This window comes from Chroicocephalus ridibundus, chromosome Z, assembly GCF_963924245.1.
Source record: "Chroicocephalus ridibundus chromosome Z, bChrRid1.1, whole genome shotgun sequence".
Classification (NCBI taxonomy): Eukaryota; Metazoa; Chordata; class Aves; order Charadriiformes; family Laridae; genus Chroicocephalus; species Chroicocephalus ridibundus.
Genome location: NC_086316.1, coordinates 70,517,129 through 70,661,307, shown reverse-complemented (window position 1 = coordinate 70,661,307; position 144,179 = coordinate 70,517,129). Strand labels below are relative to the sequence as shown.

The window sequence follows — 144,179 nt, the reverse complement described above, 5'->3', positions numbered from 1 at the left end:
TTATTCTGCCTTATTTCTTAAGTCTGTTTCTACTGAGTACTGTTACAGTGCTAACCACACCTTGACTTTTAAATTTTCTCCACAGAGATTTTAGCGGATATAAAATTTCCAGTCAGAAGGAAAAAAAAAATGTTGTGCTTAATCTCACTTACGGTAGTAAATGTCCCGTGGGCAGCTCTCCTGTTGATCCTGCAATGAGTCAGACTCTTAGATGCGCTGCACAGCAGTGACCATATCAACCATGACACTGAAGGAAACACATGTATCTCTAAAAGACTCTTTACCGCACCACACATGACAACAAATAATGTCTTCCAATATTATATGCAATTAGGCTGTGCTTATAAATAGTTCTGTGTGCAAAAAATTACTTTGCTGATCTCTGTAGTGTTTCTTATGTCTGAAACACATCAACTGTTTACTGCACAAAACTATGTATGCACAGCGTAGGTTCTGCAGAGAAGATAGTGATAGCGGCTATCATCCTTTTCTCCAGGGCTTGTTTTATTGTTTGTGGTCATTTAAGTTGCTAGGCAAGAAGACTATTGTGCAATATTGTTGTCCTCAAGACGATAGAAAGGAGAGATTCCAAGCTGCGCATTGTAATAGATTCATAAAATCCAAGTGATGCCATTGCTTAGTCGTATGCCAAGACTTTTGCCCTGCTATCAGCTTGAATATGTCCTTCTTCCAATAACATGTAAAAATATTAATTTGTCAGAATTTGAATATTTTGCCATGTAGCAGGATTAAAGTCAAAGGATTGACAAGTATGAGTTTAAATAAGAGATTGTGGCAATCATTTCTATTGATTCCAAGAACCCTTCAGGATCCCTCTTTTAATTAGCTTTAGTAACAGTTGTTCCACTGCCTTGAGAATTGTTATGGCAATATTTATGGCTGCAATTGAATAGAAAGTATTTGTAGTGGAGAAATACACACATGCCGGCTGATCTTGCACTACTTTTATTACATGAAGATAAGTACCACTCAAACATCTGCAAGCTCTTATGAGAAAAATGTGCTCACATGTCAAAAATCCGTTATTGAGATGGTGCAGCCTTGTGCCACTGATACAACTGCACATCATCTCTGAAGTTTTATCAAAGTGTTTTTTAGGGAAAAAAAAAAGTACTTTCTGTTATGCATGCTAGGGAAAAAAAAAAAAGAAAAATTTTTATCTTGCATCATAATCAATAATGCTACTTTGATAACTGTAACATTACTATAATTGGCATACATAGGCTGACTTTTCTTCTAAATAATGGATAATTGGAAAAAGTTTTAAATTTAGTCTTTGAAGGTGAAGTACTATTTTTTTTTTTTTTAATTTGGCTCTATCTTGAAATTCCCTCTTCTGGTTTCACCGGAGGATAACATTTTGCATGCTTACAGGCATGTATATTCGGATATGAACTCATTTGGACATTACAAGGCCAGAATCCAGCTTCATCATAAAGATTGCAAAGTTTGGACAAGATTGATGTTTTAGGTGTAAACGGGCAGTAACTGTTCAGTTTAAAACAGAATTACTGAGTGTGAGACTGCCCTGTATATGTATGGCAACAACTGTTCATTAGAATGGACTTTCCTTTGAAAGTCTTTGTCAGCTGAATCCTGTAACGGAGAATTATGCAGATTAAGTTCAGAGTGGAGATCAGAGAGCAAGAAAGGGCCTGGGTGGGCAGCCTCTGAGTCCTGACAAGGCTAAGATGATTCTAGATCAAATAGCTGTAACTATGCATGCCCACGCTGCAAATATGCGTATGGGCAACGTTTTCCAAAGAACCTTCACTGGTAAATTACCTTCCTCTTTAGCATTTTCACCAAGTTGTACGTAGAAGAAAACCTTTTTTTGTCCCCCACCCCAGTAAAATGTACTCTCACTGAAGCGCTTGCGTAGACAAGGTGAACTAGTTTTAGTATATGAACTTTATATCTGAATGGCCTAGAAACAGTCTGATACACTCGGTCTGTGTATTCTTTGATCCCTGTAACATGACTATTTTTTTCTTGCTTGTTGCTTTCAATTCTGTACATCTTTCAGATCTCACAGGATGAGCTTTTTCTTTTGTCACAATGCCTTTTTTATCATTAATAAGGTTATGGATATTTTTTCTGTCTTTAAATGATGGTCTTTCCAAATAACCATTGATGTAAGCAGAAAAGTAACATGAATAAAAATACAAATGTTTCCAGTGCTGTAAACTGTGTATTCCAGGAGGAAAATGTTATTAAGAAAATAGGAACATAGTAACCGATAGTTTATATTCAATTATAAATATAAATAATATCAATGCATTTCTATAAAAATGATAGTAACATTAGATGTTCAATATACGAGTAGTGCATGCTATATATATATTACATGTTGTATATAAATTACACAGCAATATAATTAACAATTAATTGAAATGGGTCTATTAGTTAACAGTACGTGGTAGGCAGTTAGTGTTATCTGTGCAGCATTTTTGGATAAGAGATTGCATGTAAGGGTCCAGCTCTCTTATTTCTTTATAAGATTGATTATTTTCCCTGAATTTATCACTCCAAATTGTAAGAGTTAAGAAGCAGCAGAAATGCTAAAATGAAGTCTGTCGGTTTAACCTTTATGTTGCCCAGTGTTTGTAGTAGGGTGATACAGAATGGGATTTGGCAAAGCACAAGCACCATTGTTATTCAGCTGAATAAGTCACCTAGATGCTCAGAAGAAGCCACTTGAACCTGCTCCTTAGTCCCCTGCAAAAGGTACTTCTCTGTTGTGAATGGAAAGTGCAGGGTAGACAAGATAATGTTAGAGTACTTATTTTCGTTCCCCCTCAGTCATCCTGTGGCTTTGTCTGGCTTATTGCATGCAATCTGAACCTTGTATCCACAACGAAATGAGTTCTTTTATCTCAGGTTTCTCTCTGATGCTTGTTACCATAGGATCAGAGCAGCCTACAAACACAGGTGAGTTGGCTGTCTTAGCCCCCTGACATGGTATTTTGTAAACTTTGTAAATATTTATCCCAGTACTTACAGAAGCAGCCTCTAAACCGAGCACTTCATTAACTGTGTACTTCACTGCAGATGCTCAAAACCTGTCCTGTAGCTACCGGTCACTCACGGCGTCTGCTGGCTTCAGCTGTACTGACTTGTCAGCATCTGTGAAATCAGTCTCTGGCTGTCCAGGGCTGGGGACCCAGAAAACAGGCAACATATCATTAGTGGTCCAGTGTGGTTGTTTTCTTAGTATAAAATGAAAATCCACAAAGCTGCACTCTGGAAACAGCTTGCACCACAGTCTGCACTAATCCTTGCTTTACTAAGTTTATAGCTATCTGTTTAAATTCTTACTGTTAACCTCATCCTTTGAAACCATGCATGTGGTTCTTTCTTTTATATACATGAGCTTCACAGTGAAAATAGTAGTGCAATCCCTTCCAAGGGACAGGGTGTGCCAGTCAAGTCGAATTCTTTACATATGTGCCCCAGTAAACACCAGTATGTCAGTCTTCTCATGGGTAACACCAAGAAGACGCCCAGAAAACTCCAGAGAGCTGCTGTGATTAACATCTATTTACTTGCTATGTGAACAGAAGTCAACAAACACATTTTAATAATGATTTTTTCTGCACTAAACCAATGTGAAGAGTCAGAACATTTGCATTTTCTATTAGAGGAATCATTAGATTCCATCTAGGTTCTGGTACATATCACTTCCACAGAAAATGCACTTGATTATAAAAGATTAAAAATGCTTGATAGTCAAAGCGAAACTTTTTTTTCTCATGGTCAAATGAGAATGTCTCAAAGTCAAAATGAAACTTTTTTTTCTCATGGCACAGGTCTCACAAATAAAGAACTTTGTTTCTATCCTTTTTCCTTTGGTGATTCATTAAACGATCCTTTTAATTTTTCACCTTTGATAATGGTAGTATTTCAGGGTTTCTCATGGGTTTTACTTTTGTTTTTACTTGAGTAGACATTTTTATATTAATATTCTGTCTACCCTCATGGTGGTTTGTTTTTTTTTTTTCTGTTGGCCTGAAAACTTGTAGACTCTATGTTTCTGACAACAGTCAACTATCAGTTACCCAGATCGCACATCACTTATGTGACATATGGAGAGACTGTTCAGGTATGGCTTGAGCACAATTGCACTGTGCCTCTGAGCAGTTCGTCTCTAGGAAGGGTGCCAACACCATAATGCAGCAAAAAAATAGAACCTAAAAACCCTGGGAGACACAGTCTGATTCCCAGGTATCCCATTCAGGTCAGATGCCTACTGATCTCATTTTGAAGACCGGGACTGCTGGGGTGTATAGTGCAGAATACACCCCACCTCATGCCTCTCTCTGTCCCAGAAGCTTGTTTGGTTCAATGCAACACTCACGCAAACACCTGGAGCTGGCTGGGCTTAGAACTGTGTTGAGTCCAGCAACAAGCTAGAAGCTAGGAGAGCAATGGAAGTGCACTTCCATTGGATGGCAGCCCAGGTATGCCACAGCTGATGCTGAACCCAATCCCAAGCTACAGGGCTGGCTTTCATGTCTTTTTTCCTCTGAAGACTCATTCCATGCACCTACTTCTTGTACCTGGGTTGTAGCACTTTCAGGCTTCTAGGAGGAAGTGCTGCCTTGAATGCAGCACCTGATTTCATCCTACGTCTTGCCTTTGCACTGTGTCGTACTATGACAGAGGCAACAAGCCCACCCAAGGCACCAGGGATAGTTTTGAAGTGCAGTGTGGTTGCTCTGTGCAAGGCAGACAAGGTCAAGGCGAATGGTCATTAAACTAGAACTAATAAAGTCCCTTTGTTTCCTGGTGGAAACACTGGTGGTGCTTTGTACCACATTCTCTCTGACTAGCTATACATCCTTCATGCAGGGCATTCCTGCACTGCTTTCTCTTTGATCTGTAGATTACCCTACAGAAGTTGTGGATACATAATCTGAATTTAAGTGTCTAGGTGCTAAGAATCACCATCTGAAGATGCCTACGTTCCACCACAGGATGTTATAGACAATTTAGTCTCTTGAATGTAGATGTTGTGTTATCACATAGCTGAAAGAAGATGGTAGATGTGTCCAGCAGAATGGGGTTGAAATCACACTATGCCCTTGTATTCTATTACACAGAAAATTACTTCAGAAATAATTATCTGAAAGTTTGCATGAGGGAAAAAGTGCAATATTGAAAGAAAATTTTGGCTCGTTGTTCTCCTTGCTGGAGCTGTTCTTCAGTTCAAAGTAAACAGAAGTAGAAATACTTTCTAGCTACCAAAGTACTCGATGTGGGCACGGACCTGTCTGAGAGGAGAGTCCTCTCTCGGCATTTGTTAAGAGGGGAAGTGAACAGCTGCACCAGACATCAGTTACTTACCAGATGTGCAATCACTTAGGATACTTTTAATAGAAAAAAACCAAAGTATGAAGTTGAAGTGATTGTAGGACTGCAACTCATATCTGGAGACTTACAGAAACTAAATCTTTGACAAATATTCACATAACCAAATGCTACCCTGACTGCAGCTGCAGCCAGCAATGGTAGGGTGAAAGAGCTTGAGATAAGAAAAAATCATGGTCAATAACGTCTATTTTTGAAGTAAAGAGTAAGTTTGTGTTCTCTCTAGGAGTAAAGCACTAAAGTAGTCTTCTGGAGAGCCTGGAAGAGCTCACTTGTTGAGGACCAACAGCAGCCAGGAAAGAGTCGTGGTAAAGATGACAGATGTGGGTAGCGAGGCAGTAAGAGCAGCGGTAGAGGTAAAGAGCAGCCGTACAAATAACAAAAGCTGCCTTTTTTACCCAGCAATACATTCTCTGGAGTGCCACTTACTTCAGAGACTGATTATTTCAGATACTTCTTAGCTGCCCTGGACCTGTGAGAAGGTTAGTAATCCTGCGTGCTTCTAATATTATGTAGATTTATTTTTTATCTCTTACCAGTTTATTATTTTATTGTGTTTCTTTATTGTCTTATTAAAGTTACGTTTGTTCAAACCACTTTAATCAGTGCAGGCACTCCTCACTGTTCTGTGCCTTATTTTCCAGGTTTCTGAGAGGGAGTGTTAAAGCACAGTTTCTTAAGCTGTCAGAAGGCACTGGTAGAGATTTTACTGGCTTCTCATAAATGTTAATGAACATAGTCAGTTTACAATTGCTACTGCCTAGGCAGTCATAAGCTTCCAACTCATCTTTATCTTTCACGACAAGACCTAGAGTTGAGTTCAACAGCTTCCATGCTGAATTATTTCTTCACATTTTTTATAAAGTTTTATTGCATAGGACTTGTACAGAAGGTTCCTCTCTTTGCATTTCTTCTCAGAGAAGGACTGTGCAGTTGCAGCATGTAGTGTTAGTCTGAGCTGTAGTTGACATTGTAGTACTTTCCCCTGCATTTGTAAGTGCTTTCGTGGCTGCATGGTTTTGTAGCTGGATCCAACGCCACTGAAACCAGTGTAAAGGTTTTATGACTGGTGGGAGCTGGATCTTATCTTGCAGCCTGGAAACCAGTTAGTCAAGTACACATGAAAAATACAGAGGTGTTTTAAAGTAACTACATAATGGCTGCTAAATTAACCATCTGAATTAATCTGACAGGGAGACAGATTTCATAGAATCATAGAATGGTTTGGGATGGAAGGGACCTTAAAAATCATTTAGTTCCAACCCCCCTGCTATGGGCAGGGACACCTCCCACTAGACCAGGCTGCTCAAAGCCCCATCCAGCCTGGCCTTGAACACTTCCAGGGATGGGGCATCTACAACTTCTCTGGGCAACCTCTTCCAGTGTCTCACCGCTCTCACAGTAAAGAATTTCTTCCTAATATCTAATCCAAATCTACTCTCTTTCAATTTAAAACCATTACCTGTCGTCCTATCACTACACTACCTGATCAAGAGTCCCTCCCCATCCTTCCTGTAGACCTCCTTTAGGTACTGAAAGGTACTGCTATAAAGTCTCCCTGGAGCCTTCTCTTCTCCAGGCTGAACAACCCCAACTCTCTCAGCCTGTATTCATAGGAGAGGTGCTCCAGCCCTCTGATCTTCTTCGTGGCTCTCATCTGGACCCACTCCAGCAGGTCCCTGTCCTCCTTATGTTGGAGGCTCCAGAGCTGGATGCAATACTCCAGGTGGGGTCTCACAAGAGCAGAGTAGAGGGGCAGAATCACCTCCGTCTACCTGCTGGCCATGCTTCTTTTGATGCAGCCCAGGATGAGGTTGGTATTCTGGGCTGCATGACACATTGCCTGCTTGTGTTGAGCTTCTCATCCACCAGCACCCCCAAGTCCTTCTCCTCAGGGCTGTTCTCAATCCATTCTCTGCCCAACCTGTATTTGTGCTTGGGATTTCTCTGACCCACATGCAGGACCTTGCACTTGGCCTTGTTCAACTTCATGAGGTTCACACAGGCCCACCTCTCAAGCCTGTCCAGGTCCCTCTGGATGGCATCCCTTCCCTCCAGCGTGTCAACCGTGCCACATAGCTTGGTGTCGTCAGCAAACTTGCTGGGAGTGCACTCAGTCCCACTGTCCATGTCACCGACAAAGATGTTAAACAGCACCAGTCCCAGTACTGGCCCCTGAGGAATGCCATTTGTCACTGATTTCTACTTGGACATCAAGCCATTGACTGCAACCCTTTGAGTGACACCATCCAGCCAATTCCTTATCCACCAAGTGGTCCATCCATCAAATCCATGTCTCACTAATTTAGAGACAAGGGTGTTGTGCGTGACAGCGTCAAATGCTTTGCACAAGCACAGGCAGATGATGTCAGTTGCTCTTCCCTTATCCACCAACACTGTAACACCATCGTAGAAGGCCACCAAATTTGTCAGGCATGATTTAGTGAAGCCATGTTGGCTGTCACCAACCATCTCCTTATTTTCCATGTGCCTGAGCAGAGTTTCCAGGAGGATCTGCTCCATGATCTCGCCAGGCACAGAGGTGAGACTGACTGGTCTATAGTTCCCCAGGCCTTCCTTTTTTCCCTTTTTAAATACGGGCATTATGATTCCCCTTTTCCAGTCAGCGGGAACTTCACATGATTTCTCAAATATGATGGATAGTGGCTTAGCAGCTTCAATCATCATCTGCTAACCCATGGATGTATCTCATCAGGTCCCATGGATTTGTGCACCTTCAGGTTCCTTAAATGGTCTTGAACCTGATCTTCTCCTCCAGTGGGTCGTTCCTCAGTCTCCCATCCCCTGCTTTTGCCTTCTGCAATTCGGTCAGTGTGGCTAGAACACTTGCTGGTGAAGACTGAGGGCAAAAGTCAATGAGTACCTCAGCCTTCTCCATATCCCAGGTGACCAGGTCTCCTGCTCCCTTCTGGAGGGGGCCCACATTTTCCCTACTCTTCCTTTTATCACTGACATACATATAGAAGCCTTTCTTGTTGCCCTTGATGTCCCTGGACAGATTTAACTCTATCTGGGCTTTAGCTTTCCTAACCTGGTCCCCGGTTGCTGGGACAATTTCACTATATTCCTCCTGGGCTACCTGCCCTTGCTTCCACCCTCTGTAGGCTTTCTTTTTGAATTTGAGTTTCTCCAGGTGCTCCTTGTTCATCCGTGCAGGCCTGCTGGTTTTTTTGCCTGGCTTCCCCTTTGTTGGGATGCATCGCTCCTGAGCTTGGAGGAGGTGATCCTTCAGTATTAACCAGCTTTCTTGCCCTGTGTTCCTAATGTCAGACTGGCTTTGTTTAATATGACCAGGGCTTTATCCCATGGTATTCTACCAAGCAGAACCCTGCGCAAGCCAAAGTCTGCTCTCCTGAAGCCCAGGGTAGTGAGTGTGCTATGCACCCTGCTCGCTGCTCTAAGGATATTCAACTCCACCATTTTATGGTCACTGCAGCCAAGGCTGCCCTTGAGCTTCACATTTCCCAGCAGCCCTTCCTTGTTGGTGAGAACAAGGTCCAGCAGAACACCTCTCCTCATTGGCTCCTCTGTCACCTCGAGAAGGAAGTTATCATCAACGCATTCCAGGGAACTCCTCAATTGCTTATGCCCTGCTGTGTTGTCACTCCAACAGATATAGGGGGTGGTTGAAGTCCCCCATGAGGACCTGGACTTCTGAACGTGAGGCTGCTCCTATCTGTCTATATAGCGCCTTGTTCACTTGATCTTCCTGGTCAGGTGGTCTGTGGCAGACCCCCACTGTAATGTCACCTGTCCCTGCCCTCCCTTTGATCCTGATCCATAAGCTCTTGGTATGTGAGTCTAAGAAAAAAAGCGTGCTGCCTGCTGTCCCTAAGGGAGGAGAAGTTCCCATTCTTGCAGTGCTGTGTTTTTCTTGTAGAGCAGAAGATGTACTCTAATATTGAACCCAGGAGTACCAGGAACCCAGATCCTGAGAAGATATTTGGAGCTCTAGGTGTAGGGATTTCAGGCAATGTTTAGGCTTCATGAATGTGGCAGGGAGTTGGAGGCAGTGGTAACCAGACCAAAGAAAGATGTGACGTCTAGACATTATGGTGTTCAAAGGGGAAGACACGTGGATGGATAAGAGCACCAAGAGAAGGAATGAACAGTGACACTTGGTAATATAAGTAAGTTGTAGGCTAGCTGGAGCATGCATACTTTGAACAAGGAACAGTAGAAGGGTGCACAGTTAGACTGAGGTGAGTATGAAATGATGAAAGAATGACACAGGAATAAGGGTTTTCTATTACCAGGCCTTTTACTGTCAAGGAGTACTAACAGGAGACATTTTTTTTATTTTCCTCTCACTAGCAAGATAGCTAGGCTGATGTGCTTGCTGTCATTCCTCCGTGAAAAAATTGGACTCCTTGAAATTTGTATTAAGGATCACCTTCAAGCAGAATCTCTCTAGCAACTAGTTGCAAGCAGACTGCTTAATAGACTTCTTTTCCCCCACCATTTGAAGGTCCTTTATCAGAAAGTTATGAGAATATTGCTATATTAATGCAGTGGTCAATTTCTGAAAATGAATTCCACTGACTTGCAAGGCATTGAAATTATAGAAGCTTCAATTCACAGGATCAGTCTAATTTTTTTCCCCTGCAGTTTCAATATACGTGACATCTGAGTCCGACTTGGAATGAACTTTTAACTTCTCCAGTGTGGTTTGGTTTTTTGAGTTGTTTTTTTTTGTTGTTGGTGGTTTTGTTTGGGGTTGGGTTTTTTTTTCTGTCAAAGCCCTTGGGATTGATGTCTTAAAATAAGCTAAACAATCTCTACAATGTTTTTAACCAATTAGAGAGACTTTTCATGTTTGTGCCATAAAATCCCAAATGCCAAACATTGCAATAGGCAGTCAAGTGCTTTCTCTTGCATACAACTTTCTGTCTCTTCCAGCTGAGAACTTACAGGTTTACTTACTGAATTTATTGAATCAAAGGTAATTGTATTTCGTGCTCTGAACTTTACTGTTCATCTGAGCGGCAGTATTCAACATGGAGACCTGTAAAGAACTGTTACTGTACTGCTGTACTTTTGATTGATGGTATTTGCAATAGGAAATGCCTAGAATCTCTGACAACTGTCCAAAAAAACAGTGTGTCGTCCCCCCCCGATCTTATGATTAGAAATAAATCATGTTTGATATCTCCTTTTAGTCAGGAAAGATTACTGTGGTCCACACATGAGACTCCAGTGATAGCTGTCAACAGTGATGTGGCACCATGATGCTGGTGCCCCTGTGCAAGTCCTCAGGCTGGATCCCGGGAACGTCTGCCTTGCCTCTTTCTCTCAAAAATCTTGCAAATGACTGCTGTACCCAAAAACGTTTGTGGCCTAGTTTCAGTTTACAGTGTGGTATAATTTGAATGGCAAAAAATGTGCCTTGTTAATGGTAAATGTTAAGCAATCAGTTTTCAAGGTGTGTTGGAGGCCTCCTGTGACTTTAACCTATACGCCTCAGCTGCTGTTTTAGAGAGTAAGTTTGTCTTTACAAATTTTGTCTGAAAATTTATTTGTCCATTTCCAGTTTGTCATTGATTTATACTGACAGTGCGGTGGGAGTAAATGTCCCTCATTGCTGAGTGCTTCTTGTGTGCTTGGAGCCCAACAAATTGTAAAAAAAAACAACCCAGCAAAATCACAATCCTCCCTTTTCATCCTTTCTCAAATGATGCACTGATTGTCCTGTAACTTCTTTTGCAATGAGCTTTACCTTCTTGGACTTTTACCAACACACACAAGGGAAAAGAATTCTTCCCACAGCATACAAAATGTGTCAACTCTCTCTTGAAACCACGTACTTTTTTTTTCTTCCCTGAAAGAGAAGGTGGAAATACTAATAGGAAAAATTACCCAACACCTTCAGCAATATCTTGGGCTGCAAAATACTCATGCCCGATTCCCTGAATCACTAACTACTTCCTCTGCGGTTTTCAGTGAGAAATTCAGGACAGGATCTAACTCATGTTTAGATGTTCTAGTTTGTGGACTTATCAAGGCTCTCTCCGCAGGCAGTGGGGATAGACAAACGCATCCAGAGGGTGAACCTTTTTAAAAGTCACCCTCTGGAGGCCTCAATTCCCATCCACAAGCAGGGATAAAGCACTGTATTCTGAGGATAAATGCATTGAAGAATGTAAGGCATTTGCACTTTGACACTACAGCTGTGTCAGTGCTGGAGACAGACCACATACGGAGGCTTCGCAACAAAAATGGTCAGTAAACTTACTGTGTCGGGGTAACTATGTGATAGGAAATGGAGTTTGGCTTGGCCTGTGCTTCTGAAATTTGCTTAGGCATTTGTGGTGACTGAAGGTACAGGGGCTGTGAGGACAGTAATTACTTCCTTCAGACAGAGAAGAACTGAGAGCATATTTGTGCCCAGAGATGAGCAGAGCTCTGAAAGGGAGACGAATTCAAGCAGAACACTAAAAGGAAAAATGAAGGGTGGTGCCAACTGATCATAGGCACTAATGAGGGTTTACAGCAATAAGTAAGCTGAGTAGAAAGCAAGCATTACTGTAGAGCAAACAACAACTCTTCACTACAAAGACAAGTACATCCCCATGTAATGGCCTGACTCTCAGAGGAATCTGGAGGGAATACAGTCTTTGAAGATTGCCTAAGAAATAAGTGCTCTAAGCTCACAGGCTGACTTCATCAAAGCAACTCATCCATTAAGACCTCCTCCACATCCCAAGTGCTTTGTACCTCACAGCATCTCTCCTCTCTAGACACAGAAGGCTTTTCTCTATAATTTTGTTAGTGATAAGTGACGAAAACTACCACCAGAAAACCGTTTATGCCTCACTTTTAAGCTAGTGTAGGCTTTTTTGGTGGCTTGTGGGTTTTGTTTTGTTTGCTTGCTCATTTTACTTCAAGCTACGGATAGGATCCGTGTTATAAACCCTTGTGTTACTTTCCATTGCACATTCTGCTTCACTTCCTGAACCTTGATCCAGGGCTTCTCATCACCATGGAGGGATTCAAAGACTGTCTAGTCAGGGAGGATGGAACCCTCTTCTGCACTGGCAGAGTAACGGGGCTTGGAATAACAGCATCCTACAGTGAAACCTCATACTCTCCTAGAGCTTAGATGTTGCCGAAGTATAACTGGCCAGAGCGAAATGCTGTCAGTGGTGATGTGGGGCGTGACTGTGATAGGACACACCTCCTGGGTTACCTAACCCTTGGGAAAGGAGGAAGGGTAAACTGAATCACCTGAGCTCATAGAGCCAAATCCAGACATGATGTTTGTTAAGGTTAAACATGACCTCCCTTCTGAGGCTTTCTGCTTCGCCAGGGGAAATCACTGCATTCAGCGTTCCCTCACAGTAACTATCAGAGATGCTGAAGGACCACCATGTGGAACAGCTTCTGGTAAAGAAAAATAGGGAGATAATCAACAAGGGGCTAGTTGGAGTGACAAGGCCCCTCTTTAAATGACCTTGAGGTGCCTTGGTCACAAGGCAGAGTCTGGCAGAGATGTACTCATGCTGCTCTCAGTCTCTGCCCAGACCATAATCAGAGGTCATGCCACAAACCCTGCTGACCTGGGAGCTCTGCTGGTAGTTATCACTCCAGCAAACAGTACACTTGCCAGCCCAATGAATTAAGTATCTCTGGGGTGAAGTTGCAACACCCAAGGCTCATTAACTTATTGTGAAATAAGCAGAATGTTATGGAATAGCAGAGATTATCGGGAAAGGATACACAGGACCAACATCCCCTTTGTCCCTGCAGGCAGGATTATCAGGTCATGGCATAACTTTAGCAAGTCTTGCTGCTTCCAACACTTACAGATACATGACTGCTCTAAATGCCTTGTTATTTAACCAGTTTTGACCCCCTTGAGTCCTAGCTGTAGGGACAATTTTTGATGCTTATGAAATACGGTAAGGAAAAGAATGAGTACTGTGATGGTTACAGCAGCGACTCTCCTTGAAGGGTTAAGCTCTCTCTTTATTACAAACTTGGCTTTCTTATATATCTAATCTTTTGTTCATGCTCCATTCACGCTTTCTTTCTACACTTTCAATTGGTTAGGTTACATAGCACACGTGCTCGTAGCTACAATACAATTGGTTATTGAAATCCTGTTCACATTGCTCAAAATCTGTCTTTCTCATAGCCTAACTCTCCTTGTTCTCTGAAGCAATCTTCTTCTTTCTCCTTTTTGTTACATTGTCCTTATACGATGCAACTCGTGGCCGCCTTATGGGTACACTGCAATCTTTATCTCTTCTGTCAAGGGCTCTACGGACCCGCCGTATTCCCCAACAGCACTTCATTTCTGTTCTTCTAAGCTGCATTTCACATTCAATACACATTTCTTGGGTTCTGCCTTTGAAGGAGAAGAGGGGAGCCTCATCCTTCTCAAGGATGAAGGTTTGGTTTAAAAACAGGCAATGAAAACTCTACATCAGTAGAGGGAAGTCAGCTGTTCTGCACTCTCAGCTGCCTATAAATGGCCAGGACACTGACAAATAAACAGCTACTGTGCAGAAAAAAGGGAAAAGTGGTGCTCAAAGCACTACAAAACGTGCTGTTAGGCTAGATTATTGGAACTTGGAGATATTTTTTTTTTTAATTATAAGGAAATTTAAGAGGCAGTTTAGGGATGGGGAGAAGAATAACTGGATACTTTAAAAGGAAGTTGAAAAGCAGTAAGAGATACGTCAGCATAGAAAGGAAACTTCCAAGTTTAACGTCCAGTGGGACTTCCATCATATCTACAGATACCTAAATATTGGGGGAGGGGAGAAAATGTAGTAACCATGAACTGAACTGGCAGCATTCAGAGGCAGAAAGAACAAAAGCCTGCTCTAGAGAAAATAAATGAGACCTTAATTTTAAATATGGGAAGAAAGATAACGATCATACCAAATTTGTACTTTGGAGCATATTGATGCAACACTTAACAGGGTAAAAGATGAGTGGCACAGGTCTGAATGCTACAAAGAGCCTAGGAAATATGGAGGAAAAGTTATCATCCTTATTGAAAGGAAAATTTACCCTCTTCTCTTAGAGCTACATGAAGGTGATCCAGGTTATTATAGCAGGAGAGAGGACTAAGTGATTCTGTGCTTCTACTCTACTGCTGTCGGTAAGAATCAAGTCATTCTCATCTGTTGTAATCAAATGTAATTAGGTAAAAAAAGAGCAAGTGAGTATACTTCAGGTTTAGCCTGCCTGCATTGGATTTTGATTTAGACTTGGCTCTGCAGTTTTATCGGCTTCACATGCCTTGAACGAGGCCATTTCAGTTTGTGACCCAGGATGCTCTGCAGCAGTTTGTCATTCCCATTTTAGCAAAAACACAAGGTCTATATATAAAACAGCAGAAGAAAACAAGCAGCAAAACTGTAACTAATAGCATTCATTAGCTCATTCTGTTATTAATGAAAGCACAGTTTAACATCAACTTTTTTTTTATTTAGTGTAATGACAAATGTTCCCATTAGACTCAACTTTTACTTTTGAAACAATAATCATGGTCTTCATTTTGCTGGAAGAAAGACTGTGATGATTACCACCCAATGGGGACAGATGGGGATTTGACTCTACTGTATGCAATATTGTGTATATTTGTAAACTAGCTCTTCTGTTTGAATAATTCATAACCAAACTGACTTGGAAACTCAATAGATATTTTGCAAATGAGACTGGTACAAAAGTTTTGGTTTCCTTTCCCTCCCATCTCATTGCCCTGGGATTTCAGAGCTCACCACAGTTTCAGCCTTGCTTTGATGATGAGACACTGAGTGCACCCTTGGACTCAGTGCTCTCAGAACAAATCCAGTAGGTTGCAGAAAGGGACCTCAAATATTGGCAAGCAAGGACCCCTGTAACTATTTATCTCATTAAGTACGTGGCTCAGTTCTCAGTGTAATACTTCCATGTAGTGGCCTTTCTGCTTGAATTCAGGTGCTGCGTTTCTTGCTGTAGCTGCTGTGGATAGCAAAGCTCTCATGAGTATGTGAATGGTCGGGCCCTTATTTGAGCCTGGCGGATGAAAAGCAGCAAATATTTTAAACAGTAGAGTTCAGAGCAGTATCTGTCTCCTAGCATTAAGAATCATAAAATCATAGGGTTAGAAGGGACCTCGGGAGATTATCTAGTCCAACCCCCTGCCAGAGCAGGGTCACCCAGAGCAGGTTGCACAGGAACGCGTCCAGATGGGTTTTGAATGTCTCCAGAGACGGAGACTCCACCACCTCTCTGGGCAGCCTGTGCCAGGGCTCTGCCACCCTCAAAGTAAAGAAGTTCCTCCTCCTGTTTAGGTGGAACCTCCTACGCTCAAGTTTGTGCCCATTACCTCCTGTCCTGTCCCCGGGCACCACTGAAAATAGCCTCAAAATTTTAAAATAAAACCTGTGAGGATTCACAGATTTTATTTTAGTGATCTAAACGAAAAATCAATTCAGAATAGCATTAAAGCTTTGTTTCTGACAAATATTTTCACTGTCTCCTTTCCTGTAACATATTTATTCAAATGGATCTTTCAACCATATATCTATAAAAAACTTGCAAGAAAATAAATCAGTCATGAGAGTGGGGAAAGGGAGTTAGTTCCCCCCACCGTGCAATAGGGAAGGAGTTAACTGACTTCTGATAACAGAAAAGCCCATGAGTCCAAGGTACTGCAATCATGGGTGCAGAGGCAAATAATCAAATCACTGACCAGATAAGAGACTCTTTCTCCAGCAAATCTTGGAAATTTATAGTTTAATTACAATGGTGGGCTGGGAATGATCATAAGGAGCCTCAGCCTCTCTGAAAATATTAAGCTGAACTGAAGCACAGCTGTGCAGCTGAAAGTGGGAGGGAGAAAGGTGGGATCTGAGAGGGCTGGCAAAGCTTTGGAAAGAATATTAATATACATAAATGTTAATATTTTCCTTTTACATGGAACACACTCCAGAAAGGGAGGCTTGATGTAGGATGCAGCAGATGAAAGGGGCAATTGAGACAATGAAGACAGCTGCTCTAGGATTTTTCATTCCAACCCTGTACTTCTGAACTGTGACCTCCAAAAGCTGCATCTGGGTGGGGGGTGGGGGGGCTGTGGTTGGAGATCACCAGCCGGGAGGAAAACTCTCAGAAGTTTACACAAAGCACCATTTAAAAGCTGAGTGCATTGGCTCAAAGCAAGCTTTCGGTTGGGTTACATAGACAGAAAACTAGTAGATGTTTGGATAGAGAGTAATAAAAACACCCCTTGTTTTCACCCTAGTGAGTTTTAAATTATGGAAATTAATTAGAGACAGCTCAAGGAGATGGATGACCATGGCTACATCTGTACTAGGAAATGAAACAGAACCAGTCACACATGGGCAATGCCCACACTACATAGCTTTTGGCCATGGGTTTCCTCTGGGCCCCCATCCAGCATTTGTATAGCATAATGATTATTTCTGTGCAGTAGCTAAAATTGTGTGAAAGCTTGGGTTTCCATCTGCCAGACCAGTGTTTTCATAGCGTGAAACTGAGGGCACGTGTTTCATAGCCCTGACATGTACCATGTTGCGTACTTGGGGAGTCAGATGCTGCTAGGACAGTGCTGGAGGGCTATGTAAGAGCAAGGAGCCAGCTCTGCTGCTTTAGGGATCTCCATAGTGTCTACCGGAAGTAGTTCCCAGCCAGTGTTATCCCCCTGGCATTATTTAGGACTTGTTGACTCAGGTCAAAACTATGCCCAAGAGTGTGTTAAGTAATGGGGGTGATTTAGGGCCCAGTAAGAAAGGTCGTTGCCTGGTCATGTTTTATTTAGCATTGTTGTGAAAATATTTTCATTAAAATAGAGAAGATGACAAAGTGAGTGTAAAACTGATGGCTGGATGCTGCTTAGACATCGATGCATAGGGAATCAGGGTACATACATGCACTTACTCCTGTTAGGACCTCCAAATGCACTGCCTGTCCCGCTGCTCACGTGGCACGGCTTCTCTTCTTCCCCAGTAGCCATGGCTCCTCTTCCCCCAGAAACCACCAGCACTCTAGTGATTGTGGCTTGCTCTAAAGGAGGGACTATGGGAAGAGACATGTATCAGACAAGGGACTTCATGCAGAGATAGGCAGTATTAATAAGACAAAAAAGACAATTCACTGAACAGTCTGTTCCACACACTGAAATGTGTGATCTGGACTGTGTAGGCTCTGAGGAGCCTGAGCAGAACCCAAGGTGGGGTCGAATTGCTGGGAGCCTCCCAGAAGCCAGGCACTTTCCACACACTAGTTTCAGCCAAGAGACCACAACAGGGCTGAAGCTTTGCGACTGGGATGTCAGATTTTGTGACTCCAGGGCAGCCAGATCCAATAGATGGGCACCAAGCACCTGCGTTTGGCCGAAGCCACAGTTTGGGACCTTGGGTAGCAAAATTAAGGTGACAACTGATCTACATGTGGGCAGTTTTTGAATGGCATTCTCAGAAATTCGGTTCACTTGAAATCACAAAATGTTTGGGGTTTGGTCCAAATCAAAACAAAGCAAACAAAAAAGAGTAAAAAACAAAAGTATTTCAATTGAGCTGGAAATTCTGTCCTTTTTGGTCAGCTCAGCAGCAGGATTATTAGAAAAATAAAGTACAAAGCACAACCAGGGGAATCTCCATCCCTACTAGAATCGACTATTGTATCAGCCTCCTCCCGGAGAGGGGACTAAAGCAGCTTGATAAAAGCAAAGCCAAAGCCAAGAGGCAATAAAGAAACTATCAATATACCCAGGGAAAGCACTGGGGAGGAGGTGAGTAATTTCACGTAAAGGACAATTTTGACATACAAACAAATGGATTTTTGCAGGCCATGAATATATTTAAGGATTAAATGAGATGAATACTCATAACTATTAGAGAAGCTGAGTTCTGATGCCCCAAACTCAATGCCATGTTGCTTAAGATGGGGTTTAAGAGAGTTCAAGATGTTCAGATGACACAATAGCTGGAAATTGTGAACTAGATCCCTGCATATAAGCTGCAGCGGTTGTTCTGAAGAACATCATCCTTCCCTCTCTGCCCACGTGAGTAAGCAGTTAGGAGTCAATGGGGTGTACCTGTATCTCATGACACTTAGGTGTCAGGATGTATGTAGGCTCTATGCCTGATCTTGTGGGTTGTGAATGTCTATGTTTCAATTTTTAACAGTTATTCAAAACTTCCCGTCCATTTCTGGTTTTGCTGTCTCTGTAAACTTAACTAAAATCGGCAGATGTGGGGAAAAAATAAATGAGTCAGTCCCAACATATGAGTAGATTTACAGCCACAACAATATTTTGTTGGAACCAATGAAATATTACATACTGAAGACAGTAATCTTACTGTCATAATCCTTATTCTCTCTGACCCAGGCCATCCTACCCAACCGTACATTTCTCTGAATTTCTCCACTGCAGATAAATGGATAGGGCTTGGAGGTCCCAGCCCATTAGGCAGCTATGAGATCTCAGTATTGAGCTTCCACTTCTGCAGGGTGTCAGAAACAGTGTCTGTGCTCCACAATTAACAGAAGTTATACTTCCTTACATTATATGCTTCCAGAATTACAAAATCCCCTTACATTTCCCTACCCTCGGGAAGGTTAAAGGCTTGTTTCATATTTTAAATTAAACTTCCAGAACCCAGACAGAGCACTCCAGTGCCTCTCCTGTGCAGAGGCTTTGGCCAGGCATGGATTGATCTGGGAGTGAGGGCAGAGGCAAACAGACCTTCAACTCTGTGCCCCTCGTCTGCAATGGAGGCATGGCCCGGGCTTCTGGCCTCCTCGTCATGCCAGGACTACCTCTGCCCCAGGGGCAACAGCTGGAAACTACTGCTTCAAAGTCATAAAAGTTAAAGGTTGCACTTAGGAAAATGGGAAACAGCACTTTTGTGACAATTTCTTACTATAGAAAGTGCACGTAAGCATGTTGTGTAATGAGCATACAATACGACACACGTGAAGTCATGAGTGCAAGAGCTGAAAGTTGTTAGTGTTCTTGCTAAACAGCACGTATGCAAGTAGCACAAGTCTCAACACTACAGGCCCCTCCTCTTGGCTGTGTCAAACATTTTATGGGATTATTTCTGTACAAGCTATTTCTAGATGTGGCCCGTGTCAGAGGTTTCGGCTGGCTGGATATCTAAGCATCTGTTTACGAGTGTCAGGATGGATGGAATGTTATCAAGTACAGTCAAAGGGAACTGGAAAGGACACATCTGCTGGTGCTCCACTTTGGGGCTACAACTGTTGTGATTAAAAATAAAATAAAAAACCCACACTAGGTAAATGTCACTGCCATTTAAACACTGCATTTGTAAGTGACTGATATCTAAACTGCACTGGGTTTATATCAACAACGACAAATAAAAGCACAATTCAACTTAGAATTTTGATAAAAGACCTCTTTTCCCTGTTTGGCTGTTTGATCTTTCCATTCTTTCTGTACACTTGTTCAGTAATATAAAAATCCTTTAAAAAACAATCTTCAAAGAAAAAGAACAGTGAAAAGGTTACATGCTTAGATTCAATTTTATATACAATGTGTCACTCTGTTTGTATGTGATCATTTCAAGTACATAAATTTGGACATAATTGATTTTTTTTTTAAAATTAAATGTGTGGTGTGGGGAGAATTGTGACAAGCCAAATTAAAAGCATGAGGAAATGCAGGAAACGAACAAGAGGAGTAAGGACAACTAAAAAATGACCACAGAAATGACTTTGTTGGCAAAACATAGACTTATGAATAAAATAACTCCCATAATAGGACTATATAATAGTAAAGGATATAGCTCTGCACTGGTCCTGAACTCCAGACAAGGGAGGAAGTTGGACTTGTTGAAAGCCTCTGGCTGACGGTGAAAGGAGGACACGACTAACTCTGTTGTTAGACCAAACCACCCAAACAGAGAATATCTCCTGTGGAAGTTTTTTTATGAATAACATGAAACGCACATGGACAAGAGAGTCATGAGAGAGTTTAACTGTCCAAAGAATGGTAGGAAAGTAAAACATCAGGACAGAGACCGATTAGCAAGCTCTAAATTGAAAAGCAGTGGTCACCATTTCTGGTGCAGCAGAAAAAACAGAGAGAGAGGCTCTTCTGGATGTGGTTCTGACCAGTGATGTGCAGTTGTTTGAGAATGGGACGATGAAAGGCAACTTGGAGACAGCGACTATGGAATTATAGCGTTTGCAACCCTAAGGAAGAAAGTAGGGAAAAGGAGAAAATCATGGACTTGAAGCAGGCAAACTTCCGCCAACTCAAGCCAACAGCAAACGAAAATGCAATTAAGTTGCTGTGGCACAAAACATAAGCTATTGCTATCATAAGGAAAAAGTACTGGGAGATGAACTTAAGTAAGCCAGAAGCTTTTAATTGATCTCAAGCTCAAAGTTCCCCCTGGAAAGTGGAAATCAGATCAAACTCTAAAATGCACAAAAAACCATCACGTGTGTATAAAACCCAATCAGAAAACTAAGGCACAAAACCACCATACAGCCAGAAAACCCTTTCAAAAAGTAATGTGCATTAATAAAAAGGAAGAGCAAGGAAAACGTTGATTCTTTTTCCTGTCTATTTAGGGGAGCAGAGGGAAGGCAAGGACATAACTAATGATCCAAGAAGGTCAGAGTATTTAAAAACTTTTTTGCATGCCAACTGCAGGCACATGACTAGCGTAATTAACATTTATGACAAAGGGTTAAGAACTCAATCTAAACCAGGGAACAAATAGGACAGGAGAGTGTTACGAAATCTTCTCAAATCAGCCAGACCAGATAGACTATGCCCTGGGATATTTTAAGAATGAGGTGAATTGGTCAGATCAGCTATTACCTGAGAATTCGTGAAAGGTGGCTAAGAGATATAAGACTGTGAAAGGACAAAAATAACAGCTGCCTTTTAGAAAAAGAGAGGAGAGAGTACAGGAAGAAGAGCCTGGAAATAATAAACTAATCAATTTAACTTCAACTAAAAAAAAAATATCTAGAATCAATCAAACTATTTGGAAACACTTGAAAGACAGCAGAAAAAGTGATAGCATAAAAACTAATTTGCTAATGCATATATTTTTAAACCCATTTACTTTACTTTGATACTGCCACATCACAAAATCAGGGTTTTACAGGGACCTGTCTTTGTTATGACTTTATTAACTTTTTATTAACAATCTAGATAACTGTCTTATTAAACTTGCAGATGAGACAAAGATGGAAAGAAGTGCAAATATAAATGTTTGGGAAGACATAATTCAAATTCAGAATTATCTTGAGAAATTGCAGTAGTGGAATGAAAAATGGATGAAATGCAACAGGGTTGATGTTGAATTTGGGTGGGAATTTAGGTGCATTTAAGTGGGAATAATAAAATTTAAAAAATACAGGCCAGGGAATGACTTTTTAAGAATTAATTTTCCAGAGAAGTACCTGGAGATAATAGGTCACAAATTGAAGATGTATCAAAAATAACTATCTATTGCAAATGCAAGACACAAGGAATATGCTGTGATTTATAAATAGCAGTACAGCCCTCAAGCCTTCCGCTTCTTGGCACTACTAGAATTTTGGGTAGAGGACTTGGTCCCTTTGGGGCACTATACTTCAGAAAAGACACGGACCAACTGGAGAAACCCCAAAAGAGTGCAAGTGATTAGAGGCAAAGACAACATGATCTATGATGAAAGATTTTAAAAATAGATATTGTTTGGCCGAAGACAGAGAAAAGACTGAAGAGTACGTAGCAATTGTTTTCAAACACAGAAGAGAATAACCTGACTACCATTTTCACCACTGATAGAAGAATTCATGAACTTAAATTGTAGGAAGAAGAGTAAGGGTTAGGCATTAAGGAAAACTTTCTAATAACAAACTGGTGAATGTCTGGTACAGGTGGCTTTGGTAGGTAGAGGGGTCTCAGTAATTCAAATGCGGTTACCATGTCAAAATGACAACATGTCAAGCATGTCAAGCATGTGATGAGCAGGTGGTCTGTTCTAATATGGAAGCTACTGCTCAATCTGAGTGAAAAGAGGTAGTCATCAGGTCCTGTTTAGAGTGAAGTCACCTATTTTCTTGGAACCCAGCTTTATATTCAGCTTGACCTTCATCTCATGATGGAGCTCTGGAGTCCTGTAAGAACATTGCTGTTCATTGGACTCCTGCTCTTTGGCCTCACCGAGGAATATGGTATGCAACCCAAGGCTTCCATCCAAGGTGAAGCATTGTTATGCAGCTCCATTAATCAGAAAGGCTGGACAATCCCCAAACTGGTAAACTCTTGAGGTCACTTCTCCATCATCTGACTTTTGACCTCACTGCCTTTCAATACTGTTATGAGTGCTGAGAATCATCAAAGTACAAGCATGCAGGATGAAAAGAGTTTGAAATAATTGTGTTCAGCAATTTCACCCAGGCAGCGGCTGAGGGACAAAGAACATTAGATTGTGTGGATGGACAGCCAAACGGTTTTCTGTGAATGGAATGGAAAGTCCATGTGATAACCCCATGGATGAGAGAAAGATGTGTCACGCAAGCACAAACGAGTCCAGAGATCTGCATTTTGACTGCAAGGGAGTTATGGCTCAATAATGACTTCTGAAGGGAGAACTACCAGTGTAATCCCACAGCAGAAAGGGCTCTATAGTAGGAAACCAGGGAACTAAAGACCAGTGGGTCTGATTTTTACACCTGATTGGTAAAGAATAGGATCCGGAAGCACATGAATGAACGTGGTCTTTTTGAAGAGTCAAAGTGCTACCCCGCATCATCTTACAAATTTTCATGTATGTAACAATATTCTGCTTTGAAAGACACTTCTCTGTGGAGCATTTGAATTACAATCTAACAAATATTAAGATAAGATTTTCCTGTACTTATATTATGTTTTCTCAAAATGGCAAGTAGATGCAAAAAAACCAAGCTCTTCAGAAAAAGGTTAATGTCATCCTCAAAAGAAAGCGTACCAGTTATGTACAGAAGGCAACAACACACATTTTGTCAACCTGTCTGTCTCGAATCCCTTGCTGTCACATACGTTTAAGACCTGTCGATTACAGACTTTAAGCTGAATTGTAAATTAAAGGATGCTGCTGTTCTTGGAACTAGCAGACTTATGAAAATAACAAAAAAAGTTACTCTGTGGTTTTGTTTACATTCTTCAACTAGCCCTAGAATTTTAAATCTCATGCTTTATACACTGTGACCTTGGTCAAATTCTTGTCTGTTGTCTTTTGCATGGTAACACTAGTGCTTTAGCTTAAAGTGAATTTGAGTACACAAATAATTAAACATAGTCTCTGCTTTAGCTTCTGTGATCTCCTTTCCACCTAATATCTGACAGACAAAAGCAGTTGGAGCAGAGAGAGGGAATACGTAGCAAAAGTTGCAGAAACATGCTCATAAAACGTGGGTAGACAATGAGAGCATGCTCTGAGCAATAAAATGCAAAATCCTGGGAAAAGTAAACCAGTTCGGTCTCTAACATCTTGGAATTTAGGATTCTAGGTGCAGGAAAGCAATCCAAGAAATCCTTCTTTTATGTGCTTAAGCCTTTGAGACACTTTGGACACTAGCATCTTAGGCAGAAGCTTCACCAGACACCTAAGCTTGCGGCAGAAGGAAATGAAGGACATCACGGACACATAGGTGCAGGAAGTGGTCTCAGGCTCTGGATTCCAGCTTTGCAGTATGTGCCTGGTCTCAATCTTCAATAAGCACTGGAAAGACTAAGGATGGGATTCAGTTAAGATCCACAGGGCAACACTTGCACATTGTTTATCTTCAAATTGATTAATGTTTTTCATTGCTCATTTGCAGTTGTTCTTTTGACTGATGTAACAACTAGGATGCAGGACAGCCTGTATAGTACTGCAAGCAGGCCAGGACACCAGCTTAAAAATTCCTTACCTTAAATAAAAAGACCACTGAATATACTGGCTGAAGCAAACCCTTCACTTTTACTCTCCTCCATCTCCCTTCTTCAGAAACAAAGCAAGCAAAATACCTCCCTTGTCACTTTTCTTTTCCCAGAGAACAGACAATCAATGTATGCGTTACATAGTCAGATACATCTTTGTTTCATATTAGCTGTAGGTAATGACATGATGGATGCCTTAGAAAGAGAGAGCAAGAGACTGCAGGCTGTGCTCCTTCATTTTCCTGTCTCGCTTTGCCTGTGCCTTCTTATCCCGTATGCATGTTCATATTGATTCCTTGGAGATTAGTTCCTTAAAGAAAATTCTCTGTTTCCACAGATATTTGTTGGTTAGGTAATTATTCTGCTTTCATATAAAGTATTCAAGGCAGCTTTGCTCTGTAGCTTTAAAGGAAGTAACCCAGACAACCCACAACCTAAAATTTTCCACATATTCAGAGGCTGAGAGCAGAGCTGCTATTAAATATTGTTTTTATTTTTGCATACAGCAAGCACTGTGCATTCCCAGCTCTCAGTACAAGTCTGATCATGGTTGGAATATGCATTTTATTAGTGTGGTTTCTTTTCATGGCAAGCAATCGTGTGCCGTAACAAAATAACCTAAATGGTACTTTTTTCTGCAATTCAATTTATGATGGAAATTTAGATTAAAAGAGTGCTTCTCTTCTTTCAGCAATTCTTATTTCTTAGATGAATAGAGAAACATTAAGAACGGCAACATTACGAAGACAAAGTGAGGAAAGAGGAGGCATTAACTTACCCACTGCACAGAATTTTGAGTTGCTCCTATGCTATGAACAGAAATTTTGGTGGAAAACACAGTATGTGCTTAAAAGTTTGATTTACTCCCACAGCACCAGTGGACATTTTTTTTTCGTTAAGTTTTCCAGTCATGACATAAAAGGGGAAACACACATTCATCTGAATCATTCTCTATCTGATTTCTAAAAGACCAATGTGTTCCTTTTACTTCCCCTGTTTTTTCATTACCTTCTGAATAAGATCAGTGGAGATTAGTTGGGAAAAGATGTTGTATTACTAAAAAAATAGGGATTCATATTCCCTGTGCCTGGAGGCCAGTAACAAGTGGAGTACCACAGGTTTGTCACTTGCACCTGTCCTTTTTAACAGCTGTATCAATGACCTGGAGGAGGTAACATGCAGTCTCATCAAGTTTGCAGATAACACCAAACTGGAGGGACCAGTCAATACACCCAAGGGCAGGGCTGTCTTCCAGCGGGACCTAGACAGGCTGGAAGAATGGGATGATGGGAACCGTGTGAAATTCTGCCAGGACAAACACAAAATCCTGTCCTGGGGAGAAAGATGCTCATGCAGTGATAGCCGATAGCTGATAGTCAGACCAAGCTGAGGTCTGACTGTGTCGGGAGCAGTCCTGCTGAAAAGGACCTGTGGACTTGGCAGACAGCAAGGCACTCTGTGCCCCAGCAGCAGTGAGGGCCAATAACATCATGGGCTGCGTGAACAGCAGCACAGCCAGGTAATCAAGAGAAGTGGTTATCCCTCTTCACTTGGCAGTCATGCGATGCTGTCTTGCATCTTCATTTTCCCACTCCCTACAAGACAGACATTGCCAAACTGGAGTAAGCCCAGTGGAGGGCCACCAGGATGCTCGAGGGCTGGAGCATCAGCCTAGCAAGGGGAGGCTGAGGGATGGGGATGCTTCAGCCTGGAGAAGGAATGGCTTTAGGGGCATCTTAGAGCAGGTTTCCCTTTGCTACAAGCAGGTCATTGAGAAGAAAGAGCCAGGCCCTCCACAGCAGTGCACAGTGGCAGGAGGAGAGACGATGAGCATAAATTGAAATGAGGATTTCAGACTGGAGAAGAAAAAAATGTTTTTACCTGTGAGGACAGTGCGGAGGTGGAGCAGGTTGCCCAAGATGTTGTGTTGTGCAGTTTCTATCCCTGGAATTTTTTCAAACCCAGCTGGATAAAGCCCTGAGTAACAAGGTTTGACCTCTTCACTGACCCTGCATTGAGCAGGAGGTTGGACTAGGCATGTCCTGAGGTCCCTTCCAAGCTGAATTTTTCTGCAACTCTATGATTGTGTTAAATGAAAAGCAAAGAAAATAGATAAAAACATAGATTTAAACTGCAGTTAAGAATGTGGAATATGAACGTCTTGATTTAATCTCAGTCTCCTGCAGTTTTTCATGCAGCTTTGAAAAGTAAAAACTGCTTTTGTAGTTTAACTACAAGTAGTTCCTCACTCAAAAGAAACACATTCATACTCAAACTGCAAACAATGCAGAGTTTTGAACTACTCAGACTACACCTCAGAGTCCCAGGCCTCGTGTAAAAGCTCAGCAGGTAGAACAGTATCAATTAAGAGTACATTTCGCAATACTGTATTGGCAAAATGCCCAGCAACAAAAAAGTCACTTTATTTCTTTCCAGTATATAATTTACCAGCCAAAGAAACCCTTTTTTTCTAGCATGGACCCTGCATGTGGATCCCAATATACTGATATAGAAATGCGTATATTAACATAGATTTTGCTGATTATAGGAAACTATTGCCTGCTGAACCACACAACCAGAGTTTGACTGGTGTAACTCCACCTATGGCAGATCTTACCAATATAGCTACTTTTATGCTGTACAAGCACAGACTTAAGCCAGTGCTTACGCTACGCTTTCACAGCTAGTCTTGCAGAAATTACTGCCAATCATAATATAGTGTGCACTAGCTGTAGCCACTTTAAAGTGAAGGAACCTCTTTCAGATGAAGAACTATTATAGAATCATAGAATCATAGAATTGCTGAGGTTGGAAGGGACCTTTAAGATCATCGAGTCCAACCTTTAGCCTACCCTGACAAGAGCCACTTCTAAACCATGTCCCTCAGTGCCCCATCTACCCTTTTTTTAAACACCTCCAGAGATGGTGAATCCACCACCTCCCTGGGCAGCCTATTCCAATGTTTAATAACCCTTTCAGTGAAAAAATATTTTGTAATATCCAATCTAAACCTCCCCTGACGTAACTTGAACCCGTTTCCCCTCGTCCTATCACTTGTCACCAGGGAGAAGAGGTCAGCCCCCATCTCTCTACAACCTCCTTTCAGGTAGTTGTAGAGGGTGATAAGGTCTCCCCTCAGCCTCCTCTTCTCCAGCCTAAACAACCCCAGCTCCCTCAGTCGTTCTTCATAAGGTTTGTCCTCCAGGCCCCTCACCAGCTTTGTAGCCCTTCTCTGGACACGCTCCAACACCTCAATGTCCCTCTTGTAGCGAGGGGCCCAAAACTGAACGCAGTACTCGAGGTGGGGCCTCACCAGTGCCGAGTACAGGGGGATGATCACTTCCCTAGTCCAGCTCACCACACTATTCCTGATACAGGCTAGGATGCTGTTGGCCTTCTTGGCCACCTGGGCACACTGCTGGCTCATATTCAGCCGGCTGTCCACCAACACCCCCAGGTCCTTTTCTGTCGAGCTGCTTTCAAGCCATTCTGCCCCAATCCTGTAGCGCTGCATGGGGTTGTTCTGTCCCAAGTGCAGGACCCGGCATTTGGCCTTGTTGAACCTCATGCCATTGGTCTCAGCCCATCGGTCCAGCCTGTCCAGATCCCTCTGCAGAGCCAACCTACCCTCAAGCAGATCAACACGCCCGCCCAGCTTAGTGTCATCTGCGAACTTACTGAGGGTGCATTCAATTATGAAATTATGAACTGAGCTGTTGGAATCCTGTTTGACATCCTGCTGATAAACACAGTGTTAGACGCTAACATCAATATAGAGCAAAAACAGACTCAGCCATCACCTCATCTTCTGCACCTGGTTCCAGAACATCACGCTCAGAAAGGAGAGGACTTTCAATACGCTGTTTGGAACGGACTGAGGTGGCAACTGCGCATGCAGAGGAAAGAGTACTTACATTAGCTGGTGTTGGTGTTATTGGATATTAAGTCAGAACAAATGGTCAGAATTCAGGTATCTTTATTGAGTGTATTCAAGCCAGACTTGCTTTTCCAGGCTTTTTAAGGGGATTGGAGGGAATCTGGAAGAGTGATAATACAGCATAAATGAAAAGGTGAAGTACATAGGTATACATGAAATGATACATAGTTTGAAAGGTAGATGTTTCCTAACAGATGTATAAAGAACATAATCAATACGTATATTGTTGCTGAGCTACATTTAAGATTCATGCTCTGTAAGACACCAAACTCAAATATTCCGAAGCTAATTTCTGTTCATGATTAAAATACTAGCACAGACTAGCAGCACAGTATAACAATATCACAATATCCCCCCAAATCCTCCAGTGAAACTGAGTGTACTAGTCATTAAGATAGATTTTTTTTAATTTTTTTTTTTTTTAACAAGAGGGAAGCCAAGATATGCCTGACCATTTATTATGTTATTTACCTGTATTGGAGCAATGAAGAAAATTCAAAATTATCGTACAGACATGTAACACACACCCTCGTGCTTTTGAAGCTCCAGGACTAGTTGTAGACAGTGTGGAAACACACCCTCACAAGATACCTGATTGAAAATTACTTTGGCTGCTTTTGCCTAAATCTGGTCTTGCTGGCAGTGAACTGTGCTTGACATTAATCCCTGTGAAACTAAACCACCTGCCATGTGAAGAAGTAAAAAATGTTATATAGTATACAGAAAGTCCAGGGAGATATAAATGCAGAATAGATAATAAACCTACTGATTTATTATTACTGTACATATAATGAGAGAGCAGTATTTTCTCTGATTTATCTATATAGTATTTTAGATGTTCAACACTCACTGCTACTTGACCAATACAAACCAGTTTGTAATAATCTCAGATCTTGCTGTGTTACAAGGAGTGTTACAATATAAACAACTCTGGAAGTGGAATGCGAGTCTTCCCCTCCTAACACAGTGCTCCAATCACAAAACTACAGAGTCAGGATAAGGTCTGTGGTTGCAATTTCTAACCCAATGAGTTACTAATCATGCTCTGCCATATCTTCAGTAGCGGGAGGTAAGAATGAAAGGCCTGAAGAACAACTGCTAGTCTGGCAGCACAGGCATCTCCCAGGAGATGTGGATATGAATCCTTACGCAGTGGTAAGAACTGAAACTTAATGTCCTTTGCATGTATATTAATGGAAAGGTTATGGAATTGCCTGACACTGTTGAAAGAATGTAGAGTTTTGTTTCCGTGATTTTTTTAATGAAGAAAAGGCAAGAGATAGTCCTAGTGTTGGAATAAGAAAGACGTACCTGTGTGCCCTTAGTTTAAAACCTTAGTGATGCTTCCGCCAGATAGCTATTGACATGTCAGATTTCAATTCACTTAAGCCGATCGACTATTGATGAGGTCACATCTCACAGCCCATCTTGCCCCAGCTACATGTTTTTACTCCCCCCCCCGCCCCATTGTGCCTGGCACTCACGGGAGTGGGCAGAGAGCCAGCCTGCAGTGACAGCCTGGCTGAGGGCTAATCACTCGCTGTTTGCAGGTCAGTCTTTGAGGCTCACTGGCTCCCTGAGGCCCAGCGGCACCCAGCTGCACAGCTCCTGGTGCAGGAACAAGGGAAGGGCAGCACCAGCCTGAGCAACGAGAGGTGCTGCACTGTCCCCGGCCACTGTAACCCAACATCTTCCATATGGTGGCACCAGCATTTGTGTCCATCAAACGACAGCAGGGAGCTCGGGTGAGCTACAGTTCTCTCCTGCTCCGGGTTAATTTCGGAGGGGGCTTTGCTTAACAAATGATTGTGAAACTCTTGCAACACTGGCTTGTGTGGCTCTTGTCCCACCGCTGTTGAACGAGGAAGCCACATGCTGAGCCAGCGTGGCGGGGGCGGGGGGGGGGGGCGGGAGGGGGGGGGAGGCGGTGGTGCTGCAAGGGTCTTCTAGATCAGTATGTCACTGCTGAAGTCACCTTTGTACATGTGCGGCTATTTCCATCTGATGCCTACATAAAGCAAACTGACGGCACTAGGCTCATTTTGACTGCCTTCTTCCCTAAGGTGTTTCTCAAAAGATAAATCTTTATGATTGTAAGAAAAGTCCAAGCAGTCGTTCTCCCTTTCACTGCAGCTCATGTCTCCACTCACATTACTTCGCTCTTCAGTGCTCCAGTGAAGGTGCCCATCATTGCACCTTCAGAACCCCTCCATTTCCACCCGTCAGCCAGGCGTGTGGCGGGCGGACACCCCCTTCTCCCTAAAACCGGATTCACCCCCTCCCTGAAAACAAACCCGGGCACCTGCCCTGCCCTTACCGGCACTCGCCGCGGCCCCCAGCGGGGGCTGCCGCCCACCACTAGCCACGGAGGCGGGGATGCTCCGGCGGCCGCTCCAGGGGAGCGGGACAACTCCTGGGCGCAGCCCCCCGCAGGGAGCCGGCGTGTCGCGGGTGGGGACGGCTGTCGTCGTCCCCCCGCGAGCAGGGTGATGCGCTGCAGTACCCGCCGCCTTCCCCTAGACGGAGCCCCGCGGCGCAGTCAAAGTGACAGGCGGCGGCGGCGGGGGCCGCGGGGCGGCCGGGCAGCCACGCCGCCATCCCGGGGACGCCGCGGGGCGGCCGGGCAGCCAGCCGCCATCCCGAGGAGGCGACGAGCCGCCCCCGCCCCGCCCCGCCGGACATGTTTCTCCGGCGCGCCGCCGGTCCCGCTCCCTGACCCCCGCCCGCGGCGGGCGGCGGCCATGGGAGGACGAGGAGGAGGAGGAAGAAAAAGAGGAGGAAGAGGGGCGAAGCGAAGTGAGTGCTGCCGCCGCTGCCGGCGGAGGGAGCGGGGTAGGGGGGCGGGGCGGGGCGGGGCGGGGCGGGACAGGACGGCGGAGCGCGTCCCACCGCCCCCCCGCCCCGGCCTGACCCGCCCGCCCCGTCCCGCCCCGCGGGAGGGGTGCGGGCTCAGCCCCCCGCCCGGCCGCCCTCCCTCGCCGTCCGTCGGTCGTTGCCGCCTCAGAAGTTGGGGGCCGGCCCCGGGGCGGAGGCAGCGCGATGCCCGGCGGTGCCGCCGCCGCGGCGGCCGCTCGCTGAGGCGCTCCCATGGTGCCGGCGCCCGCCGCGGCTTGGGGGGGCCGCGCCCGCCGCCGCCGCCCAAAGTTGGGGGAAGTTTCCGAGCGAGTCGGTGAGTACCGGGCGGCGGCCCCGCGCCTCGCCCCGCCGGCCGCCTCCTCGCCCCGCAGCCCCGGCGGCGGCGGAGCCGGGCCGTGGCCGTGGCACTGAGCCGCGGGTGGGCGGCTGGCGGGGGGGCGACAAGTGCTGTGATCCCGTGTGCTGCCGGTGATGAAGGCGGGATGGCGGGGGGTTGGGGGTGAGCACGGCCTCGGAGGTCTGGAGAAACAGCGTTCTGCGGAGAAACCTTCGTTCCTGCGTGGACTCGGGGTGAAAAAGCAGAGGGAGAGCGGCGAGTGCTCTGCCTCAGCCTCCCCTGCTGTGGTGGCCCTAATCGGAGGGTCGCTTCTCTGTGCTTTGTTCCATTTTATACCATTTCCTCCTCCACTTTTCTTCTTTTTTTTAAAAAAAAAAAAAAAAAAAAAAAAAAACAAACCAACAAAACCCCACAACTTTTCATGCCACTTAAAATTGATTGCATTTCTTGATGTGCGGTCTGCTGTAAATATTGCACGGGGAAAAAACCTGAAGAGGCTATTTTTAAAAACAAAGACTGCAAACACCCTGAGCAGAAATACACAAAACAGAGGGTGTTATTGCAGAGGAATAACCAGTGTTTTCTCGCAGCAGCGTCTTCAGTGATATTTGTTGCAGGCTCTCGGGGGCTAATTCTAGAGATCAAGTGTGTGGATGCGCATTAGTTACTTATCTTTTCAGTAGTGTCTGTCTCGTCCAGAATGTAGTGTATTATTAACTTATTGTATTTATACACAGCTTCTCTTTCCTCCTCCTGTAGCAGCTACAGAAGACCCACACCTGGTCATCTTTCTATTTGTGGTTAAATCATAAATAAGAACAAAGCAATTAAAAAAAACAGCATACCACTTGAGTTGGATCTCATTTTTAAAATGCTTTAAGCAATTGTTTACAGATAGGAAAAAATGAAGTTATTTATCGGGTAAAGAGGTGCTTAACTTGTATCTGAAAGACTCTTAGCTGTAGCATAGACTTAGTTGCTCATTTTCATCAGTGGTGAAAATGTAGTTGGGAATAGAATCAATATAAGGAGATTTGGTAAGGTTTATTTAAATACCAGCATTTATAAATATTGAGATTAGAGTAGATTGCAGTTGAGATGTTTTGTGGCTCTAAGCGATAAATATAAGTATTACTGAAAGTTATTCAGACAGCTTGAAATGTTTAAATAGGAATGTGGTGTCTTTCATCTCCACTACATCTCAGTCTTGCGTTACTAGAATTACCACTTACTGTGTTAATTCAAGACGTTAACATGTTTAATAGTTACAAAGGATTGACAAACAAGACAGCTTGCAGTGCTTTTGAGGAGTAATTTCTAAAATTGCCCATAAACAGTAGTGGTAATTCCATTAAATATATGAAAATAACTTCTGGAACTTACTCTAATGTACAGAGAAGTCATAGATACCCCTCAAATGCTTTGGAGTCAAATTCTTCGCGTATGGTCAGGTATTATTTTCATTACCATGGGCTGTTTCGTCATCTCCTGGTGCTGATGTATCTGCACAGTGCATGCAGCACTGTGCAAATATATAAACTTGGGGGGCCTGTATCCACTTTTATAGAGGAGTTATTTTCTGTAGCACCGCTCCCAGAGAGCATTTGGGTGCCTGCGCCACGCTGGGTTTGTTGGGGGGGGTGTACGGAGCTCGATTCTGACCATTTTTACTAACTGAAGTAGCATGGGCTACTTTACGTGACCTTTTGTGATAGTTTCCAGTAGGGAAAGCTCAAATAAATCTTTGATGGCAATTCCTCTATTTCTGGGTTGGTACCTTTCTTTTCCATGATCTGGGCGCTGAGGACGTATAATATATATTGGTCCTTTCAGGATATAGCTTTCGCTCACAGGGTCTCTTTCCCTTAACTATATGTACATTTCTGTTAATGTGTATGTAAACTAGAGATAGGTCTTGCTTCTATCAAATGAAGCTTATTTTTGCTGCAGAAATTGTTTTTTTTACCAAAGCTTGTGTTTATCTTGCACTACTAATGGGAGTACTGAGCTGAATAAATATAACATTGTGTATCTTATTTGAAATACCAGATTTCCATGGGCAAAATAGAAGCTATGAATAATTGTCATTGAGAAAGCAATGTAGGCAGAGATGCTTTGATTTTTATTTTTTTGGTCTGATTTTTTAAAAGAATATGTTTTATCAGACACAACAACGCTTGCATTCAGTCCAGTTGAAGCTCTTGCAAGCTTAAGGTAGGTGTCAGGACATTTTCAAAGCCTTGCAAATAAGTATAAATGATAGGATTAACAAGAAGAGGGGATATAATTGGTGGGGAAAGGAAGGGCAGGGATACCAGCAGTGCAATAATGAGTCTACTCAGTTCACATGGGAGTCCCTTAACGATGGGTTCACTAGAGGGTCGGGTTCCTTTTAACTAAAAGGATCTTCCTTATTTTTTCACCAAGTATTTATCTGATGAAAAGACGAATCTTTGGCCCAGCAGAGCTGGGACGGTAGTTCTGGGAAGAGGGCAGTATGAGGAAAGCAGGCAGAGAGGCGGCGGGACTGCCGCTACCGTTGTGGCGAAGGCGAAAGGCTGACGCAACGAGATACCAGCTTGGCAGGAACAGATTTATGTCAGGACTTGAAGGAACACTTTGTGCTCAAATTGTTTATCACAAGGGAGATCTTTCTTTATTGTATATGAATCCCAATTTAAGTTCTTTGTATGAGGTGGGTGTTTGTTTACATATCATTTTAATTCGTGAGGGATGTAACAAGCATCCTCTTACCAAAGAGCTGGTTCTCAGTGTATGACAGTTTCTCCCAGTAAGTTGTAAAGGCTGTTTCCTGACAGAGATGGATGTTGTCCGTATCACATTTACTGCAGATTATGAAATGAAAATACATTTGAGTGTGGTATTTCGTTGACCTTTAGAAAGCAGGTATTCTATTGGAAAGAAAGTCATCACCAGAAACTTTATTTTCTTATTAATAAGTTAATATAAACTTCAGAAATGCTTTACGGTAGCAGGGTGGTTTGCAATAGGATGAGACTTAATGTCTTAAATAAACAAGGTAACCTTCCTTACTGTTTGGTGAGCATTTCAGAGGTACAGTGTTGTGACAATGTAAAGGACAATTACAACTATTTTTACTGAAGGAATAACTGCTGGGAACTGCCCTTGTCCATTCCGCTGCTTCAAGCAGCGATGGTCACTGGTGCATGAGATAGGTGTATTAAGTGTGTGCATGCATGTGCACAGGCACTTGGTTCACAGTAACCTGTCAGATGTGAGGTTGTCCCACTTCATCTGTTACCCATGTAGTCAGCAGCTGAAGAATCATAGCAATAATCAAGCATTTATGAACTTCAAAACTCCATCTGTTGTATTATTCATACTTACCATGCTAATCACATTTATGTTCTCTTTTGACTTCCCAAAAAATCCACTGACCATGATGTCGACATCTGTATCTTCTAAATCATACTCAGTTTTATAACTTTGAGTTATTAAGATACTCCTATTTGTAGCGATACAGTCTGCAACAAAATCTTTTGTCCTACTGTGTGTCCAAACTAGTGGTTGTGTTTTGTGGAAGGGAGCCGCTGTGTGGGATCATGGTCATATGGGGGTAGGTCACACAGAGCTGCATGGAGGGTGCTGGAGATGTGGTGGAGCCAGCAAAGTCTGCGTGGGGAACGCTGACGGGAGGATAGGGACCTCTGCTATATTTAGCAGAAAACTTTAACCTCTCTGCTTTGAGAGAGTAAACGCAGCATCCGTTCTTCTGGTGTGGAAGGAGTTAGGCTTTCCTGTGTCTCCTTTTCTGTATCCATTTAGAGAGAGACAGCATGAGGGTATCACGGTGCTAGACCTGCTGGGCCTGTGCATCCAGGACAGGTGACTACCTGGGGTGGGTGCATAATGTGGGAAATTGAGCTCAGAATGTGTGAAGAAAAGATGCTTCACCAGCTTTACATTCATTAAGGCAGAAGATTTCTGTCTCCTATCACTTAATAAGCTTACTGCTCATAATCCTAGAGCAAAGATGCTGTTTGAAGACATAAATATGAATGATCAGTAGCATTTGAGTACCATTTAAATACTGGACAATAACAGGGATTGAGATGATTTAACATTTAGAAATTTAAAAGCTGTTTAAATACTGTCATAAATCCGTTGCAGTCTTAAAACTCCATTTATAAGTAGTCAAAGTAATATTTCAGATGCTCTACAGAGTAATTTTGTGTAGTACAGGTTTGTCAGCAGCTAACAGACAACAGCTCTGAGGGGTAGTTGGAAAGAGGTAGGTCATTAATAACAACCATCATGTTGCATCATTAAAGCACTTAAATTGAGTTTGAAGTTTTACTGCCTCAGGAGAAAATGAGATTTGTAAAACTTGGCCCTTCAGTAGGATAAAAATCAAATCCTGACCTATTATCAGGAGCTGTTCCAGCGCCGTGCTCACTGGCTACTCGCTTGCACCCCAGGCTATCGTGGCATTGCAGTCCTGGGCAGCCCGATATAGTCAGTCCTCTGGCTTTTGCAGTGGTGCTGGTTCAGGTCTGGCCAGCCTAGAATTTGGAGGGAACAGAAGTATTTTTGCTTCTCCTTTTCCAGGTAGGAACACGCAGTGGCTGTTTCTAGCCTCGAAAATCTGCTGCACCTATGAAATGCTGGGTTTGTTCAAATCCCAGTGGGCTGGCTCCATATTCCAATAGGTGTCTAGGATGCATTGATGGTACCCTATAGCTAGAAACTTGTGTTAGGTCTGTGATCAGATGTCTGCGTGCCTGGCCAGCGTGCAACGGCTTTGGGTTTTAATCAGTACGTGGCTCACCTCTGTAACCTCATTGATGTAGTCAGACAACTCCTTTTGTGCGTGCTGGAGTTTGAGGATCGGGTAGCAATAGTCTGACTGTGAAAGGGAGCCTGTAGGCCAGGAGAAGGACTGAAAGAACCAAAAAATTTTATTTCAGCTGTCTCTGTTAAATGAGTATGCATGTCAGTTTTTGCTTCACTTCACAAACTTCATGCCTTATTCCCAGCTGCTCTCAAATGTTTAGCTAGCAGCCCGATTTCTGCTGTATTTTGCGTTTTTACTTTCTTTGCCTGCTTTTTTCACACATGCACGGAATTTATGTCAGTTTTACCTTGAGAATGAATTGGTGCAGTGTGCTCTCCTTTACTGAGTGACTGCAAATATTTTTTGAACTTGGTACCAAATGCTTATTAAATTGTGTTTTCTCAAGAACCATGTTATGAACCTCCTTTGTCATTATTTTGAGTGATGTCTTGTATGCTGTTTTCATCCAAAAAAAGCTTGAACTCTTTGGTGTTTTGACTAGTGGCTTTATGCAATGCTGTAAAAAATGAGGGGGGGGGAGAAAAAGCAGGATTCCTTCTAGGAGGTGGTTCTTGTCCCTTCCTGTGCGTGAATTGAAGAGGACTGATTGTGATTACATTTGGGACCAAGTTTTATCTGTTCTGCCTAGAGTAAGGAAGGCCTGGGATGAGGATCGAGAGAAGAGGTATTAGAAGCAATGAGTTGCTGTATCTTTGGCTTCGATTACTTTTTATGGCTGAGTGTAGTAAGGTATGTCCAGGGAACGCTATGGAACTTTTACTTACAAAGAAACCCCCAAGAAAACCATCGCTTTTGTCATGACTGTGACAGTTTGAGTTTGGGCACAGAGCAGCTCTAACAACTAAGTCAGACGTTGAGTAAATGGGGCAGAATTCCAGGGCGGTTGGGACTCTGTGAGCCCATCTGCACTTCACAGCATGTGCAGATGAAGCCCAGTGAGCCGTCCTTACGCTGGGGCTTTGGTCTTCCAGGTTGAGCCCTGGCTTTTGTAGGGCATACACTAGGGCCGTGCTCGCCATAGTGAGCTGAGCCACCAGAAAGAGTGGTTTGTAGCCTGCAGTGGGAAATCCTGCTCTTTTTTTTTCTCAAATCTGCTTGTAGTTTTTGGCTCATCCACACACGTAACTGCTAAAACTTCTCAGACTTGACTTGTGCATGTTCCAAACAGTGCCAGCCTGCTGGTCCAGTCCGTGTGGATGAACTGTTCTTACCCGTGGCCACAACGTTATGAGGATCGAGAGAAGAGGTATTAGAAGCAATGAGTTGCTGTATCTTTGGCTTTGATTACTTTTTATGGCTGAGTGTAGTAAGGTATGTCCAGGGAACGCTATGGAACTTATAAAGAAACCCCCAAGAAAACCATCGCTTTTGTCATGACTGTGACAGTTTGAGTTTGGGCACAGAGCAGCTCTAACAACTAAGTCAGATGTTGTTAGTCCAATAGGATCAGACAGGGGGTGTGAGATGGCACTTTAGGCTCTTTAGCTATGATTTCTGACCTTTGGAGAGCAGCGGTGACTCTCTGGGTGTGCACATGCTGGGTGGTGGTACAAGCACTGCACGGGAGAGACGCCTGTTACGTGATACGGTCGCTGCTGCCCTCCTGTACACTGGCCAGATCCGCTGGTGCAGGACAGCGTGTTCAGCATGGAGGGACTGCGGCCTGGGACAGGGAGAAACGGCCCCTCCACCTCCCTGTGGGCAAGGCTATTTTTGTGGGACCGTGTGATGAGCTCTGGTATCTTCCAGCAGTAAGGTGCATTTAATAAGGGTGGCCATATCAGTTCAGAAGCCATTTCAGAAGAAGCAGTCACTGCTGTAAAGCAGCCTGTGCCTCATTGCTGCTGGTTCTGAGTTTAGTATTTTACTTGAATAGCTAATTTCCTTGGAATAATAGGTGGCTTTGAGAGAATGAATTTCTTTGGTTGTACTGAGTCCAGACGTGCTTTTTTCAGTGGCATGTAATTTGTCTGCCACAAGGCACACACAAGTGTGTTAACTACAGGGGATGCAGCTTGATCGCTCTTAAGGCTTTGGCTGACCACAGGGATGCCCACGGAGACGCTGAGGAAGGATCGCATTCACCTGTTTGAGCAACGTGAGGGGCCTGCCTAACTTGCGCTGCAGCAAGGAGGAGAGCAAGGATACTTGCATGAAGATGCTTTACACATCACTGATTTTTCAGGCTTACTGTGTATAACTGCGTAGAACCCGTATCGGATGTACAAATTACAAAACATTGTGCCCTGGTATCTTTCATCCAGATTGTGGCATAGATGAATGCATTTAATGCCATGATGGAAAAAGTAATGCTGTTTGCTGTTGCGCCAATGCATTTGTTGTAGCCTCTTTTATTGCTTTTTCCCAATTATAAAAAAGTTACTGTTTTATTGAAGTAACCAAAAGTATTGTGAAAATTCTTGCAGGTCCCTTTTCCTCTCCCATTATACTACTGCGGCAGAGCGCTCTCTCTGTAAGAGCCCAAGAGAGCTTTATGGATCCCGTGGGAATAAAAAGTCCACCCATTATAAAGAACATAGGATTTAGGAAGAGAGACTCCTCCTGACTAATTGTTCACATTGACATTGAACAATACGACAGAATTCTTCATGCAGAAGCTTCTGTGGTCACAGTCATACAAAGTTATGCAGGGTCATAGTTTCATGTGCTGAGGTATGAATTGCAGATATAATTCATTTTTTAAGAATTTTGGCATATCGTTTGAATGCTATCTGAAGCCTAAGGAACCCGAGAGTCAGGTTAACCACAGGAGATCTCCGAGTAGAAGAGGGAAGAGGTTTTCCACAGTGAGCGAACATGTTCTACAGGTGTTTCAGTTTGCTAAATCATGCACAAAAAGAGAGGAGGTTTTATGGTGTGAGGGATCAAGAGCCAGGGAGTGAATACAGATTGTGGATAACTTCTGAGACAAAAGGGAATGTGCGTAAGTAGAAAGACAGGACACGAAAGCCTGGGAAACTGTTGGATGATATTGGAAAGACTGAAGTTATAGACTCTGAACTGTTTGGTTCCACTGTCGTAAGGGGAAAACTGAACATTATGTGACCAGTAATCAAAAGGACAAGTTTAAGACTAAGTGTAATGATTTGTTTAAGGATGTTTGAGATGGCTGGACTAAAACATGGAAAAAAATCCCAAACTCTCAGGATGATTTTGAAATTCAAATGTAACCTGAATTGCACCCAGAGTTATATTTTCATGCTGATTTTCTTAAAGATTTTATCTTTCTATTGACATAAAGATTATGCCACTTTATGGTAGAGCTGTGGTAGGAGTAGAAATGTTTTAGGTAGTGTAGGACTCATTTTGCCAGAGGCTTGCACTGCTATGTTTTCCAAATGGTTTATTGGCTGTAATGTTTTGTAGGAGCCTGTCAATGCAACAGCTCGTAAAAAAAAAAAAAAAAAAAAAAAAAAAAAAGAAAAGAAAAAAAAAGAAAAAAAAATTACAGGGTATGGAAAGATGGTCTCTTTGCATCAAACAACTGATGTCTTTCACCAACTCATTTTATATGTGAGCAGTTGGTACACATACTGTTTGTTTATATTGCAGTTTTTGTTTTATTTACTGATGCTGAAGTGTGAAAAAAATGTAAGATGTCAATAAAAATGACTGGCATCATTTGTTGTTAGGGCTGAAACAGAAGAGGTGTCTCTCACTAGTTATTTATTTGTCTGGATTTTTAAAACTGATTTTAAAAGGTTCCTGCCAAGGAGCGTGATCCGACAAGAGGCTGTGACTTGGCAATCCTGTTCATGTGAGGCGAAAAGTGTGCCCTTATGGGCAAAAGAAGAATCATCCCTCCCACCCTCTACATCTCAGGTGCCTGCACTGACCAGATATGGTGAAAACTGGCAGGAGAAATACATTCATTCCCATTCAGATCGAGCAGTACTACAGAGCAGAGACCTCAGCTGTGGCTTCTGGATCTGCAGGTCACACAGCGCTCTGCTCTTGGGGCTTTTCACCTGCCCCATTGCGGGTGGCCAGGCTCCTCTGCCCCTGAAGCCACACACCAAAACCTTTGCTCAGCTGAGAGTGAGAGTTGAATAGGCTTAGGCATGTAATTATTTTCTTTATTGAATTTTGAACCCTTAAACACTTTCTAGTGGGGTATAAACCGTTTTAAAAATTTCTTATGTTTATATTACAGTATATATAAATGTCCTTTGTGTTGTCATTTTTTGTAGGCTGTCTAGGTTGAAAGCCTCTGTCACCTACTAGCGTGACATTTATTAGAGTTACTGACTCTTACTCTGTGGAAAAGTTGCCGTGATCCAGCCTGCCAGAGAGGGTGCAGGGTAACAGATGGAGAGAGGAGGGAGGAACACTCAAACTCTGCTCTGTCAGAGTCAATACTGGCCACGAGGGAGAAGGGGGCAGATTACTTGCAGAGGCTTCTGTAGGAGGATTTCTTGTTTTCTTCTGCCTGTTTTTAAGTAGCTATATTAAATAATTGACAAAGCCAAATACCAAAACGGTGTTCCACAGCTTACTGGACGTATAGTAAAATTTCAGCAGACCTTTAACGGATCAATCCATAACGAAGAAAAATGCATCCAGATTATTAAACTGTGTGTTTCTTTATTGTTTACAATGCATGTTGAGCCTCATGTTATCTTTAATAGGCCTAGCAAAGTTACTTCCTTCGCTTTATTCCAGCTCTTCTGACTGAAAGTTGGCTTTCAGTTTTGGTTAGGATTTCCTGAATTTGGCTTAGGGAAAGTGTGGAAGGACTGACAGAGGCTTCTTTTACAGGGCGAATGAGCAATCTTTATCACTTGCCATGTCAAAGCGCCTTGGCAGGGTGGCTCTGGTGGGCACCAGCAAAACCCTGTGTTTGTGGTGTTGCTTCGTATCCTCCTAGGTTGGTATTTTCCAGATGCTCTGATTACTCCCTACCTTAACAAGACAGATAGCTGCTCTTAAAAAATGCTGTTAACATTGCTGGTCAGAAGCAGTGCAGTTGTTCACAAGCTGTGGCTTGTGGATCCCTTCCAGACAACACAGACTGAAGCCAGCTCGGGGAAACTGCTGAGCTGTGCTCGGCCTGGGGAGACGGCAAATGGGGCTCCAGTTGCCCATTGAGTATCGCCGCCTGTGTGCCATCCCCCCCTCCTCCCCGGCCACTCGCCCTGGGTGGCTGCTGAGCAGAAGCTGAGGTCTCTCTGAGTTGGTGCTCGTGGATGTGAGCTCAGGAATCGGTTCCCTCTGGTACCAGCACAGGAGAAGCAGCAGATGATAAAGCCCACATGTTGAGTGTCCCTAAGAGAGCAGCGCGGCAGAAGCTGGTGGTGGAAGCGTGGCACTGGCAGAGGTGGAAACGAGCCAATGGAGAGCAGAAGGAAGCCTGAACAAGCAACCCTGTTCATTATGGCAATTACTGGAGAGAAATAAGGCATCTTTTGGGGTAAGATGAATGTTAATCTGTGTTTTGTTCTTTTGGTGCAGTTCGTAGGCAGCGGGCTGGCAATGATTTGTAGGTGCTATAACCACACAAACAATAGTGGAGGAATTCAGACACTTGAAAAGCAACAACAAAAAGGCACCGAAAGCACACTGAACAGCCTAGCGTTGATTCTTTACATTGCATAATAAGCTTTCTGGGATGCTCTAGGGGACTGAGACGTGACAATAAACACAATTCTAACACAGCAGATCAAGGATGAGGTGTACATACTTGTAAATGAACAGCATGGACCTTTTTGGATGTTCTACATTATAAATAGTTGCTTGCTGGCAGCTCTGGCTTTGGGCCTTGACTTCTGACCCCTACTGCTCTTACGATTCATTCCGTTGTCTTTGTCTTAGCAGAGCACTTCAGTTAGTACAAAACAGGTCTAATGCCATTTATTGTGTTGTTTTGTCATTCAAAATAGTAAAAACAAACATAACCACTCTTATTCCTCCACTTTTCCTTTGCAGACCTGTCTGTGTCTGGTGTGCGTGGGATGATGGTTTCAAAACCATCCTTGTAACTCCTTTCTTGGGAGTCATACTGGGATATAGATAGGGAGCTTTCTGCAGATAGCATTAAAAACTTTGGATGTTAGTATTTCTGGCCATTGTTTGGCTCAAAGATGTATCCGTGGTCATTAAATGCTGGCTGCTCTTCTTCCCCTCATTACCAGCAGGTCACTGTGGTAAACACAGTCATTTAATCGTAATAAATTTAGGCAAATGTTGAAATGGTAAAGAAGCACCACATGGACCATTAGAATTAATTATCATGGGATCAAGAAGACCCACAACAGTAGTGTTTCATCTTCAGCTGTTAATACAGTTGGGCATTGAGTAGTTGTGAAGGAAATTCAAAACAATCTCTCCAAGTTTTGCCAAGATTACTCAGTGGAATCACTTGTTGCCAGATGCTGATGCTGAGCAAGAGAGAACAGCAACCACCACTGGGGGGATTAGTTTTCTGAAATTACTCAAAGTCAATTATCAGCCTAATCGTAGGGGCTTATTAATACCCTGTGGACTACCCTACAGTTTGAATGACAAGCAAGCAGGTAGAAACAATATTTATGAGGAAAGTGTTTCCCACCTATTAGCTCTGGGACTGTGTACAGCACCTTTTATTTGGGAGTTTAGTGTAGCTGTGAAAAAGGGATTGTAGGGCAGGACTGAAAGATTCAGTCTGCATTTCCCAAGCAGTAGCTCCTGGAAGCGATAGGCAGCTTGTGGCTAGGAACAGGGCCATATCCCCAGCCGTGACTGCGAGGCGGGCTCTACAGTGAGCTCAGAAAGACCTCGGCCAGACGTGAGCATCCAGAGCCTGCGCTCATGGCACTGGTTTCCAAACCATAGCAGAACCGCTACAGCTGTTCTGTTATTTTAATGGGGTTTTTTTCTCTTAGAGCAGGGGAATACTTTGTCAAGTGTTTGGGTGTTGTTTTGAACATATTGTACTCTTAGTCTTTATGCAGTCTTGGAATTACTAATAAGCCCAGGTGCTGCTTGTATTTCACGGATAACGTATCCAACGCAAGAGTCCAGGGAGCCTACAAACAGACTATTCCTTTTCCTCAAGTTGTTCTCTTTGGCAGTAGCCTGAGCTGAAAGGTTTACATGAATTAAAGATTCATGGCCGAGTATGAAGTCAGGCCATTAAAGTTATCTGCTGATCAGACCCCCTTGAGCAGTTCGTTAATAAAGAAGTGAAAATCCAGCACTGTACTGACTAAATATACGTAATTGCTTTAATGGTAGGTGCTGCTGGGAGGAATCTAGCATCCTTTCTGCAGTCTGGTTTGCTGATTATTGCATGACCCAGTTGGCAGCAAGCCTGCCTTGTGAGGCACAGGACAGTAATATCCTGCACAGCTACTTTGCGAAGTAATTGAAATACAGTGCCAGCATTATTTGGGACGGATATGCATTTGATAACCTATTGCTGCCAAGTTGCATGATAAAAAGAACAGCTTTCTGCCATCATAAATTTTTCCTGTGTTGTTCATCAGCATGCTGAGCCTGAGGAACTCTGCTTCTGGTAAGATTTAAGGGAGAGTTTCTACGTCCTGTCACTCACTAGCAAATCTGCTTACTCTGAGGTTTTCCATACCATACTAGAAATCTAGGCATCTGCTCAAAATTCAGCACCCTTTCAGAAAATTCAGATTGTGGTGACAAATTTGCTTAAAAGTTATTTTCATAAATGCAGAAAAACTTAACCGAACAACACCAGTAGGTATTCTCTTAGCTATTCTTAATTTCTGACTCTGGTCTCTGCCACATGATGACCTGTCTGCAGGAAACAAGCACTTCTTCACCAATCTCAGAAAAGCTCACTTTTTAGCAAAAACGGGAGTCTGGGAGGCCCTGAGTGCAAAGCAGACTCTTCATGGAGATTTACCTGCAGGATCACTGATGCTCTGGTTCTTCCTCTGCAAAGTTAATGTAGGCACCTGGTGTGGTTAGTCTGATCTTCTTTCCTCTGTTTGAATTCCTCAGTTGTCTGAACTCTGCCTGAAAAGTAGATTGGCACATGTTCTCTTATTTTTTCAAATTAGTCGTGCCAGCTATGCATGAAAGAGCTGGAGCAAAAGCATTCCATGTCTGTTGTTAAGTGTTTTATTCTCCAGACTAAAAACTGAATACTTGCAGCTCACATCTCATTATATGCTTGTCAGTCCAAATTACTTTCTGGCATATTCCTAGGTGTTTCATAGACAGGAAAATATATTTGATTAATTTTTTTAAACACACGGCTGAAATGCCTCCATAACTAGGCCAACAAAAAACCCCAAACTGTGAAGTAGAGAAATATTGGGAGAAAAAAATGTGTGGATATATTAATTTGTTCCTTTCTGAAAAAATAGCTTGCTTCATCTGTTATTATCAGTAACCATTTTGTCCTGAAGGAATGAGACTGTTACATTTCATAACTGGAAATTAGTCATCAGGCATATTTGGTTATTTTCAGAGCATGTAAGTGTGTGATTTTTTTTTCCTGCAGGTATTCTGTATACTGCGGCATGTTTTACCAAAGGAAAATGTGATGTGTGCATACCAGATTTTATACGCATGAATTCCTAAATACAGATGTACACAGAAGCAGATTTGCAGTTTTGACCCTAGAGATACACTACCAGCGAGCTACAGTAGCTCTACTGAGGCTGGTGGTAAATAGAAACTGCATCGGTGGGGAAAAAAAAGTTTCCCAGCTGGCATTCACTCTTCCTCTTGAGATTTTGTTCTGTCTTGACACTTGACTGTCAATTGACAACTCGACTACCCTGACAATGTGCTGGAGTACCAGAAGCCTGTTACCTCCCTAAAGAGCTGTGGTTCCTCAGTCTGAAGGTAAATCTTCAGAGTCACCACAGTGAAGAGTGACGCAGCTTTGTGGAGCGCGTGTCGGTACACAGGCTGCTTGGATAGATTCAGAGGTGAAATGTGTTCGAAGACCGTGGCTGGAAATTAAAGGCAAATATATTCTATGTAAGACTGACTAGTTGGGGAGGTTCTCGTTTCTCTGCCGGGGGGGCTGCAGCGTACGCTGTGGTGTAGGGTGCCTGAGCCGCATCCCTGGCTGGCAGCAGGTTTTCCACTGGGCTGAGGCAACTGGTCCCACAGCTGCCTGGTAGCAGGAGAGGTTGGGAGCCCATGGCAGTGGGCTACCTTGTCATCAGGAAGGGCTAGTCAGCTCCTTTTGGCAGCGGCCCACAGCCAGGTTGGTTTTGGCCAGGCACGAAGCTGTCTTTCGACAGCCCCACGTACTGGGTGCTGCCAGCCTTGTCACAGGAACGGGGCTGGAGGCAGCCCCCGGCGCAGGGGGGACACTGGGGTGTCACCTGCAGGGTGGTCCACGTTCATTGTGTGACCCAGAGGCTTCTATATCCAGGGACAAGGGATCCGGGAGCTCTACAGCCAGGGCGTTGCAGTTGCAGACAAATCTCAGTCGGGCAGGGGTGGGCAGGGCTCAGTGACCTTGGGGTGGCCGGTCTGTCTGGGTGATGCTGTAAGTTTGTTAAAGTTTCTGAAGAGTGCTCACATGATGTAATACTAAGTATCTGCACTAGATACTGGAATTATTCCCCTTCTGTAAAGACTCTACTGAGGATGATAAGCCTAAAACCTTATTTTGGCCCCCTCAGTTTAGTGCCTGCTCTTCAACGGTATGTGCAGAATTTCCTTGGTATGCGCCGGCTGCTGCGATAAACAGGAGCAAAGACTCTTGCCTCAGGTGACAATAATTTATTACTAATACAGTAGCCATAGTTTGCAATTCCGTCAACTATGCTAAACAAGTATGAAGATACCTGCCCTGGAGAGCTGTCAGGCGGCACTCAGGAATGGCAGGATAATTTATGGTGCCAAACAAAACAAATACAGTTGCATGTGGCTGTGTTGCATGCTCATTACTTGTGCTTTTAATATGTTTTTTTTGTTGGCTGTATGCCCACTGAAACCTGAGACTCCCTGACACTAGTTGCCTCTTTGTGCCTTGCTAAAATATCTGTAAGAAAACGTTTTTCTAAAATCTGAGGTTTTAAGGGAACTTTGAATGTTGTCTGATGAGGTATGCCAGTATGAATCCTTGAATATTTAATTTAGAGTTAAGATAATTACTGTCTTCTGTGCAATAAAGTATGTAAGCTTTTCATTATAAGCTTGCCTCTGACTGGATGAAATAAGGCAATAACTTTTCTGGGAAAACAAAATTTTCAAGAAACCAAGCCAGTTAGTAATTTTGGGTTGAATTAGACTAATAGTTTAATCTCTTAGAAGTAGCTGGGGCAATATAATTCATAAATGCTGGATTGGTTAAACACATTTTAAATTAAAATCAATTTTTCAGTCTGAAGCATGATTTTAATGAGTTGAAAACAGCTAAACAAAAGTAATTTCAACTAAATTCAAGTAATAAATTAAAATATTTTTCAAGTGTATTCAAATAAATTAAAATACTTTTTACTTTGTAATGCATAAACCAACACGAATTGACTGGAAATAAAGATTTCAGTCCTCCTATAAAATTATATATCGTATGAATGGAGGCAGTTGAATTATCACATCAAGAGGATCTGTCACTGAACTGTGTTTTGCTGTTAGGAGATAGCCCAGCAGCCACCAACCACTGCTTCCCCTGCAGCAGCATCTCCAGGCTTTGTGCTTGCCTCCCTCCTCCTGCTCCCCAAAAAGTCTCGCGTCTCTTCCATAAGCCAAATGCCGCTCTCTCAACCTTTCTCTGCTGGTCAGGTTTTCTGAACGTCGTATCTTCATTGCCCTCTTCTGCACGCTCTTTGGTTTGGTGACAGCTTTGGAAAGGAGAAGGAGCCCAAAGGGAAAGCGGTGTTTAATAGTACCTGAGACTGGGGCAACTAATCACCCCCCTCGCATGTGGCGCTCCTGTTAATGCGGTACAGAATTCCCAGTGTCTTTGAGACAATGGCATTGTTACCTGAAATAAAAGCCCTGGAAACCAAAAGTAGTTTAGAGAGGAGATACTGCTTTATTCGACATTGGGTGCTTGGGGGAAAACCCACAAATCTAGCACACTTTACTGGGGATATTTATACACAAAATATTCTCATAATCCCACCTACCTAATACATAACTCCACCTAGGCTCACATATTCATCAGGATGACCGAATGGTCTTCTTGCACAGGCGTATCAAGTTTTGCTGCGTTGGTAAAACACTTCTGTGCACGCTTGAGTGTCTCGGTGGTCATTTGGGTAAGGAGACCCTTCCTCACACTATCCTTTTAAGGCAGTGAGTGATCTCAGGACAGTAAAAGTTTAGTGTAAGTTTGCCAGCTTCTTGAGGATGATAAGGATGTTCTTTGAAGTAGCCATAACTCTAACCTAATTGGTATAGGAGTACATACTTGATGTATAGAAAAACCTTGAAGTGATTAACTACTTTTTATTATCCCATCCTTGGTGATTAGCTGCTTCTGATTGTCTCCTCATTATCACTGTCTGTAACATCATCTCAGTGACTATTTTTACACAGTAAGAAGGTCAGTAATTAGGTATCTTTTCACACACTAAGAAGGTTAGTAAGAAACAATTATTTTAGAAACAAAGCAGAGGCCTGTCTTTGGTAACAGCATTTTGTCATTGACTCGCATTCAGGTTGTGGTTTACCCCAAACATGTCCATGTTATTTATTATTTTTTTAAACTGCTGTTTAGGCAGTTCCTCCTTACTTACATTGGTCAGTGGTAGAATATGGCACTCTGACATCTAATCTTGTAATAAAACAATGAAAAAACTGTCTTGAATCATGGGAAATCCCTAAATGTAATCACTTTTTTGTTTGTTTTTTTTTTTTTGGGGGGGGGTGTTTGTTTTTTGTTTAAATGCTGCCCAAATAAATGCATGTTAGAAGAAGCTTCAGGCTGGAAAATGCTTTAGTGGAATACACAAAATCCATCTTAATTTCCAGGTTAGGGGTGGCATAACAGGTTGAGCTGTGGATCTGGACAGGTCCCACAGCTGCCTTAGGGTGACATCGGTGCCCTGTGGCTGGCACGGTGCTTTGTCAGAGCAAACGCTCAAAGTCCTGTTTGGGTTTTGGTCAGTAAAGATCCTGGCACTGCTTTTTTCATGGATTAAGGGGATGAGTGTGGTGGCCAAACCACGCTTCTGACAGTACAGCTTCCCCTTTGGCCTTAACTACTACTTATAAAACTTTGCAAATACAGCTCCTAATCTGGCAGGCAAGTTTGCTTCAGCTAGAGGGTGAGCCCTTCTGAGGGCTTTTGCTCTCCCTGAGGTTTATTGCAAAATGAGAATGTTCCCTTTGTCTCTGGCATCAACTCAGGTTTGTAAACTTTGTTAACCAAAGAAATACTGAGTTCATATTCCAAAATACTTGGAATCTGACTGTTGACTTTTGGGTACACAGGGCTGTTGCTCTCGCTCAGCACAGTTTTGCCCTTAAACTTCCGGATGATCCCTGTACACATTTTCTTGTTTATTCCCTCTTTCTGTCAGAGGGCTCGTTCCTGGAAAATCGAACGTGAGCACAGTTCCCAAATTGTGCTGAGGGTGATCATTCTCTTTTTGCTGTGAGAGTGCTGGGTGGGATGGGTTGTGGACATTTGCTTGCTACTGATTTATTTATTTTTTTAGCACTGTGGATGGGAATATTTGAATTGCCAGAGACGATGAATGGATGGGGTGCATACCTAGACAGGGAGATTGGCAGGTAGGACGTGGGTGTGGACTTCAGCTGGGAGTTTCTGCCTGTAGGGCAAGTGGGAAGGGGTGGTAGCTGGGAGGGGCTGTGGCAGGCAATGCTTGCCAGTAGTCATCTCCTGACCTTCACCCGCTCTCCTTGGCACAGCTTGCCCCCCTGTCCTCCAGCCTGTCTCCCTCCCTCGGACATCACGGCTTCTTTCTTCCTTTAAAGTTGACCTTGTCCGCATGCGTGCCAAAAGGTGAGCTCCCGTTGAACAGCCTGGTTCTTTGTTTTGGCTGGGTTCCCAGTCCAGGTGCTGGATTATTTTATCTGTTATTTTCTTGATTTTGGCGGGGGGATGGGAAGGGCAGAAGGCAGCGCTGGATTATAAGGACTGGTTTACAGAGACTTCGAAGGTGGGGCTGTTCAGTATTGAGGAATAGTGTTTTTTTTCTTTGTACAGCATTGATCAGTTTGCATTCCATTTTCACTGTGACAGGGCACATAAAATTGCTCTGCACCACAGGCTACTTAGATGAGTATTGTATATTCAAGTGAACTTTTTAACCTGCTAAATGAATCACTGGGGGAAGTTAATGCTATTTATATTTAATTAAAAATTTGCAAATGAGGCAGGAGAGGAGAGTGTACACAAAAGGAGTGCTACCCTTTATGTTCAAGCTAATTGAGGGAAGCCTGGTGACTTTTTGAGAGATGATGAGTATGAGCTGCTGCTACAGCCAATTGACTGTAATAAAGGGGTTGAATTTTTAAAACTACACTGTCCGCTTGAATATTGTGAAGTTCAGTAATGTTAAAAAAATGCCTGATCGGAGGTGTAGCTTCCGTTTTCTGGTTGGTCCTGCTTATTTCTTGACAATGTTATCTTCAGAGAGTTGGACGGGCGAGCTGAAAAGAGGTGAATGCATATAACAAGGTTCATTCTGTCCGGTTTACCCCCTGTATGCCTCCACGTCCATTTAGCATCTTGGTACAGATTTGATCTTACACATGGTGCTATAAAATGCCTGAAAGCATTTAATTTTTAAAGAAGTGCTTTTAATGGAAGTTTGTAGTCTTCCTTGCTGCCTACAGAATTTTGCAAATGTGGCTGTGCAACATGCAAATGTGCAAAAAGGCTGAGGCCCCAGAAGAAATAAGAAAACTTAATTTTTTAAACACGGTTTTAAGCCAACCTCATGAATCTTGAATGCCCGTGGTAAGCTTGGCAAGTCAAATAACTTCTTAATACAGTCCCATTGACTGTCTTTGGTGTATGAATGCTGCAGCTACTCGAAACAAAGAGAGCAGAAACAGCATCTTTCTCTCTACGTCTTCTTTCTCAACCTCTGAGCAAACTGATTTACAGATATACATGTTGTATATTAGTTGCTCTGTCTCTGTGTGGACGCTACTTAGGTCCCCGTCCTGCAGTGAGATTTTTAAGCATTAGCGACTGCTAGAATCACCGGTGCCGGGTGAGAAGGCATGCGTCTCTCTGAAAAGGGCTCGTTTCATGCCTGTGCAGTGCTGAGGGAGAGCAGCCAGGCGTGTTTTAGCTTGGAAGAGTTGGGCAGCCCGTTTCAAGTGCAGGGAAGGGGCAGGAAGTTCTCAGTAGTAAAACTACTGTGTAGGACTGAGTCATGCTTGTTTGTATATTAAAAAAAAAACTAGTTTTCCTGTTAAAATAACCAGCAGTTGTGTTTGCTTGCTAGAATTCTCTCAGTTAAATTGTTATTTCAGGAGAATGAGTGTGCTCGTGGTTAATAGGACGTTACCCAAACCGTACTAAAGTACAGGAATTTCAGAGCGTTTCAGAGTTAAGCTGCTCTTAAAAGTGAAGAAATCATGTTGCCCTCTGTTCTTTCTACTGCTTCTTTATGCAACAGTTTAACCATCCAATTCTCAGTGGCACTTATTGGGAAAGATAGGAACACTGAGCTAGAAAATAGTTTTGCCCTTTGCAATTTATAGGCGCCATCAGGGTGGTGATAAATGGGGTCTGTTAAAAAGAGAGACAATTATGTTTAACTGATTGCAGTGGAGGGTTTTTTGCCTTTTTAAGTGTACTTCTTAAGATGTTTTCCTCCCTAAAGAGACTGATATATTTATTTGCATCCTTTTTCCATGTCTTAGTGCAAACGATAACAGCATTCCAGAGCCCTCTCCTCCCACAGGGAATGGTGCTGTTTATCTCCTTGTCACCTGTGACTCATATTATTGCACCCCAAACCAAATTGTTCGTGTCCCAATTACCCAAAAATAGAGGTTTGTTTTCTTACCGTGCAGACTGTCAGCATCGGTAGCGAGTAGGCTCCCGTTGTGAGTTTACGCTGAATGCAGCTGCAGCGATGCGGTGATATTTCTATGTTGGTGTAACTTGCTTTGTAATCATCAAAATTCCACAAGACAACCTTTTTGGAAAGTACAGCTGACTTAATTAATAGGTGTTTCTGATGTTTGTATCTACTGGAAGAGGCATTTGGAGCAGGGAGGGGACGGAGTTATTGAGAAAGACAAAAATGACTCGTCAGAAATACTTGCCCTCTTTTGTTTCCCGTGTTTGGCTATTTCCATTGTAAACTGTGAAGTGATCAATGCCTGTCTGAAAGGGACTGAGAATGTGAGATAGCTCTCCAAAGGTGAAATATTTTTCAGTTTTTAATGTCCTTCCTTCCTTTGCTACATGTAAACACGCTAAAGGCTGGCAAAGGTTAGTAACTAAGGCTGCCCAGAGAAGCTGTGGATGCCCCATCCCTGGAAGTGTTCAAGGCCAGGCTGGATGGGGCTTTGAGCAGCCTGGTCTAGTGAGAGGTGTCCCTGCCCAGGGCAGGGGGGTTGGAACTAGGTGATCTTTAAGGTCCCTTCCAACCCAAACCATTCTGTGATTCTGTGTAACTATGAAGGATGTTTGTGCAGTTTACGCTTTATTATGATATCCTGCCTTTTTTAAGAAAAAAAATAAAAAGAACAGTGTTTTGTCTCACTTCTGAAATTGCTAACATGAATGTGTATATCCCACACTAGATGATGAAGATGAACTCCCTCGGACTGTTAGAGTTGCTCTCCATTAAGAAATCCGTGCACTGCACTTAATGAAGCAGCACTCAGCGTTGCTAATGCTGCTCTGGAGCAATACGGGAGGTTCTTTTAACACACAAGTGTATTCCCAGAACTCCTGCTTTGTAAATAAGGTCTGTTCCCGGTGAGTCCTAATTGATAATGACAGTTAATGTAATACCTGCTGGCTAGGCCTGGCCTTTACTAAAAGAGTTCTTTGAAACTTATTTATTGATTGCTGCCATCAATTTAGTTTAAAAGAAACAAACACACACAAAAAAACAACAAACAAAACCAACACTCATTTGGCCTCAATTTTCTGATTTTTTTTTTTCTTTATTTGATGGAGTGAGTGAGATTAAAGTCTCAAAACCCTTTCCTGCCTTTTTATTTGTAAAGCATTTGGTGTTTTTGATTTTACATGTGATTATGGACCCAGGAATTACAGTTATGTGGATCTTAAATAAATGTAATTTTCTGTCCGGATTGCCTAAAGGCTGTCCAGAAATAGAGACACAGAACTTGCTTAACTCTCTTTGTCATCAGTTCTTTACAAATTAATTATTGTTTATTTACCTGGGGCAGAAAAGAGCACATCCCTCTCTTGTTCTCAGAGTTATAAGCACTTTATATTCTCATGTCGCTGTACAGACAGCAAGGGACGAATCCTTGTCCCATGGTACAGACTTCAGCCAGCTTTGCTGCTGAGTACAGAAGGGATGGGAGTTGTGCTTTGATCCATCCTACCTTCAGTATTCCCTTAGAAGTCAGGGGTTTGGTTTGATTGCCATTGTCAGAGAATGGATAATGTTAGACATAAATCATCCAGCGGTGACATTCACCTCATGTTTTTATGTTCCCTGTCTCCTTTTGCATACATTTCAGCAGCTGGATTCTTAGTGCTGAACTACTTAACGGTTGGAAAGTAATCAGGTTTTGAAGGGATACATCTTTTTGTTTTCCCTTTGTGTATTTTTACTTCACAAGTGATGTAATTATTGTTTTATATGACTTGCACTAAATACTGTACAAGCGCTCAGCGGAAAATAAGGTTTGTTACAAGTAACCTAAAAAATGGTAGTCACTAGAAGAATGCTAATTGATGATTCTTAGTAAAGATGTGATTAATAAATAATTATTATTCTGTCTTTATTGCTGGGTGTTGTTTGCTTTGTGCTTCTGATTGCATTTTAGTATCCTTTTTACAGTTTTATCCAGCGCTACATCAACAAAGGAGACAAATACAATATGGGAAAAAAGGAAGTGTAGCTCTGCAATTTAGCAGGTTGTTTTAGTTGATGTAACTTAAGTTTAAGTAACAGTTTTTAGTGAACTAGATTCTGATTTTAATGTGTCCCCTTACGAAGAGGTTGTCTGTGCTGACTTGGAGGCTGGTTTCTGCCCTTATTCACTCTGCGCGTACCAGCTTTATTTTGGCAGAACAATTGTACCCTGAATCTTTTGTTACAAGTTTATCAGTTAGTTGGAATAATCTCTCAGTCCTGGATCTGAAATGGACATGAGATTAGAGTGTTTCAAAATTTATAGCTCAACGTGTGCTTTACAAGTGACTAATCCAACCAATGGAGTTGTAAATGTTCTAAAGGACAAGGGGTACAATAAAATAATTCATCCCGCAGCTGGTCCATTAAAGATGGAACATCAGTGTAGCATAGAAGTCTTATCCTGGCATATGTAGTTGTAAAACCAGCAGAAGAAATTACACCATGTGCTTTTATTGTACCATTGCTCTGTATAAGTAATAACCATTATTAAGCATTTCTTTCCCAGCTATTATTACAGACTAATATATTAGTGTTCAATATATGTGGCGAGAAATGTGATTAATAAAAGATCCCCTCTTTACAGAGTACTTCAAATGTAATAGAAAATGGTAAACATTTTGTAGCTCTTTTGAACATCCAATAGTATGGTAAACAGAGTTTTGAACTTAGGGATTTTATAGACTGTTAAAAGGCCTGTAAATTCTTTCATTCTCAAAATTTTGCATTCTGCATACTCTGTTGTGGATTGTTCCCACCATGCCCTCTTACAGACCTCCAGTTTTGGTCCTTGCTAATAGCTTCTGTTTATTAATGGAACTGCATCTCTGCTGAAAATGGCTTGACAGCTGGTGTGATTGACACTATTCAAAACTGGTAATTTGCATTTTTCTCAACATGTTAAAAATTATTGTTCTCTCTTCCACACTGCAATTCCCCATGATTTTACTAGGATCCCCTCTTGACAGCACCATGGGATGGTGCTGATGTTAAACAGGGCCAGGCAGTATTGTCCAGTCATGCATCCTTCCATGCCAGGAATACTTTCAACAAGTGCTTTTGCTGAACGCTTTTGCTCTTGGTTGTCATCCTTTTGTTGTTTCTGGATGGGAGCCTCCCTGGGTGATGTATTTTGGGCAGCGGCAGAGTTATTGGTAGTGAGGGCTGGGAGTGGGAAGGCACAGCTGCAGCATTCCTGCTGTCATACCACAGACCCTTAAAAATGGCACTGCAGCATCCCTCTGAGGTTGATGTCTCCAGCGGGTGGAAATGGCTGCCTGGGAACTAAGTATTGCTACCTTAAGCATGCCTGGGACTGGGACAAGCTGGTGCAGAATGCCCCTCCTATTCACAGTCAAAATATTTTGCTCTTAAGGAGTGCTTAAGAATTATTTTTTTAGCTGTGGTACTTGACCCAAGCTGGGCGTCCACCAGGCATCATGGCAACAGTTTATCTCTAGAGATAACCAAACTTCATGGGAACTGGATAAATGCTCTTCCAGGGACAATGTGTCTGGGAGCATTCCCGTGCGCTGTTTAGACCCAGGCTGGTTTTAGACCCAGACCGGGGGGGGAGATGTGATGCTGGTCCTTTTGCTCCTCCTCTGCCTTTCCATACGGAGGTCAGCATGGCTTCAGCAAGCCGGTGGTCAAGACGTGGACAGGCCTCTAACATTTTGAGTGAAAAGCAGCAATCATCGTGAGCCCCATTTATGGAGGAAGGGACATCCAGATGGATGCTAAGGCCAAATTGGCCAAGGATTTTGAACAGAAGGAAAGTCTTGACTCAGTGGAGGTCTAGTTTGAATAGCAGAGAAAGGCATTTTAATTTTAATTTCAATTTCAATTTCTTTCACTAAGCAAATGTTCTGCTACATTTTGTGACTTTTGAGGGTGCCTGGCTCTATCCTTAAAGCAGGTGAGTAACAACAAGAAAGCCTGGAGAGACAGGGAAAACTCTTCGCTGTTGCTGACGTACTGTGCGATGGGGGCTTTCCTTCAGCGGCTCCAACATGGATTTCTGTAGGGATAGTCTACTTGTCAATGTACACCATTTATTACTGAGCATCTTTTTTCCACTAAATCTTTTCTGAATCATCACCTGTGGGCAGGGACTTGGAGTGCAGATGTGTGGGGGTGGTGATACCAATTTGTGCTGCTGATGTCGCCTGATCAACACTGTCACAGAGTACACTGAAGAAATGGGGGGTTATATTTAGAAACTAGGTAATTGGAGTACCCTTGCCTAATATTCTTAATTCTCTGTGTGGCACTCCCTCTATTTAAATTTCTTTTACTGTTGGCTTTTTGGTTTTTGGTTTTTTTTTGTTTGTTTGTTTGTTTTTGGTTTTGTTTTTTAACTTTTCACCTGCAAGAAATAAGACTTTTTTTTTCCCTCCATTGATGTATAATTGGGCTTCTGAAATTTTTTGTTCTTGCCTACACCTGGAGGTGAGCCACAGCTAAATAGTGTCACTATTACTGCAGAACCATCTGTGTGGCTGCTTGATGTCTCTTGCTCATGTACTTTATATTAAGGTTAGACTCCTGAGGGAGCTATTAGAGAAAGAGGAGTTGGCTTCTGTTATAGCATATTGTGATTGTGTAGACATTTTCACCTAATGCCTCATTTCATCTAATTTCCATCCTGGTTTTGCATTTCTTAATCCCATCTACACTCTTCCTCTTGGTCAAGTTAAAAATTCCAAGTTTATAAAATCCTGCTTAGATTCTTTTTACAGCAATCTCCAATATCTTGCACTCAAGACGTATTTTTCTATAACGCTGCAGCATAGCTCACTGTGCTTTTAAAAAGTATTTCCATTTACACAGAACTTGTAAAGAATGTGATTATGATCCCAGAAGCTCTTTTTTTGTAGCAACCTAGAAACTTACCTGCAGTTCTGTAAGTAAGATGTTATACAACAATTTCATAATCACACAAAACAGCTGGTTTTAATGGCTTTCCAATAGGGACATCACCCAAGGTTTTTCTTTTTCTTTTCTTGTGCTTATTATATTGTGTAATTGGTTTCTGGTAGTATCAAACCACTATGAAAACTCTCTCAGTAACATAATTAATCTCTAAATGTTACAGTTTAGTCTTAGCAAGGTCTGCTTTCCCAGAACATCATATTTGACAACAAGATGCCTTGAATCGTGTGTACGCTTTGGTGCTGTGCTGTAGTGTTGGCACTCAATGAAGTAACATGTTCAAATTGGAATACATCGTGCTTGCATCACTTCAGCCTTTGATTACCAGCACTGTGTCACTGGTCAGTACTTACATCTAGATTGATAGATCATAATTGGATTCAAAATCTTATAAATACATATCAGCTTCCCCAGAAGACGCCTGGTGGTCCAACTTATATTAAAAATAAAACAGCATCCAAACAGAAAATCTCCACATTGGCTTTATTGGTCCAGGATTTCAGTGCATGAGCTTTTCGGCCTACAATTGGTTTTGAGTATGTGTATCAGGTACTACTACTACTACTGACAGAATATGAATACATAGCATTTATATGAAAAAAACCTTTGACATATATTGCACTTAACAGGATGCTCCTTTAAACATCATGGCTGCATTAAGTGTGAGCTGTGTTCAGCAGTACGAGTTTGCAGTGGGAAAATATCTGAAATCAGTCATGTTTTTGGAGCAGACCTGTCAAAACTCCTTGGAAAATTGTGCAGAAACCTTACTGGGACTCATATCCCAATACGCTCTGTATAGGCCACTTGCTGTGGAAGCTGATACGCTCCTGGTGCCTTCTCTGGTACCTGCTGCAAGTGCTGTCTCCACGTACCGTCCAGGGCTGCCAGTGCCTCTCCCCCAGCACAGACTAGAGCAAGGAGAGATTGATCACTGTGCTCTGGTGCAGCTGATGCAGCTACGGAATTTTGCTCCTAAACGATTTGGAGGATGGAGCAATAATAAAGAAATGGTACAGTTCTCGTTGGAGTTGTTTGGTTACCGCAAGCCCAGTCTCTATGGATGGTGATAGATCTTTGCCTTTCGGTAATCTACCCACACAGAAGGTAGATATGAAAGGTTTGAGTGTATTCATGTTGAAGACCCACCTGTAAAGAACAATTATCTGTTTAAATAGAAAGGGTTTTTTTGTCTTTGTGTAGCTCTGCCAAATTGCAAATTAATTTGCAGTTTTCTTTAGGTAGTGATTCATTTCTAAAGCTGTCAACTATCAAGTAAACCACTCTCAAAGCAGGATGGCCTAAATGGAAAGGACTATCTAAATAAAAGAAACTTTAATATAATGCTGAAATACAAGGGTGTTTTGCGGGAAGAGAATACACCTGAAAACAATAGTGGCTGATATTGAAACAAAGGATAATAATTTGCATCTCTGTGGAATGCTTTTTATATGCTTTTGGAATATCTGAAATTTATGTTCTCAGCAAAGAATAAACACCAGGAGGTTCTTCAAGATTTGGGGTAGAAATAAGAAGCCCAAGAATTGCAAGTGTTGCTCTAGAAAACCACTGACAGTTCTGTGGGCATGAAACCTGAGTCTCCAGAAGCCTAAAAATGTTTCTTTATTATTTGTCAGGCTCTTGAACTGCACTTAAGTTGTGTGATGCATACAATTGTGAGATGTTCTCCTCTTTAATATTACATACTCTTATTTTTAGCTAAATGCTGTCTGACGAGATCGTGGATCCCTGATATTCTCAGTCAGAATAAGATAAGTATGTAACAGATATAGGGAAACAAGAAAAGACCAACTCAATTCACACACTTTGTGGCGTGATCTTGTTCATCTTAAACTAATGGAAATTCAGACCTCTGCTTTATCTTAAGCAACTGTGTCTGGTAGCTTCAGGCTTTCACTTCATCATTAGATCTTTTTCTGGGTGGCCGAAGTTATTGTTCTTCTTTTCCCATAGTGACTTGGTTTATTTAAACTTGACGCTCATGTAAACTACTTAAGTATTTATATTTTTAAACTTCAGAGAAAATAAGGGAAGTTCACTTGACTTCTTCATTCTTCACTTGAAGACTGTTGTATCAAAGCCAGCTAGGTTTGTATGATGTTGTTTGTCTCCATTATAATTTCAGCTGAGCAGGGATCTGGTCACAACACATTTGCCCTCTGGCATAAGCCCAACCCCTTTGGGCTTCTCATGCAGTTAAAGCCAAATTCAGTATCTGTTGATGCTTTGAAAGACAGCAGTACTCTTTAAATGAGCACTGTGTTTGCGGTAGCGGTGGTTTCAAATAACTATTTGATTTTTGTAGTGAAGCAGACCCACGTGCTCATGCAGCCATCAGCGCCTGGGAAGTGTCTGAAGAGGTGCTGCTCACTTGGGTGTTGGTAACTTCTCACGGCAGTGAGATAACTGCTCTCGAGTGCTCGTAGTTTATTTGATTAGAAGACAAATTTTCAAGAAATACAGTTGCTGCTGTGTTTAAGTGGTAGCTAATAGTGATACTGTTTGCAAAAACCTTCATTTTACTACAAGACTCATTTCTGCGACTGCAGTTGCATTAGGATTGGTGGTCCATGCCCTCCCCTTAACGCTTTGGGCAGATGTTACTGGGCAGTAATGAGAGCAAGCTGCAAGGATGGCTGGATGAAATCTCCAGCCCAGAGTAAACAAGCAGCGAATATCCCCCTGAGGAGCTGGTGTCTCTTCAGGGTCAGAGCTGCAGTAAAACAAACGTGATTGTGAAGGAGGGATTTGAGCGGTGAGGGAGGATCTACGTACAACATTCAGCTCATTTTAAACCCCCAGTGATGCAGGACAGAGGGTAAACGCAGCTGACGTCAGCCGGTGGTGTGATGCCATTTGCTTAGATAGGAAAGGATCTGATCTTAAATCTGATCTTAAATCTGTGGTTCATTAAACATCCAAATTCCTTAGTAAAAGTGCCAGGTGACCCTGTGTTTTTCTTCATAGTTATTTTACAGAGTAAATACTGCTAGGCTGCCCACTTGGTGTGATTCATCTTTTTTTTCCTGAAGGGGATGTATAAAAGAAGCTTTCTTCTGCATCCCTCATGCTGTGTGTAACACCACGGTGCACGGGAGTGAAGTGATGTTTATCGTGGTGTTCTGTATGCTTCACAGCTGCATGTCAGTCGTGTGGAATTAATTTATTAGTGTTCCTGACAAATCTCTCCACAAAAGTGAATGTAAGATAAGTGTAAGAAAAGAATGACCTTTTTACAGTTCTGGATGATTCATCACACATGCTTACAAAGGGATCTTGCTGTAATCCGCGATCCTAACTTAGCAACAAAGCAGGTAGCTGGATGGTATTAGCTTTGGCAGTAGGTGTCTTTGTACCTTAGAGTATTAATTAAAGTTTTAAGGGCCTGACGGATTACTTAAACATCCGTGCAATTATCTTAGTGTTCAGGAATTTTATATGTTTATTTTTAAAGACCTTCCTTCATTTCTCTTCTAGGACTGGAATGGGAAAAAAATGGATTACCATAAAGGTTCATAAAATTATATTTCTGCGTTAAATACGTGTTATGATAAAGGATTTCTCACTGGGGCTCGGATTAGGAATTGTATTCAGAATATTGTTCCTGTTCCTATTCCCTGGTGAATTTCTCCGTCTGGTAATATTACTGTTTAGGAAGTGATAACATATGCATGTAACAAGTTAATTGTAAAAGCCCAAAATGGGTAGTCTGATTGTCCTACTAAAACAATAGTAGTCGAGCACTCCAGTCTGCGGTTGCCAGCTTTAAATTATGATGATTGTTATAAATCATGCAAGGGGATTGTGGGACGTAGAGCTTTCAGCTTTTCATTACAGATCCCCCGTTTTCTGTCCAGTGATCTAAGGGAGAGCAACACACAGCCATCTGTCTAATAGGCTGCGGTGGTGCTTTACGGACCATTACTCTCAGCACTCCAGGGGAATGCGAGTGGGAAGACGGAACATGCCTGAATATCACCATCTCTTTGGGACCATAGCGCTTCTTACTACACAGACTCGTAGCTGAGAACTGAGTCTGCCTCGCCACGTAACTGCTGCTTGAAGAGGCACTGGCAGTTTTCCATGTTAGGAACCATGCATATGTTACACATAGGCATAGTTAGCTGGTCGGCGCTGTAAACAAGCGTTTTATATGTGCTCCTCTTTGCTGTATGAGAGACATTTCTCCTTTTTACCTTTAAAAAGTAGAATCCAACTCCAGCGTACCCTAACTGATGTATTCTCTGCCCTTGTGTAAGGGCACGTATGTGCCATCGTTGATGGGCAGAACAGGACCCCGGAGCTACCTGTATAAACACTTCGGAGAATCAGGAGGGGAAAATGTCACACTCTAAAGACTTTAAGCAGTGTGTAGAGAGAAATAAGTGTTAATTTAAAAATGAAGTTGTAATACCTTCCGTTTTCAAATTTTCCATTTTATGTTTTCGGACGTTATCCATGTTGTTGTTACCCGTAGGACTAAGGTGCAGGCTCTTCCCTGGAAGCCCTGTCCCTGTTGTAGATGCTCTGCGCTTGCCATACAGTGACTTCGGGGGTTCACACTGCTTTTTGGGGCTCATTTCTTCCTGGGGTGTTTAACAAAATGGCACCAGAAGATAATCAGTTAATGATTAATGACTTCCAAGCTAAGAAAAAGGAAGAATTTATTTGGTAAGTGACTGCATTGCTGTCTCAACATATAACCCTACTACATTGTTTTCCCTATCTAAAAATGAGGGAAGCTTATGTGAGTAATATCAAAACCACTATTCCTGCAGCTGAAGCAAATGGTATTTGGGTTAGTGTCTCTTGCCAGTTACAAGACACTCCTACTTTTTAACTTTGCCCTGATCTGTCCTGTGACATGTGTACTACTCGAGCACATCATATGGCCATGATGTGTATGCGTGAGAGTCGGGCTTTCTGAGATGCCGGTGTCTACATCTGTCAGAAATATGTGAAATGTTCTCAGGTTCCTACTGCCTTGTTTTTGCCTACCACACTTCACTGACTCACTCGCTCTGTACCCACTCGTATTTTCTTGAAAGAAAAAGATTAAAGATTTTGAAAAAGAAAATCCATATTAAAATGGTACTTTCCAGAAATTTACATTTGCCTAAGTACACGTTCATTTCAGAAGCAAAAATACAGTAGTCATTCTTAGAGTAAAACCAAATTATTGTGAAAACAAGGCAATTGCATTTTTATATTCATAAATGCGTATCTGGAACTAGCTTACGAAGAAGCTGTAACTCAGTTCAGTAAACAGTACAGTAACTGATATGTTGTAATTAATCAGAAGCCAGTGTGATTTTGTTCTTAGTGTGGAGAAGGCATTTAAAAGCTTAGTTTCTTGTGTTTAATCAAAGTGTAAGCAGTGGTGGTGAAATCCATTCCGACTGCCCTGACTTACTGCTATTTTGGCATCTAATAAAAGTAACAAAGTAACTTTCAATAAAGAACTCTTTATTTCAGGTGGAGACTTTTCAAATTGATAATGTCTCTAATATGATGCCAACCAAATTTGCCTTGGCATTCTTTTGTGTTGACATGGTAATAAAAAAAAATTACATACCTGCTTGAGCCATATCAAATCTTTTGCTAAAAATTAGATCAGTGGCTTATGAACTCTAACTCAACCAATTTCTGCTCTGTGTAGCTTCAAGAGCTCTTCAAGTAATTCATTTTCTGGCAAGAATTTTCTTTTAAAAATAATTCTGATTTGCTAGAAACACTTAAAAAAAGGGGCCTGTGTGATTAATTTAAATTTTCTTTGGCCTTTAAATGTTTTCTTCCACTCTCTCCTTTAACCTTTTACAATTAGATTTAGATAAAATTTTAAATATAATCTGGTGTTTCTGGACCATATTTCCAAAAGATAAGGGGTAAGGAGGGATCACTGTGAGATCACTGTGGAGAAGTGAGAAGCTCCATGGAAGTCACAGAAAACAAGATTTCAGGAGTGCAGTCAGAAGACTGAGCAAAGGAGACTGAGGGTGGAATCCACATTCTGAGTTTTGTCCAAAAACAGATCTTGAGAAACTTCGTTGAGGTGTGGAAGATCTGTCCTTCAGAGTCAAGGACCCAAACTGCAGGATGAGACCTTCAGCAAGTGAAAGCACTGTGTTTGATGAGTTTGAGGTGGAAATTCTGGAAAGTCTCATGATAGTTCTGGGCTGAGGGGGCAGAGGATTTTGTATGAGAAATACTGAGCACACCATAAAGGAGACGCAGAAGGTAGTGGAAGGTCAGAAGAAAGCCCAAAGGAAAGGAAGAGAGGAGTAATAGTACAGAGAGCATGAGGAAGGAGATGAAGGAGTTAGACTAGAAAAATATTTGCATCCACTTAATACTTTAGAGAAATCTTCAGATTGTTTCAGCATTAATCCATTTCTTTCTCCTCCCTCAAAAATAAAAGAAAGCAAATGGGAAAAGTCTTAGATGAATTCTTCTGGCTGGTGGCCTCGTGGCCACATTGGGATGGTTGCCCGTCTGGAGAAGCTGTTAGGCAGTTCTCTAGTGCCTTTTATCTGTGCTGCTTGGAGATCTGTTGGTAAGCAGAAGATTGACGCGGCCCATAATTAATTACCTTTTCTTTCCTGGGCTCTCCCTTAGAACAGCTCAAACATTGGGACATAAAGTGAGCACCAAGTTTGTTCAGTGCTCTGCCTAATGATCTGGAGCACTTTTTGGATATCTAGAAAAGAAGCTGGGCCTCTTGTGGGCTGGCCTCGCAAAGGAGGTGTCCGTACTTTTTGGCAGAGCAGCACCACCCGTTCTGTCTGAATGATGCTATCCTTGAGTCATTGCCACAGCAGGGGGAGACGGCCTGTGGGTAGGCCTGGAGACGGACTGTTCATTGGTACAGACTGTGCCGTCCTGCAGATTTTTGTTGCTGTGTTTTGGATCTTGGTTATTTTGAAATTCTTGCCATAGACTTTCTGCTGGCTCAGGGTGAATGGGATGTGCAGATGTTGGTACGTGACATCCAGCCTTCTCACCAACATTTCTACCCTACCAGGCTGTTCTTGTCCTCCCTCTGGCCCTGCCTGTGCAGTCACCCTTGTCCCTTTGAACTAAATGTGCATAGTGAATAATGTTTTATTAATCTCATAATTTCTCTCCACATGTTTCATTCCAGCCTCTTTCTGGCCTGTTTTAGACCTCCGCTTTTGATCTTTGTAAAGCATAGTGATTGTCATTTGAGCTCTCTCTTGCACTGTCACAGCTGAATCCATCCGTGCTAATTCAAGTATGTCTGTATTCATGCACTGCTTTCCTATTGACAGGTGTAGTTCTTGGAAATGTGATAGGTCCCTCCCCTCCAAGTCCTATTCATCCAGCAGCTGAAAGATGCTTAGGAGCCATTCATCAAGAGTATGAACTCCTTTTGAAAGACAAGCCTGAGGGGCATGACATTTAACTGTACTTGCCAATCTTGACATATCCTATCGTCCTTGTGGCAGCTGAGACGTACTGAAGGAGAGTGTCTGTGGTATGCTTAGGAAAAAAGAGGACGTGCGGTTAGCCTGGTGCTTGAAAATTGCTGGCCTATGTAAATTATCAGAGGAGTTCAGTTCTTTGGTGGGGTGAAACTCTTCTGGTTTCTCCTGGTGGTCCTCGTTTCAGCCGTGGTTACAGGCGTGGATTGCTTGTGGCAGGAAAAACTGCCACAGGAAAAATCTCATTCTGCTTCAATATTCCATGAACTGGTGTTCACAGGTGCATAGGTGTAGCTGATTCCATCACTGCTGGGCTCTGTATAGCAGGCAAATACTCAGAAACAACAGATTTGTGGCACAGTAACTGCAGCTTGCTTTGGTATTTGGGTCTGATGTTATGTGATAATTTTCATACAAAATTCATGAGCTTGTTTGGAGAAAAGCACTCACTGCAGTGAGAAGCACTCTCAGCCCCTCACACCACAATTGCAACCCAAGTCGCTGGAGAGAGTTTCTTTCTTTTTTTAGATCTCTGAGTAATCAGCTACCAAAGTAAGATGTATTTCATAAAAGGGTCAAATCATTGATTGGTCAAAAGTTACCAGTCATAGAATTATCAAAATGTTCTGATAGCAACACGTGGTCTGAGGACTTAGTGCTACTTTAGAAGGAAACAAAGCACTATACAGATTACAGGAATGTTAGTTTATCTACATTTTTTTTTCAGATCTGTGACCAAATGCTGAAATGATACTTCTCTTATCTTTATAACCATTGTTGTGAGTTTTCAGGCTGAGAGTGATCAATTGTATAATTTGTGCTCCCCTGGCAATTTAACTGCTGTCCACTGTTCTGATTCAGTATTTTTGGCAAGGCAAGGTAGCATGCACCAGAGTTATGGAGAAGAAGTTGAATTGAAATTTGTTTGAAATATGCTTTTTTTTTTTTTAAAGCAATGTTTCTTTTCAGTATAACATTTTTTTTTGTTTATCCGTATAGATGACTTGTTTTCATTCTGAGTTTGGTATTTAATTTTTTAAAATCACATTCAGCCTTTTTTCTTCCAGAAAATTTACTTTATTTTTCTTTATGCCCAGTACAGAACTGCTTACAGAAATAACTACTTGTCAGTAATCTTTTCAAAGACTCACACGTAACAACAAAATGAAACCCTTGATCCCTTAGTCTAGATTCTTACACACTGACAAGATAAATTAAAGCTTCATTAAATTAATGATTCAATAATTAAAAAGGAGAATTCAGAGGAAAGGCTTACAAGAATGGATGAAGTACAAATGAACTCTGCATTAAACTTAGCATTAAGCGGAAGAACAATGAATCTTAAATCGCATCTGTATAAATGCACATGCTTTCTGTGGGGAGACAGTAATTATGCCCAGGAGCATTCTCTGTAACATCTCCCACTCAGTTACTGTCAGCATCAATTAGTCCATTAAACTGAAAACTTCTGAAATGATCTGAGGTTAAAGAGAAATGAAAAACCCAAATTGCTTTGCTTTAGGTTTTTTTCCTGTTGTAAATAGTTGAGAGGCATTGATAACTTGCAGCTCTGTTTTGTACCAAGGCAATTAAATTTACAAACACATTGGTAAATGTACCTTCGAAATGCAAGAAAACTGCAGATCCCTTCATTTTTTAATGATGTCATTTACCATCACATTATAAGTGTTTCATAAGGAAGTTATTAGAGATTATCTGATTTGGCGTGTGGTGATGTCTTCAGGGATGCCTTGTCATATCTGCATACGGAGAGGGTAGAGGAAGCACTCTCCATTTCTGTTCATTTAAAGTGTTAAGTGAGTTTATCTGATTCTCCTTCACAATTAGTCGGCATTTCTGTCATGTACCGTATAACCAAACATGAGAGAATTGCTGAGAACTACTTATATGTTATATTACATAAGTGTATATATGTAAATACGTAAGTACATCTGTATTCCTAATATTGTCTCTTATTGGCTACAGGCTGGGAGCTGTCTGAATCTTGCCATCAGTGGCGCTCCTGCCAGCCCCTGAAAATAGGCCTCTCTGAATTCCTGCATCTGATTTAAGATCGTTGATTTAATATTTTTAGAAGAGAAAACAAGCCTAAATCAGCAGAGAAATAATTGGCTGAAAATGTGAATTGCACAAGATACACTTGGCACCTCAGGGAAAACACACTCCGGAGGAATTCTCCACCCCACTCCTGTGTTAATTTTGACCACCCCACCCCCCAGAAAAAACTCCTGACACAGATACTTTCTGTTCTCTAGTTAGCCATATGTAAATAAACCTTAATTTTTGGTACTGATGCTCGTATAGTTGGATTCTGTTTTGCATGAGATGGGCAGCACGTTGTCTTGCACCTTTCCTGAGGTGTATCAAACAGGCTTCAAGCTAAAGAGGCAGTGTGGATGCAAAATATACATTAAAATCATAAGCAGAACTTAAGAGAAAATAAGTGACAAGAGCAGCATGAAACACATGTGTGATACAAACACGTATTATATGCATAAAAGCTATAATTTAAATGCATACATGTATGCAAGCCTATGCATTCTTAGGGAAGATGGATGGAGGGGTATGGGTGAAATGCTTGGATTCCCCAGGGGCCTCACTGTGATCGACTTGCAGGGAGGTATTCTGGAGCTGTGTTCCTTTTTTTATTGATGTATTAGCCAAAAATAAACAGGGACTGCTTTTAAAATAGAAATGAAGAAAAATATGAAAGCAACTATATAGTGTCATTGCTGTATAGGGGCCAAAATTTGTGACATGGGAAATCTCTTCTGGGTCTCCGTTTCCATGGGTGTTATAGGCCAGTGATGCCATGTATGATCTTCACTGAGATAAGGAGCTGGATTTGAGATCTCCCCAGATGAAATATTTGACTCTGACAGAAAATGCTGAGTGCCTTCAGATGAGAACTTTAAAAGATTGGGTCTTTTCTGATCTGGTAGCTTTTTTCTTGTATGGTCATTCTCCAGATTCAGGTTTTAGAAACTAGGAATGTTTGGAAGCGTGAAGAAAACAAAGACTGAAATCAACGAGAGATGTTTCTTCTTAAGCAATTTATAGAGTTTGAAAAGCCACCATTAAAAGTCATAGTGTGTATGACTCCAGCAGCTTTGTTAAACAGAGAGCTCTCTACTACATTAAGGCTCTTTGTTATCCAAAACTGTGGAGGAGAGCCAGAAGAGAAATACATTTAGATTATGAAAATACACAAAGTGCACATGTAGCTTGCAAATAATTGATCCAAGAAAACTAACAGAAGGCAATAGATAAGCCACATCTAAAATGTAAATCTTAGTGACCATTTTTGCTTCTTATATGAGACCACGTTAGTGATTGTTGATGAATAAAAATAAGATCAATATTTGATATTAATTAAATGTTTATTTTTAACGTGATTATTACATTCATTCACATTCCAGTAGTATTTGAAGCCACAATTATCTCAGCATGTTGCAGGAACAGCTGATGAGGCTTGCATGCTTAACTCAAGGAATAGCCCATGGCTGGGGATCTAGAGTTGGGTGGGGGGGCCACATTTTAGCCCTACATGTGTATGCACTTCCCAGCTGCAATTTTCACTCCTGGCTGATTTCAGCATCTTCCTTCTAGCAAATGTCTGTAAATCCCTTTCTTTAATGCTTAACCTATTCACATGTGACCTTTGTTGGTAGCACCAGTCGTGCTGACCTTGGAGCTGTACGCTCAGAGGTGTAGGTTTTAGTCACGGCCGTGCATAGCCAAGTGATGTCCAGATTCCCTGACTCCACAAAAGGGCTGAGGGAGTGCAGTTTGGGACTGGAAAGCTTAGAACTGTCTAACTTCAAAAGTATGGAGAGATGAGATCAGTCTGTTTTGCTATGTAATTTTGTGTGCTCATGAAGAGTTGTATTTTCCTCTTGTGTTGGGGACATCTGATCCCTGATAAACTGAAAGTGAACCTATACAATGATAAATGTGTATGTTTTGGAGGAAACAAAGTGATGGAGTATTCAGTGAGCAGGAAAGGGAATAGCTGTTTGGGCATATAACAACAAACTGGGCTTTTTGGATTTGCTATTGAATGAAGGTTGAAGAAAGTGGCCACCATCTTACCAGCTTCACAGGTAATGCTTTGTTTGAATGTAAGCCATTTGTGGAAATTGTAAAGCCAGTCATTTAAAAATGAAGATTTTTAATGATGAGTAGGATTGCAGCTGCCACGCTTAATCTCCAAATTCAGCTCAAAGATTAGGTAAATTTGCTGCTATCCCCTAAATCTCCCTCCTTTGTCCTCGAGAGCACTGTTCTAAGGTGTAGATTACACCATTTCCAAAAGTGGTGAGGAAATGAGAGCCATGGAGGTTTTAACTTTGCACAGGTTACATACTAAGGCACCAGTTAGCCTAAAATAAAATTTGTATCTCTGAATTTTAAACTCTGTGCTTTAAATCACTAAACTGTTCACCCACTGTACTGGTTAGTCATGAGCTTTCTTGATCCAGTAAATTTTGTTTGCATGCTTCTGTGTTAACAGTTTGCCAGATCATCCCATATGTTATGGTTTTTCTGAGACCAGTGATGATTTTGTCAACATGCATTCAATAGGTGATTTTTTTGATACTTTATTATCTCCTTTTGTAAAAATATTTTCTCCTACCTTCTTACAGTCCTAATTCCTTGTACAGCAGTTTTTTTCATTGCAATAGCGTTAGTCTTCAGTTAACAGCTTTGTTTTCCAATATCCTTTTAAGATTTATTTGCATATTTAGAAATGTTTAATCAAAAAGGAGTGGGAGATGGTGAGAGGAAAGGGAATCATCTTATTCAAAAGCCAGGCTTTCCATTTTTGCAGAAAATCGTAAGGAGCCAGCTAATCATGAGTCAACAACGCCATCCTCTTACAAAAAGACAGATATAGTAGGATGTATAAAGTTGAAAAAGAACTACCTAAGATAATCCTTTCAGTTTAGCTTTGATAAAGCCTCAGACAGACTGCTATTTCAGACTTAGGCTAACTGGAGAGAGTCCAGAGGAAAGCTATGAGAATGATCAATGATCTAGAAAACTCAGTTTTAAAAATGGTTTTGTATCACCTAGAGAGGAAGGGAAGTATAACAGTCTTCAGGCAGGTAAAAGACAATGAAAAACAGTCAGCAAAGACTATGAAAAATAGGGAATAACCTATTCTTCATTCTCATGGAGGGGAGGGTGTGTGTGGGGGGGAGCTCAGGAATTTAATTACATCAAGAGAGACTTCATGTACGTGTTAGAATAACCTTCCTAGTGGCAAGAGTAGTCATGCGTTGGGATTGATTGCCTGGGGAGGTTGCAAAATCTTTGCAGGTCTTTGTTGGTCTTTAGAAAAATGCAGTAGGCAGAGATGAGAGTCAAGCAAGAATTAATTGATCTAGCTGTGAAGAATGGGAGTGGCCAGATGATGTCTGACAGTTCTGCCCAGCCATATTTTCTGTAGTTCGGTTGCAAAGGTCACCAGTTACTTGTGCCCAATAACTTGTTGTGCTTGAAAAGCAAGTTGAAGTGATGCAGATTTTTTTTTTTTGATTCAGCCTCTAGTAGATTCTAGTTTTCACTTTATTTCAGCCTTGTAAAAGATTTTTTTTTCCTTATTTCTATTCTTGATTCCTCAGTATCTCTTCTACTTCATTTAAGAGCAACCTAGTGTTTATAGCTTCTTCCACATACAGGTTATTATCTGGTACAACTGAGTAATCCACTACGTATTTTTCTCAAATAAACTGGGGCTATTATCTCAATTATAAAAAGATGCCCCAGACCTCAAATAACATTTTTAGGTCCTTGCTCTTTTGAAGTTTGTTAGTCTCTTAAGTGCAGACATGAGAACTGGCTACCATAATCCAGTAATACATCTTTATTCTCAGCTTACACTTGGTATTTCCCTGTTAATTTATCAAGAACTTTTCCCTTTTAAGTTACTGATATGTCAGCAACAGTTTCAGCTAGTAGAGTTCTGGATTTCCAGCTTCCCAGCTCTCAAAATAATTTACATAAACATTGGCTAAACTGTTCTTCATAACATTCCTCCAGGTCAAGCAGATAATTAACTGTAGCTGGGAATATGACATTTTTCAGTCATGGAAGACAGCTTGAATTTCTGGATACCTCAATAGCTATCTTGTATGTCAAGTGAAATTGACACTTTAAAAGTTTGGACTTGTTGTCTGTTTGCATCCTTTACAATGCTCATGCATTCTTTTATAACCCAGAGAGGTTTATTAATTTCTATATTTGGCCTTGTACTGCAGTGCAGACCTCCTGAGCTATCCTGTACACAGATATACTTGTAAGCATACTGCAGGGGAAAACATAAATTCACCTTTCATCCCTACTATGGGTGCCAAAACAAATATCAGTTGTTACTCAGCATAGTGCTGCTAAGAAAATGTTCCGGTTATTGTTATGTCAAAGAGGCAGAGTGCCAAATCTGTAAGAACAGAAATGTGGTTCAGTGAATTATTTAAAACATGAAGGGCTAGATTTATTGTTAGACTCCTAAGGATATGAAGAGATTGAGAGGGGAAAAAAAGGCTCTGAGTGGAAACTGGAATTTGACCCCTTGTCCAGGGTATGCTGGTGAGGCAAGTGGAATAGATAAAGGAGGAAAACAGGTTAAAAGTCGTAGCTATCTGAATAGAGGAAAAAGGGAAAGATGATGGAAGGTTCTGATGAGTTCTGTTAGTGTTTTCTTGAAAGAACTTAGGGAATTCCTGTGCAGAGGAAAAAAGTTGATGAGAGAATTTAAGGAGTGAGTTCACAGTTGCAAAGCTGTATTTCAGCTGAGGATGTGAAACAGTGGAGTTTGAAGGTAAGAAGTTGGAACCTAAGAAGGATGATAGAATCAATAGAATATCTCCAGTTGGAAGGGACCCATCAGGATCATAGAGTCCAACTCCCCACTCCTCGCAGGACCACCTAAAACTGAACCACATCACTGAGAGCATCATGCATATGGTCCTTGAACTCTGACAGGCTTGGGGCTGTGAACACTTCCCTGGGGAGCCTCTTCCAGGGACTGACCGCTCTCTCTATGAGGAACATTTTCCTAATGTCTAGCCTGAACTTCCCCTGGCACAACTTCATTCCATTCCTTCGTGTCCTGTCACTGGTCCCCAGAGAGTGGAGGTGCTGCCCTCCTGCTCTGCAGCTCCCCATGAAGAAGGTGCAGGCTGCCATGAGGTCAACCCTCGACCTACTCTTCTCCAAGCTGAACAAGCAAAGTGACCTCAGCTGCTCCCTGTAAGTCTTGCCCTTGAGGCCTTTCACTGTCTTGGTCACCCTCCTCTGGACAAACTCAAATAGTTTGATGTCCTTCTTACATTGAGGCACCCAAAACTGCACACAGAACTCAAGGTGGGGCCGCACTAGTGCAGTGTAGAGTGGGACAATCACCTCCGACTGGCTAGCTGTGCTGTGCTTGATGCACCCCAGGGCATGGTTGGCCCTTTGGGCAGCCAGGGTACACTGTTGACTTGTAGTCAACTTGCCATCAAATGGATGGAACGACTTGATTGAATAAATCTTAAAAATGCATGTGAAGAGCCCATTTTTCTTTCTGTTCAGGACAAATGTTTTCACAACTGATTCAGGAGGAGGTTGTTTGGGACTCTCAGCAAATACCACACATCACAATTGATCCAAACTGGAGAGACAAATAAAACACATATCAGATGCAATAAGAATAAAACTCAGGCAAATTATGTTTTGTCTTCCTTTGAGCTTAGCTGTAGAGGAGTTGTTTAACTGGAAATAGAAGTAAAATACAGGAGAAATACAATAAAGAGAAAGTCAGGATTCTTTAGGCCAAATCTTAAAAGCACAAATACTCTAGAAATAGTATATCGCACATGCCAGAGATCCTCTTACACATCTATTGGTAACCCAGCATAATGGAGGGGCAGGACTTCTCAACAATCCGTTAGGACTTGTGAATCCAGGTCATGTGTCTGCTTGGAAATAACCATCCTTCCTCGGTGGCCCATGCAATCACAGGGTGTCGGTAGTTTATCATCTTTCTTCTGAAGCATGTCATTTATATCCTCCTCTTTTTTGTCTGCTGCCAGCAACTTTTCAGTTCTGTATCTAAACATACAGAGTCACAGAATAGGTCATTGGTAGGTTAGCATAGGATGTACTGAGGAGATATAATGGGCGCAGATCCTTATATCACAATCAAGAGACCGAAGATTCTGAGTCTGTTCCTGAGTTCATGAAGCAAGTTAGTCCAGGGTGGGCCCTGTCTCAACTCAGTGCTGCAAGCATTTCGTTTGCCATGTGGGTCGGAATAATCAAAAGCATTTCTGAGAAAATATAAGTCTCTGAAAAAGCTTCACTTGATTCACATGAGTCCGTTTTCCTTTTGCTGAAGTTGCAGTTTTTCCAAGAATCATTGAAAAGGTGGCTGCTTGCCATTTAAACTTTCATCTTGTTACCTTATGTGCAGCACTGCCTCTTTTTCGCACATAATGAAGTGTCAGAGCCAAGTGCAAATACAACTGTCTTCATACTTGTAAGGCTTGTTCTAAACTGCAATATTGCAAATAAACAGTGTCACTGCATGCAGCCTTTGTGCTATCACCACTTGCTACCAAGAGTGAAACAAAATGTTCTGAGTACAATTAGGTAATCAGAAGTTAGGACATTTCCCTTTTGTCACCCATAAAATAGCTAAGAGAGCTTTTCTGCTGTTGAGCAGGATTTCGAAATATTTTGGAAAGACTACTGGAATAATTTCCCCTGTCCTATTGTAGTAGGATTCTGACTTTATCCGATGGAGATCATTTCCACTTGCTAATACACTACCCAGTGTTTTGAAACAGGAATTTGTCAGTAGTCCTTGGTAGTTCGCTTCAGTCTAAGCTGTCCCTTTAATTTTTGGAAGAGAGAGTTGTGGGTCATCGGTCAATTGCTCCCTCTGCAATTAAGAGTTCTTTTGAAAACCAACAATTAAATCAATGTAAGACATTTATATTATATACAAATGGGACACACAATCAGTTAGATTCTCAGCCTGATAAATGTGAACAGGCTCTTTCTGGACAGTAGGATATTAGAACTTGGCTGTGCATATTACGGGGTGGATGAGGTAAAGACTTACCCTGTAGGGACCTGTCTAGTCCTCTTGTTTCATGATGTGAACCAGGAGAGAACCCTGCTTACAGGTTTTCCTTCAGCTAACCACACATATGGTGATTTATTTTAACCTTGATTCCTGTTGCACATTATTCTTGCTTTTGCATGGAAAATGCCTTCTATTATTTTCAAATGTCTGATTAATTTTTTCCTCTCTTCTTGTCAATGATTTTCTCTTTTGGTAGAGGGTGCGTGTGTGTTGTTTTCTTTTTTTTTTTTTTTAATATAAATGCAGAGGTGACACTTAGCCTTTTATACACCACACTGAAAAGGATTCCTGAGAAATATGATGAAATTTTAACTCACAGTCACATTTTGCCCCTTTTTAGGGCTCTATGCATACATTAAAATGATACCCATAAAAAGAAGAAAATTCTTTGAATACAAATCAAGATTCGTGCTGCTTGTTCTTAAGCCAGTGCTAGTAGTCTAGGAAAACTCTCTTTTAAAATATTACTTTCTCCTTCGTAAGGCTAGGGCAGCGCCGCCCTAGGCATTTGGTCTGAATGTATACAGCATTTCTTCAATTTGTGGGTTATTTGTGGGTTTTTTTCAGACTGCTTTCTCTTCATGGTTATTTAAGAGCCTGATACTGTGATATTGGGTCTTTTTTTCATAGTCCCACCCGCTAGAAACCAAATTGCTATGAATTATGCAATTAATGTGGGCACCAGGGCTGACTTTTTAAAACACTTTAAAAAGCTGACGCGCATCCTTGGGAAGAAGTAACCTTCCATGTTGAATTAATGTTATTTTTGTTTAAATATAGAAGTACTACCAACTCAAAATTGTTTTAGATGCTACTGCTGTGCCAGATATCATGGGAGTGATAATATGCTTAGGAATTCTGAACATAACAAATGACGTACATCTTTTTTTTTAACAGCATGCTATCTTCCTGAGACTTACACACTGTCCTTTTAGAGAAAAAGGAAATATTACTTTCTTAAATTTACTTGTAAAACTTCATAAGTTACTGCACTGGGATTTATTGTCTGAAGCAGTAGTAGTAAGATACTACACGTCCACAACTTCTTCTTGGTGATTCAGTTTACTTCCAGTTCAGCTGATTTCCACCATGGATGTACACTGAAAACAAGTCTTGATCAGTCACCCTGGCTTCTCTCTGCCTTTTAAATCTGTGTTCGTGCACTTTAAGGTCAAGGTTAGCGTGGGATCCTGCAGCTTGGCAAGGAAACAAGGGGTTTCAGGCAACACCACTGCTTGAGTGAGAAGCCCAGGTGCTCTGCTCAGGGCTGTTGTGCAGAATGCCTGGCTGGTGGCCTTTCCCGAGGTGCCCGTCCCCGAGGGGCAACAGTGCCAGGACGCCCGTTCAGATTTTGTTATGCCGCCTTTCCGCCACCGATGACCTTTGCTGTTCCAGAACTCATCTCTTGTCTCTATTTCCCCTGATTTTGTGTAGGTGCTGGGATGGCTGGAGAAGGTCGCGATTTGCAGTTGAGCTGAGGGAGGCGTGAAGCTTCATCCATCCCCTGCTGACATTTGAGGTAGTGTGATAACTTTTATCTTACTTGCAAGTGACTTTATTCTGAATGTTGGCTAAGCAGAGCAATCAATAGTATCCTGTAGCGCTCTGCAGATAATCCTCACAGATCCCATGATCCGTTCCCACAGTAGTATCCTACCACAAACTATATATGCAGTATACAGAATTCTGATCGGGATCAAATTGTCATATTTTATTACCCCAAACAATAGAGATATTTGAATTAAGGCTGTCAAATTAAGTCTTAAGGCTGTAAATTGGTGGCTTCAAGCCCATTTCTATCAATCTAGTAGCCAGCATTTGAGACCCGGGGTTTGGTAACTGGTAGAAGTGCTTAAAAGCTATTTTTCCTTGTCAGAGAAAGTTATTATACTGTATTTTAATGAGCCATTTCTCATTTATAATATTATTTAAAGTATTAATTGCCTGACTTCTTAAATGCACAATATCAAAACAAATGGAGAAGAAAAATCTGTGTTTTTCCAGGGAGAGGGAACATGAAAATGCATATCAGAACGTCGTAGACAACAAATCCTGTTGTAAATGACACTTAAATGACATCTACTTTGAATGTACGTATTGGGTCTAATTCATATCTGGAGTGTTTTTCCAAAAGCTTAACCAAATTACAGTGGGGTAAATGTGAATCAAACATCACAGAAATACACTGTGGTGTAAGGGATTCGGACCTAGGATTGCCCGTGCCGTGGAACTGGAAAGCTGCTGTCTGGTGTTAGGTGGCTGCATGAGACTTTACAGCTGCTATCTGCGTACTGTAGCAATTTTGTGAGACTTAACTGGCTATTCCTGTTTTAGTGTACACAGATCTAATGTCGCTAAATAGAAGAGAAAATCTAGAGACTTTTTTCTTTGTTTGCAGTAAGAATAGGTGAAGCTTGCCACCCTATGTCCATGTTTTAAATGTTTCTGAAACCAGATGGCAGAACTCTAGATGCATTCATTGCACCATGGATCTGTGCTTGGGAGACTTGTCTAAGGATATACCAGTTCCACTAAGAAAATAAGAAGGTCAGAATAGTGAAAAGATACTTGTAAAAATGCTTTTAAAGTAGGTGTAACTTAGTCATTAGGGACCTCCTCAACCACAGCTGCCTTTGTTGTGGTTACTGTGCCCTCTCATGCAGAGCTAATCACACCTGAAAAACAATTTGTAAATGACTTCGGCTTTTATAGCTGAAGCATGGCAACACAACCATACAGAAGGCTGCTTCTGTGCTCTGTTTCCCTGGCTTTCCATGCCCAGCGAGCCAGTCGATCCCCGGCTAAGCTGCCCATTCCCGATTCCTCTGGGAGCAGCGGTACGTGAATCGTGCCCAGCACCGGGCACCCACAGCTGGGATGTGGGGTCTGGCCTCGCTTCTGGGCTCCACAACAGGCTCGCTCAGGGCTTCTCACGCCCTCCATAACACCCTCCTTGTTTCAGTTTCCTATTTCTGAATGAAGGCTAATAATTCTTAACTTCCAGAAGGGACTAAAGCATCTCGATCCTTACAAAATGCTATTACTCGTGCAGCGCCTGTCGTATTTGATGTGATACTGACGCTGTGTTTCCAGGGGAGAGTTCAAACCCTTCACGTTTAAGTGTGACCCTGGGCTTGGAAATTGATAGTGGGTCGCCGGGTGGTAAAAATCATTTCTTTGGTGCTTTCTCGCTTGGTATTTTCCACTAACTAGAGACAGAGAACATTTTGGCACAGGGAAGAGCAACTAATTTAATCCAATGACAACGTGATCATAGGGGAGGGGAGAGTATGCTGACCACATATCTTGAAAATGACATGTCTGTAATTTATTTTACCTATGCCAAGTTAGTTTTAGAATGAGAACTGGAAATGTGATAGCTGTCCCCATGTAGATCAATTAATGGCTTAGCCTTCGTGTATTTGCCTTTTAGTACATGTTTGGCAATACCGGCCCCAGACTCAGTCATCTGGAGGCAAGTTTACTGCTGAGCTCTTCTGTGCAATTGAGACGTTAATGCATTATGGACAGTGGGAAACGTTCATCTGCACATTTTCTAGGCTGTGATTAATAAAGTGTTCTACTCTGAATGAGGTTTTTGTTTACCCTAAATGAATGTGTCGCATTCTTTCCTTAAAAATTAAACAGATGCCTTGTTATTTCAAATCTGGGATACTGAAAGTGACCCATAGATGTGGCGAGAGTAATTTGGGCCTCATTGACATTTACAGTCCCAATGGAAGATAACACATGAGGCACAGCTTTAAATAGATTTTGACAGTGCTGGTAGTTCTGCTGAATATGCTGGAAAAAAAATTAATATCTGGCCAAAGGTAGCAGAGATGTTTGTAAAATAACTGCTGTAAAATATTCCAGTAACTGTAATTTCTTTAGCTATTAACACTTACCCAGCTGCTAGGTCAGCACAGCTCTCTGTCTTTTAAATAAAGTTCTACTAATTGCCTGCTGTGGAATACAACATACGGAGTACGGAAACCTTTTGTGGTGCTGTGAGAGCCTGAGAAAAGAGTATGGAAATAAAAATGATGGTTCCTCCACAGTTTGGAAAAAACTTACAGGAATACAGGGCTTTTCCTTTTGAACAGCCTTTTTAAGTTCAGGGAAGGACTTGCCTACACTGGAAATGTCAGTAATGCAATAAATGTATCTATCAGTTTAATACCAAGATGCTGTAATACTTTTCTCAATCAGGCAACTTGTTCAGTGATGTTAGGCTACCACAAACTAGGTATCCACCATGTGTGGGTTGTATCCACTGGTTTGTGACTGGGATCAGATCCAAATCCTGTGATCAATAGTTATGAATAGATGAGAGACATATGTGCCTAACTAAAAAAAAAAAAAAAAAAAAAAACAAAACACCAAACCCAAAGCACAGGTTTTTTTTTTCCTTTTTTTTACCTTTATGGCTGTACCTCATACTTTCGCTTTATCAGTTCATCATACAATTTGAAGGGTTTGCTTTTTAGCATTTAATGATAGAGTCATCAGTAGGACAATTTAATTTGCTGTTAAATAAATTGAGTTAAATTCTGCTGCTGTTGAGTCATATATTACTGCAGATTTGAAATCAAAGTTAAGATTCAGTTTGAACAAGTCTGGCAAAGTCAGGTATTATGTCCTGGCAAAGGTCTACCAGCAGTCATATTTTCTTAACTACTGTGTATGAACCAGAAAGGAAACTAGGAATGTTAACATTAAAATATAGTGCACAAAGTATTTACTTAATGGTCTTCTTTCTTTTAAAGACGATACTCTGCACTCATTGGTAGCCACTTGTGTTCTGGCTCTCGCTTCTGAGTAAAGTATCTCATAAATATGCTGTTTGAGAATTATTTGTGAGAAATAGATTTTCCTGACTAAATATACTACACTGAACCAGTGGGAAGAATCAGGTTAGATAAATCTGTAGAAACCTATCTTACCACACATGGCTCCGTGTGCTTTAAAAATGTACTCCAGCAAATCAAGTCTCACACACTGTACATAGTACTGTAGGGTTTATTATGTGTGACTAGTAAAAATATGACCATATGGTCCAATCTTTGCGGTAGTTGTGAAAAGTAAATCTGGATTTTGGAAAGATTAAAGCTTAGTATTTGCACTTAGCTGCTGTGGTGCTGGTGTTAGTTCAGCAACATCAGCCTGTCTTACCCCATCCACCCTCGGCGCCCTCTCCCAGGGGACGCAGCTCGTCCTTTCCTCCATGCTTTGAAGCAACTCCCCGCTTCCCATCTTTTTCCCTCATGAAGGTCCTCCTACTTCATCGCTAGCAGACATCAAGAAATAGTGTCCTGGTTTGAGGTAAAGCAGAACCAATTTTCTTTTCAGTAATTTTAATTTTCAGTTAAGTCTCTTCTAACTGACTGCACTCTCTGGAACTAACAGCATATTTTTCAGACAGTGTCTGCTCCCAGAGCGATAGGGCCTGATGTTTACAGTTGATACCAAGGAATGGTTTGCAGACAGGCTTGTGCTCATACTTACTGCTATAACAACCAAGGTCAACTAATTTCGTTATTTGCTCTGTTGGAGGGTCAGAAGCAGAATAGTGTAGAGGGGTCCCACCTGCAGGGAGGAGCGGACAGGACAGGTGACCCAAAACTGACCAATGGGATATTCCATCCCATCTGCACCGTGCTCAGCGTAAAAGGTGAGACTTCAAAGGGTCAGCCTCTTTCTTCAACGGCCAGTGTCTGAGGAGGACTTGCTCTGTTCCTCTGCCTTTGATCCCAATCTGTGCATTCCGGAATCCAGGTCTGGAATCCAGTTCCCATGTGTTACTGAGCCCAGTGTGGGACTTTCCCAGTGCCTGCTGGTGACATGATCGTCATCCTGGGACCTCAATACAATTTTGTATATGTAGTATGTATGTATTTTTTTTTTGTATTACTGTCCTTTCTTTTTATTATTTTATTATTGATATTTCATTTAAGTAGTTGAGTTTCTTTTTCAACCCGTAAGTTCTCTATTTCTCTCATTGTCTCTCCTTTCCTCTGAAGGGAGATGCTCTCCCTTCTCTGAGGGGAGACAGGCTAAAGAGAGCATCTGTCATGTGTTTTGGTGGCCAGCCCAGCCCAAACCACAACAAATAGGAAAAAGGAAAGGAGGGGAGCAAGGGGCTGGAAAAGCACAGCTCCCCATATCTCCCTGCGCCGATGGCTGTGGGAACAAGTCCATCTCTCCTTTGGGCTGTGGTTGGCAGAAAAAGCTGTGGGGTTCAGCTTCACAGCTTTAAAAGCCATTTCTCATCTCCTCCAGGCATAAGTGACACAGGCTGGATGGCATCGTTTCATGGGCTAGATCTGTTTAATGGACTACATGCCATAAATAAAAAACTACTTAAAGAATCCAATTTTTGTTAAAGAAATGCTAATCCTCTTTTTCAGGTGTTTCTCTGTAAAGCTATACCACCATCTCTCTTAATTTGTGTGACAGCTTCTAGTGGCAGATGCTTGTTACCATATTAGATGGCTTTTGGCCACATCGGTAAATTAAGCGTACTACTCCCATCAGGACAAATTCTTCTTGAAAAAAATAGCTTTTGGGTCATTTCATATAAGATAGCTGTTTAAAAAAATCACACACCACACAATACAAGCTTCCTGCCATTTCTGTAGTATGATACTTAAACTTCTCAGGCTCAAAACACTTCCGTAGATCCTTTATCAAACATGTATGCAAGTATACCTAGCAGTATCTATAGCAAGATCTAGAAGAAGTATATATATCACAAGAATGCACATATTTCAATTACGACCTAAAATCTTAAAAAAAACCCAACCCTTTCCTCTAATGTGGAACAAAAAGACACAAGGAAATTAAAACACAACTGCAAGCTCTCTATTTTGAGGACTTTCCTACTCCGTAAGGGTACAGCTCTTGGGTCCCTCCCTACCAACTGAGCTATTCAGTAGAAACCTGGCTGACCCACAGTATGTACTTTTTCTGTGAGTTTTATGTCTACCATAGAGCGTGCCTGAGGCTGGAAGAAAGCCTGCTCTCCTAGGGAGATAAAAACTCAATTCCAGGCCAGCCAAAGCCAGACCCTTCTTAGCCAAGAAACTAATTTATAGACCACCGAGTAATCCTGCAATTAATTGTTCTCTGCAGCCCATAGAACAGCTGACATCTGGATTCACTTTCTAAGCTATGAAGGGACTACAGACTTTGAGGGGCTTGAGGGGTTTTTTATTGTCTGTGATTAAAGCACCCTGTATCAATTTATATTCAGAGCTAACTGGTTGGTAAGCTGTCAAAAGTCTTTGCAGACTACCACTCTTAAAGTCTCTGAAGGCAGTGACAGAAAAATAATCTTCCTTGAATGAACTATACCAGTCATTATTCTTTTTAGTGTGTGGGTCCAGTCACCTGTTATCAAGTCTGATTACTGAAGAAAAGCTTGTATTCAGTAAGTGAACTGAAAATCAGGACTAATTTATGCATCAGGGCAATTCAAAACTCAAAGCTCCGTCTGCTGTAATATTCCACAGTTAGTAATGTTGGGAAAATTATAATCTATGTAGAAGTGATTTATCTAATGCTGCCGTACACTCTGTAGTAGAACTTAAGAGAAGTCAGTCTCATCACGCTTATTGTGAACGTTGTTGCTTACACAGGATTCAAGTGTGATTGGTAAGTGTCATACATTTTTTAGGAGCAGATGTATCATTGCTAATGACTTCTTAAAAAAAAAAAGAGAGAAAAAGATTTTTTTTATATGTTAAGGTTTTTCTGAAAATTGAAGCCTTTTATCTCTCCAAAAAAAAAGTCTCCTGTGATATTAAAGTTACTCAGTGTAAGAACCACAAAAAGGAATAGTTGTACTTTTCCCCTTCTACACCGACAGTTTCCACACCTGGTCATGCGTGTGAGACTAAAAAGACTGCAGTTCAGTTCACAGGGCCCAGTGTTGGATGGGATGATTACTGATAACGCGGATTAAAGGGAGAGAGCCAGTTGCTAAGACTTTTGCTGACCTGCTGGTGCGCAAGCAGCCTTGCTCCCTGTTTCAGTATAAAAATGGGTAAGACTGAGACAAGACTGCTGATCGGGCTTCAGAGGAGTTTGGGTATCATGTTGGACCAGGAGAGCCCCCAGCAGGGTTTTACAGAACTCTGTGGCTGCAACGCAGTGTCCTCCCCTGTAGTCTGCTCAGTTTTATTGTACTGTGTGTCTGAGGTAAGTCCTTAGAATCTAGCTTGGTATGGGATTTGTTTTTGTGAATAGCCCTCACAAAATGGGTTTAAGTCTGAGCAATACTTGTGGTAGTGGTGCGTGAAGGCTCAGGCTCTCAGCCGCTTCTCAGGGCAGATACCTTGTGAATTTTGTCTGTAAACATCTATTTCCTCATAGTCCTGAATAATAAAATAACAATAACAGCAGTGGAGAAATTTGAATGTACTAGTCTGTTTTAATAAAAAACCACTGAATCTGCTCCAAAGTTTCACTTTCTTAGTCAGATGGTTGGTACCATAAGGGAGTTGTAGCATCAGTGGGGGTGGACATGCTCTCCCCCAGCCAGCCAGCCTTGCACTGAGCAGCTCTGGTGTTTGTAGCCGTTGCAGAGTATCCCGGTTTGAGTTCATCAGTTCAGAGTTTATGTATTTTATCTGTGATGCCTAAAAGCAAAGGTTGCAATGCAGAACTGTGGTTGTTTTAGTCTCTGACATTCTAGGAGTGGTGAACATGGAGGGAGTTACATCCTGGGGTCACCATAGCTAAAGAGCATGGTTCATTCCTAGTGTTTGTAAAATAGATCTAGGCACTTAGTAAGAAGGTATTGTTATTTGCTTGAGTGTTTCAGACGAGCTGTTCTTTCTCTTAATTGCAGTTCTTTCTCTCTTAATGCAAACTATTAGTTTGCTCTTTTGCGAGTTTTTTCTTTTTTAGTCCACTACAGCTTTATTTTGTGATGCCAAGATGGCTGCCAATAAATCCACAAGACTCTGTAACTCTGTCACGTTCTATGGTAGGCAAGACATTGGAAAGGGATGCAGCCTGTGCCTTATTGTGCTGCCGGGCTGTAGTGTAAATGCAGACAAGCAGCTCCTCTTCCCAGTGTCTGCATTTGCCCATCTGTAAAATTGATAATGCCACTGACCCCCGCTGCAGACTGCTCCTGGATTTGCTGATGGAAAACATTGTCCGAGAGCATTAAAAGACCTCTTTAGAAATAGATTTGGCAAATTACCTTTAAAATTAACATGGCTGTTTCTATTGCTTGTTTTGCAGGCACTTTTTAATTTCTTCATTGGTAGGGTTTTCTCAGAGGAAGTGTTGGGCATTGGGACTGACTGAGCTGTTTCGGGTTCCAATGTGAATTTCTAATTGCAACCTGGCGTCTCAGTTTACCTTGCCTATTCCAGAAGATAACCTTCCTTGTAGCACTGTGCTTGCTGCAGGTGCCCACTTGGAAGATTAACTGGGCAATTAAAATAATTAAAACTAATAACTGTTCAATAGGTCACTAACTCTAGAGATGACCAGGTATGGCTGTTCAGTTTATTCCCCTTAAAAGTCAGGCGGGTTTGATCACCCACTGTGCAATACACTTGTCTCCATTTCCTTAATAATCACTTTCTCATCTCTAACCCTGGATCCTGTGTCGCATATCCTCTGACCTCTTCAATGGGGAAAAAAGGCTATCCTCAAGGCTTCCCTATGAGATTCCACCTGGAGTACTGCGTCCAGCTCTGGAGCCCTTAGCACAAGAAGGACATGGGCCTGTTGGAGCAGGTTCAGAAGAGGGCCACGAAGATGATCAGAGGGCTGGAACACCTCTCCTATAAAAACAGGCTGAGAGAGTTGGGGTTGTTCAGCCTGGAGAAGAGAAGGCTCCAGGGAGACCTTATAGCAGCCTTCCAGTACCTAAAGGGTGCCTACAAGAAAGCTGGGGAGGGGCTGTTTGCAAGGGCATGTAGTGATAGGACAAGGGGCAATGGCTTTAAACTAGAGCAGGGCAGGTTTAGATTAGACACTAGGATGAAGTTCTTTACAATGAGGGTGGTGAGACATTGGAACAGGTTGCCCAGAGAGGTGGTGGAGGCCCCATCCCTGGAGACATTCAAGGCCAGGCTGGATGAGGCTCTGAGCAACCTGATCTAGTTGAAGATGTCCCTGCTTACTGCAGGGGGGTTGGACTAGATGGCCTTTAAAGGTCTCTTCCAACCCAACACATTCTATGATTCTGTTCCTGTGATGCTGCTTTATCGTCAGATTCTTTGTCTTCTACCCTGCGCCCACCCTCCTTGTGCAGTGGAACAAATGGGGATACAAATAATCAGCTGAATACCAGTAAAGTTGCACCTTCACTTTTCAGCAAAACGCCAATATGTGTGTGTGCATATGTGCATGTGCAGTGCGTGCAAGTGCATGTGCACAAACCAAACCCCACTTCTGTTCCTTGCTTGTGAAGAATTGTTCCAGGACCTGTGGTAATTGAAATGGCTAAAATAATGGCTAAAATAATGCCATGATATGATTCAAAATGTGATCTGGAAGAAAAGGTGCTCGAAGACCTTAAAAAATAAAGCCTAAAAAAAAATAAAGTACACTACATTGACTTTGAATAAATTCAGTTTGTGAAATGAGCTGATATGTCTCCGTGTGTTTGGAAATACTGGACTCGCTGATGTTGGAAAAATCTCCAATTAAAAAAATAACAGCATTTGTCCTATGGCTCTTAGCTCAAAAGTTGTCATCGGCAGCTGTATCATAAAAATGTGTATTAGAAGTGATTGGTTCAGTATAAAAGTTCCAGAGATCTGTCGGATGGCATATAAAAATGCTAATGTGTTTTTAAGCCACTTTGGCAAGTGTGGTCATTGTCTATTTTGGTATGTGAGATGCTTCACCAAAACTTACTTTAAACTTAAAAACTGAGTATTTTAATTTCCAGATCTTACCAATGCCAGCAGCGGGAGAGGTTAACTGACTTTTTAAGATTTTATGAAAGGTTTGAACAGAGATGAGCTTTTCTTCACAAGTTATTACTTACCTCATGAAAACCTGCTTTGGCAATGCAGCATTTAAAAATACTGAATAAACTTCTCCCATTGCTGGTCTCATTTAGTATCTTCTTCAACTTTGTGCTGGTTTACACAATTAAGCATCTGGTTTATGCAGTTGTTGAATGCTGTACTACCAAACTGCTTTTTGGTAGGTGCACACAGTTTATATGTTCAGATTTGCAGTTTGGATTTAAAGCACCAAATCTGCAGAGAATAGGGCCAGGGAACAATGCTGGTATGATCTTACAGCGGACACAAGGAAAGCAGTTGCAATCATAATGTTTCTCATTAGTGGAGAATTTTACTTGCAATGACAGTGATAGTAAATATATGAATACTTGGAGTCATGAGTGGCCATCCAGAAATGCTGCGCAAGTCCTTTGTTTGTCATTTACCAGCTTTCATTTAATCCGTTATTTAAGTTAATGACTTCCTAAATGCCATTCAGGCTTTGTTATGTCGTCTTTAATCTGATTAGGAGCACATGAATAATTTAGCATGCGATTAAACCATGTAATTAATTTGTCCCATGGTAATGGACTGTTAAGTAGTTCCTTTAGTCTAGGATAAATACCAGGGTCTCAAACTTAAATTTTACAGCTTCTTGAAGATGTTCTTCTTGGAATAAATGTTTTTTATATATAAATACTACTTAAAATGAAAACCCTTCTCCCCCTGATTTCCTGAAATTGCTCTTTGACATCTGAAAGGCATGTTTGAGTTGAAGTGACAAGAAGAAATTGAGGATGCTTTGTTCAAAGATGCTCATCTCTAACGAAACCCTGTTTCACCTGAGGTCATCAGGAGCTTCACCATTTTGAAACAGGGTTTGGTTTTAGCCGAGCATTTTTGAACAAAGCATCCTCAGTTTCTTCTAATCACCAAACCTGCCTTTCAGACCTCCAAGGGGAATTTCAGGAAATCAGAGGGAGGAGAGCTCCAAGAGATCAGATGCAGGTTTATTTGTAATGTGTGCTGAAACCTGACTGACTGTATTTGCCCAGGTACTACATACTATGCTTTTTCATTTGAGTGATGCACAGATACTAGCACAGAGGAGAAGGCTTGCAAAGAAAATGCCAACTCTGACTCGGAACTGGCCTTGCTGTGCAGTGGCAATCCAGCGGCACATATAAGAAGGTTATTTAATATTAAGCTTGTGAATAATCCTGTTTGTTTTCCCTCATGTTCCAGCCTGAACTCCCAGTAATGTCACATAGGCTGCTTTCCACCATGATTCCTGTGCTTCATCGTCTCTTCATAATTTTTGCGAGGTGCTAAGCACTCTGACTCTGCTAGGGGAATTACTTAGCCATGTTCTCATGTTAAATATATAACCGTGCCTGCTTAAAATCAGATGTCTTTGACTTCTTTGCTGGATTGGGGCCACATTGCTGAGTCCTGACGGAATTTAAACTTTAACGCTAGCAAGACGCTGAAGAGTTTTGTTGGGTTTTTAAACTGCCACAGAAATGTTTTACAGCACTGGAATTATCATTTAATCTCTTTATGTAAAGTGTGAATAATTATCTCAGTGAAATGTTTTCCTTTAAGTAAAACCACATTTTTTAAAGCAGATTACTAGGGGGTTGGTTCTAGATACAGACACAGACATTTCTTTTTAATTTCTTGTTATGATATTTGACATTGAATTGATGCCTTATACTTCTTCAAACCATTTGGAATATAATTTTTGCTAATGTAGGGAAATTCTCTCCTTTTTCTTTGCAATTGTTTGTACAAATAACAAAGCAAAGAGCTTTTGTCTTCTGGATGACTGTTATCTAAGTATTAATAATAATTTCAAAAAAAAAAAAAAGAAGAAAAAGCCTCAGCAAAATTACCACCGTAGTTGAGAAAAGTGTTTATAGCCTGAAAAAATTACTAGTCTCATAAACAGGCCTGGATCCTTTTCCTTAGTGATACAAGTATGTGTAAAGCTGAGTATCAGCTCAGCAATTCATATCTGCATGATAGCAGGTAAATGTTGCAGTTTCTTTCAACTGAGATGCATCTACTTTGCTGCTTTGATGTGTTTTGGGGGCTGAAAGTCAAACAAAGCAATTAAGTCTTTTCCAAGTTAGAAGTTTTCTATCTGTGCAGTAGACAGAAAGTTAAGACCGTCACTTCAATTCTCTATTAGCAAGTCTCTTCTGACGGAGATGATCTACTAGTCTTATAGCTAAGATCCTCCCTCTTTGTACCTATTCCATTAGGTTACTGCTGTCTAAGCATAACAGATTTTATTGTAAGTAAAGAATTGATACACCATATGCCATAGCCATCCTTTTACTTCGTAGCCTAGTTCTTGGAGTATGACTTTATAGCTGGATTCACCTACAACAGCTTTCATGACAAACCTAGAGCAATGTCCAAACTCTGGATTCACTGAAGCGCTCCTTAACCACATCCAAGAACTGATAACCGTTTGGCATGTTACCAGTTTAAATGCAGTTTAAATCAGAATAATTAGCTGGCACTTCCATCCATGGGAAAAAGAAATCACCTCTGGTAAAATTGTTGAAGGTGTCTATTACGATGGAGAGACAAATAAATTTGGTGTTAAAATGAAGCTTTCATGTAGTCTCTTTTCCAAAATTAAAAGTTTGTTTAGGAAAAAAAAAATTTCTAAATCCAAAGTGAGCAATTATTTTAATACATTCCATTTTTAATTTTAATACTTAAAACTATTATAAATTATTTAGCCTACATAGAGCTCTAATTAATAATATGGAATTGCCTCTGTTCCAATAGTTATAGTTTCTCATAATGGTGTACCTTTTAATAATCCTCAAATTTGCATCAAACCATGCATAATAAATGCAGCTTTATGCCGGAGTCCCTCATTCTTTTCCAGTGGTGCTGCCTTTTGTTGTTAGGGTTTTTGTGTTTTGTTTTTTTTTTTCTGAAACTTGCCCTTTATGAGATTTTTTCCTTTTTTTTAATTTGCAGTACACAATTTCTGCTTTTACAGTATTATTCCTTGTTCTTTTCATATCCCAGATAACCACATACAGGAGGTGGATGGTGTGTTATTCATATCAACTGTGACAATTTGTTATTTCTGTTTCTTAACAGGGCTGAGTATATAGCCCTGACAAGGGTTCTATAAAAGCAGGCATTTATCCAAGTGCTGCTGATGACTCAATCAAGCTGTAATATCAGCAAGCAGGGGAAGAAGTCTTCGGTCCCTGTCAGTTTTAGATTGTGTTGATTGGAAGGGCTGTAACTCATTTCATCTGCAGGACGATGCTGTCCTGTTGGCATTCAGGGGAATGAGGGTGCGCTGGCAAAGTGATTTCAGCTATGCATGATCAGCCAAACCCATGTGAATGTTTTTACACAAGCGCAGAAAGATTTCCTCTAGGTGCCACTAATCTTGCCGTGGGGTAGCTTGGAAGGAGTAGCTGTGCTGTGAAAAATAAAGGTCTTTCACCCAGAAAAGTTCTGCAAGCCTCTACTGGGGAGTTGCATGCACAAGGTTCAGTTCAGATGTGGAGAGTCTGGAGTTACATTCCCTTCTCAGTACTTGGTTCTTACTCAGTGTTGGATGTATGTGGTGTGTGTTCATCTGCATTGCACGCTCTTGTGTGTCCTTGGCTGGGATCTAATGGGATGTTGAAATGTAGCAATGTACAGAAAAGCTCCTCAGATTAATCCTTTACTCAGTGGTTTTGTGGTTCATTTTGCAGCAGAGAGGCCACCTTTGGTTCTGGACTAGCTGCACGTGTGCTGCTTTGGCAAGCAGTGCTAAACTGGAGGAGGTTACAGAGGAAAAAACTCTCTCATATTTGGAGTACAGGGAGTTAACGGAGATGGCAAAAGCAGAAGTCCCTCCATAGGCCCAGTTTAATGAAGTGTAATGTCCTTCTCCTTCCTTCGAGTCCTTCCAGCTATCTAAACGTAAAGATCTCACTTCAAACAGCAGTTTTGTTTATAAGCAAAACTCTTTATGGTTTACTCGTAGTGTTAACATTGCTACCTGACCAGGGTAGATGCAAACCACTCAGTACGCTGTGACTAAGCTATTTATTTTCCCAGGGATTTTCTTAGCCCACTTCTGCCTGTTTATGCTGACTATGTTCGCATCCCACTGGAGAGATGTCGTGTTTAAATTAACTTGTGATTGACCTTACTCCAACATTGCTGTAGAAAAGGGCCAAGAATTTTTTTCATCCTTTTTATAACTCCTGGCTCCCTTTCTGTCCTGAAGCAATTAGCCTGACCTGACCTCTAGCCAAATGTTCCTGTGGTCAAGTTTCAGCTGGCTTGAGGACAGTCAGCTGCTGTAATTTTTTTTCTGGTTTTAGCTCTGTTCATTCTTACAAACTGCTGGAGTTGGGTAAGATATAGACTATTATTCCTTAGGATAGTGTATATTACCGACACTGAAATTTATTTTCTGATAAATAGCAGTGACTTTATTAGTGGCATTTGTCTTTCATACACATACAGAGGTAGGTGTTGGGAGGTAGATATTGCTAGATTGTTAAAGGTCAGTTTTGTGCTCAAGCTGACAGAGAAGCTGTCTCTAGCTAGGTTAATGCTGCAGCCTCTGAACAGCAGTGTTCTTGTTGGCAGCGAGCTCGCAAGAGTGTCTTAGAGGAACAGCAGTGGGCAGTTATAATACAGATCTGTGAGAACTTTCTGCAAGGCAGCAGCCGTCTGATGATGGGGCAGGTGGCACTTCAGAGGACTCTTCTCTCAGAAATGTTATTCTGTACCACCAAAAGCAGTGTCATGATGGGGCAGCTCCTGCTTTTCTCCAGATTGACTCCCACGAGACCGGAGCTGTGGTGGTGTAGCTCTGCCGTGGCCTCCAATACCTCTAAAAGTGGTAGTGGTACCCACAGCTCAGCAGAGCTTTTGGTATATGTGCTGGATGCAGAGGAGTCACGTAAGCCCTGGTGCTTCAAAACCTTTGCAGAGCTCATTTTACCTGGGACGGACCTTGAGTATAAGCCCTGCCCCAAGGGCTCTGGGTTTGAGCTCCAAGGCGGCCAGCATAACTTGCCCTTTCCCAGAGGCTTTGTACAAAGGATGGAGCATGACCCATCCATATTTTCGAATGAGAGGAGTTACTGTTTAGTGCTCACTCCTGTCCGTACTGGGCATGTTCAGAGTACACCAGTTGGATTTTTCTCAGTGGAGGATTCCATGTGGATTTAGGCAGAGCAGAGACACGATTGCTTTGCCTTGCTAATACAGTGGCGTTTGTGAGAAGCCACAGAAGCAGCATCATTTTGGCAAATGGCAAAGGATTAAGCAGCAATTTTGATCACCTTTGAGGTTTAGGAATGCAAATTAATCCTGTAGCCTGTTTTAGAGAGCTAGATGTTTTAGTTAAGGTCTGTGGCTCAGTTGGGACTTCCCAATAATTACAGAATTAAAGAAGTAGTAGGTGCTGCTGGAGGGGCGGTTGTGTCCTCCCTTCCACCCTGGCTGCTCACTCCCATGCCTGTGCTGCCCCTGCTCCGCTCCTGGGCTGAATGTGTGTGGAGTCCTGATAAATCCAGTTAGCAAACAGATTTGGATTTGTTACAATTAATGTTTATGGATTAATTTTAACTGGAACAATTTCCTAATGGAGTTCACTGCATGCAGGTATATAAACAAGTCTGCCAGCGCAAGAAGACCACCAGTACTGGAATGGATTGTTTTCATCTGCAGCAACGTGGTTGTTGACCTCTGGGATGTATTTCCAGGCTCCTGGGTTGGTGCTCCGGCTGTCAAACTGCTCTTGCTGGGAGGAAGCTGAGATGGCTGCCAGTCACAGCGCAGGGGTGGAGGGTATAGCTGTGCTATGATGGTTGCATGTGGAGGCTGATCCTGGTCCCACCACAGACTTGTTTCGTGGGGTTATGAAAAATGAAATGGTGTTCACAGATGTGCTCTGAATGACAAACTCATTTGACCACATTTGTTCTCACAGGAGAACTCCTGTGAGGGTCTGGGCTGTTGTCAGGCCGGAAGAAGTAGGAAAGCTTGGAGAAGAGTGGTAGGAAGATCAGCAGAGGCTGGTGGACACTGGAGAACGGGCAAGTGTTGAATACGGGGGCAGCACAGGATGCCTGGGTTTTGCACCAGGGAAGAGAGCAGAAGGGTTGTAAATAAAGTGACGTTGTGCTCAGGCCTGTGAAAGGGAAAACAAAACTTTAGGGAGAAAGGGGAAGGACAGAAGGGAAGGAGGGGCTGTTCAACAGGGTAGAAATCGTGTAAGAAGAGAGGAATTGACAGATACAGAGAAGCATTTCTCTAGAAGATTTATTAATAAGAGACAATCAGAATCCTTTAAACAAGAGCACGGATGGAACAGGGGAACAAATGAGCTAGCTGAAAACATAGCTGATCTCGGATGAACCTCGTGCTGTGCCAGTGTAGCTCCTTTCCGAGAGTAGGAGCATTGCTGGCCTGTGATTTGCTTTATGAACTTTTTCCCAGGCCTGTGCACTCCGGCTGTTGCAGCCTTCACTGCTCCCCAGGGTGCCCCAAATCCTCACCAACACACGCCAACCTCAGCCCACCCCTTCCTTCCTCCCTTCCCACGGGGATAAGTCCCCTTTGGAGGTCACCCAGTGCCAGGCAGGTCCCCAGAGCTCCCCCAGCTCTTCTCTTGGTGTGGCTGCCCCATGCCCACTCCGACTGGCCGCAGGGTGCCCGGGTGGTGCATCTGGGCATCCCCGCCGTGGTGTGGCTGTGGTGGGGGGAGCATCTCCTGGCTTGCCTTTGCAGGTCTGGGTTAGACTCCGCCAGCCTAGAGAGGTTGGAACAAATGCCTCCCATACTGAGCCTGAAACTCGAGAGTTATTGAGCAGTTGTGTTAATGAGGGTGTGAGAAATACCTTCTGATTTTCAAGTTTTGTACTAAACAGCATGAATGAGAAATCTGGAATTGGTAGTAGCTTTGGGTTTTTTTCTGTAGTGTGATTCAATCTGATCTCTTGGGGTAAGAAAATTAAGGAGGGAATTATCTTTTGTTACCATAGTTTCATGTACTTGGCGTGCTCGTATTTTATAGTTTCTGACTGAATTCAAACTTTGCTAACTCTGCTAGGAGACTGACTAGTTTTTGATACCCAGATTTAACAGCATCAGTTGTTAATCGGTAACACCCACGTACAGGTTGTTACTCATCAGTAGGCTTGGTTGTTTGGACACTTGTGATTTAGTCTCCTGTTAGATGAAGAAAGGAAATGTCTAATTGAAAACACTCCAGTGTACAATCGAGGTTTGTCATACTGATTTGCGGTCAAATGTAAAAGTGGAGCTATTTCTCTCTCTCTCTCCACTGCCTTACTGAGCTGGGCTGTCAGCGTATCTTGGCAGTTTTGTGCCACAGAACAAGAAACTGGTGCCTGACTGTTGCTTCAGCATTTGTGTTCATTTTGATGTTGCACCTTTGGCTTTGAAGGCCTCCAGTAGCCTCTGTGCTCCACTGGTGTGGCTGTAAATGGTCAGGTCCTACTCAATGGTATGCATGTTCCCCTACTACATACAGAGACCTCAGGGTCTCCGTATGACATTTCGGGGGCATGGTACAATTTTGTGCAGAAGGCTGTGCTGCCCACAAGTCCAGCCTATTCCAGCTTCTGCCCTTCCATGTTATTATCAGATCCTGGTGATAATGGCAGGGGCAAAGTTGTGTCCCTCAGACAGGATCGTGTGATGGGGTTGTGGGCTATGGATGTGGGAGGAGGAGTGGTGTGCTTTTGCGGGAGGTTGCAGAGGCTTGTTGGGTTACGCTTGGGCTGTAAAGGTTTGTATGCTTGGAGGTTGTGAAGGGTTGTGTGGATGGGCTCGGCTCCGTCGGAAGGTGCCTTCTCAGAAATTACATGGGCAGAAGTTTCCAGTATGAGACAGCGTGGGTGGCAGCCCTCGTAGAGCAGCGCGGCAGAGCAGGGGCACCGCAGACGGTGCTCAGGGTTTCGCAGGTGCCGGCAGGGAACAGAACAGAACAGAAGAGAGAATTAGCCCAGGTTACTCTCATTCTTGCAGCCCCACTGCTAGTGCCACCCTCTCCTCTTCTCCTGGCCTGCTGCCTGCCACGGGCAGTGGCCGTAGGTACTAAGCTGGTGTTTCTCTGCCAACCCAGCAAGGGTTATACATGGCATGCGAAGATGAACGTGGCTTAGAGGGGCATGAGCTAGAACGGGGATCATCGTGTCTTTGGGATACATCCCCCAAAGGCTGCTGGGGCTGGGGGTTGTAAGGGTGCTCCTCCCTGGAAGCAGGCTGGAGATTGAAAATGCTTGATTTCTTCCCCTTCTATATTAAATGAACTAGAAACCCGTAAGCTAGTTTTCTTGTAAAAATAGTATTTACTTGCTGTCCCCGGCTGCAAGATGATGTATGACCTTATGAGGCAATAAACTGTAAACTAAATAGACTTCTGGTTTAAATCCAATCAGAAATTCAATAAAACTAGATAATAGTTTAAATGTCATGTCATATTAGGTAGTAATATTAGTTTATAAAGAAACTCTTTTATTGTCTTTTGTTATTACAGAATTAGAGGTATGGATCTTCGGCATCTGCTGTTTACTTTGGCAGTGGTCTGCTGTGCAAATGACTCACTTTCTGCAAGTGATGGTAAGTTTTATGATACCTATCTGTGCCTTTGTTTGTGTGCATATATATATATATCTCTTTATATAAAGAGTATTTTTATATGTCAGGACTATGCAAGTTCCTTGATTGCAGTAACCTAGGTACATAATGTGAAATGTGAAAAATACATCAGTTAATCTTGTAAAGATAGTGGATGAGACTGAGATGTGTTGCAGAAGGTGAATTTCGTAGACAGCGTTAGATGCGTGATGTGTAAATAGGCTGGATCAATGTTGGTGTTAGGTATCTGGATTTTCTTTGCTCAGGTGCTGAAGTTATAAAAGAACTGTATGAGGTTAATTTTTGTTATAGAAGCTGTTGGGTTTTTTTCCTTAATAAGGCTTTTTAGTATATTCACATGTTAAGCGTAGAACTATTTGGAAGCACAGAGGAAGCATTTTAAGACTACACTTTGGGCCTGAGGCCAATATGAACAAGTTTCATAAGAAATATACTTAGACATTCTTGAGTAGAGTTTATAAAAGGGATTTGAAAAGAACATGTACCCTCAACCAGCCAGCTGTCTGTGGGTAGCCAGCAGAAGCCTTTTTAGCGAGGAGAAGCTGTGAATGCACATCCTGTGGTGTTCGTGATTCAACAGATCTGCCCAGGGTTCACATCCACTGAGTGTACCTCTGGGTTTACACAGTGCTTCTCCTTCCCATCCTTATTCACCACAATTCTTCCATCTTCTGAATTAAGTGCCAGGCTGGAAAGTACTTGGTCCAGCTGTGCTTTCTCTGATGTTTTTTCTTGTTGCAACCAGCAATGATTTAGAAACATCACCCGGAGGCCTGTTCTGACTCTGGCGGGTCCTCTGGGACTGGTCTTTCACTCATTTGGAACAAAAAATTCCCGTTAACTCCAGTGGAAGTTTAACACTGTGTCAGACTGCTCTGCTTACGCTGGTTGTGATCTGCTCCTGTAAACAAATGCAGCTTAACCTGGTCTGCTCTGTCTTGTTCTGGCCTTTGGAGAGAGCAGCAGCGGTTTTCCATAATTGCTAATTTTATGCAAACATGTTGCTGCTTCTCCCAGAGCTATGGAGCAGCTGCAGAAGGGCGGTTCCTTAAGCAGGTGCCCCTCCTGTGTCCTCAGTGTCAGCAGAGAAAGTCAGAGAGGGCAGTTTGACGAGTAATTTTGTTAAAAGTGGGGTGGAAAGAGTAATAAACCGATAAAATTTTCAGTGAAAATTTCTGAACCTCACTCAATTTCTATTTTTTTTCCTTTAACTGAATGCAAGTGTTACTGGATGCAAATTAAATACCTTTAGAGTTGCACGCCATGTTTCATTAGCCTTTCTAGTGTTAGTTTCAGAACGAAACCAAAGGGCTAGGGCATACTTGCCTGTAGTAATAACTGTCCTACTGTTTAAAGGTATAATCACCCCCCTTTGCCCTGATACAGTTCTGTAATTTCTTGAAGTTGCACACTTAAAATTTCTAGATTAAAAATGAGGTTTGAATAGGGAAAACACAAGTTCCTTTTTATTTACTTCTATGTGTGTGGCTCAGACGCCTGTCCTCTGTTATCAGGAAGAGAATCTCTAAGATTCTCTTATCCCTTCATAGTTAAGGCCTTTCCTTTAACATTTATCAAATTTGGTTTAAGTTCCTAGTGTATCTGACCATTGAAGGCGATGAATTAATCACATTTTCACTTGTGTTCCCTACTTTCATTTCCTACTTGCAGCAGCACTTCCACTCTGCTACCTACATGTCCCATGGGAAGAGCGTGCCTATTTAAGAAGTGTTTAAGGAAGCGTGGTGCAGTGAAGTGTTTATTTTCATATTAGAATTTGGCTGAAACAATGTGTTTTGAATCCTTCTCTGTCTTCTGATTTGGTTAAAAGAAGAGGAATTTTCTGACAGGAATTTGCAGAATAAAGCTATATACTCATTTTCCCTTTTTTGTGTACCAATCTCTTTAGTTAGACCTATGAACTGAAATAAAATTTTCAAATTCCTCCTTGGTTCTGCTGAAATGTGGAAAGTCAGTATTTCACAGTGAAATATGATACCTGTACCAGCTCCTATTCATTGCCTCATACAGAATGGTCAGTAGAACAAAAATGGATGTGTCCTGACTTGATCCTTCCCCCCCAGTGTCTGCATTTTACAGTGCACTCATTCAACAGACAAAAATAATCCCTGCCCAGATGCAGTCTACTAGACCAATTGATTTCTGTCTCAAGATTTAAGAGCATATGAGGATTTTTTGGTCCTTGGCAGATGAGGTGTGGTCTAGATGTCCTAAGTTCAGTAAAAATCTGTGTTATAAATAAAACTTAACCACAACATCATCTTTGTATAACTTTGTCTATACTGATGAAATAGTAACTTCCATAAGCTTACCTTCAGAATCAAAAAATGAAGAACATTTTAGTTGTGTTCCTGTGCTTAAATGCAAGACACAATACTAAATATTTATGTCCTGATTTGCTGCACTATTGAAGAGTTGTGTGTGTGAAGGGAAGAGAGCTTTGCTGTCCCAAGAATAAATTTCTAACCACTACACTGCTTCTAATGCCGTAGCACATTTATTCTGAGTAAGGGACATGCTCAGCTGAGAAAGCAATCCAAGAAAGTGTAAGTCAAACAGGAATATTTGAGATGACAGCAGGAGAGAACATCCATTTGCCATTTTTGCATGATTTAGGACAGAGTATTATTTGAGATCTGCTTATTAGCTCTTTTGTTCTTTTTTTCCCCACATGAATGTGCTTGTACCTGCATAAGCTCTCATGAGCATCCAACACCACTCAAGTAATGAATCCTGACAACCTTACAGAGCTCTGCCCAGCGCAGTCTTGCTGAGGCCTTCCTTTAAACTTAATTAGATGCACTCCATGCCTGTACCATATCTGATACGTTGCCCAAGGGACTGGATTTACAGTGTCATGGTTCCCTAAAAAATCCACTTCAGTAATTGTATTTCTTCTGGCAGCACATTAGAAAATAGCACATACTTGCTGATCTTCTACCAAAGCATGTTACTGAGACAGTGAAATACTGACTTATGGAACGCTTTTATGTCTTGAAAGTAAGTAAAGATTATGTTCACCCTTAAAAGACCTGTGCTTCAAGCTGGCTCCGTGCCATGGGGCTGGATCTGCTTTTGGCACAGGGTGAAATCCCATACATGTTTCCTCCTGGAGGGGGAGAGGGTGTGAGGCCAGCAGTTGGCCAGGCAACTGCACAGCATTTGGGACTAGATATTGGACATTTAGTCACCTATTTGCTGTCTCCAGGCTGGTGCCAAGTTCTGCTGGAGGCTTTCCATTGATTTAGCTCGTTTTCATGCTCTTCTTTTGCGAAGAGCTTGGCTTGCCGTCTCCTTAAACTGAGACTAGCGTGAAGTGACAGGGTTGCCCACCGTGTCCGAGATGGCAATGCTGAACGTGACCGAGCATGTCTACTGCACCAGGTCTTCAGCTGTAGTTCAGAACTGAGCAGGTCTGGGACTTGCAGCCCTCTACCAGGGAAAACTGACCCACACACTGTCCATGTCCTTGAGGTGCCTGCTGTACGATAGTAAGGGCAGAACAGAGGCAGTGGTAGAAAGAAAGTGTAAAGGCCACAATAACAGGAAGGTAATTTCAAATAGGCATGTAGTTACAATAGGTAAATGAGTTTTGTGCCCTAGGGATTGGAAAACGTAAGGCCTATTTTCACAACTAATGAAGACATTTTTCTTAAGTCAACAGAACTAACACTTCTAAGAGTTTAGGTTGCTTTGAAGATGGGGAATTGTGTGATTGTGAAAGTTTAGTTTAATTTAGTTAATTAGGTACATGAACAAGAAAGAGTACTGCTTCATTAGTACATCACCTACATCTGTGCAATATTAATAGTCATTCAAGGAAAAAATAAGAGCTTATGTACACATACACGATTTGTGTTTGAGATAGATTAATATAACTGCGGTGTTTCAAATACATATCCAGTACACACCTAGGTATTTTGCTTCACTATACCTGCTGACACCAGAAGTGGTTGAGGGGAATTGCTCCAGACAGACTGAAAAATATTTAGGAAGCAAAGTAAATTTTGTCTGCTCATTCCTTCTCTACAGCTGATGAGTGTAGGTCACATAAGGACATAGAGGAATAAACTGGGAATTAGTCCCAGTTAATAAAACAATACATAAGCTCAAGCAGTTCCAAAACTAATTTCTTCCCAGTGAAAAGAAGTGGGAAATGTCTTTTATAATTTTTTATACTAGATCAAAGTTCATTCTAGACTATTACAACTATGCTAATTCATCTTCTGAAGCAAGTTTAGAGGCATTCATATTTAATGATAGCACAATAAAAATATTTTTGAGTGAACTGGTTTTGTACAATGATAATTTTAAGAGCTACAAGCCTGCGTTTATTGTTCATTTTATCTAATCTGATTTTAGAAATGAATTTCTTTTTTTCCATCACAACTTTTTTTAATTATTGTATGAAGCTGTTATGCTCAAGTGCTCTATTTTCCTCACTTTTGTATAAGAAGTAGGATTAATTTTTTTCTGAGACATATCAAATCTAATTTTTACTTCCATCAAAATGTGCTTTTGTTATGCTGGTGTCTGCTCGCTTATTGTACTTGGATGCTTTGCATGCGTTACATATCCAGATTAAACCATCTAAGTTTAGGTGTGCACTGGATATCAGAGCGCCCATTTATAGACGTGGAGATTGAATCCATAACGCATGCATACACGGCTTTAGTGTCATTAAAGGCACCCCTGGACACCCGAGATAATCTGCATGGGACTCACAGTGATGACACAGGACCTGCAGGACATCTGCATCATTCTGGAATGGCCAGAAGCTTAAAGAGCTCTATAAAAAGAGTAAGGCCAGGCATCTCATGTGTACCTCAATATCTTTTCAGGCAATTAAATCAATTCCATCAGCTGTTCTTTGTTCCAGGGACTGTACTGACTACCTCTCCATTGACTATTGGGAGCTTGGATACCTAAGGATGAGATTCATCCATGTATGAAACTTATGGATATCCTCTAGGTACCCAAAAAAACTGCATGAAACTTGTAGGTAGGACATCTGTGCCTTTTGAAGCTGGAAGGCAGGCAGAATATCCTAGGTTGTCTGAGGTAGCTACAGATGTTTAGGCAACTGGATTTTGTCCTACCTTGCATAAAGAGAGCTAAATATAGGTGTCTTCATTTTGAACTGAGCCTCACCCTTATAGCTGCCTAGTTTGGATGTGCATAATTCTGTGTGCTTTCATCTGGGTAGTGTCAGAGCTGCTCAGCCGCACGCTGTAAGTCTTCTGGCGCAACCAATGTAAAGGGTCTTCTCACTGGATTGACAAGATAGCAGTTGGGTTCTTGCCATCACCATGAAGTTAAATAGCAGATGGATGTTGTCTAAAGGCATGGATTTTACTTTTGTTACGCACAGAGGAGTTCTTAGTCTAAGCAGGAAGGTCCCTTTGAATTGCCTTTGAACATTCTCTGCTGAGAAAGGGAGATTTATCCATCTGTCCATGGAGTCTGGAGGTACCAGGGACTTCATTGCTTGGCTTGAAATATTCTGAAAAAAGATCAATAGCTGTGTGGGGTCTTGGTTGAAAACTTGTTTTGTGATTTAGGCAAACTCAAATTTTATAGATTGCAGTCAGTATAGTGACAAGCTGTTTCTCACACACGAAGGGTATTCTTTTGCTTTTAATGACTTCTTTTGATGATCAAGAACAGAGGACATATTTACGTATATAACAATCCTAATCTTGTTAGGAAGTGACAAAAGATAATGAGAAAGGTCAGGATTTTCCACATCTTAAGCTGCAAACACTCTTGCCTCCTCTTTGTAAATAGTAATGGCATAATATAGTTGTTAGTCATTTGTTCATTGTGGTCATTTTCTCTTAATTCTGGTGTGTCTTTGCTACAGCCTTTCAGTGTTACCTACTTTCTCAATTATATGCAGCTATCTAAGTACGGAGCACAAGCTAAAGCAGAGCTGCCAGTAAAATCTGAAAAGCTCAAAATTGTGATCAGCTTAGTGCATCCTGGTTTGCATGGACTGGGGCAGAACTGTCGAGAAAGCGTATTTAAAACTTTCACCTGCAGACAAAGCCCTTAGAATAGTTGCCTTATTTCCAGAAGTTGACGTGTTTCTGAGCAAGAAATATGTTCCGTTATGTAGAAGAAATTGCAATAGAGCTGTTCCAGGAGCCAGGATCAGAAAGCTTGGCATGGGGAAGCGTAAGTTATACCACTCTGATCTGGCTAAGCCATTTCGGCTGGAGGGAAGATTCATTTTGGCAGAGAGCAAAGTAGTATTTCCATCGTCACTTTCCATTGCGATTAGGCATGGCTTTGATGTCTAGCCGAAAAATCCAAGGGGAGGCCTTGAGTCTGTGCACTTCTGAGTTACTTTTACAGTGCTTGCTTCCTAGCTAATAGTATATATTTCAGATAAGCCATTTACCTGGGCCAGTGTGATGGTATCTGTGCTCTCACATGGAGGAGAATGGCATTCACCTTGTCTTTCTTCTGTGTTGGAAGCATACGTGGTATTTTAACAGGAAGGGATTTTGGATTTCTAAGAGTGGTCTTCCACTTCATTTCCACATACTGGAAATGAATTGTAGACAGGCCTATACTTTGTAAGAAAACACAGAAAATAAAAACATAATGCAAAAATTTTTAGCTATAGTAGGCTCAATTTATGGCCCTAAAAATCCGCGTTTAGGCTTGTAACTGAGTAGATCTGGTGGTTCAAATGCTAACCTGGCTTGCCAGAGACTTAGCTCTTTCGTCCCTTCCTCCAAACCACATCTGTGACTCCAGCATTTACTGAAGACTTTCAAGACTTTGGTTATCTTCATCCACAAGCCTGACAAAAACAATTCACGAACAATCAGCTTCAGTCAGACACCCTGCAAAATAACGTACGTGCCATAGTTACCCCATCCAGTTATCTCTGTTATCTTTAACATTCCTGTTATCATGTATATTTCCTTCATTGCTCTTTAGTTGCCATCACATTTTCTTCTCTTTTGAACACAAACTCGCCGATTTGCTGTCTTCTGATTGCTGGGTTTTGAGGTCATTTTCAAGAATCAGCTACACCTGTGGCAGTAGTGCCAGGTGTTGTCAGAAGGGGAAGTCAGTCTTGCTGCCTCTCGGCTGCCAACCTTGTAATCCCAGCGTACGTCTTCGCTCTACCAAGCAGACCTGCAGACTGCAGCCAAGCCACCAGCACTCGCGCTGGTCCTCCTGTGAACCGGAATTGTTCCTCCTTTACCAGGGCTGAGCTGCACCCAAAACTGCTGGCTGATGGTGGCCACTTGTAGCTTGCTTTTGGAGGAGAAGCGGCAAGGCCAGTTGGAAGCACTAACTTTTGCCCACACATGCAGTTAAGGCCGTGTATTCAGAGAGGAAGACCAGATGATGGAGATGATGCAAAAATGTGCACAGCGTTTTTTTACCACTATCTTAAGAAGCTAACAAGTGAGAAAATTCCTAGTTGCAGTTTTTACTTTAACTGCTGTTTTGATATTTTAAATGTAGTTGTATATTTCATGTGAATTATTCAAACAGTTTGTACTGCACTAGCCAGATGAACTGAGTTAATACACTGACTGTGCATCAGGGGAAGGAAAAGTAGTTCAGGCAAACAGACAGTAATCCATATTATAAAAGCATATTGTATGAGTTATAATGAATCATTCCATGCAGTGGAGCGCACACAGAGCAAATTGCTTTCAGTAACACCCATCTGTAAAAGAAGAAACCCTTGTTACTGCACATTCATAGCATACAATGAAATGACCATGGGAAGGGGTAACTTTTTGTCATTAATTTAAATGATGATGCAGTTATTGTGCAGTAACTTGCATTGCCTGATATAAAATGCAAGAGGTTTTTAGAATCAAGAGGCTGCCTGCCAATGTTCAACCTTTTCTTTCCAAGCTGCGCTCTTCAAAAGTGACAGTCAGGATCCGACTGGAAACGGAATAAATGCATGACTGGGAATTGGAGAGCCATCACTGAACAAACCTGGTTCCTACCAGTATAAATGAGGGAGCATTGTGTGCACCTCAGCAATATTTTGACACATCTGGGTGTTCTCTTCAGCTATTCCAAGGGATCAGAAGTGAAACACTTTAGAGCAGGAGTTGACAAGATGCCATCCTTGAATCACACAGAATGGCTCTGAAAGCTTTGTGCAGGTCACCATGCTCAGCAGAACCAGATGATTCTCAGGGCTGCAGCCGCACTTCCAGCACAGTTGGGTACTTTGGGAACTGGAGTCACCATTTGGAGGATGGCTGGGTCCAGCCTTGCAGAATTCTTGGTCAGTTGGGCTCCAGAGAGTCCCCCAGTTGTTTGCTTCCAACCTTGGCTGCTCCCCAAGTCTTCCCTGTTTCATTCCAGCAGAGTAATGCTATCCAGGTGATTATCTACTTCCGAAGATGATGGAAAGGGGAACGGCAAGGAGATAGTGCTGGGGAGCTTGGCCATTGTGTAACCCTCCACAACAAGGCTCTGGCAACATTCCCCTTGGGGAATAAAAATACTTGGATGAGGCTATTACCCCTCATTGCTATTGGAGAGGTGCTCAGAATGAGCTATGGAAGAATAGCCTAGGAATGAGACTGTCGGTGAGAGGCAGAGCTCCAGACTACAATCCTTAAGTAAGGATCCTCTGGCTTCTGAATGTGGAAGAAATCCTGGTACTTAACAAGACAAAGGTTTCTCTATTTTGCTTTCTCTTCCAGACCATTGTAGAAGCATGCGGTAAAATTAAGTAGTAACAGCAATGGTTATTTTTCTGCAGAACTTCTAGAAAATTGTCACCCTCCTAGGGAATTTGAGTTCTTTTTGTATAATGCAGGGAAGACTTTATATTTCCTGAAGAACAGGATTATTATTTTTGCAGATAATTACAAAACTCCTACAAAGTAGGTAATTCTGTGCTAAGGGGTGTAGAATAGCCATAAGGTAGGCTGACAGAGCTGGTATATTATCTAAAGAGCCATGCATAATGTCAGTTCAGTCCCATCTTTCGTTCTTATTAAGTTGGTCAAGGAGATTTTCCTGAGAGTTTCAAAGAATGCAACAGGAAGCTGTTAAATATTATATAGTTGGGAATTTATCACTTTTGTCAGCCTTGGCACCAACAAAGTGGGATGAAGCAAATCTGACAGCAATTTTAAAAATGGCTCAATGACATTGCACATCAGAAAGTTTGTTGTCTAGGCAAGGTAAGTTGGAAGAAACATGAACAACGCATATACTGGTAGATGCATCGATAAATATGATATATTTGGGAGTCTGTGTACGTCATGTTTCTTTCAAAAGACACTTAGGGTCTGTCACCCATAGCTACTGACTCAAAAAAAGATTTCAGCATGCACACAGAAAATGGTAGTTCAGTCCCTACAGTGTGAGTTTTCATACAGCCTTTGATACACCACCATAGCAAAGGTTCCTTAAAAAAACGCCAGGGGATAAAATGGAAGGATTTCCATGGATTAAAAATTAATAAAAAGGGGAAACAAAGGAACAAATGGGACAAACAAAAGGAACAAACATCTCCCACTGCAGAAACATCCAAGCATATTTCCTTTCTACAAACCATTGTCGTGGTTTTGACCAAACTGGCCAATGGACGGTGACAGATGCTCTCCCCTAACCTCTCGCACATGGAGAGGAGGAGGAGGAGACATGAAGAGATTTACGAGTTTAGAAGAAACTAAACTACTTTAATGAAATATTAATAGTAAAATAAAAAGGGAAATAATGAAATAGATACAGTATATACAAAACTGCCTTATGCTCCCAGGATGATGTCACCAGTAGGCACTGGGGAAGTCCCAGACTGGACTCAGTGATGGGTGGCAACTGGATTCCAAAGCTGGAGTCAGGAACACACGGATTGGGATCAAAGGCAGATGAACAGACAGGGTCCTCCTTGAACACTGGCCATTGAAGAAAAGAGAACTGACCCTTTAATCCCTCAGCTTTTCTACTGAGCATGATGCATATGGAATGGAATAACCTGTTGGTCAGTTTTAGGTCACCTGTCCTGTCCGCTCCTCCCTGCAGGTGCGACCACTCTACGCTTTGCCGCTTCCAACCCTCCAACAGGGCAAGTAGCAAAATTAGCTGGCCTTGGTTGTTATAGCAATAAGTATAAGCAAGAGCCTCTCTGCATACCATTCCCTGGCACAAACTGTAAACAGGGGTCTTACCACTCTGAGAACGAAGTGTTTTCGGCGCAACGTGCTGTTAATTTCAGAGAGGTAGAAGAGGCCTAGCTAAGAAATAAAATTACTGAACAAAAAGTTGATTCTGTTTTATCTCAAACCAGGGCAACCATACAAGCAGAAATGAAATCAACAAGATCTCTTCTGCTTGGAAAGTTCAGTGGCGGGACAGGACAGAAACTGGTGCCGTCCTGCATCGTGCGAGGGCATGAAAGAGAAGGATGTGAGCAGGCAGGAGCCCTTGGGGGCTGCTGGAGCCCCACGTGCGTGCAGACACTTGGCACGGCACGGCTGGAGCCATGGAACGCGGTCTGGCTGGGGAATGGTGAAAGATCTACCCAGACCAAGAAGTGTGTCTTTTGTGGGCTGTCCCTAAGAAACATGCTGAAAGGAAATATGTTTATTCTGTATTTGGTCTGGGATTTTGTTTGTTTATTATTCCCCTAGTAATGTGTAGTCTTGGCGTTAGGGCTGACACAGAAACTTTAGAAGCAAATTTGAAAACTTGCTGGGATCAAGAGTTTACCCTTGAATCTCTATCTGCTACAGCCCCCTGGTTTTCACTTTGTAAAGACAAAATAACCAGAACAATTAAATGCCTGGCTGGCAAACACCATGTGCGTCACGTTTCTTTTAAAAGGCACTTAGTGTTTGCCACCCATGCCTACTGTAAAACAGGAATAAAAAAAAAAATTAATAAATATTAAATCTTAAACAAGAACATGTACAAAGTAAAATAATGTTATTATACCCTTTGAATTTGTGTTCTGTCTCTTCATCACTGAAGCACAAAACAAAGAATAATGTGATAATTTGCCTTTGAACAGGAAATTGCAAGTGTTAGGGAAGCAAATGTAGGTAATAACTATAAATGTTAACATGGTCTATTTATTATTTGCTGTTAATGGTCAAATAGTTAATACTCAATATAATTACTTCAGTGAAAATGCTGATGTCAACTATAGTTACTGTTGTATAGGATTTAATTCAAACCATCTGTTTTAATCCATTTGTATATATCCCAGGTTGATCTTTGCTTGCAGTGAAGTTTTTTTTCTGGAAGTAAAGAGTAATTATTAAAGGAATGTAACTTATTAGTGGTTCAGTATAAGTCACTGGTCTGATTATTCTCCACGGCTTAATTGAGTCCATTTATTTTATAGGGCAAAGGAGATACGGTTTATTAAAAAGGAGGTATAAACCACTGGTGAACAATGTGGCAAAATGCTGGTGTGGGTGTATGTAAATAACAATTTATTTTCTAGTGAACTGTTTCATTCTCCAGTGTGTTCTTCAGTGGATTTTTAGGGGATGTTTGGTCTTGCTAACTAGTTTAGTTAGCTTTGAATGCAACTGCCTCGTCTGTTTTAGTCAGAAATTGCCCTGTTCTCCAAGGATGCCTCCACTTGGCTCCAGAGCTCAGCTCTTCATGCTGTGAAGATCTATCAAGCTTCTTCACAGGAAAAACACGTGCATCTAGGGCCGCTCCACAAGTAATGAAATGGATGTGAGATCAATAACTTATTATCTTTCCTTTCTGAGTCCATGGTATTTGCACAATAGGAAGCTGTAGAAGTTAATCAGAAAAACCCACGGTATCTCCTGTTACTCTTGGCACGTGCCTTTCAACACTCCTAGGGCGGTTCAGAACTAAATTAAAGTCCTGGCTGGATTATGCCATGCTTTACAGAGGCAGAAGGCAAGACTTTGCTCTTGAAAGGATGCACTGGGAGCTCTTCAAGTTACCCAGCTGTCACAGCTGAAACTGTTTAACCTCCCATTCCTGGCCAAGCCAGTTAGATTTACATCCTTGTCTACAAAAATACTTGCAATAATATTGCAGAACCCTCCTGAATGAGACTTCATATTAAAACAGGTAGCAAAGACAAAAGGAGCAGAACTTAATGTGGCTGCCCAAAGTATCCAGCTGCTATTATTTATTTTTCCATCGACACTGCTCATTGTTTGAAGTAGGTTTTTCTCTGTGTTGCCCTTTCTTTCCTCCCCAAGTGAAGAAACATTTGTTTTTTACCAGGAGGAACATGCGTTACAGAATCTGGCACATTTGCATGTGGTGCAATCTTGTGAATGTTTTGCTGAGATAAGTGAGTGACAGCTTCCAGTTGGTGTTCTGCAGGAGGTGAGGGCTTCTTTCCAGAAGTGCTGACCATCTCAAAATAAATATGTTCTCCTTGCAGAGGTCCCAGTCTGACATGTTATCTTATCCTCCCAGTACAGTGGGCTTGATATTCTGCTACACCAGTTTATCTAGCTAATAAACTTAAGTAGCAGTTCTAGTTACAGGAAAGACTGTGCAAGGATTACATCTATCGGAGTTAGCATTTGGTCTGTGTTGTCCAACTTTATAACAGAAGACTTGATTGTAAATTATTGCTAAATGCTGTTTTTCAGTTAGGAGATCTTGTTACCACTGGAATTCAACATGTTTTTTCTTCCAATTTGTTGTCAAAAGTGCAGTTTTTCTTAAGACGATGAAGCTCTGTTTTCTTCTTGTTTAGAGAAGTGTCAACAGTTAAAGTCTTGCTATTTAATTTCATTATATCCCCTTGAAATCCCTTAAGAAACATGAGTTATGACCATGACAGTGCTTTGCACTTCATGCATTTTACATCTCAGCAACTTGCAAAGATGTGTGAAATACAATTTAGATCTCCAGTAATCCCAAGATACCTGTGTACATGCACTAGCTTTCTAGAAACAGCATTATTTTTCCCAAAGTCATAGCTATCCCTAAAGGAAATAGAATATTAGACTTAGTATGTGTCTCTTAATCCTCTTTAAGAACAGAAGTGGGGACCAATAAAAATATTATATGCCTTACATTGATAAGACTCATGGATTTTAAGAGAAATTGGTTCTGTATGTTGTTCTGTTCCCTGTGGAAATCCCATCATGCATTCAATTGCAGTTTAGGAAAAGCTGCTGTAGTCTTCTAACAAATTAGAAGAGCCCTAAATCCATCATATCTCTACTCTACTTGCAGTAAGCTATCCTGACTTCTTACATGGACGGGGAAGTCCCACAGCATTTCCTGCTTGTTGACATAATGCACTGTAGCTTTTAAATGCAGCATGTTAAATTTTTACATGATTTTTACAAAAATGCATAAGAAGAAATCCTTCTTCCTTTAAATCAGGGCAAGGCTTGGGTCATAGATAAGGAATAAAAATTGTTCTATATTTGTGATGGCTACAGGATGGATGTGGTTGTAGGAGGAACAGAGCTGGTGTACTCAAGTCCTTGCAGCCCATCGTATGGGAGGTGTCAGGAGAGCTGCTGTGCCGAGCGCTTAGACTGTCCTGAGTTCTCAAGTCTTTATTTCAGTGCCACGATGTGAGTGAGGTTTGTTTTACTGATTAAGGCTGTTTTGGGGGGCGGCTTTATTAGTACGTGGTTCCCACACAATTGGTGTGAAATTACCATTTTCATTTTTCTGTTGTTTTCTGGAGAAAACATGCCACAGTTACTGGAGCTGTCAGTAGCAGCCGTACCTGTCACAGGTCTCAGCAGAAAGGCAGAGGGGTGGCAATAACCCGAGCCCTTCAGATGAGGCTGAGGCACGTTGACAGGAACGGGTGAGCTTCCAAAGCCGCTTACTTGTCCTAAAGTAAGCAAATTCCCTGTGACTCCACAAAGAGTAATAGTTCTGTAATAATGACATTGGTCTGAAACTTTGAGCGTCTGGCTGTGCCACAGAAATTCCTCTGTGTCCTTGGCAAACTGATAAATGTCCTTGTCCCAGCTCCCCAGCTGTAAAGTGAGAAGGCACTTTAAGGATAAACTCCTGAATCGGTTTGAGTCAATCAGATATTATGGTGATGAAATTGCTGAGGTTGTGCAATATCCTCTTGTCAACAGCATTGCATTTATTGTGCGGAGCAAAATGACAGAAAAACATATCTCTTCTTCCAGTGCTCATGAAGCTGGCAGGATGCCTTCTCCACCATGGCAGGGGAAGGTGGCTGTGGTGCTTGTCAGGAGGGGTCACCACCAGCAAGCAGAGAAAATACTGAAGTTTCCTCCAGCGCATATTTGTTTTCTGCATAAATCTGCATGCTTGCAGAAACTCTGCTTTTCTTCCAACAGGCAAGGACTTGTGCAAATGTGGGCCCACAGCTAATTGTTGCCATGGGAGACTCTGAAATGGCCACCCACACTTTGATATCTGAATGGAGCTTGTGTTCAGACATACTCTTCAATCTGTGCGTCAACATATGCATATAGTGTTTACATACGTTTCTTCCCTGCTGTAGCATGGTCAAGTTGAGATATGAAAGGTTGCTTTTAATGTTAAAGATTTTTGGTAGCGTCAGCAGCACCTGGAACACGGTGTCTGTGGCGCCGCTCAAGTAGCTGAGGTGCCCAGGGTTGCGGGGTGTTGCTTCAGTTTGTTGCTGTGCTCGGAGTATATAGAAAGGCACAGACAGCCGTAAGAAATTTTCACTTTTCTTTCTTTAGTTGTTGCCCTCTGTGACTCTGCAGCCCTTCTTCCCCCATAGAATAGTGTGATCCAAACATAAGCATGGAAATGCTGGAGATTTTCGAAGAAGAAAGTATTCTCTTTTGAATTGCGAACCTACTTTCCCCTTTTCTTGGACTCAGAAAAGGCTGTATTGTCCTGTGTGAATTCTTCTAAAATACTTCTGTTGTGAGACATACACCTGAGTTAGAAAATCTCAGCTCAGATGACTGAAGTTTGGAGAAGCTGTAAGTGACCTAGATGCCCACGGTGGCAGGTGGTGACCGGGGAAGGAGTGCCACTGGTGCATGGATTCTGCTAACCACCAGGTGCTTGTGAAAGGTACTCGTACAAGCAGGTGTTTGTATCAGCTCTTTGACAGGCTAAATTTGACTTAATTTTTTAAGCTGCTTGGATTCTGAAAGCTTTTAGATAACGCTGTTGAAACCAAGCTGCTTGCTAGCAAGCTGCATTAGGAAATCAGTAGGGTCAAGAAATGTAATTGTTTTGCTATTAGTGTGCCAGCAGAGCTAGGACTTCTCTAAGCACAGCTGCACCACCGTCCTCTCAGAGTGGATCTGTGTGAAGTACATTAAAACATATTGATGAAACGTTGTGGAAAAGACTGCATTGTCACTGGCTGAGCTGCACATTTGCTTTGGACGGTGAATTTGGCACCGTGTAGTGAGACGAATGAAACACCAGCGCTAGAGTACAATGCTTGGCTTCCTCCCTGCCTTCAAAACAGTCTAACCTGCCAATTCCTTCTGCGTACCCAAATACTGACTGGATTAACATAAATGTCAATTATAACATCATTTAGGACAGCAAGCAAACACTTGTTCCTGTCTGACACTTCTGTGTTGTGCCTGAGCACCTTTCGCACCAGCAGGTCCTTTCCTAAATAAAGGAGGAGCCGCAGGTGTCACCCCAGTGTGGGCCTTCGTGATCCCTTATCTGTGTGGCTTCGCGTCTTTTATTAGGATCCTTGGGCTCCATTCCAACCTGGTATTCAGTGATTCTGCCACTGAAGTTGTTCCCCTGCTCTCCTCCCTTCTTTTGTTTTGAGGGGGTTTGTTTGTTCTGAAAAGATGGAGACTGTACATATTATTAATCTAATTTCATTATGACGGATGTACTAATGCAGACTTGGATTTTCAAGGATGAGGAGTACAGATGACTAGATACTTGAGAAGTGATAGACGTCTAATTGTCATACTGTTTGTATGCTTGTATTTCCTTAAATTGCAATTTTAATTTAAACTGGGAGATCTCACATCCAACTAAAATCCTTTGCCTATCACTGAGAAAGTAACAACTAACAATATTGAAAGTGAAAGTAGCAATTGAAACATCTCCTTATATAGCTGCCTGTTGTGCATTACCTCACTTTCTAGTCTAAGCAATTTACTAATGAATAAAAGACATTTCTAAAAGCACTTGAATATAAAACGTGCTTTTATATATATATATATAAAACCAAAATTTTACTCTTTTTAAATGGCTGTAAAGAATTTTAAGAATTAGTTAAACTGAATTCCTTAAATGCAGGCAGGAGATGGTTCAAGCTACAAAATATTTTAATGAGCCTAGAAAGTATCTTTCTCGGTGAAATACCAATATTTCAGATTGAAAAGCAGAATAATTTTAATTGTTTTTCTTTCACTTTGTAAAATACCTTACTGAAGAAGATGGATTCTTAGGAAGGCAGTTCACTTTAAAGCATGAAGTGTAATACATAAGAACATATTCTAGATGTCATATTTAATCCTTTTGCCAAGCTTACCTTTTGAAACATGAAGAAAAATTGGTAACAAAACAGTCTTTTTTAAATAACTGAGAAAATTGCACATAGTTGCATTTTCAACACCAAAATTTTGTTATTCAAAGCGTTTGCAAAACAGTTGTTTTGAATTTTTTTGATGAAGCTTGTTCTGGTGGTTTTTTTTCATCCATTACTGTGAACTTTAATCGTGTTGTGCTTAGCCCAAAGGTTTGCTGTGTTCCAGCTTTTTAAACTGCCTAACCTGTGTAAATACATTAGGGCAGTTCTAAACCATTAAGAACAAGAGGAGATGGATGTGTGCAAAGTTCAAATGTGTTCTGCTGGCTTTTATCATCCGTGTGAATCATGTTGGCAATTTAGATGCTTAAAATAGTTTGTTGTTCATAAAACACAGCAAAATACAGCAAATTAAATCTCTCTAGAGGAGACAGAAATATATATTGGGCACTTCAGTCTGGTGTTGTGGGAGGTTTCTTACTGGAAGGGGCTAGGTTTTTTTCCACTTGTGTGTTTTTGTTTTTATTTAGAATTATTTTTGTTGTACTTGAAATGGTGTGTGTTGAAAGCTGTGGAAACCGAAATCCTTCTTTCGTCCTCAAAAATGAAATCCTACGGGAAGTTTGAAATAGATGTTTCCAGGACAGGGTTAGATCACAACAATTCCACAAAACAGGATTCAGTCTTCCTGCTGAATTAATTTATCACCTTTTCCTGTTGTTTCCCAAGACCTCCATCTTAATTTCACATTGCATGCGGAGTCGGTGAATAAAAGTGTTTAGAAAACTTAAAACGCCCCCCAAAATTACATTTCTTGGGCCAGATATAGAGCCTCCTCTCTGGACAGAGGCTGACTGCTCTTCCTTAAAACCAGCAGGCACAGTGAGACAAACCAGCAAAACCATGCGGGAGAGTACAACCGTTCAGAAAGTATATAAAATCTAGTTGATTGATTTTTTTATTTTTTTTTCATCTTGAATTATCATTAACGTGCAGACATAAAACAGTAGATATTTAAGAAGCAAGCATAGTACGAGGGAATCCATCCAAATCTGTGTAAGGAGAAGTTAATGCCCTAGAGGTATAAGGGCGGCAGTACTTGCAGGGACAAGCAGGCTAGGAAACTGACAGGGGGAGTCGGTGAGGGGAGGTGGCATCTGTGCCAGGACCTGTTCTTCTCTACATATTCATAAACAACTCTGCAAAGGAGGCGAATGCTGAGGTTTGCAACACAACAAGTTTGCCACTGCTCTTCTAAACCGTGAAGGGCCACGCTGAAGAGCTGCAGAAAGTCCTTACAAGGCAAGTACCTGGGTAGTTAATCAGCAAATGATACGCGGTGTAGATAAATGTAGAATGGTGCTTGTAAGCAAAATATAACCCTAATGTGGCACATAAATTCGTGGGCTCCAAACATTATGACTCAGAGCTGGGATTTGGGTCAGCTCCCTGCTCCTCCCAGCTCCGCTCATCCCCACCCCAAAAACGTGCAGCAGAGCTGGAAAAATGCAGAGGAGGGCCAACAAGGATGAGCAAAGCTCTGGAACGGATTCTGTGGGAGGTCTTCCTCGGTGTGGCCTTCTCCAAGCTGCTGCTATTCCTTAGGTGGTGACCCTAAAACCAATATCCTGACATGAAGACCCAACAGCCTCAACAGCAAGGGTGTCTCTCACGTGTGCTGTCACAGTCTGCTTCTGGGATGTTGGGAGCAGATACCATCTGATGACAGCCCACAGCTTGCCTCGAGCCATACCATGGGGGGAAAAAGCCCGTTGGCATTGCTGATTTTACACTCGTGTCCCAGTGTGTGCGGAATAATGAAAGTAATTCTGGTTGGGTCTCGTCCATTTTATACTGATTACTGCATCTGATACAAGGTTTCTGGAGTAACATGGTCAAAAGTAGTGTTAATTGAGACAAATACAACACAGACGGTTTTTAAAAGAAAGCAAGAAAAGAGTAAGGGTCTCAAAAGTCTTACTTTTCAATTGATTTTTGCTTTATCTGCCAACCTTATGCTAAAGACATTATGCCCAAATGAAAGTTCAGTTATTGAGTGGGAGTAATAGAAACATAGTGCAGAATTAGGGCAGCTGCTGTGTTGGTATGTCCTCCTGCATTCTGGTATTTGTGCTATTTCCACAGAAAATACTGGAAATAGTCAAGTCTCTAGTCAGCTCGAGGGAGTCCTTGGCTGCTTTTCTGCTTTTGGTATGAAATGACTACCATTCCAGTTAGAGTAAAAAAAAAAAAAAAAAAAAAAAAAGAAAAAAAAAAAAAGAAAAGAAACGGGAAAAAACACCAGAAGAAAAACTTCAGAACATTTCAGAACAAGGATGGGCAGCACTCAGCGTCTCTTCTGGTAGTTCCTTCTGCAGCCAGGTTTTTCCAGCTGAGGAGGCTTTATCCCTCCTCAGGAACTGCAGCCACGTCCAAGAACACAGGCTCTTGGCAGCCAGCGGGTGCCGTCTGATGTAGCTGGTGAACTGAAAATAACTGTTCTAAGGGAAAAACTTCAGCCATAAAAGACTTTAGGCATAGCTATCTAATGTTTTTAGTGTGTATTTTGTGTGATTAGGGAATTGGAGGTTAAGGGTGGGGTTTTGTGTTGTTGTTTTTTTTCTCTTTCCTCTCAAAAATAAGCAGCAGAACGGTTTACCCACAAAGATAATACAGGACATAATGAATTGTCTCAAACCTGCAGTCACTTGTGACATGCAAATTCTCTCTCTGCTTTTTTGAATTATGTGGAAAAAACTCAGTCATTGAAATCAATGTTCAGGTTTTGTTCTATGCTTTATCGTGAGTGCAGTTGGCTTATTTTCCAATTTCTTCATTTATGTTAAAGGCAAAGTTGTACAGCTAACCATAATGTTGGATAAATAGTTATCAATAAATCCTTAGCACATTTGGTGAAAAAAAAGAAAATAAAATTGTGAGCTTTGGATCACCACATTGTTTTAACAGGGCAAGCTGCTTTCAAATAATTGTCATCAGTGCCCATTAATTTAAAGCAATCTCACCAGCCACAGCTGTGGGAGGATTATGACCTGGTCACCCATCCAAGGCAAGTTGCAGTGTAATTTAAAAACAAAAAATCCCTAGCCTATATTAATGTTACAATTTGATTAAAAATAAGTGAAATAGTTTAGTAGTAGTGGTAGTATAGTGTATTATGATAAATGATCTTTAGAAAGCCCTTGGTGTCTTCACAAACAGTGCAGGCTTCATAGCCAAACCATATATAGAGATAAAAATGACTACAGTGTATGCTTCTTATACAGGACCTTGCATTTGAGAATATCAAAATACTAAACAGAGATCTAATATAGAAACACAACAACATGTTTCACGAGTATTATTTTTTGTTTAACTGCTGAGGGAAACAGAGACACAGAAAAACAGTAATTTTGCAGAAATCTTAAGGGGAATGTGATGGTTGAGAAGATGGTGGCTTGGCAGAGAACAAAACTAAAATCCTCATAGAGAGACAGGTTTCTCGTTTTACTGGCGTTTCCGTTTTTCTATTATATTAGTAATAAAGGTGATGCTTTTAAACTATGCGCTATACTGATGGATTATGATCCAGTAATTCTGTGAAAAACCTTTTCAGTTGGGAAGGGAAGATCAACAAATCCATGTGTACACAAGTCAAATCTGGTGTTTTGGGAAGGGGTGGAAGAAAATTTCTCTTGTGTTTGCTTTTATTTTGTGTTTTTCTTAACATCATACTATTCCCCTCACTGAAAGCATGAAGTAGAGAGATTTTGTTTGTGATGCCTATGTCACTCTTAAGATTTTATTAGCTCTTTGTCTGCTGAGATCAAAAATTCCTGGCAAGTAACATCTTGACAGTTTCATTTATTTACCATATATAATTTATGAGAATACTTTGGCTTTTCTGAATCAGAGACAGGTGTTTATGGAATGATATGAAGGACATCTGATAAAAATATGCAAAATGTGCAAAGAAAAAATGTGTTAGGGTATGGATCATGCTTTTTAACAATGGTGAATTCGTGAAGGTGTGCTCTCTACAGATGCTCACACCAGGGCGCTTCTTGAAAGATTGTTCAGTGCCACGTGAGAGAGGAGAAAACAGAAAAGGAGACGAGGTGGAGGATGATGGGTGAGATTAAAGGCTACTCACACAGTGGAACGCACTATTGAGAGCACTGCGAGCAGCTCAAGGGAGGAAATCATTCCCTTCTGTTCCACACTGGTGTGTTGGGTCTGGTTTTCTTACGGTGTGGGACATCCCACAGATGACGTAACATCTTCCCAGCAGAAGACATAACGACAGACCAGGATCCAGTGGTCTGGATGGAGGGCTGGAGCACTTGCTGTACGTTAGACTAAAGAAACAGGGCTTGTGTAACCCGAAGAAAGGGGGTTAGGTTTCTGTTTTCTGCGATCATCAGTACAGCCCAGGCAGTTAGGTGTAAGGTGGACCCAGTTTTCTTTTGGAAGTACACGCAGAAGAACAAGGGGCAGTGATCACAAGCTGCAACAGCAAACATCCACTTAGACATAAGGAGAAAATTCTTCCCCAGCAAGTGGTTGAGCACTGGAGCATGCTAGAGAGGCTGCAGGAGCCCTGTCTTTGGAGATATTCAGCATAGGCTTGGGCAAGGGCCTTAGCAGCCTGATCTAACTTCGAAGATGGCCTTGCTTTGAAGGTGAACTAGATAAACACCAAAGAGACTTCCCATTTAAATTATTCTGTGCTTGTGTGATCCCAGACAGGCTGAGATGGTGGGTGGTCAGAGGTGACCTCTGTTGAGGACCTGATACCCAACCATTTCATAAACAGAGAGCAAGCCCTCTGTATAATGTGGAGTTGTTTGTAGATGTGCCCACATGGGTTGCAATACTCTTTTAGTGATTGTAATGACAATGACATCATCTGATACATATTAAATTGAAAGGTAGCAACAGCATATCTGCATTCTGAATGAAAAACATTCAGGGTTTACTGATTTTTCAATTGCATTAGTATTTAAATACTTGTAGAAGCAAATTTTCACAAGCGCTCGGTACTGCAGTTTGCAGTCCTATAAAGGTAATTTATTAATCTCTGACAGAACATTTACATTTCAAAGGATTAAGTATGCCTGTTAGGCCCTAATTTTATTCTATAAGGAGATGAGGACTTTGCACCCAACAACATTCAAAATCAAAGGGTCTCCGTGGTTTTATTTTACTGCTTGGGGAAAACTGGATTGTTAAATGGTTCAGGGAAGGTAACACTAGAAAATGTTAAGCTGTGCTGAAGGACACCAGTTCTGCCAGATCCATGGCTCTGAGTGCTCACTGAGCAAAACATGGAAGTGCAAACAAAGAAAATACTGGAAGACCAGAGCAAGTAAAAAAGGTAAACTGAGTATGAAACTTTTCTGGAAAAAGAAGGGATAAATGAAGAAGGCTGATACTACTTCTCCCTGCAAACGAATACAAAATGGGTTCCAGCAAAAAGTATTTTAGGCTTTTTCTTTTCTAGTGGAAAAAAAGGAATTTGTAGCAACTACATATTTTTAAGATAAAACAACGTGATAACAAGGCAGGCAATATTTTTAGTTGATAAAGATCCAAAGCTCTATATATGAACTCTGTATGTACCACAGTCAGCATTACTATGCTTTGTAAATTTGGGTTGTGAGGCATAAAATGTATTAATGTTCTGAGTTAGGTTTTCTCCAGAAACAAGCAAACAAACTCCATTTGGATTTAGGAAATAGTAAGTTTCTCACCATGCTGAGTGTGTGATTTGACCTTTCTGTCTGTAGTCACAAGATGGACAGTCTTGTTTATGCTTTGGAGCATGATTAAGCATCTTTATTAAGACGATTTTCTAAAAAGTAGACATTTTCCACTCTGAAAACAAATCATGGCTTAAGTCCATCAGGCTCATGGTGCCTTGACATGATCTTATGAGCAGACGCAACTGGAATCTACATGCAGTATTGTCGTGGAAATTGGAGATGTTTGTTTCTATGTCAGAATAGTGAGCCCTAACTCTGCCTGTCATAACTAGTTGTTGATTTATAACATTCGCCCTGGACGTGATAAGCTGTTCCATTTGTCAACAGGATTTAGAGTTCTCATAATTGTGGCCTTTCCTTCTTAATAAGTGGCACCATTTTTACTGACAGAGACACAAGCATTTAAAATAATGTTTTCCAGATTTGTTTCCTTTTGTGAGGGATAGTAAGATGTTCCAGAGAGATAGTGAGATTTACTGTTGGAAACACTCTTGGTGGGTTTAGAGATGTGCAACTATCATTTTCCTAGTCTTGCTGCCAGATGTCTAAGAAGCCTGTTTCCAAATGTTATTATGGTGAAAAACCTCCCATGAATCAGCAGAATTTCGTACATTGTTCTACAAATACCCATTTTCTAGCTCTGGTGTGAACTGTGTAAAACTCCTTAGAATAAGACAAAAAGAAGGCTAGCGTATGGAAGATTAGGAAAAATTAAATGTTGTTTGGCCACTAGATGGAAACAGAAACAGCAAGTGTGTACATGTGTATGTTAACTATATGTTTTTGCATATTCAGCTGAATATTTTAATCTCTTGTCTTCACGTGAATGTAGAGAGAGTAAATGAAGTAATTTTTAGTATTGCAGTTCAAGCCAAGAATGAACTGTACAGCAGAGTATGGCTGGAGTAGACTAAAATGCATAAAGGAGAGATGAAGTAAGAATGGGAAGGGTAAGAATAGCAATACGAGGGAAATCAAACTCAGGGAAGCTCTAAAAAATGCTGTATACTACTATGAAAGCCGCATAATCCTGGCTCATCAAGAGGGGCAGAGTCTGTCAGATTGTCTTATCTTTTTATTCTTTAGAGTTTACCAATTTTGTGTTCCTTTGCAGCAGCAGGGAAGAAATTGTCTTGGGTCTTCAAATGTGTCAGGAGTGATTTTCTATGAGGAAGCCTTGCTCCTGAAAAGCCCTAGAAGTTCTCAGCACATCTCCAAATACTACTGTTCTCATCCAAAGTTGAATCTCTGAACCTCATGTTATTAAACTGAAGAACCACAGCGTGCTGGGTTAACAGTTAAGCAGCTGTTCCACGTGGTGCCTATTGGGTCACGAATTGTTCGGTCACAGGATAATTTAAATCAGAACAAAACTTTTCAGGTCTCTAGTCCAACTGCCTGCTAAAAGCAGGGCTGATTTTGGAGTTAAATCAAGTTGCTCAGGGCTTTATCAAGTTTTGAATGTCTCCAACAATGGAGACTCCACAAACTCTGGCCAACCTGTTGCTGTCCTTGACTGCCCTCACTGTGGGGAATAAACAGTCTTTATGTCTAACCAGAATTTCCCTTACAGCAACTTTCTGTTGTCTCCACCAGTTATGAAAGTCTCATGTTCTCCATCGCTGAAGCTGCTGTAGGTGTTCACATTCCCTACCAGCTTTCCCATAATTGCAGATCCTGCAAAGCATTGCCTGCAGTTGGCCTGTCCAGTGCCTGCAGTAAAGAATTGTCACCGAGAGACTCAAATCATCAGGATTTTGAAAGTTAATCTTCCTTACGTAACATTTCTGGGGAAATTTTAGACATCTGTAGCTAGAGATGCTTTAGAAGATAGACGGACAGTAACAAAAGAATGACAGGCGTGCTTCAACCATGATTCAGCTCATCCTAAAGTAGATGTCTGTACAATGTTACGTGAATTGCACCTGTTTCTCACCACTGGTTGTAAAGGCTGCTAACTGTAGTATGTACATCACGGATATCCAAAATTTAATTAAATTAATTTCATCTTTGCGGACTGTTACATAGATGACCACACCTTTCTGTTGCTTGTGGATATTGAAATCCCTTCTGCAAGTCAGGGTACAAACTTACTGAAAATGATAGGTGCTATATTTTGAAGTACCTATCCTTTAGGGGAATGTTGTTGTGGCATTAACAGCACCATATTTATTGATTTGACATTCACAAGAATGTACTTTAATTTAGCACAACACTTTTACTGGCACTAAATATCCTGTTCCTTTGATCCGAAATGTTTGTAAAGCCTTTTAAATTAATGTAGGTTATAAGGGCTTTCTCTTCCGCTGTGCACATTTCCTGGCTTGTTGGTAACTTTGTCTGCTGTTTCTGTTACACAGTGACATACTATAATTTTTGGCCAGATTAGGCAGTATGAATTTGTTGTTCAGTCTGTGCAAGCCTAGACAGAGTTTTAACAACTGTTGATGGAAAGGTCCGTCGTGGACAGGTATGTGGAAGAATGCCAATCTGACTGGGAGTTCAAAGGAAAGCAAGAGAAATCACTTTCCGGCATCTTGGGAAGAAACCTGAATCTGTTTGCATAGATACGCCGGCCTCCTGGAGAAGGTTCACAGGTTCTTTTCTTTCTGTTTCAGTGTGTATAAAAATTAATGGAAATGGAGTGAGAAGGTGTTTTTAGCTTGCAGCCTTCCCTTCCCTGCCAAAGAGCCTCATTCTCAAACCAGGCTAAATATCCCTCCCTAATTAGTAGCAGATGCAGCAGTACGTGCACAAGCGTGTGTCAAGAGGACATTTGGAAATCATAGCAGAAGGTATTGTGCCAGATAGGAAAGGAATATGTGAAGCTGAAGCAGGGAGTTGTTAGGAGAGTCCAACAGTTGTTTTGTAAAGATAAGGAGGGAAATGGGACAGCTGTTGCGAATTTTTAGGTAACGCCACAAATCAAGCTCATGACCCTCTCCTCCTCGGCAATGGTCTTCATCTGTTATTTAGGTATGTCAGAAATGCACAGGAGTTAGGAGAGACATCTTCATAATCGATCTTCAAAAATATGTTTAAAGCATCTACAGATTTTCCTCCTGTCCCCAAATCCAGAAGCTTTTTAATAGTGTAATGTCCACATTTTAATTTTCCACTTTTTTCTCTTCTACATTGTTGTGTAAAAGAGGCAGAACAACTGCAAAGATATTAATGGCTATAGCAAGACAGACAGAAAAACTTCCTGCTACAATGAACATAGAGACAGACAAAATTAAAGAGAAAATATTTTTCTATTGCTTCTTTTAGCAGTGCTGCTACTTTACTGTCATTATTTCTATTACTTCTAATGATGTTGAAAATACGGTAATAGGCAGGATTTGTTTAACTGAAATTATTATTGGGGCTTTAAATGTTCTTGCACCAACCACAACATACTTAGCCCTTCAATTTCAAATGCGTCGTAATACTAATTCAGAAAAGTATTTTTTTGTTCTGGTGTTTTTTATTATTATTTTAGAATAGTACCACCGATAAATATTTGGAGTTACATTGCAAGGCTTCTGTCAGTCTCACTCAACACCATGACTACAGTCCTTTACCTACTGCACAGGCTGTGATTTACAGATAGTGTTTTCAGTGCAATTTTTTAAGCAGCCTTTGTAGCCTAATCCAAAATAGTTTTACTATCTGAAAAAGAAATTAAAAATGTGTTTTTAAATGTAGTTGGAGAAGTAGGATCAATCTTATGGGTAATGAATGCACATCAGAGTGCAGAGCCTTTGATGGGCCCTTGACCCACAACGGCATGACCAGGGGGGTAGAGTGGATAAGTAGCATCAAGCAGTATTGATGCAGCTCTTCTGTCCGCTTCCCCTTCTGAAGTGCTCTGTGGAGGAAGGATGCTTCCAGGAAACCTGGCCTTGCGTTCCCCCAAAGCCACTAACACAGTTTTTGGTGTTAGGAGTGAGGTTTGCAGCCCTGCTACTTGCAACGGCAAGCCTTGTCAGAGATATGTAATTTTTATTCTCCTTTGGGAATATCATAACTGCTGCCACATGGGCCCCGCTTTCCCCATTGTTTCTTTGCATAATGAAAAGTGAGGAGACAGGCTTCATGAGAGTGAGGAGAGCTCAACAGTGGCCTGACAAATCCATAAAAGGAGGGCTACAAAATAATGCCACAGGATAAGTTAACTGCCCTGGCTGTGCTGGAGAAGTTCTCGTTGGTTGCTGTTTCCCAGGGATAATTTGGAGAGCTTCTCTGTAGACACAAGTTCAAACAAACTGATCGGCGTTCAGTCACAAGGAGGATTTCCAGTTCCAAAGTGTAGAAAGTGATTAATTAGGCCTCCTTTTCTGAAATATTTTTCAGAAGCACATCAAAATCTTCTCAGTTCACAGAAATATGTAGCTTTGCTGTAAGTGGAATATTCTAGCAGAAGGAATTGCAGCTGAAAATGTGTAACCTGTACTTACACCAAATGTGCTTTCGGTTATTTCTTTTTAGAGTTACCAAACTCCCAAGGACATTTTCTACCTTACATAAGCTTTATTTTCTAACCTTACTGTAGAACGTGCCTGCAGAAACTGCCCTGTATTCTGCTGTAATTACTGCCCAGATCTACTACTTTGCTAGCAATCATTTTCTTTAATGAATCATGAAGGGTCTGTAAGATGTGTTCATAATATTTATTTTACTGTTGTTAAGTCAGTGTGTTCTTGCGGGATTGTGCAATCTAGGGAGCTTTATAAATACTTACAAATACTGCTGACAAGCTGGAGGCAGTCCAGCGGGTGGCCGCTAGGATGGATAGAGGGCAGGAGCACACGATAGACACGGGGAAGCTGAAGAAACTGGGTTTGTTTTCCATTATCTACAAGAGCTTTTATGGAGAAGTCTGTGTCTTCTGAGGGGTACACATGAAATAGCAAGGGACAATGTTCACAAGCTGCAACAGAATATGACCCATTTGAGCATAAGGAAAAAATTCTTTCCCTGCAAGAGGAGCGGGTTTTGCTGGAGAGACCACAGGATCTCCAGTGATACTCGAAGCAGGACAGGGCAAGGCCCTCAGCAGCCTGATCTAACATTGAAGATGGCCTTGCTTTGACTACGAGGTTGGGCTAGATCACCCCCAGAGGTCCCTCCTAACCTAAATTTTTCTGTTGTTCGCATAACTAAATGCATCATAAATAAGCACCACTTTGTGTGCTCCTCTGCTCTTCCAAGCTCACCAATGGTATAATGACTGTAGGCAGTGTTGCTAACATTTTATGTCATTATGAATGCCTAAATCTTCCTACTGAAATGTTCCCAGTTGCCTGTAGCTCACTGGGGAATTGTCTTTTACTGTGTTTGTGAAAAATGTGCTCAGGTTTCAGTTCTCCCACAAGAATTCCCAGTTTTGTGTGTATGCGCTCAGCAGAAACTTGCTTGCGTTTGGTAACTAAAATCTCCAAAGACCCTGACGTCACAGTTTGCTGAGGCTCTCCTAGCACTTAGTTCTGACGAGCGTGCATGTGCTGCCGACGGAGGATGTCTGAGCACGCTGTGTCCCAGGGCCGCAAAGTCCAAGCGGCGTTTCTCTTGGTGGCCACAGCCAGCTGCTGTGGGCTGGGACGCGGCCAAGCCCCGGAAAGGAGAGCAGGAAGCCTCTCTCTTGTGTGCGTTCAGTGACCCCCTTCTTGGTGCCAAGGCAGTGTGGGGGAGGGAATAAGTTCAAATTTGGTGGGGACAAGAACTAAACTGGGGGAAAGGGATATGGGCAACGGCTGTATTTATGCAGCTGTGTAGACGGGAGCTGAAGGAGCTCTCAGTGGCCCCGTAGAAACCTGTCTGCATTACTTAGCTGCTTGCATGCCTCTGGGGCTCCTTCCTGCAGTGACCCTCTCCATATTCCAGGAGAAGCTTCCTGAAAGCATTGAAATTTTGTTTGGATAGTCCTTTATAATAAGCTTACCTGCAGTGCAGTTGGATCCAGCTCTCTGAACAGCCTCTACCTGTGTTAGTGGCAGCTGGCTTGTTAACATCATGCGGATATTCCCTCAAGCTGATCTGGCATTGCCTGACTTCAGGGCAGATGAGATAAGAAGCGGCCAGGGTCCGTGTTTGGCTGACAGCTGGCATCCATGGGCATGCTGCGGTGCAGGGCAGCAGGTGTGATGGGTATGCAGCCAAGGAGCTAGGTTGGACTGGTTTAAACGGGGTGGAAGAGAAGGCACCTGCACAGCAGCTTGCTGTGTGTTGGAGGAGCAGTGTGGCAAGCAAAGAAAAGATGAGGGTTCTCTGAACAGGAAAAGTGGGACTGAGCACAAGAGCTCGGAGGCTGGATGCCGTGATGAGTTCAGGAAGTCACAAGCAAATGACAGGCTTGTGATACTGAGACACAAGGCATGACACTCACAACGAAAAGCACAGAAAAGCTCTGCATAAGCCCTACAGCATGAACTAGAACTGGATTTCTTCCTCTCGTCGGTCTGCAGCTTCATACTGAAGAGATGCAAATCTCACTGGCAAAGCGCCTGTCCGAGCCAGATGTGGAGCGACAGCAATTAGGCCTTTCCCATCCAGGCTGCGTTGTTGCAGTTGGCATTCAGGAAGGTTAGCTCATAGTTATTACATTTTTCTTCCTATGTACATATGTCTTTTTTCCACTGTGCGCTAGAGCTGCAGAAAGCATAAATCTGCTGCTGACTGAGATTCATCTAGGCAATGCAGCAGAAGTGCACTGGTTTGTTCTCATTAGAAGCAACACGTTAGCATTTTAAGATGTTAAAAAGGGAACGTTACATTTCTTTTCTCAGTTTCAATCTGAGCAGGCCTGCAGTACTGTGTGCAGAAGGGTCCCATGGGAGAATTGTCTAGGTACACCCTGTTCAGCATGACTACGCATGGTAGAGACACTCCCACCCTCTGCTTGCTTCATAATGAATTTGCGCCTTTTTTTGTGAGGGTGATAGGACTTAAATTGCTCTGGAGTCACTGTGATCCTGACATTTTTAATTTATAAGCTAGCTTTCTAAAAAGCTGTTGAAATGTTAATGTCTCTTCAGTGTATCTTTGATGTGAACTTAAAAGATGGTTTTCATAGAAGAAATTGCCATTGTCTCTGTTAACAAGAGGTTTCTCACCAGGACGCCTGTGACAAAAAGTAAATCCATTTATAAATTCTGTAACAAATGGCTAAATGCTGAAACAGCTGCTTTATGCAAAAGGCTTTTAGAAACCATGACAAGGATTCTGTGGCAGCAGTTTGGAGGAAGCTTTGCAGTATTGTAGGGACTTGATACCTTTTCATTTGTAATACTTGTGATGTTCATTTGATGTGTTTATTGTTGCAGTCTTTCAACATGCTTCGATAAATGCCCACGCTCACATAGCAGAGCTGTAGTTCTCATGGGCACTTTTGGACTTCAAATTGCAAAACAGAATTCACACAAATGTTTGCCAAAATGTATTTTCTGACTTTTTAGGTAATTGAGTTTAGTTGTCTCAATAGCAAAAGCTCAGTGTTCCCTGTGGAGCCGGCAGCACAATTGTCGGATGCACCCTAATTGCAATGCTTCAAGATGCCAAGGTAGATCCCTTCATAATTATTTTTTTTTTCCTGGATTGAGCTGAACCAGCCAGTTTCCACCCTCTCACTTTAGGAGTTTTGCTGTGAATTTTAGGCCCTGAATAGAAAACAGAGCTGTGCCCTGGGATGGCGCCGGGGTCTGTCGCCGGGCAGAGCCCACTCTCCTGGGCACTCAGCAGCAGCGTGGTGCACGCTCCCATCCGCGGCAGCGCTGGAAATGAACTGCAGTCAAGAAGTGTGGGAAATCCAAGAAAAAAGGAAAGAAAATAAGGGTAGAGGGAAAGCACCTTGTGTAAAAAGGCAGGCAATTCATCAGTGGAAGCAAAGAGCTTGGGGGGGGGGGGGCGGGGCAGAGATGAGGGAAAAAAAAAAAAGGAAAAAATGGAAAGTGCAAAAGGATTTCTGTCACCAGGTTGAGTGATGAATCTGAGAGCCTCAGTGCTTCGAAACAGCATGAAAGGGGATTTGTTCTCTGATCTTCCTATCATGTGAATGTCTGTTATTACCTTTGTGCAAACTGGACTTAAAAAATCCCAATATTGCCTTTCCTTGGACTCTCACCTTCCCAGGAGCCTAGCACTAAGTGTGCTCAGTTTCCACTGAAATGTGAGCAAGTTAATTGTGCACTTGGATTAGATTATTCCACTAATCACATTTTCTTGCTAGTGTGTCATTAGCTCTGCCATGCTATCGCACATCGCTCACGAACAATACCGCGCATTTGATTCTTCAGAGCTTGAAAAGGAGAGGTATTTTTGGCGCTTCTCACAGTTTACAGGCTGACAAGCCACGATGGCCCCTTCCCTTTGTTCAGCCCTCCTTTTCTTCTTTCAAGCTGATTGTGGTATATCATGAGTGACTAGGTCCCAAAAGCTACGCATCCTCTTCTGCCCTATCTTCACGCATAGTGCTCTGCCTCTCGAGATTTACAAGGGAGGCGGGGGGGAAAGACCATAACCTGCAATAAATAAATCTTGTTCTGTCTGTCTCTGGTACAATCTCAGCAGCAGAATAAGCACATGACAAAAGTTCAGGAAATACTCTGTTCCTTCAGTTCTTCAAGTCACTGTTGCTTTTCACAGCGCTGCATGGGGAGCAAGCTAAAAACCACCACGAATGCTGTGTGCTTTCTGGTAACTGATAAATTAATAGGAGGTTTTTTTCACAAGATCAGGTATATCAGTCTTATTGGTGCTAAATGGCTAAATGTTGAAGGGCTTTATCAAGCTGCCTTTCCTTACCGTTTGGTACATCCTCCCTTGCGACATTCTGCCTTCTTCTATAGAAAAGAATAAAGAAATTGTTTTGCCCATGGACTAAACAGGGGATACAGCTTAGACCGCCCCGTGCTTGGCTACGCTCCCAGACTGGTGCTTATATAGTAACTTGTAAGCCAGCCTGAGAGGTGTCATTTATAGGCAGGAGACCGGGTGAGTTCAAGAGAAGAGGACAGGACTTTACACCTTTCTAAGCTGTGAATTTCACAGTATCTGTGCCATACTCTGAGCTCTCCGTATATACATTATATGTAACTCAGGTTTCCCTGCAGCAGTAAAATGAAATAGCAGGTTTTGGCAGGGAGCTATGAACTGACATGAGCTTGCCCAGTATCTTTTGACTAAAAGTAGAAGAGAAATTTTGTATCATCTTTGTCTTACATAGCGAGTCTTGCCGTTTCCTACTTACTGACCAGAGATGACAAAACCAGGCTGACTGATCAAATAAACTCTAATTTATTTTGTAGTAGAAAAAAAATATTTTAAAGCACCATTGGTTGATGCTTATGTCTATCTTCCTTTCAGGCTTCTCTTTTCAAAAGCATTGTAAAACAGTAATAGCTGTGCCAAGGAAGACCTAAAATTCCTTTAGCTTTGTATTCTGTCTCCTGTATCTTCAGTGGTTGCTTGCCAAATGGACAAAGAAGAGCAAAAGAACGGAGCAAGCACTGAATATTCTGCCTTTCTCCAGTGATTTGTGTCTTGGGGTGAGGGGATGGGATGGAGCCAGAGGCAGTGCCTTGATATTTATTACCTTTGAATGTTTTTTCCTCTAAACTTGACAATTGTCCTCTTGAATATAGAGATATATAAAATTTTAGGATCCTAAATGCCATGTAATAAGGACTTTAACAACTCAACTACAAGTTGAGTGGAGAAATGTGTCCTTTTGTTCCTTTTTAACCTGCTACTTGCTAGTTGCATTAGCTGCCCCCCTCCTTTTATTTTTTTTTTAATTTTTAATTTCAAGAGATGGTGAATAATGAATCCCAGGTCATCTCTTCTGTTCTTTCTAGTTCTATGGATCTCCCTACTAAGCAGCCTCTTTTCCAGGCTGGAAAATCCAATCTTAATCATAACTTACTTAATCGTAAAAAATCTGTTCTTTAGTTTTTTTGATAGCCTTGTCCGAAAACGGTTTAGGATAGGAAGTCATATTCCTTTCCTGCTCCGCTGAATGGGGGAAAAAGAGATGTGTATGTGTGTCCATGCATGCGTACATACACTCCTGCCCTCCGCACCATGATAGTTTCATTCTCGCAAGCTGACTCGTTGTAGGACTCTCACAGCGCAAATGGGCGAGGGCAGATGGGAGCTTGGAGAGCCCCATCCTGCAAATCCACTGCTGTCAAACCTGACGGCAGCTGTTTGGAAGAAGTTTACAGGCTTTCGCAGCGATAATGGATATTGGCTCTTTGACTTACTTTCTGCAAGGCAGCATTAGAGATACTCCTTCTTTGTAGTGCTGCTCCTCTAGATGCTTAAGCAACTGATACTTTAATCTGCTCCTCAGTTAACACGGTTTGAAAAGGGCTTGGCACTTTTATGAGAAAAAGGATCCTGATTTGAGCTCGAAATATTTGCTGAGTGCTTTCTAAAAGAAGAAAACTTGTAAAAACATATTTGATTTACAGTTTGGTGAGACATACTAGGCATGTTGAGGGGCCAGGTGTAGATTAATCTGTCAGCGTTTTGCCACTGTCGTAGGAATTTCCAACATGCACCACCATGTTCCGTGCCCTCAGGACTCAAAAGGATCACTCCTGGGTTTGGTTTCCCAGCTCAGATAACAGCACAAGCCTAACAGCCAACAGACCAAGACCTACACTGACCTACAACAGCATTATGTAAGCAGTCACTTTCATATAATTAATACGTCTATCTGTGCCTCATGATAAAATTTTGCCCCATGGAAGGGGCCCATGCAAATTTAGGCACGGTGTGAGGCCCTCAGCATGGTGCATAATGGAGTTGGGGCAGATTTCCACAAGATGATGGTGTGTTCCCAATTGAAAAGCTATTTTCAAAATTAAGAAAACCAGAGAACTTAGCATGAGTAAAGCAGTGTCTCTAACCTCGTTAGCAATAGCTGAACTGTTTTGGATGGAGATTTCCATAAAAGACAGGCACCTGATACTGAGATTGTCACCTCAAATGAATAAATTACAGCAAAGCGTCAAGCTATTGAATACCAGATTTTGTAGTGGGATGTTTAAGGAAGACTTAGCAGATGGCATTGTTAACTCTGCTACTGATATATGTTTTACTTTAACATGTTTCTGGCATCTTATCTCTCCGTTCTGTCACATGGACACTGTCTTCCCACTCTACTCTCACTCCTCTTCCCATCTTCCAACAATTTTTCTGTCTTATGCTAAGGTCCCAAAAACTATTAAAGTTTTTGAGTTTTGGTTTACAGTTACAACTGCAGTCTCTTGACTACCATAATTTTCCTTTTTTCTCCTTTGAAATGCTGTGATTTAATTTGGATGCGCACCTGAAGCTTAACCATCTAGAAATGAACCCAGAAGGTGGACATCGGTATTTCCCATGTTCTTTGGTTCCTCATTTTGTTAGAACAATTTATACTTTGAAATTAATCTTTTTAATGGTAATTTGACATTTCCATTTATTCTTCCTGGTAGAACTAAAAGGTACAGTTAAAGATTAAAAAAAAAATGAAAGAGTGAAAAAAATACCTTCTGTTTTTTAAATGTCAGACAAAGCAAAGCTGGGTAGTAAGCTTGTATAAAATTTCATGCTATTCTTATTTCGTAAACTGGCTTGCTTATTCCTCTTTAATATACACGTATTTCAGATTTGTTGGAGCCAGAATTGCTGGAGCTGGTTATACTGTCAACACAGAGATATTATCCAAAATTTCAGATTCATTTCATCAATATAAATTACCCTCTGTAAGTCCGTTTGTGGCAAGTGCAAACCATGCAAGCCGATTTCTTTTGTCTTTTATGCTCATTCTGGCTGCTGGAGTCACGCAACAAGCCCAGACAAGGGACTGACTGGATTTCTGCTCCAGCGTCTTACTCCGCACCATGTGCCCCCACATCATTTTTAAGCTGTGCAGAATCACTGGCGCTGAGCTTTAGGCACCTCATAGGAAGCAAGGGTGGGTTTTTTTGTTTTGTTTTGTTTTTTCCCAAAATAAGTCCTTCATTGCCAGTAAAGGAATTAGGCTCGTCTGTGCTTGGCTGCTTGTTCCCAAACCTTCACTGCTGCCTCGCACATGCTGGCACAAGCTTTTTTGCAGTCATGTGGGAAGCTGGTTCGAGAAACAAATTTGGCTGGAAAATACTCCTTCTCCCTCCCTACGTGCCCCTGCGAGGACCAGAGGCTGCTTCCCTCCTCTGGTCCAGTGTACCACCTGGTCTTACAAGCTCTTGGAGCAGGAGAGAACGAGTGGCCCGGGTGCCTCCTCCTTCCAGTGGCACGGCCAGGGCCAGCTGTGCCTACTGCAGGAGTTGACTGAGCTGCAGTCAAGGAGGAGAGATCAGTATCTCCAGATGGCAGATCAGAGCACTTCAGCTCCTTCCTTAGGGGCGTCAATTAAGCTCTTTGAAGTTAGAAGGCAAGAATCCATGTCTTTGCACCCAGAGAGCATGCCAAGGAGCCCAGGGAGAAGAAAAGTGGTTGAGCCCGCCCAGAACAAGGAAGGCTTTGGAGCAATACTAGAGGCACCTGTCCATAGCACCCTGGGAAGAATTCAGTGGGGGGAGCTTTGACAACACTCTGCTGGGATTGTTAAAGATGAGATGCCAGGCTTGTTTGTAGAGATCAGACACAACAAATCACAGCACGGGAAGATTCCCTGCGCTCCCTTGCTTTAATACTAGCAGGCAAACCACAAAGAGATTATCCAGCCTGTAGCTGTTGTATGTACTATCCCTCCTGGTTAATGCAAGTATGTTCTTTTAGGACGTGATTTGATTTACTGCTTAGGTTTCTTAGCTGTATCTTGATACGTTTAAGGAAATCTCTGATGCCCTTCATGGGCAACCAAGGGACCAAACTGAGCAAGGTAAATGAGGTTCTTGGGAACCTGACAGAATGATAAAACTGCGTCAGACAGTTGTATCAAAGCTCATTGCTGGTCCTGTAAGTGTGAAGAAGGGCTTTGTGAGCTGTGGATTGTAATTGCACCATTAATTTTATGTTTGCATTGCCCAAGACCAGCAGTGCCTACTCAGAAATCCCTTGCAGAGCTGATCCTGGCCACATGTGCTGTACCACAGGGGACGTGGCTTCTGAGCACTGTCGTCACGATTGTGACCCTTGTCAACTTGGTTGTCTTGTCCTCTCCTTTCACAACTGGTGTCGCTTCTCTTCTGCTGTAGCATCTGGAGACTTCCACCAAGACAAAGCGTAGGAAGAGCATGTCTGCACGTCTCTTTTCTGCAGTTCCTGAAGCCGTAGCAGCACGTCTTTGCTGGCCAGTGAGAAGGGGATCGGAGAGATAAGCTGTAAAATACAAAAAGGAATTTTCTGTGTCACCAAGTGGGGCCTCTGTCTCAGCAGCAGTCCCTCTTGTTTATCATATTACTATTCTATCTAGGGGAAGAAGGGTGAGCATAGATATTGTAAGGTAAAGGACCACTACTGGGTATATCTACTTGGAGATATTTCTTTTTGTAAGCGAAGTTGATACCTATTTCAGCTCTGTGTTGTTCCAGTAAAGATTAATTTGTTAAAGAGATCTGTGTGATTGCCTGGACGCTGACAACTGAGATCCATGGTTTTGCTCACCTTTTCAAAAGAAACAGCTCTAAGAGCAGCTGGAGAAAGAAAAATTTTCATGTTTCTTAAATTACCAACAGTTTTTCCTATTTTGAAATTAATGTAGTTTGTATTATTTGTATTTTTATTGTCTTGGGCCTTCCTCTGTACTGCGCTAGGTCTACACATAGTAGCTAATCATTCATCCTAATACCATATCCTCTGCAGACATAGCAGAAGTCGTCTGCATTTTATTTCTGGAGTAACCATCAAACTATGATGGCTCATGTCATTCACTATATCGTTGTGTTGGTCACTGACATAAACAAGGTGACAGAAACACTGAAGCTTGCCATAAACTCAAAACTTCACAGATTTCTATGCTGACTTGAGCCTTAAATGGCCCCTCTGCAGCTTGCACATTCCCTCTGGAGATTGATCTTTATATGCGGAGCTGTGCTGAGTGTTTCAGAGTAGGTGGAAGCAATCAAGGTAGCCTCCTTAGGCATAATTATTTTTTCCAAAGCGTAACTGCATTCCCTGTTCTAGCGTTACTTCTAGCCCAGCTATGAAAGGAGGGTGCTGGAAGTCACAGGAGGGGCTTTGCTCAGAAAACTCCAACTCAGCGTTCCAGGCCCTGGGGCAAACTTGCCTTGGTAGAGGCAGCCGGATCGCAAGCTGAAGAAGAATTCGTCTGTAGAAGTGCAAAGAAGCATCCACGCTTGAAGTGCTGAGCTCGGCTTTCCTGGGGTTAGTCCAGCGCTGTGACCAGAATTCAACGCTAATGAACGTCTGCTGAGGAAGGGCTTTGTAGTGGAAATAGTGTTGTTCTCTGGGTAGAGTCTTTACTGCAGTGTTTTAGGAAACAAAGACATGTTTTTCACAGTCTGCAAGGTTCAAGATTAACGGTTAATGTAAACCTGTCTGACTGTTCAGGATCGTTCTGGCCTCAAAATCAATGATGAAGAGCAAACATTATGGGCTTCTATTGATAAATTCACTTCTTAGACATGCCAGTAAGTGCAGGTAGGTCTGAAATGTTGCAACGTGCTCTACAGGCTGTTTGTTTGCTTTTACCATCTAGCCTTTTTCCTCCGTCGTGAGCTTTTTGAAATCTCATTTTTGCTGAAGCTTCTGCCTTTCTGTTGTGTTTCTTGAATGTTAACCTTGCACAGAAGGATTTTCCTCTTTCTTTTTATCTGTTTTCATGAAAAGATAGTTTTGTAGCTACCTGGAATAGCAAAGATTGAATCTTCTGAAAGAACCAGCGTTTCTTTCAGATGAGGGGGTTTTTGTCTCTTACTGATAGTTTGTGTGTGAACCTAGGCTGGTTCTGAAGGCAAACACCAATTTGTGCAAGTTTTACTTTCTGACTTTTTGGAAACCCAGAATAAATACTGCCCGTGGCTGTAATACAGAACTGGTGGTGGTGTTGAAAGAAAATGGTTAATGGTCACAAAAACTCTAGGTGTCGCAACCAGGTAGGCTTTTATAGTTGATGAATGAGGGACTGTGAGAGCCCCAGGGGTGGGAGGTTGTCCCCAGGCCATCAAACCTTGATAGCGCCAAACTGCTGTCAAAGACAGTAGGAGTCTCGAATAGAGAATGGTAAATTTCTGCTTTTGTATGTAAAGTTAGGAGTGATGAATGACTGACTCATCATTCACTGTTTCTTCTTTGTTATTACTTGGTATGTAAGACCTGCTTCTTTCTCAAAAGGTGTGCTAGCTTTGTGGAGTTACCACCTAGCAACCATCTCTGCGCAGACATCCAGTAAATAAGTATCTCCACTCTGTGTGTGGATCGGTTTGTTGCACACCGGCTGAAGAAGCCAGATTTGGGACAACGGTGTCACCTATTTCAGTTGAATAACCACAGTGTATACTTGCGCATGGGCTTTCTATTCATAGGCAGGTGTGTGTCACTGAAATCTTGCCTTCTTATCTTCTTATGTAGAATTATTTAGCCAACCTCCTGCTATAGCTTCTGGCCTCTCTGACAGTCAGTCAAGCACTCAGCCAAGTGTTCGTTTCACCAAGTAAGGCCTCCCTCACGCCGTCGAGTTGGGTGTGCGGCTGTCTCTGGCTCTACGGACTTGGAAACAGCTTGGAATCTCCTACCCTTGAGATCAGCTTGGCACCGAGCTGCCGTTCCTGGCTGGCTTGGCAGCTCTGCGGTTGCGCGTGGGGCGAGACAGCAGCCACCGCTGCGCAGAGCTGCAGACGAGTGTCCATCCAAAGTGGGGGGACATCAAACACCCTTCTCCTGTGGGGACGGGCAGCTCTCACCTGTCCCATCTCCTTTCCCAAGCGAACGGAAACCTCTCCTTGCAAATACAGCTCTTTGGGATACAGAGAGTCACAAAGTTTAGGTTCCTTTTTAGTATCTGCTTAGCAGATACTTTCTATAGCATGCATTTGAAAAGAAGCAGCTTACAAGTATAGGTGTCATTAGGATTTATAGTTCATGGCTTTGGTTTTTTGTCTTCCTTCTGCATAGCTTTTTTTCCCTTTTTTCCACCTACTTACTTATTCTGCGCTTCTTGTAGCTCAACGTAACATCTGAAGTGGCTGGAAATACAGGGATATTTAAAAGTTAGATGAGGGGTTCAGCGCTATAAATCTCGAGGTAAAGATTCTGCAGCCGTCTCTGTCAAGTTCTGTTGAAGCACAGTCTGTAATGTATAATTCATCTCACCTTTCCAAAATTGCACTGGCCCTGCAGGGCTATCAAGATTTAGCAGTTGCTTAAATAAACTGAGACAGTATGATTTAGTGTATAATCAAGAATTGGATCTAAGTAAAAGGGTGACATTTCACAAAGTCACTCTTGTTGCTATAACAAAAGCAGCTGTCTGTACAGCAAAAGAATGGGAATAATTAAGACTTTCTGAACCCAATTAGAATTGCAATCAAGAAACATAGTATACTGTGGGAGATATGCTACGTTCGTCATCATAAATGTTAGTTTTTCCCTCTTCAGATATTACTTCTTTGTTAAAATCTGATCAAACGTAATTCAGATTTTGTTTTATTTAAATACACTACTGACAACAAGCCAAAGCTGGTTAGTTTTCCTTTCATTTTTTTTTTCACATATCGACATTGCACATTAGCTGCTGTAAATCAGGTGTTTGCATTTACTTTTTGCACTAATATTTTCTAATTCTAGTTTTACCATTCAGTCTCTATTTTCTTAAATTATATCAATACATCCTTAGACATTTCTTAATTTACATGACTAAGAAAAATACTATCCATAACATTTAAAATTTGACAGAATTTATGTAAGACAGCATACTTTATTTTAAAAAAATAATTCACAACTAGCAAAATCTCACAAACCGTTTTTATATATTAATGCTGAGAAAGTCTCGGACTTCTGTGAGAAATAAAAAAAATTTACATTTGATATGTGTCCATAGGGATTAGGATCTAACAGTTTGTACCATGGGAAACTCCACACTTAGTATGATGGAGAAAACCTGGATTTCAAAAATGCAGGAAAATTCAAAGATCCTTCAGAAACGGTATGATAAGAATGAATGTACACTTATTGTAGATTACTTAAATTCTACCCTTTAAAAATTTGGAAGACATTGCTATCAAAGTCTTCCTGTTAAAAAAGAAAATAAACATCCTTCTTTATTGAGGTTCCTCTGCATTTGGATCTACCAGGACTAATGCGAAAGACCCGTGACTGTGTGGCATCGTGGTAACATCTATGAGACTTCTTAAAGGCACATTCTGAGGCAATTTCTGAGAGAAGTTTAAATATCCTGAGCAGAATTGGTAAACCACATGGGATGTGAAACAAGACTGTCGTGGTTTGGCCTCAGACGGCAACAAAGAACCACGTGCCGCTCGCTCGGGCCTTCCCGATACGGGAAGAATCAGAAGAAAAAGGCACGACTCTTGGGTTGAGACAAAGGCAGTTTAACAGGACAGCAAAGGGGACAAGCAAACAACAACAACAACACGGACAGAGGAATATACAAACACGATCACGGAACCTCCGCTCCCCGCCCGGACCCGGGACGCCCCCGCCCGCTCCAAGTGGCGACTTCCTGCCCCCTGCCCCGGCAGCTCAGGGTGGGCATGGCTCACATGGCATGGAATACCAGGGAAAATTAACCCTATCCCCGCCGGAACCAGGACAGACTGCCATCACTAAATGTAGTAGGAAATTATAGAATAATTTTCTCCCCAGAACTAAACTGGATCTTGGTTTTGTCTCTCTATTACACTTGTGTAAATCCGTTTTACTTCCTGTTGTTGATTCATACAATAGTAAAACCAGCACAAATTGGAGAGGAATTTTTCACCAAAGCAGAATAATTTCCTGAAGTAGAATTAATATCATCAGTCAGGGATGCTCTCACATGAATTACCCTCATAGCTATTTCTGTTTATTGTTTTAAAGACAAGACTAACCCTCTTGCACTCATCATGTTTTTCTGCTCACCTGTAGAGGGGGTGAATCAATCACTTAATCCCATGTGCCTCAGTGTGCCAAAAATGTAGTTTTGGTCATTTCGTATAATTACAGCTTGCAGTTGTTGCTGAGGAGATCGTGTGATTATAACTTTATTCTTGAGACCCGTCCGAGTAGCAAACCCTTTTCTTTTACTGTGCAGGGGTGGAGGTGGAATCACAGCTGCTGAGACCGTAGGCAAGATATAGAAATCTGGCTAAACGCATGCAAGTGATCTGTGGGCTGTTGTAAGCTCTATTTTCTCTTACTAAGGCATTGGAGCAAAATCAACAGAACGACTGCTGGCTTAAATGGTGCATTTGTTGACAGTTACAGAATAGCAGAGGGATACTGAGAGAAAAATGAAGAGAGCAAGGAAAGTTGGGCCAAGAGCAAGATGACGCACAGTCGCTGCGGGAGATGAGTTCTGCAGCGTCTGCCTTCAGGCTTTCCAAAGCTACAGGGTCCCCACAGCAGGAAAGGTGTATCTCCTGGGGATACCTAGTGTCAATCTATAGCACAGATATCAGTGATTAATACCCGCCTTTAGAAACCTGAATGTAAATGGAGTTTCCTGACTGACCGGCAATGCTGCGTCTGACACAGTAAAGCAAGTTGTCATTGCCAGGATTTCCTGAGTAATCATTTTGGCTTTGGCAACTGTTCTTCCTTCCCACATTCTAAGCTCAGTTGGGGTTCACATAACGAACCTCTCTTCTTCCCCTGTTTTCCCACTGCAAAAAGCAGAGAAATGCATATGTTACGATAATTTTAGGGATATTATGTGTGATTGTTTGAATGATAGTTTGAATGAGGGCACGTACAAATCTCTTACTGTATTGTGTGTTGAATGTCCAGAACCTGCTGACTTTAAGTCAGCATATTGGAAAGCTCCTAGAGGAGAAGCAAGTACTATTATAGATGTAATGTAAGAGCATTTTTTGACTGATCTATGTTTCTTTGATTGTTTTAAAGAATTGTTAGGGGTACCTTTATTGACAGTGCCTATTAATCTTCTGTTAATCTAAATAAACCATGAAAACTGTATTGTTTCTGCATGAATGTCACTCAGGTGAATGAGCCCCTCCTTGTCATAATATCCTTAGAGCCTGTGCTTTTGTCAGAAGTGGAGTCTTCTTAGGCATGCTGAAGACTAATATAACAGTAATTCTGGAGACCTAGATTGGTCTTCAGTTAGCTTGAATGTTTCTTGTTTGTTTTGCCCAGTCAGGAAATGTCTGTGTTTTCAAATGAAAAAAAAGCAGGAATTACCTCTAAACTCCTTCCCTGGTTATTTGAAAAGACTAGTGTAGGAGAAGACATTGGAGGAAGATGGGAAACAAGCCAGCTGAGAAAGGCCCATTTTTTAATAGTTATCAAACTTCAAATATACCTCTGGAGCCTGTATTTCAAGTACTGAGGGGAAACTTCCCCACCAGCTCTGTCTGTGACTCTTTCCTTACTAATCTCTGAAGCCCAGGAGTGACAGCACTGGGTTTTCACAAAGAGGGGACGGGTGTGAGAGAAAGTCAAGTCCAGTAGAGGATACATAAAACTTAAATCACTTTTGGCAGTCTATCAGAAAAAAAAAGAAAAATAAATTTCCTTTATAAATCTGTCCATTGTGCTTTTGAATATGATTGTTTTGTCCAAATCTCCTCTGCAATAGTAAAACAAGGCTGAGTCTGGAGGCTTACTTCAGGCCACTCAGTGCCGTACAGATGATCAGAAAATTCTTTTAGGCTCATAGCCAGATCACAGAAATAAAAGCTGAGGGAAAATATGTATTATTCTGTTAAGCTCAACTCCCTTCTGAGTCATGAGTGCTCCCCGTTTGATTGTTCTCTAGCGCGTTGTTCATCCTAGCGCTGAATCGCCGTTATTTCGGGGGGGTGGGGAGGGTGTTGTTTTTCCACTGCTAACTTAATTCCATCAGCCTAATATCATTGGCATGATTTCTGTCTCATTTGGTATTTACATCATCCTGAATTTCGGAGTAAGTTAAAAATGTATCCAGCTCAGCAACTTTCCCATTTTGGGAAGAACATCAGATACTGCCTGTTTGTAACTTTAAAAGTGTCGCATACATTTCCTTTCGAGCGCAAGAGTGCAGCTGGGATCCAGAGCGGGTACGTCTAGTCATGGCCTTGAGAATTGCTTGATATTCTGGTTGGTTGGTTGATTTTTTCAAAGAAAACTAGTTTGTAAATCAGCAAGATTTATACATGATTGATCACAATATTGGCTTCATTTCTGACAATGAAGAGTGGAGATTGTTGCTTTATAAACAGTATTAAAAGGACAATCCTGGTAAGTCTACAAGAACTCTTCTTAAGCCGGGGAGGGAACTGTTGTCACAGTCATTTTCCTTTTGAAACCCACTAGAAAGGATGTTCTTACATTACACTGGAAAACTGCAAAGACTCATATTCTTGCTAAGTTTGAAGACAAATAGAGTGGCAAACAATACTTTTATTCTTCTCTAGTTTGTTTTTAAAATTTCACTGCATCTTCTTTGAAGCTGGTAACACATAGTTCGTGATTCATTGCAATAATAAAGCTCCGAATTACTGAACAAGTAAACATCCTGGCTACAGTAATAAAACAGACACTCTAAAAAGCACAGGAGAAATACTGCATGCCAGACTGTTCTAAAATACTCAAATAAATTCAGTCTTCTTTGGGATCCAAGAAAAGATATTATGGTCTAGATGTGCAAAAAGAGTGAAAATACTATATAAGCCCCAGTATACTTCACAGTCTCTGTAAAGATGAAATTGGGTGGTTCTCATCATGAAGAATTGTGAAGAATCACCATGACTTTCAGTCCCCAGGTATTCAGAGCCACACATAAATTTTCAGTCGTCACTGTCAGTGATAAGTGTACAGGAAGTAAGTCCTCACATTGCTTTGAGGGCTCAACTTTTGTTCTCTGCATGTGCCCTGGTTGTGTCAGGTGGATCTTGTAGCAGGGCTTCCAGAGGAATCTCTAAATGACAGGTCAGTCATGTCCCTTGGAGTTTCACTCCTGGTGGGTAAGGTAGCAAATAAGCCTCCTAGTAACAGCCTCTGGATGTTTTTCGTCTCCTTAGTTTTTATATTGATATATGGTGATTGTAACAGGGAACTTCCCTCCGACTGAAAAACAAGATTGCTGCTGACTTTTGGGAGTTTCCTTCAAAGACATTCAGATAGTTGTTCTGTGGATAGAACTGGCATTTTTCCTTTTACTTACTTACCTTGACTAAAAAACACACCAAATTCTACTACTTCGAATTTCAAATGGAGATTGATGATTTGTACCCCATGAAAATCTCTGTAGAGTATGAGGTAGGATTTTTCTCTCATGTATGCAAGTTTTATTGCACATAAATTAGGCAGTCATTATTTTGAAGATTGGATAAAATCTGCAGGAGACAGAAATAGCTTGAAAGTTCAACAACGGAAAGTACAAGAATTTACAGCTTGACTCTGGTCTCCCAAAAGCAGCATGAATTAAAAGGACCGAATGTCAACAACAGCCAGACTGAGGGCCAGTATCTTCATGAGTTACTTCATTCAAATGTAACGAGGGTGTGGAGGGGGAATAAATAACACAAAACATCAGGATGCATTTGTGCATAACCAGCACTGCTTCGATGATGAAATACAGAGTTTGGGACATAGTGTCTTTGGTAATTGACAATACACAGTTGTGCCGGTCTAATGAAACCTGGCAAATTCATGGCCCTGCTTTTGGAGCTGATTATAGCATACGTAACCACTGAAACCTTGTTAGATTTGTGAGGAAGACCTCAGTTTTCTGTTGTGCTGTCATTATTCTGCAGGTGTCCTTAAACAGAGGTTCACTGCATCATTGCTTGCTTGTTTCTTTGTACAGCCACCTGCTTTCTCCTCGGGGTCTTACTCTAGTGTCTCTTTTGGGTGATCCCAGATACATGCCATTTCTTCTCTACACTATCAGAATATGTGTGTGCCGGACCAAGAAATTGTCATCTTCACTACTTAAACTGAGTGACAGTGTGATTGCAGGTTTGCATCAGCTCTCACGCTTCATTTACAGTTTGTCAATATTATGTTTCTTCTGCCTTTACCTCAGGTCTTTTGCTACCCTTTTCTGGCTTCCTCTCACACACACTTATGTGTCCTCCTGTGTTGTTCTTTCCAAACATGTTGTCTTCTTTTCTCACCCTTTTTTTGTCCTGTAGCTTTGTCCTTCTTTATCTTGTGCTCCCAGCTCTTGCTCCCTTTGTCCACTTCCACTGCAGATGTTAGCTGTGCTGTAACTTTCCTCTGCAAAAGCACTCTCCATATTCTTTTCACATTGGTTGTTTGCTTTCCTAATGCCGCCATGGAGATGTTTGCTGCCACCTGACACAGCGATGCCCTCGCTGCAGCATCCTGCCCGCTGCAGGGCTCACTCCCCCGGCCGCCTCCGCCTGGCTCCGGCGCTCAGAGGCTTGGACCCTGCCTTGGCCCCGGCCAGACCAAAGCATGGCTGTCCCGGGCGAGTACTCACTCCGGTGCTGTTGAAGTGGCCTCTCTGCACATCTTCTTTTTGTAGGAAATGAGCAAATATTAAAACAAGGGAGGTAAATTGGCAGATTTAGCCAGGACCATCAAGACGTCCCCTAGCATGACTTTTCCATGAAGGTAATCGTAAAGTTGCAAAAAAAAATTTTTAACCTGGGTTCACACCTAACAGTCTTATTCCCCAGACCCTCTGTGTATTTTCCTCTTAGAGTTTGGGAAGGTGAGTGTCAGCTTGGCACCCGGTTTGGGGACACCAGATTATACTTCGCTTGTGCTGGTTCTGAGCACCCATCTCTGGTGGGAAGCTGCAGCTTTGGAGGGACTGTGTCTCAGCCAGGACATCCCCTCACCACTGCCTGGTGGCTTTATTGTGCTGCATGATGGCGAGCAGTGGGTTTGCTTTTAGAGAGCTATTAACTTCGAATAGGACTTCAGACTGGAAATTGCGAATATATGTGCAGGAGAGGGAGGATGTTGGAGATTTTCATCCGTACTCTAGAATTTGTTTGTTCTGAGAAGGTCATGGAAGACCTTTTGTGTTGTTTGCTTATTGCGCATGCTGTTTGCCTGCGGGACCGCATTTGTGCTTCCGTATTTCCTCATATGCCCTACCACATAATGTTAGCCAATGTTGAACACCTACAGCAATGGCCGTAACAGATAAAAGCATTATTCGTTATTAATTTTATACATACTCACTTGAAAATGTAATTTCAGTTCAATTTCAATTTGAGTTACAACTATATAAGCAAATAAGAGACAATTGGAAATGGGTTTGTTACATTAACTGCCTTTCATTTGCAGATACTGTGACCTCAGGCTCTGCTTTCCTTTATATGTTACATGCATCCCTTTATATGGCACGTGTCCACATCCTCACTCATCCCTGTACTGTCTCATGGGCAACAGTACTGAATAACGCTGCATGATTGTTTTTCCCACAGTCCGAAGCTTTATTTACTTCATTTTTGTGTGTATCCTTACGGACACCACATCAGTGAGCCACATCGATTTCTGTTCTGTGGACGCTCAGTAGCACAGAGAATGTGGGAAACCACATAGCCATTGGACTTCGATGCTGTGGAAAAGCTCTGCTTCTGCAAGGCTTTCATTCTTTTAACTATATCAATCTCACTTGACAAAAAAAGGGAGAAGTTTGTTCTGAAGGAGAACAACCTGAACGAGAAGAGCCATTGTCTCCTTATTCAGTGTTACCAAACTCCAGGATTGTGTTTTGGGGTTTTTTTTGTTCCTTGATTACATTGCAAACTTGCTAAAAAATCCTTCTGGCACTCCCTAAAACACTGTGCACACCCCCCATCTGTTCTGTGGGGATGCCTACATATTATTGCCCAAAGTAGCAGTCACCAAATTAGTCTTCAATGCAGAGGTGAAAACACATTCCTCTTTCATGTTCCTCAGCAAAACACCCGTATTTATCAAGAACTATTAAACTATTTAGACTTACCGTGGGCAAAATATTCTCTTATATAGCATTTCCCTTCAGTTTTCACTGCGATATAGCATCTTGGAGTTACTAAACTTCGCTTTGTTTCTGTTGAGTACTTTATGCAAAGGGATTTTATTTATTACTGATATGAAAGAAATTATCTTCTTTACCCCCAAAAGTTGTTCCAGAGCATTATTGGTGGCCCTTCGTGGACGGGTTGTACCTAGAGCAAAAGTTGAGTCAGACTAGCAAGCAGACTGATGGGGAAGTGACCTGGTTGTTGTCTCCGCTTACTGCATCCCACTCTCCGTATATGCAATGTCTGACAACTTATTAGTAGTAGACTGTACCTATTTAAAATATCATCCACTGACGGCAAATGTTTTTCATTTTGCTGCACAGTTGGAACGGATCAGGAGTTCCTGGTACCAGAGAAATCAACCCGTGCTTATTAAAGTAAATTGCCCAACATTTGTTGAGCTTGGTGTGTTCAGGAGCAGAACCTAATTCATAGGGCATTCACTTTCAATGTACAAATTTGAGCTACAGTAAAAAACACTCTAGCTCTTCATAACTTAAAATTCCAATTTTAAATGTAGTTAATTCCCCTGTTTACATTTCCATTTCAATCTTTCTCTATTATACTCTAGCAATGACCCCTTGTGTATGCTTTGAGAGCGGATTACGTGAAGATATATGCTGTTGCATAAGGTTTCTTCTGCCATGGATTTGCATATTGGAACATGTATTTCTTCTGTAAGGTTAAGTTTGCTCTAGGTTTGATAGATATCGTAAGTTTGGATAACTGATAATTCTACATAAACCTTCTAAAATTACCACAACCAGAAATACTTCCTTTTGTTCAGCAAAAATATATCCCCTTTTTCCATTTTCTGTTTAGTTAGCTTGATTTTTTTGGATCATGTACAACCTGTGTACTGCTCCACCATTATTTCTGCAGAAGTACTAGAGCTCTGGTGGCAGGAGGACTTTCCCCAAGGTGATGATAACCTATTTTGTTACACCCCAGCCATAAACTTCAGTTCCTTACTCTTCCACACTCAACCTCCCTTTAAAGTTAAATTTTATTAGAGGGACTTTTAAGCAAAAAACCCCAAGGGAACTTAATCTCCAAAGGAATTAGCCTTCTGACACCTCTAAATTTTACGGGTTTTTTTTGTTTTGGATTCCATCTCCATGAAACTTCCAGTAAGGTGCAGTTACAGTACCGCATTGAGACTACGCTAAATGGAAAACTGCAGGCTGGTGACCCACAAACAAATGTAAGCAGAAGAGATGGCACGTCTGCATTCCTGATTCTTTCCATAAACCACACTATCGTTTTAGCTACTGTTCTGGCGCAGTTTCTTCTGGCTGAGCCAGAGTTCAGACCATGGCTAATCTGTGGTCATAACATAATGAGAGCAGAATGAGAAGAGATTTTACTCTTTTGCAGCACAGTTGTGGCAGCTGAACATTTACCTTCAGCCAAGCCCTGGGGTAGGACTAGGAACTTTTCTACAAAGATTTCATAGTAGTCACAGAGAAAGCCACAGATTTACCAGTTTTTTCCATGTTTTCTGCTGTTGAATCTGTGTTTTCAGCCAAGCCATTATCTTGCATGAAGTGAGTGGTTTTATTTGTGACGATTTGACCAGAATTTATTGGATTGGGTAGGAAAAGAGCAAGTGTGTATCCATGTTTTGTTTTGCCTTTCTAGCTTATTTTAAATCTCAGTTTGACAGCCATTACTTTCAGTACCCTGCTGCCTTTATGCCTAAATACATTCAGCTGAGCTATTTTGTTCATTTATCACATTCTGGTACAGCTCGTTCAGGAGATGGAGCTCACACAGGGTCCTGTACAACGTTGATAATTGACTTGTGTGGGAAACAAGGAATTCAGGAGATCTACCCCGAGAGCGCCAAGCCTTATACAAGTCCATATGACAAAGTTCCCTCCAGCCAGTCATGAAGGCTGGAAGTTTGACATGGAAACTGGAAACAATCAATCAGAAGATAATTGTTCTTACAAATGGAACTGGTCATTAGATAGATAGAGAGATAGAGATAGAGATAGAGATAGAGATAGAGATAGAGATAGAGATAGAGATAGAGATAGAGATATTTATTTATATATAGATATAGAGATAGATAGATAGATAGACAGACAGACAGATAGATGTAAAAATATATATAAATATGAATCCCAAACAAAACTGCTCCCTGATGAAAAATTCTCATGCCTGTTGAAGGAGCCTGTGAAACAAAGAATTATGAGTCCTGTTATGAGGAACTGGAACAGAAAGCGGGGCCTTAGGGATGCATTCCTCTGAAGTTAGGGTGTAAGAGACCAAATCTTAATCTGTATTCTGTGTGCATTTCTAATCGTCTCTATTGTAACTGATGCCACTTCTGACTGAGTTATGATCCATTTTCCTAGAAGAGCTTGTACATCTTACAGCCCTTAATTTAGCTGCTGAATTCAACAGAATTCGTTATTAAAGCATTGTAGAGCCTATGCCTAAGATCCTGCTGGGCCTTTCAAAATGTAAGTGAAGTTTGATTACATTCAGTTCATTTCACCATGTTAAGAAGTGACAGTATGACTTTACCCCTGGAGATGAGGACATGGTCTGCATGGGCTTTAAATACTGTATGTTCTAGCTACAAATATGGTGCAGGCATCAACAGAAATATTCTAATTTAGGAGGGTTTCCCAGTATATAATTTTCTCAAATTCTTAACCTGTTTCAGTAAAAATAGCTGTATCTGTTCTTGATGCACATAGCTGAAGATAGAAAGAGGAAAAGCCATAACATGTACTTTCTCACACGCTATCTGTTTATAGCAGTGGGGAGAGACTCATGCCGTGTTGATTATAGGTATTATGCAATTGAGGCAATTTTACTCATGTCTTTGAAGTAAAGGCACAAAATTTCATTTATTTTCCTTTGCTTTGGTTTTAAACAATGATTTGATTGTCAATTAAACAGAAAAGAACATTCAGGTTTGAAAACTGGAATATTCATACATTTAAAAACTTATAATACTGTTCTTGAATCTTCTATTCTCTTTTATTTTGTAACTATATTAGGACAGTTTGCAGTTTCATGATGATGTGCTGTTTTAAACAAAGATTTCTACCACATGAAAATTGTTTGATGAATGATGTAAAAATGTGTAAAAGCTCCAATCAAGGTCAATCAGAAGCATTTTGTGATTTAGGCCAAAGCTGTCAAATATTAAATACCATACCAAACAAAATCAGGCACAATAGTAAAAACGGTTTTTTTCAATATTTTCTAAAAAAGAACAGTGTGATTTTTTCCATTTGCTGAACACTTCACTTCAAAATTTGTTTCAATTTTATAATAAATTTATTTAAAGTTAGTGAAATCGAAAATGCTGGCTAAGAAAGGGCAAAAAAACCCCTATTTAAATCTTTCCAATCAAACATCAGCTATTTTAGGTTAGCAAGAAGAACTCTAAATGCTTTGGTGGGGGGAGGTAGGGGGTCTAAGCCATCCAGCTTACAAAATCTCCTGTTTACATACATATATTCAGGCCTTGTTCAACGTCCAAAGTGTGAAATGCGGCAATGATATGGGATGAGCAAGACAGAAATTCATAATATTCATGTGTTAGTTACTGCCTGATGTGGATGCTTGGCAGTGCATAATATGCAGCACACAATTTGAAGCATTAAGCCCAAGAAATACAAATTGCTGTGGTGTTGAATGTCTGTGTGTGTCTGAGCTGTAAATAAAGGAGTCAACATGCAGGAAGGCTACAAAATCCTCATGCGTAGGAGGAAGCATTTTTCCGACTTTGAGTGTAAATATTTTGTACCAAATATTACCATAGCATCATAGAACGGTTTGTGCTGGAAGGGACCTTTAAAGGTCATCTAGTCCAACGCCCCTGCAATGAGCAGGGACATCTTCAACTAGACCAGGTTGCTCAGAGCCCCGTCCAACCTGACCTTGAATGTTTCCAGGGATGGGGCATCTACCACCTCTCTGGGCAACCTGTGCCAGTGCTTCACCACCCTCAGTGTAAAACATTTCTTCCTTATCTCTAGTCTGAAATTCTGATATTCACAGTTGTGATACTGCAAAAATATTTGCAAAGAACTTCACGTGCAGACTCCAGTAGCATCATATTGTTTCCTGGCCTGGGATCATTTCACCAATCATAAACACCTGACTAATATCTACATTTTAAATGCCTTATGGAGACATTTTCTTAAATAAATTATCGTATTTACCACATATTCAGTGAGGAGAGGTAGACATTTCTGTGTGCATGTGATCTCTCTCTGGAAAGCTTTCCAGGCCAAATAGGAAACATTGGCATTAGACCCTTAAAAATCAGGAAAAAGTTAAGTACTTAATTTGAAAGCAGTGAGTCATACCCACAACTTTTGTTTTTATTTTTCTCACAAGGGTTGATGAGGCTGACTAATTGTACCAGTCATTTCATGGCCCTACGTCGTTTCAGTTTTGACAAAGAACAGAAATTATGAATATAGAAGCAGCATGTGGTAGAGCAGGCGCATGCTTAGAGCTGTTCTTATCTCTCTGAGAGCAAGGTTATATCTACAAAATGTCCTATACACAAACCTGAAGTCAGTTCAAGGTAGCTACTCTTAATGAGTAGACACATTGCAAAACTGCTCAGCTGGGTAAATACTAAGCTGTGGTTAGTCTAATACCGAGCTCTGCAGTACCACACTGTCTTTAAAGCAACTGCAGGGCTAATTCGGGTATGTCTGTACTGAACGAATCAAACACAGTATACCCAGCCGTCAAAAGAGGGGACTGTCCCACTGTACTCAGCGTTGGTGCCACCTCCCCTGGAGCGCTGTGTGCAGTTCTGGGCCCCACCATTTAAGAAGGATGTGAAGGGACTTGAATACATCCAGAGGAGGGCAACAAAGGTGGTGAGAGGGCTGGAAGGAATGCCGTGTGCGGAGCAGCTGAGGACTTTGGGCTTGTCTAGTTTGGAGAAAAGGAGGCTGAGAGTGACCTCATTGCTCTCCACAGCTTCCTGAGGAGGGGATGTGGAGAGGGAGCGCTGAGCTCTTCTCCCTGGGATCAGTGGCAGGATGCGTGGGAATGGGTTCAAACTGCACCAGGGGAGGTTTAGACTGGACGTCAGGAAGCATTTCTTTACCGAGAGGGTGGTCACATGCTGGAACAGGCTTCCTAGAGAGGTGGTCAGTGCCCCAAGGCTGTCAGTGTTTAAGAGACATTTGGGCAATGCCCTTAATAACGTTTTCACTTTTGGTCAGCCCTGAAGTGGTCAGGCAGTGGGACTAGATTATTGTTGTAGGTCCCTTCCAACTGCAACTCTTTATTCTATTCTTTTCTTTTGAACTACAGCTATAGGGTTGGCAGATCCCCACGCTGTGTCAGGCTGTGATACTAACACTTCTACACCGCACAA

The 144,179-nt window shown here is 41.8% G+C and overlaps 1 long non-coding RNA gene across 5 annotated transcripts; it reads left to right on the top strand.

Annotated features, from left to right (window-relative positions):
* Positions 1–31,188: 31,188 nt before the first annotated feature.
* LOC134509028 (uncharacterized) lies at positions 31,189–133,791 on the top strand. 5 transcript variants are annotated; one of them, XR_010069221.1, is made up of 5 exons: positions 31,189–31,413; positions 74,263–74,347; positions 74,833–74,918; positions 92,368–92,450; positions 131,926–133,791. It is a non-coding gene; the product is annotated as an uncharacterized LOC134509028 (long non-coding RNA). The 5 variants fall into 5 exon arrangements; XR_010069220.1 differs by lacking the exon at positions 131,926–133,791 and adding an exon at positions 94,161–94,607; XR_010069224.1 differs by lacking the exon at positions 74,833–74,918 and having other exon boundaries at positions 31,190–31,413; positions 131,951–133,791.
* The last annotated feature ends 10,388 nt before the right edge of the window (positions 133,792–144,179 follow it).